The sequence below is a fragment of the Lepisma saccharinum genome, chromosome 17 (genome assembly GCF_977018435.1).
Source record: "Lepisma saccharinum chromosome 17, izLepSacc3.1, whole genome shotgun sequence".
NCBI lineage: Eukaryota > Metazoa > Arthropoda > Insecta > Zygentoma > Lepismatidae > Lepisma > Lepisma saccharinum.
In genome coordinates this window covers 82,607-226,785 of record NC_139245.1, presented here as the reverse complement: position 1 = coordinate 226,785, position 144,179 = coordinate 82,607, and the positions used below count along the sequence as shown (strand labels likewise).

Genomic DNA, 144,179 nt, shown 5'->3' with positions numbered 1-144,179 from the left:
TCCATATTCTTTCTTTTGCGATCAAAGTAAATTTTTAAAAACATATAGTGAAACTCCTGCATGATGTACTACACCATTGTTTTCCAACTTTCTATACAAAGTCTGTTTTCAAGTAGTTTCCAATTGTCCTCAAGAAACCTGAATCAAGACTGGCATTTTTGAGGCTCTCGCAAGGGTCAGAACGTGAATGGCTTGAGAGTACTACCATTGGTTGGTGCTATAACCATGGTACCTGTAACAAATGTACAGAGCTCTGTCTGAACCTTTCTGACAGCAACTAGAAAGCTTTTGAGTATTTGGATGGTAAATTTGAGGAAAATCATTCCATGTGTTTCAATATAGTGATTGATTGATTCATTAGGTTTATTTGCTTTGCTTTTCTGCCATTAATATCACCGGCTGAATACTGTTTTGTTGTATCTCCACTTTTAGTCAAATGTTTTGATGACGTTATCCTTGTCAAGTGGTGTGAATTATCAACATCGATGAAATATTTGGACAAATTGTGCAGTGTAGTCAAAATCCACATAAATTAGGGCTGAGCCAATGTATCGGTATTGGAAATTATCGGTTGAAATTCATCTACCGATACCAGATACTTTTCCTGCATTTTGGTCTTTCAAGGGGTCTAATTATTCTGGAAATTATGCAAAATTCAAACTTTCATTTTATTTTGCACGAAAACTGTATTTTTTTTTTACATAACATATTCTGATGTAATTCTTGAACATTCTAAAGCAAATATCTTCATAAACTGATGCATATAATTAGAGAAAAATATTTACACGCCAATATTGATCAATATTTTGAACAAATTTTGATTATTGCAATTTCAAAGTATCGGTATCGGTGATAGTATCGGCATCAGCTCAGCCCTAATATAAATCCAACCTCAATCAGCTCTCCTGAAGAATTAGTGCAGATGGACATACAAAAAAAAAATATATAGTATTCGGCCAGTGATATATATAGAATAATATCAACTATTGGAGAATTCTGTGACAAAGAATTGGAGCGCTCAAAAGAAAATCTGATTTCATTTTTGTAATCAGCATTTAAAAAAACAATAATAATATACAGGGTGGCCCAAAAGTCAGTCCCCCCCGAGAGAAAATGTATATGTAATTCTAAGAATTAAATTTAAAGCGTTGTTAAGAGTTCCACCAGGCAAACGGTGTTAAGCATTAGATTATATATGTAGATTGTGTTCTCTTACCTTTCTCCAGCAAAAAATACACATTTCCTTACCACAAGTATCATAATTTTGTTCTCACCAAGGGGAAACTGACTTTTGAGCCAGCCTGTATATAAAAAATTAAATTAAAGAAAACCTAATATACTGAAATCACTAATTTAACAAAACCACTGTTCACGATGTTTTGTTCTTTTGAAATAATATGCAATACAAAACTTTTAATTTGCTTAATTATGCTTGATTGCCTCATCTGTTTTGTTAAATAGAATGATACAAGAACTGTTATTCGTAAAAATGAACTAAAATAATAATACTTACAATTAAAGCTTCTCCACCAGTGGTATTGACTAGAGGTGGTGCAGGACTCAACAGAGCTGTAGCCATCAAGTAGAAGGAAATTCCAGTCCCTAGTGCTGTCAGTGATGAAATGGCCACAGCAGACGTACAAGGTATGAAGAAAGCAACGAAGCAAGCAAGAGGATTTGCCATATTTCCTAACGTGACCGACAAATGATATGCAACATTCCCATATGGCAAGCATGAGTACGACTGAATACTAGGAAAAACACCATTTCCTAAGGAGCATATCCACGCTTGGAGTAATAAGTAGTAAATATATAGACACTGCGAGAGAGGTTTGTACGATGGCTTTGTACTATGTCGTACAGCATCATCAGTCCTTAGTTCATTATACGGTTCGGCACTATCTAAAGCCTGGACGCTCGATTGAAGCCCATCGTTGTCGTAAGGTCCTTGGTCGGCATCGGGCGTATCCACGCTGTTGCTGCTGTTGGAGTGAATGCCACTGCTGCTGCTGCTTGAAAAATCATGATCCAGAGTGTACTTCGTCAGAGGATGTATTGGTGCATTCACTTTTTCTTTTTGGGCAACGCGTAAATTGTTCAGTAAGTAGAATGCTCCTAAACACAGAATCATCATTCCGAAAAGAAAATAGAAAAACACGTCTGGGGAAAAGAGAGGTGGTGCTGTGTATGGTTCCATGGTTGTGTTTGCACTCCTCAATAACTCTGTGCTTGCTACGAACTCGCTCGTCTTGTTAACGCATACTGGGTTTCCGCCGACGCCTTGAATCAATGCCACTATACTAGGCAGAAATCCACTCAACCCTTCCCCTATAAGATACGACACAAGATATATTTCTTTGAAGGATGCCATGAAAGGTAAGAATAGAACAGAGCTTGTGCAATCCACGAGAGACAGGAAAAATACCAGAGAAAACAAAGCAGTGCTCCTTTCCTGACCCAAGAGAAAGCTTGTCTCCTTCCATAGCAATGCCAAAAGTATTGATGCGATGCAGCCAATGAACAACACTGCATACACAACCCCACTTTCCTTCACCCTGTTTGGAAAGAGGCCTTGAGCAACACTGTAAAGTATTGGTCCTATGTTTGCAACCTGAACAAGAACAGACAGATATGAAGGAAGGCTCCATTTCTCTGGCTGTGACTGGACAAGCAATGGCAGCTCAACGAATAAGCCGTTGATTGAAATCCAAGAGCCTATTCCAAACAAAATAGCCAACACATCCACAATCAACCGCCTCTGAGAAAAGTTGCAACATCTGCTAGATTTCATTGTTGTCTTCTTAACTCTCGTTTTGGGTAGAAGAGGAGATTTTTCTCTGGTTGAAAACCTAAAAGAACAATTCAAAATGAATCACTGATGTAATTCTCGATATCATCCATTACTTAATTATAGATCTACTTAATTGACATTTTGAGATTAGGCTTTGTATACAATAGCTTTGGCATTACCAGTGAAACATTTGATAATCAGTTTCAAACTTCCCAGGTCACAGTATGAGGTCCAGTATTGGTTCATGGAATCTGTTCATTTATCATGTTGTGTTGCCAGCACAATGTTATAAGATTTTGTTGCTTTCCTAGTAAGCGTAAGCGTGTCAGGTTTATTTCAACTAGCATTACAATAATATCACGGTTCAGATTGTTTTATGATTTATTTTTTTTCAAGTTCTCCTAGCAAGAAGACTAATTATCGTACAATTTTGGCAATCATTGTCTCTCAAAATTTGAACCTTCCTTAAAGCAGTGAGCACTGTTTGGATTTTGAAAAAACGTTATTCATGTTGAAAAAACAACTTAAAAATTACCTTACGCAAGCATGCACGCTTCCCATGGACAATGTATTTTCCATTGACAAGTGTCTGTAAGTATCGTAGACTAGTGGAAATTAATGTAGAAGTAAATCGAACGTTAGTAGAATGCATTTAAGGGCTTCATTTGAATGCTAAGAGAACCAAACCTGGCCTGCCTAACCTAACTACAGTGCGTCCATTTCGATCTTCAGCCGAAAGATCGGGAGAAGCGTGGCGGGCGGCGCTGGCGGAGATGCCGACATTTGCAGCCTGTAATGCCCGCTTATTTTTATGGACATATGCAGACATTTATATAAATATTGCAAAACGAGCACTAACCTGTGTTATAATTTATCATCTGTAATTCATCCAAGTTCTGCCCTTATATAGCTACACAAAAAAATACGCTTTAGAAACGATGTTAAGAACCACAGATAATAAAACATTTTAATCATAGTTTTGACCAGTAACGTCCTGCTTAAGTTTATATCCTTGAAAGAGTTTTGTGCCGATGGGGATCGTTTGGAGGTTTCGAATGTGCAACACTGTATCAAGATTACGCTGCAGACGAAACCGTTAAAAGTCAATGGTGTTCGTGAGCTTCCTTGCAATCCGAAATCTCCGAGCTCGAGTTTTTTGTTCCTTCGCGACAGAGCTGTGAATATAGTGGTGAGCAGATGTAAACCAAGAGCGTGTTAATTTCGTACTGTGCGCAAGAGTGTTATTATTGGTTACTTGCCGTTACTTGTTTGTGTTATTGCAGTGTGTATGTGTGTTGTGTCAGTGAGAGGATTGGAATGCCAGCCGCAAGGTTCACGTTACGAGGGGGGGGGGGGGGGCTGATAAGTTCTCGGCCCGACCCAGAAGGACTTTAGCTACAGGCACGAAAGTTTCAGGCTATTCAATGTATTCTCCCCGAAAATCTACACACTTGGCACTTGGTGGATATCAGTTTGAACAACTCTTATAACACAGGTTAGTGCTCGTTTTGCAATATTTATATAAATGTCTGCATATGTCCATAAAAATAAGCGGGCATTACAGGCCGCAAATGTCGGCATCTCCGCCAGTGCCGCCCGCCACGCTTCTCCCGATCTCTCGGCTGAAGATCGAAATGGACGCACGGTACAAAAGCATATATTGAACAAAATCTTAAGTAATTGCTAAAAATCCGCAGTATGTGTTAACAGAAGTAAATCGAAATTGAACCATGTTAAAATTGCATTCGTAGCATGATAAAACAAAAGGAACTTGGGCCATTTTTTTGATTAGGTTAGGCAGGTCAGATTTAGTTCTCTTAGCATTAAAATGGTTCCTACTACTGATCGCGCTACTGCGGGTCAGGTTTAGTTCCCTTAGCATTTTAATAATAAACCTACATGCTTTCGTTGTTAGGTTAGGCAGGTCACATTTAGTTCTCTTAGCATTAAAATAAAATCCCTAAATGCTTTCTAGTGCTGATCTCAAACACAAAACGCCTGCGAATATTCAGGAAGAGGGAAATAGGGATAGTTATATCTGTAGAATCACGCATCAAGCATGAGAAACCGAGAGGTTTTTGCAAGGTACCTCCATCTTATTTTTGCCGGCAAATTGGACTTTTTTTGAAATGAAAGCTGTGCTGATTAGTTTCATGAAGGTTCCCATTTACTTCTACATTTATTCCCACTTGTTTACAATACTTACTGTTGCTTCTGTCAAAGGAGAATTCCTTGTACATGGGAAGCGTGCATGCTTGCATAAGGTAATGTTTTTTCCAATATAAATAACTTTTTTTCGCTCCCCCCCCATATCCAAACAGAGTTTATTATTTTAAGGAAGGTTCAAATTCCATGTGACAATGATTGCCAAACTTCTACGTTAATTAGTATGAAATCATGAAACAATCGAAACCGTTACCCTGCGGTCACGTCTGGAGATTGTACATTATGCACGGGTAGCCCCATGAACCATGCACGGGTAGCTCCACAAACCATTTACAGATAGCCCCAAAAACCATTCACAGATAGCCCCACGAACCATTTCGGAGCAATTACAGAATACCGGGAGTATCTCCGATTGCTTTCAAACTCACTAATTTTGGCATCCTAATCACGAATGTGCAGTTAAAAATTGGCGGTCACGTCTAGAAAATGAGAAATAAGTAGAAATAAGGGGGTCCGTGAACGAAGTAAACACCGGTGATTTATGAAGGAAGCAACAATTTTTTGCAATGATTAGCATTCAAAAACTATGTTTATGAATACCCTGAATTTTAACTATGCTTGCCTAACCTAACCTTACGTGAATGGTTCGTGGGCCTACGTGAATGGTTTGGGCAGCAAGTGTGTTTTCCAAATTTACTGAAGACGCCATATTGTCACATGTAAAGGAACGCTCCATGGGCTAGACTCTACATTACGTCCTTATTGCCTTTTGGTGGTAACCAATGGGAGTTAACAACACTGCAGGCTCATCTTTGTGCCCACGTTGTGAATGCGTGTGCTTTGCTTGTTTGCGTTCGCGGTGCATTGTGCGTGTTTATGGTGCATGAAAAAGAATAGGTTCCAAAAACTTGTAGAGTGTAAAATACGTTTATCCCCAGTAATAATTTAGTGCATCATTCAAAACCATGTTTGCAGACAGCAGGCATCTCTTCGGGTAAGTACCTTTTTCTTTTTACACTTTCTGTTCACGATAGCCCCACTAACCATTCACGTTAGCCCCAAAAACCATTCACGGGGACGAGGTATGCCTATGAGGTTAGGTTAGGTTCCATTAGCATTCATTTCACCCCTAAATATGTGCTTCATCATCGAAAAATTTCCTCAGTACATTTAATTACGCATATCCGGAAAACATCGGTTTATATCGATTTCCTCCTCCAGGTGAATGGTTTTTGGGGCTAACGTGAATGGTTTTTGGGGCTAACGTCAATGGTTTGTGAGGCTAACATCAATGGTTTGCGACGTATTAGCATAATTTCAAATCCGGGCATGGAAGTAGGTATTTTCTGGTGAACGAGGTTGCAACACTGCATAAATCGACAAAACACTCGCACAACGTGCCCTGAACCAGTACGCTATCGCCCGCCATAATGTGTTACAGAATCGAAATAACAAGTAAGTACTCGTAAATCTAAGAAATAGACATTGAGATGCATTATTTCACTCTAGGAAATGTTCCGCATTCCAAAATTGTACGTTAGCAATGTAAAAAAGTCCGAAATATATGATTCATAGGAGATTCCCCCATACTATAATGGTACCAAATTTTGATCGTAAAATAATGCGATACAGCTTTTAAAAAAAAAAATCAACTTTCATTAGCTTTTTTCACGATTTCCAGACGTGATCGCGGCATTTTAACAAGAGATTCGTGATTAGAAGGCCAAATTTACTTAGTATACCAGATATTAACGAAATTGGAGACATTCTCTACATTTGTTCATTCGCTCCAAAAATATGCCTACATTGAGCAATATACACCTGAAAACTTACATTTACGTAAATTTTACAACTGAATAGAAGTATATGCGCTTATTGATGAAGTATGATAATAAGCCTTATGTTATCTCTGTATGGAAGTGCAATACCAAAAAGGAGGGGGGGAGAGCTGTTGCAGGTAGGCATTATTAATTTTCTTTCGTGACAACAGTGTTTTCAGCTTACCTTGTGGAAGTTATTCCACTAGTTTTATTTAAAAGACCTTAAAGTTAACATATACGACGATTATTTTAAAAAATAAAGCCATCATCAAATAACAGCAGACTATTCCATTTTCTGCAAAGTAGATTGACAGACGGCTATCCACTAACCGTAAACGAGTTGTCCAATCTTGGAATCATACTACAAAACTTCCGTTCTTGGAGAGGTATAAATATTCTAATACCATTAATTAACATAATTTACAAATCCTGCAGAAAAATCAACCACAAATACATTATCCAAGTTAACGAGAATTACTTTGTCATTGTTTTCCTTTCTTCTCTGATGATGTACATATTGTACAAACATTCAGCTTTGCAGTGTAGCTTTGAAGTGTAGCCTGCGTTCTAAAATGATCAAAACAAATAGGCCGAGTCTGCTGCCACGCACGTGTCAGCAGTAAGAATAAGCGTCAAATTTGCTCCTGCCACGTAATTCGTCTGCTAAAAGGATGTTGCAAATCTTAAGAACCGATGAAGACGAGAAAAATGCAAGTTTATGATTAGTGGGAATGAATGTACAGGTAATTTAGAACCTTTTTCTTTAGATAGCATTTAGCGATATTATTTTAATGCTACGGGACCTAACGTAACTACGAGAGCATTTACGTTTATTATTAGAAGAATGCTAAGGGACCTAATCTTAAAACATTTATGTGAAAGTAATCGCTACATCTTCACAGTATGTGTTACAGACGTAATTGCATACATAGCATGATGAAATCACGATAAGACAAAGACCGAGTTTGCTCCCACGCGCATCTCTTTTGAGGTTCCAGCAGAAAAAAGAACGTGGCAGCCAGTGATGTGCGTCTACGCATAAACAACGATAGTCTACATTCTACACGTAGATTACGTAATCTATGTAAACAACATGGCGAAAGGTGATAATTTAACAAAGGGCGCCGTGGAATTAAAAGAAAATTATATTGCGTATCAGTTGCTGATGTGTGAAGAGAACTTTCCATACCCTTTCTTCCAAATTCGAACAATTTCTCACCTAGGAAGAAACCTAATATAGGAAATATTCTAGTGTTTTATGGGGAAAAGACCACTCTTGCCTCACGACTGCCATCTGTTGTTGTTTTTGCATACTATTTATCTTATTCCATAGTTGATGATAGAAGAGAAGAGACATATTGTTGTAAATAGGATTCTTTTCATTTCGTTAGGAACCAATATAGTTGAAAATGTAACTTTCCTTTCATGAAAGCCTTGAAAATTAATTTTAATGCACTTTAGATTGTCTACGTAGTCTATGTAAACTACAACCCAATGTAATCTACGTGTAGACAAAGCATGTAGACGTAAACTTATAGTCTACGGCACATCACTGATGGAAGCAGACACTACCAAACAAATATTTGGAGAATGTGACGAAAAATAGTTAAATAACGGCAGAATGAGCGAAATGGTTATGCAACAGTTGAATCAGCCGGTCTGCCACTACTTCAAAGAGATCGATCGTATGCAAAAAAAAAGGGGGGGGGACACTTTTTTCTCAAGACAAAAATGCTTAGCGTAGATTAACGCAGAATTGAGTACGCTGAGTTTTGATGTAACTCGTTTCTATGTAGACTAATTCCTGGTTAATTTTTAATTTGAGTCCAAACTCGAGTATCTATAAGTTTTAATCCGTGAGTAGATAATTCTTTTGTTGTTGTTGTTTCTCTTTCGTCAACATATATGAACAACAAAACATGGACCTACAGTGCTGTGAATTTGCGTCTTGACCACACCGCTGCGTGATTTTCTTTTGTTTTACTACCAACATACAACCCTATCGCTAACCCAAGAAAAACATTCAAAGCCAGAAAAGTAATTCATCTTCTGTAACAAAATCATCACTTATCAAAATAAATGTACTTTTACGACTCTGTTCATAACTTCACGTAATTTATTAATGTATTTCAAAATGTGTTTTGTTGTTTCTTTTGATAATTTCTCTTGCAGTTCTTTTAAGTTGGTATCACTTCAGGCAATCGCATCTCAGGATCGTTGTCTTGGCGAAGAGAAAGTTTCTTTCCTTGGGAAGAGCGGCTCTTAGCCAAGAGTCTCTCAAGATACGATTATGAAACGACACTGTCTCAAGACAAGATTACCTTCCCAACATCGTCTTGGCTAAGAATCTCTTACACAGTGTCTTGAGATTTAACTATGAATACGGCCCTAAGACACGAGATTACATTGGGCCAAAACAGGGGTGCCCATCCCACCCCCCCCCAAGGCCCATGACGCAACCCCCCCCAAAAGGTAGAACATTCCCCCCCCCCCCTTTATGCCGAATGAATTACTGAAATTATTTTTGTCAGACAAATTTTGCGGAAAATATAATACCAGAGGCGCAACCACGAATTTTTGTCTGGGGTTGGCAAGTAGCAGGATAAACATACCAGCGAAAAAGAAAGCCCTTGCCATTGGTAACAGCCTTGCTGGGATACAAGAGATCTGACCAATAAGGACGTTTGAAACCCACGTGACTGTCACCGAAAGAGCTCTCCCCTCAATTTGTGCTGGAAACAGCAAAAGAAGACGGCCGCGCCATCTACTGGCCACCGATGGAAATGCAATTTTTAAGCGCAGCGAGGTTTAAATGTGGGGTAATCTTCTATACCCTAACTATTCTATGCTAATACTACTAGTAGTAGTATCAAAGACGGTATTTTCCTCATAAATTACGCAAAAAGGGGGTAGAAGTCTGTGCTAAAGCATTTGTTTGGAACAAACGATTTTAAATATTTTTTCAACACCGTCAATTTCACATTAACTAATAATGGAAATTAAGCGCACAGACTGTATTTTTGAATGGCAGAAATGAATGATAAGTCCATTCCGAAGATACATATGTAACTTTCATGTACAACATATGTTCTACACATATGCAACGTGGAGCGACATAAAATAGAAAATACATATGCAACAAGCTAACACTAAATTGTGTAAGTATTCAAAGCTTATTCAATACAAATATACAACACATAATTTTTAAATACATTACAGATAACAAGTAGAATGCGAGCGAAGCGAGCAAGAAAATTTTTAGATCCAATTTTTGCAATTGAAAACAATATTGATTTAATAGGGCGCAAATAATTACACTGGACAACATGGCATTCTCTCTTTTACAACTTCTCTTTTAGATCATTCAGCGCCCATGGCCGACTCCCGCCGCCCCTAGCTACAGCTCTGGACTTTACGAAAACTAGAAAAACAGATAATGCGAGCGAAGCAAGCAAGACAATTTTACAAAATGTATTTTTATTTGCATAAAATTTGAAATCGAAGGGGGTAATTGCTGCTCTGTGCCCCACTGCAGGTGCCCTAGGCCGTCAATGTGTGCCCGCTATTTGCCCCTAATAAGGCGCAAATAATATCACGGGGCGCCAAGGCATTCTCTCTTTCACAACTTTTTTACATTTAGATCATTCGGAGCCAATGGCTGACTCCTGCCGCCACTAGCTATAGCTCTGAACTTGACGAAAACGAGAAAAACAGATAATGCGAGTGAAAGAAACAAAACACATTTTTTTCATTTGCGTAAAATTTGAAATCGAAGGGGTAAGCTCTTCTGTGCCTCCCCTGTAGATGCCCTTGGTCTTCAATGTTTGTCATTCCTTGCTACTTTATTCTTGTGTCGTCCTGTCCTGTCAAAAATGAAAAGTCAAAGATCCAACATTTCTGGAATAATGTTCGTATCTCTCACATGTCATTATGTAATTTCCATTTAAAGGAAGATAAGCATTTTCTTCGGTCTAAGGAGATAAAACTGATACAATTCAAAGAGATGTAGAAGTACATACCAGGTGTTCCAAGGTTGTGGAACACTTATTCCCACTCTAAAAGCCGTGCGTTTCTCACGATCAGTTGACTACATAATATTAATGCTAATCTTACGATTGTGTGTTTTTCTGCCGCCTGAGTGCAGCACTAATTCTTGCTGTAACCTCTTGGATAAGGTGATATGGTCACGAGGAACACTATCTTAACGAAACATAAGTTATCTTTCTGCAACACAAGGCCGTCATAGCTAACGAAATTGAAGTGCAGGATTGTAGACTATTAGATACCTAACACCAACGTCAGCATTTGGAAAGTGTCATTACTCCAAGCTGGGAGGGGTCAACAAAACTAAGAACGTGGAATTGAGAAGCAAACGATATGAAACTTTCGTAAGTCACCAAACTCTCAACTGAATGTAGGCTACTATCTTTTCTGTAATGTTAATTGTCTAAGAATTTAATGTATAAAATACAGATTAGTGGAGTTAATACATTAATAATATTATAATACATTTCGTGCATTGCAATAAATTGACTGCAAATCGTGCAATTGACACTGATGAAATTATCTACTTTCCTCATAAAATATTTTTCTTCCCTCACTGTCCCCTTCTTCATCTTATCCAACACATGTTACGCTTCCTGACCTCCCCGATGGCGTAGTGGCAACGTAGTCAACTTGTAATCTAGGGGTCCCGTGTTCGATACCCGGTGGAGGCACAATGGTTCGGGCCCGACTTTAAACTGTAGATCCAGTCTCGATTAGCCTTTCTGTGCACAAAGTGGACTTAAAACGGTATCACTCATCTCAATAATATGCTAATGATCGTATGAAATTGAAAATAGAAGATTCCCGGATAACAATATTGTCATATTCACCTCAGCCACGGCGCTATAAAAAAGTAGCTGGGAAGGTAAGAGGGAGTGGGTCAACGCAGCCAGCACTTGCAAAATGTATAATCACCACGAGCCAGTGATGGCATCAGAGTGGGTCGTCAGGGTGGCGGGCGCGCCAGTTCACAGCCAAACGAGTGCACGAAAAAGCCAGATCTGGTTCCAAATGAGCTAAGTTGGCAACAGTGATACCAGCTGCCGCAGATGGAAGAACCTTTGCGGAAACCCTGCCTTATATATTGCAACTCGACAACTACATCCGAGAACGGAATCCACATATATATATTTCAGTTTGACTTCAGTGAAACAGTGAAGTACATTTTAAAAATGTACAACGTATCGAGTTGGTTCTGTAATACATGCGAAGACGATGCTCAATGTATGATTCAGTGTGTGATACGTAACAAATAGATGCATGAAGAATGAGCCATGCATATTGACGTCTTTATCTCAAATTTTGTAAAACTGGCAGAATGAAAACAATTCGCCTACTGTATCTTTTGCCGTTGGGTGTACAATAATAAAAAATATATTAACGTTGTAAATTTACAGGGCTATTTAGAAAGTAACATGCACAATATTTGCATATATGATGCAAAATTTCAGTTCAAGGTACGATTAGGTAACATTAGGATAGCATGTGGTCTATTGACGACAACCTTTCCCTAATTATTATATACAAGTAAATTTTGCTTTGTAAGCATACGTTTTGTCTTTTAGAAGGACACCTTCGAAATATATTTCTAGATTGCCTGATTTTTGTGTAGGTTTAATTTCTACATGTCCATAAAATAAGATATTAGATAATATTGACCTGATAGAATAGGAATCGAGTTGGTATTGATTCTAATGAAGGTTGAAAGGTAAGTGCACTATATTGTTATGTATTATATCGAGCATCTAAAATGAGAAAAAGCACTTGGACACGTAACGTAATATTCTTTATCCCGAATTCTTAACTTGCTTAGTTTTTACAATCCTCAAGCAAAGAACTATTTTATTACTTTGGTTATCTAAAGAGTACTTTGTACGGCGCGTTAAAAGTTATCTTTTGTTGCCTTGCAACACGATACCTAAGAGTGACACATCTTTCACCAACACGTGTAATAACAGATGATTTTTATTTTAGATTTTCAAACTTTTGATTTATACGATACTGTTATTGGGTACAAAAGGTAAAAAATATGGTAACCGCGAATTATTGTTATCTCTTTACAATCCTGTATTCGTGTATCCAAAGCTTTATGTGGATATGTTAGGTGAGAGATGCATGTGCAAATCAGTGGCAGTTCGGAGGGTCGAATTTCGAGCTAAGTTACCTCACCTCACCTCACCGAAAATCAATTTGAATTTACACTTGGACTGTTTTACGTAAACAATATAGTACCATAAACAGGAAACAAACTGACTTCCATGTTCTAGAGATCAGCGTATTGTTTTGCAAAAATAAGGGCCCAGGGTTATTATTTTATGTCTTTATCATAATTCCTCCTATTGCCATGGCAACTGAACGATAATATATGAGATGAGAAGTAAATTGAATAAACAAAGAAAGAAAAATCTACTCTCACAAGGGGTCTCGGGATCGATATCCTTTTGAAGCATGGTGGTTCGCATCCAAATTGGAACTGTAGGTCCAGTTCCGATTAGTCTATTTGAGCATAAGTTGGCATAAAACGAACTTTCAAAAAAATTCTGGAGCCTATTAAACGTTGTGATAAAATACAGCACGTTTGAGTCTTCAAAATGATTAGGCATAATAATATATCCAAAAACCTAGCAGTTAGGAGAGGCGATCGCCCTCCCCGTGGATCCATGCCTGGTGTAAACCCAGAATTCTTTCCAAGATGGCTTACACAAGCCTTTTTTACTTTCCACTTCTGAAGCACAATGAACAGAGATTGGATCTAGCTAAAGGAATGCCCTTTGTTCAATATGATAATAACTAACAATGAGACAGCTGGGAGGATATATTGCTACTACTATCTATTGCAACAATAAAAAAAGAACTAAACTGTGGTAGCCGATATCGCCACAGAAAGTTCTGTGTTCGACGCCGGACCTTGGCATGGACATTTTTCCTTGAGAGTTTCTGTTTGTTACTTTGCACCTCTTTTCTACATCTTTTATTTATTTATTTACTTATTTATCTGAGAACAACAGGCGAATGCCCAATTATAGTGTTACATATTTTCTGATGAACATAAACATAATGTATGTCGACGCTAAAGTACATGTATACAAAAGAGAGAATAGTTATTAAAAACAAAAACATTAAAATAATAATGCAGGTACGATTGAAAGAGTAACATAAAATGTCAGAGGTAACTATCCAATACAAAAATTGCCTACATGATGTATGTTACGCCCTCCCTTGCCCGGGAAAACAAATGCTACCACTACCTAGATAGAGGCGGCAAAATCTCCCTCGGACAAGCGAAATAGCGTTACGGTCCAGGTTAAGTTCGTGTGTAGGAACCGGTGACCAACAGTGCATAGTAATAAGCCATATCGAATAAAAACAAAGACATATGTACTTTCAAATTACCACCTCTTTACCTGTAGCCGGGAAGCGGCTAGCTGTATACCTGAAAATCACGGGTAGCGACATGCATACGAAAATGATATAGCCCAAAATTAACATGAAAATAAAAAGTATATCCTATTCATAACCAACAAAAATGGAATTATTACAGGTCCCCACACTTGCACTCTCACATTCTCTCTCAGATTCAATCCTCATGGGGTCATCGACACAAGAAATTATACATGACATGTACAGGTTTTATGACGACAAGCCCTAATTATTGCATTCTCAATTAATTTTATCTTACTTTTTGTCTAATCAGGTCATTTGTGATTTTGGTCCAGTGCTACTTAAATCCTAGCCAGCCCTTACTTAAGTTCACCTTTTGTTTTTAAAAAAGAAACTAGTCGGCGCGGTGACCATACATTACTTGACCAGTATAAACAAAGGCGTCTCAACGGCAATTACATTCACGTGGGCGGACGTTTTCCTTTTACAAGACCTCACGTGGTTCCAAACATAACAAATAACCTCCGTTGAGTGGCGCAAACATATACTCTCTAGCAGGCGGGACTTAAACACTTCGCCGCGACGAGCAATTCACATTACCAGGCAAATACTTTAACAAATAATCACATATGCGACCGGACATAGCTAGCAGCGACACAGCGCTGACACATAAAAATGAACAAACCTCAAGTAGAATATGCAATTAAGCGGGCGGCGCTTTACTCTAATAGTACGCACTTTAAACAAATACAAAGGAGCACAAACAACAATGAATTTAAGATCATAAAAAATATATCACAAGGAATAAGAAAAATTGACCTGAGACGAATAGATTACAAATGACAAGCGCGACGGGAGTTTGGTATGAAGTTCGAGTTGAGTGGGCGTTTTCTAAATCAATCGGGCCGTCACGTGTTAAGGTTCACACAGATGAATAGTTTACCATCTCTCAGCTTCCGGGGTGCATCCTGGCGTCTTTATGGGCGATTGAAAACACATAGTATCCACGCGAAAGGTTTCCTTGGTCGTGACGATGAAGATGCAAAAAGGGTTCAAACACCTAGTTCCTCGGCTCCTCTTCCTCTCGGGATCGGTGGATCTCCGTGGTATGGCGCGGTTCGGACGTCGCACTGAGCGGGCGACGTCGGCGTCGTCGGGGCGTCAACATCTCTCTCTACGTCTCTCTGTCGCGGTTGGTAGGCGTCGTCGGGGCGTCAACATCTCTCTCCACGTCTCTCTGTCGCGGCTGGTAGGCGTCGTCGGGGCGTCAACGTGGCGGATGGTAGGCATCGTCGGCGTATCAATAGGGCGGCGTTCGACGTTCTCTCTCTCTCCATGGCGGCGGATAGGCATCATCGGCGTAGCTTCTTCTGACATCGGGCGAATCGACGTAACGCCCTCATCTCTCTTCTCCCTCTAGCCCGCCATAGTTTCCGGTGTTCCTCGTTTCTCAAAAATTATAAATGGCGTAAGGTAATCACGGAAACACGGTTTCGCTTCAACTTCCCCCAGCGGTTGAGGTAGGCGCACTCGTGTAGACTTACTGCCTATCACACACACTGGTGTTCGCACAACACAACAAAGTCCACTGTACACGAAAGGTAGCACGAAGGTGCTCTCGTTCCAAGAATCGCGGCAAAACTGTATATGGAGAGGTAGCACGGGGCTGCTCTCGCTACAAGGATCGCGGTAAGACTGTGTAACGAAAAACCATGTCCTTCGTTTTATTTGGATTTTGAAAAAGGACGCTAGGCGCACGTTGGAGTGACGCTTCCGAAGAGGTTATTCCACCACGCTCTATTGTCTCCAAACTAGGACGGACCGTGTCCGAAGTTTACTTGTGTGGATTAAGCTTCCGCCTGGCTGTCGCCCATAGCTCAATTGCGATCGCTGTCCACAAACTGATCAATTAGAACCGATTTGATCTGGCGTCCGTAATTGTCGCTTGATCGTGACGAAACTCCACACATCCGTCCTTGCACACATGCCGCTGCGCTGGTATAAGTTTCACATGAATCTGACCGTTGGAAACCGAGATATTTAAATGTTTGTCATTACGGTCGAATTTCCTAAGCTTTAGACGCATAGCGTGGCCCTTCAGGTGCTCACCCTTAACACACGCGAACGTCTCGTTCCTCCCGTCGGCTTGGCAAAAATCAAATATGTAATCTTACAAATTAAAACACTCAACACTTTGAATCAACACGTCTTTTTACCGCTACATACATGAATAATAATGATAATAATAATAATAATGACGGTAAATCTGACTGTCACAACCTCGCCCCTCTCCTTCTTCCAAGGATTTCGTAAGCGTGAAAAATTCGCTCTACACAGGGACAGAAATTTTTCGGTTACAAATCCTTGAACACTCTGTATATAATATTGACCAACAAATACATGAACACCCTGTATATAAAAATTGATAAGCAAATACATGAACACCCTGTATATAAATATTGACAAGCAAATACATGAACACCTTGTATATAAAAATTGACAAGCAAATACAAGAACACCCTGTATATAAAAATTTACTCTCCGCACTGCACTGACACTGTGAACTTTCGGTTACTTAACACATATAATAACATCCTGAATATAAACATAATATGGAGAGTATATATATATAAAACAAGAACAAGATGTGAGCATTTACGTGTCAGCTTGCATTCCTACGTCGCTCTTACTCTCGTACAGTGCTGTCCACTCTCTGCGCTTCTCATCGGAACAGTTCCACCTCTTGCAGTTCTCTATATGCTGGGGCGCTATGATCTTCCCAGACGTGCAGTCCACTAACTCCAGAATATTGGCGGCGAGCTTGCTCTTGCAGAAGTACGGACCATCGTACATGAAAAAGAGCTTCTTGATTTTCCCTTCAATTTGAGAGCTAAGTCCGTGATTTTTTACGAATGCGAGGTCTCCAGTTCGAATCTCGGCGCCGTCTCTTGCCTGTCTTTCATTGGCCTTCCTCCTGGTTTCTCTCGTCCGTTCGACGGCCATCAGGATCTTTTGTTTGACAGTTGGGTCGCGGTTGTCCTCCCTCAATCCAAAGTGACGAATTACGTCTCTCCGAGGTGTGCTGCCGAATTGTAGCTCTGCTGGTGTGAACCCAAGGGTGTCGGATTCTGTGTTGTTCAGGAGGAGTACAATCGAGGTGACGTGCTTGCTCCATTCCTGATGCTGTTTATGGCAAAATAATCTCAAGAGGCGATTCATTTCACAGTGCATGCGTTCGACCTTGTTTGCCTGCGGCCTGTAGCTCGGGGTCCATATGGGCTTCACTGCGTATGCTTCCAAAGTGTCTCTCCAGAGGCTACTTGTGAACTGAGCTCCGCGGTCCGTGAGTATGTAGCGCGGAGTTCCGAGGTGTACAAAGTAATTTTCAGTAAGCTTACGGAGCAGCACTCTCGTCGCGGTTGACCTGACTGGATACGCAACCAGAAAACGACTGCATCCATCCATGACTGTGAATAGGTACTTCATGCCGTCCTTGCTTTTCGGGAGTGGTCCCACGCAGTCTGCGAACAACACTTCCCGCGGTTTCTCTGCCACAAACGATGTTGGGTTTTTTGCTGCTCTGACGCGGTTAGGCTTAGTTTGCATACAGATGACGCAATCGCGCACCCATTTCTTAGCGTCTTTCCGCATCCCTTTCCAATAATAGGTACTCTCGAGGTATCTCCACATTTTCCTCCCCCCGAAGTGACCTGATTTGTCATGCGCTTCCTCCAAGATTTTCTTTCTCGCTTCAGCTGGCACATATACCCTCAGGCGCTCCGGGTTGTGGACATCCGTCTTGCACAGAATCCCGTTCGCGACGACAAAATGCTCTTTCACGCGTCGCTGGCGACGTGGATCTGCGGGTTGCTGGTCTTCCAGGATACTGAAGTACTGTGCGAGCTCGGCATCTTCGTGTTGCATTTCTATAAACCGCCCGCGGCTGAAGGTGGTCAGGTACAGGGAATCGAACTGCATCAAATTTACGTGCACTTTTGTTAATCCTTTCCCCCAACGTATCTTGACAGGGTATCAGGCACAACATTCTCTCGCCCTTTCACATACTCCACCTCGAACGAGTAGCGCTGAAGGCGATTGCTCCACCTCGTTAGTCTCCCACTCCAGTTTTTCGCGCGGTGCAGCCATTGGAGATTCCGGTGGTCTGTTCTCACAATAAAGTGCCCTCCGGCCAGATAAACATGAAAGGTTTCGATGGCCCACACCACGGCCAGGCACTCGAGTTCTCCGACGGTGTAATTTCTCTCTGCCCCCCGCAGGGAACGACTGGCGTACTGAATCACACGTTTCTCCCCCTCCTTTTCTTGATACAGTACTGCGCCCACGGCCGTGATTGAAGCGTCGCACTGGACATAAAAAACGTCAGAAAAATCAGCGTGGTAGAGGCGAAGCTGTTCACAGACGGCGTCCTTTAGTTTATCTAGGGCTTCTTGGTGTTGATCCGTCCACTTCCATGCCTTTCCTTGTTTCAGCAGTTCAAATAGGGGTGACGCAAGTTCGCTGAAGTTCTGTATGAAGCGCCGGTGCCACGTAAATATCCCTAGAAGGCGCTGGACTCCTTTCCTTGATGTCGGGGGCTCGAGCTTCCTTATCGTGTCAAACTTCACTGGGTCCTGCCTCACGCCTTGCGCGTCTATGATGTGGCCCAAAAATTGCACTTCCGGTTGAAAGAAAGCCGATTTCTCGAGTTTAATTGTCATTCCCGCATCTCGTAATTTAGTGAGGATCAGGTTTAGATGTTCAAAATGTTCTTCCACGTTTCTTGAAAAGCACAAGATGTCATCAACATACCACAGACAGAAATCTTTCACTTCGTCTCCGAGCACTTCCGCCATGGCGTTCGTGAAAGCTTGCACGCCGTTAGAGATTCCGAACGGAACGACGGTAAACTCGTATAAGTTATCCTCGAATCCGAAGGCCGTATAAGGCATGCTCTGTTCGCACAAGGGGACCTGCCAGAATCCAGATAACATATCGATTTTTGAGAACACGTGCTTGCCATGGAACAGTTGTAGGGTGTCCTGTAGTTTTAATGTTCTGACGCGTTCCAGCTTACACCTCGTATTTAGCGCGCGAAAATCTCCGCAAATTCTGAGGCTATTGTCAAATTTCTTCACCACGAGAAGAGGATTCAAATGTACGGAGCGTGATTTCCTAATTACGCCCCACTCCAGCATCTGCTGCAGCTGCCGACGCACTTCCGGTCGATGTGTAAACGCTATCGGGTAAGGCTTACTGACAACTGGACTTTCTCCCTCGACACGGATTTCATGCGTATACTTCTGGCACTTTCCCGGCCTTTCATCAAGAACGACGGCATTCTCCCTCAAGAGTTTGGCGAAAACTTGCTTTTGGCTCGCTGAGAGATTCTCACATGAAGCAACTGCGGCGTGCAATCTTTCCTGTACCCCTTTGTCGCGGTCGACCTCCGAACATAAAGCGACGACGGGCTGGAACTCGCCCTCTTCTCCTGCGCATGACCTCCAGAATTCGACGTTAAACTCTTCGTCGCGATTATTCAAGGTTACAAAGTGTCGACCGATGTTGAGCACAGACGCATACCGGCTCAGGAAATCCATTCCTAGCAGCAGGTCCACGGACAATGACTGGACCACCAGAACCTCAACCTCAACATGATGTTCATCCAGCGTTGCCTGCAGAATGGTGTGACCGAGAGGCCTCTCTCTCGCTTTGCCCGAGAAATCGATGAGTCTAAAGTCTCGTACGTGCCGAAGTTGTGGCCTGCGCACTCCCTTTGTCACGCGTCGCCAAGTTGCCTCCGAGCACAAGCTAGCCTCACTTCCCGTGTCTAGGAGCCCCATCAGAATTTCATCGCCCACTCGCAGTTGTACATGTGGCGATTTCGAAGGCCAGCGGTCCTCGTGACTTTCCTCGGCTTCCTCGTCGGCGTGGATCTCCTCGTCCAGCCAAGCGGCACGAATCCTGATCGGCGTGGTCTTTGTTACATCCGGGTGGTTCGGCTCAAGCGAAGGTGGATCAGGTGTAGTCTGCCCCGCATCCGAGCCCTGACGCGAGACTTTTATTAGTTTCCCGGATGCTGGTATCCCGACGGTCCTGGCCTGGGCGAACCGCGTCTGGAATTCGGCCTGGTCTCTTCTCTCGCTGGGCTCCGTCGCGTCCTCGCTCCACGGCGTCCTGCATCTCCCCGATCTGACTCCGGGCTGACCGACCTGCTATCCGCGTGGCGCTGATAAAAGCCATCTCGGACTTGGCCGTTCTGAAAGAAGCTGTCGTTCCTCCTTGGCGACGCACGAGTCGGACCTCCACGCCGTCTCCTGCCTCTGAACGTGCGTCTTCGTTGCGGTGAAGGTGGATCTTGCAGCTGGCGGTTCCTTTCAGCCCCTGGAGCGTGGTGCTGTCCTCTCCATCCCTGCTGGACTAGATGAACGCGCGGGTGTTTATTCCGGTGCGACGAATCATCTTCCGGTCGGCGCCGCTTGCTAAACTTCTCACCCCTGGTTTTCTGCCTCTCCTCCTCGCACTGAAACAGGTTTTCCAGTGTGAGGGACATCGCGTCGGCGTCAAACACGCATGCTCCATTGAGGTGACGACGAATTTCGTGTGGAAAATGGTACACCAGAGCGGCTATTATCTCCGCCGTAGTCATTTGGGGTTGCAGAGACTTGAACTCATTGTACCGTTTCCAAAAGTACTGGGCATACGTGAGTCCTCCGCCCCTGTCGTATCGTTCGTTTCGCACCTGCATCAGCATCCTCTCGACCTGCAGGGGACGTTGAAAATAAGTGAGAAACGCTTCTTTGAACTCCTCATATGAATTGAAGTTCCCCTCGTTCCTGTCCATCCAGTTCTTGGCCCGGTCCTGCATTAAACCTTTCAGAATCAGAAGCCTATCCTCGTCTGTCAGACCTAACTCACGGGCGGTAGAATTAAATTCCTCGAGGTACGTGGAAGGAAGAATTCTGTCAGCACCCGAGAATTTTTTGAAGTGCTTCCGGTATTCGGGCGGAAACAGAGCCCTCCTGGCGGACGGTTGTAAATCCTCGTCCCTCTGCTCGCGGCGCGGACTCAACCGTGGTGACGCAGTGTCTTCTCTTCGAAGGGGGCGGGGCGTTCCTGGAGCTCGCTGGTCGCTTTCCCCGTTCGAACAAGTGGCGACGTCGGCTGCCGGTGGTGACGTCAATCTGGGCTCCCGCGACGATTGTGAAGTGCCGCTGCTAGTCATGCTCAGTTGACGCACTTTCATCTCGAGGTCCTCAATCCGTTCGGAATTCCCTTCGGCTCGAACTGAAATTTCTCTCACTTGTCGCCCCAGGGTGTCTATGCCACGGTCACATGTCGCTTCCAGCTGCACGCATTGTCGGGCCATCTGCTGCATACCTTCCTCCTGGTCGCGCACGCTCTGAGACAGTGTTGCCATCTGGTTCTCTTGCCGCTCGATCCGCACGTTGATTTCGGCGATCTTGGCTTCGACCCTGGATTCGCATTCCTGTACCCGTGCGACGAGTTCCTGTGTAATCGACTCACCGGAAGTACGGATGGTCTCCTGGAGGCGGTCTTCCGTCACTCGCATCTGGGTGCTGATGGCCTCTATCTTTGATTCTAGCGAGGCTTGGATTCCGCTTCGCGTAGCCTCCATCTTGGCTTCGAGCGAGGCTTCAATTCCGCTTTGCGTAGCTTCCATCTTTGATTCTAGCGAGGCTTCGATTCCGCTTCGCGTAGCCTCCATCTTGGCTTCGAGCGAGGCTCCCATCCGCAGTAGCATCTCGATGATCTGTTGGGAGTTGGTACCACTGAGGCTAGCTGCTTCGTTGACCCTTTCTGCTTCCCCCAGAGATACCTGTTGCACGCTGGTCTCATTGGCTTGCCCCCCGCTGTTCGGTAGACTGGTTTCTTCACGTGGACTTAACGGGAGATCGCACCGGGAACAAACCTGTCTAGCTGTGCCGACGTTTTCACTTTCTGGGAACTCCTCGCTGCAGACATCGCAAATCACCCTTACGTCACTCATGTTTAAGTTCTCGATGCGGCGGTTGCGCAATTTCATGAAATCAAATATTCAACCCTCGGTCGATTCTTAATGCTCGCTGACAAGCGTAAACGTGAGCGCTCACAATATATACCAATATATATTTAAACAATTCACAAACGAAAAAAGATAAGGGCGGTCGATTCCCCTTTTGCCAGAACTCAACTTAACGCCTAATGCCATATGCCAAACAAAAATTTTAAAATGCCTAACGTCTTAAGTAGCTGCCCTACTACCTTGACAAAAATAAACGCCTAATGTCTCAATTACCACCTCACGTCAAAATAAAACAATAAAATCTCACAATGAAACACAGTTACATGACACCAAAATACGCCTGACGTAGCCCTTACAAAAACGACATATACCTCTGCACTGAGGGTGCTTTCGATTTAAAATATACCGGTCCCTGTGTTCGCGGCGCCAAAAATGTATGTTACGCCCTCCCTTGCCCGGGAAAACAAATGCTACCACTACCTAGATAGAGGCGGCAAAATCTCCCTCGAACAAGCGAAATAGCGTTACGGTCCAGGTTAAGTTCGTGTGTAGGAACCGGTGACCAACAGTGCATAGTAATAAGCCATATCGAATAAAAACAAAGACATATGTACTTTCAAATTACCACCTCTTTACCTGTAGCCGGGAAGCGGCTAGCTGTATACCTGAAAATCACGGGTAGCGACATGCATACGAAAATGATATAGCCCAAAATTAACATGAAAATAAAAAGTATATTCTATTCATAACCAACAAAAATGGAATTATTACAGGTCCCCACACTTGCACTCTCACATTCTCTCTCAGATTCAATCCTCATGGGGTCATCGACACAAGAAATTATACATGACATGTACAGGTTTTATGACGACAAGCCCTAATTATTGCATTCTCAATTAATTTTATCTTACTTTTTGTCTAATCAGGTCATTTGTGATTTTGGTCCAGTGCTACTTAAATCCTAGCCAGCCCTTACTTAAGTTCACCTTTTGTTTTTAAAAAAGAAACTAGTCGGCGCGGTGACCATACATTACTTGACCAGTATAAACAAAGGCGTCTCAACGGCAATTACATTCACGTGGGCGGACGTTTTCCTTTTACAAGACCTCACGTGGTTCCAAACATAACAAATAACCTCCGTTGAGTGGCGCAAACATATACTCTCTAGCAGGCGGGACTTAAACACTTCGCCGCGACGAGCAATTCACATTACCAGGCAAATACTTTAACAAATAATCACATATGCGACCGGACATAGCTAGCAGCGACACAGCGCTGACACATAAAAATGAACAAACCTCAAGTAGAATATGCAATTAAGCGGGCGGCGCTTTACTCTAATAGTACGCACTTTAAACAAATACAAAGGAGCACAAACAACAATGAATTTAAGATCATAAAAAAAATATCACAAGGAATAAGAAAAATTGACCTGAGACGAATGGATTACAAATGACAAGCGCGACGGGAGTTTGGTATGAAGTTCGAGTTGAGTGGGCGTTTTCTAAATCAATCGGGCCGTCACGTGTTAAGGTTCACACAGATGAATAGTTTACCATCTCTCAGCTTCCGGGGTGCATCCTGGCGTCTTTATGGGCGATTGAAAACACATAGTATCCACGCGAAAGGTTTCCTTGGTCGTGACGATGAAGATGCAAAAAGGGTTCAAACACCTAGTTCCCCGGCTCCTCTTCCTCTCGGGATCGGTGGATCTCCGTGGTATGGCGCGGTTCGGACGTCGCATCTGAGCGGGCGTCGTCGGCGTCGTCGGGGCGTCAACATCTCTCTCTACGTCTCTCTGTCGCGGTTGGTAGGCGTCGTCGGGGCGTCAACATCTCTCTCCACGTCTCTCTGTCGCGGCTGGTAGGCGTCGTCGGGGCGTCAACGTGGCGGATGGTAGGCATCGTCGGCGTATCAATAGGGCGGCGTTCGACGTTCTCTCTCTCTCCATGGCGGCGGATAGGCATCATCGGCGTAGCTTCTTCTGACATCGGGCGAATCGACGTAACGCCCTCATCTCTCTTCTCCCTCTAGCCCGCCATAGTTTCCGGTGTTCCTCGTTTCTCAAAAATTATAAATGGCGTAAGGTAATCACGGAAACACGGTTTCGCTTCAACTTCCCCCAGCGGTTGAGGTAGGCGCACTCGTGTAGACTTACTGCCTATCACACACACTGGTGTTCGCACAACACAACAAAGTCCACTGTACACGAAAGGTAGCACGAAGGTGCTCTCGTTCCAAGAATCGCGGCAAAACTGTATATGGAGAGGTAGCACGGGGCTGCTCTCGCTACAAGGATCGCGGTAAGACTGTGTAACGAAAAACCATGTCCTTCGTTTTATTTGGATTTTGAAAAAGGACACTAGGCGCACGTTGGAGTGACGCTTCCGAAGAGGTTATTCCACCACGCTCTATTGTCTCCAAACTAGGACGGACCGTGTCCGAAGTTTACTTGTGTGGATTAAGCTTCCGCCTGGCTGTCGCCCATAGCTCAATTGCGATCGCTGTCCACAAACTGATCAATTAGAACCGATTTGATCTGGCGTCCGTAATTGTCGCTTGATCGTGACGAAACTCCACACATCCGTCCTTGCACACATGCCGCTGCGCTGGTATAAGTTTCACATGAATCTGACCGTTGGAAACCGAGATATTTAAATGTTTGTCATTACGGTCGAATTTCCTAAGCTTTAGACGCATAGCGTGGCCCTTCAGGTGCTCACCCTTAACACACGCGAACGTCTCGTTCCTCCCGTCGGCTTGGCAAAAATCAAATATGTAATCTTACAAATTAAAACACTCAACACTTTGAATCAACACGTCTTTTTACCGCTACATACATGAATAATAATGATAATAATAATAATAATGACGGTAAATCTGACGTCACAATGAATAGCCTACGTACAAATAATATTTTTACAGTCAATGTTTCAGATCTGAACCACCATGGACAAAACAAAATATAAAGATACTCGTATACTTACACGATGAGCCATTAGGGCCTCTCCGATGGCGCAGTGGTAGCGTCGTCACCTTGTAATCAAGGGCAGAAGCGTGCGGTAAGGAAAGGCGGGGCCATTCTCTCTGGGCGGGGCAAACACCGCTTGCGTTGTTTTTTAAAACACTTTTGATATCTTAAGTTCGTGTTTTTCAATGCCTTTATAAACATTACAATGGAATTTATTTACTATAAGATACTTACATTGCAGAATTTTCATTTCCTCTATTTTCTGTTCTTTTGGCTTGAAACATAAACCGGCTACACCCTTGACGACGCTGGGCGATGCGGCACGACTGACCGCGTTAGAAGAAGAGGACTGCTCGCCTTTCTCCCCGCTTTTCGAGTGACTTATGCAGTTCTTGCATGGACACTGTCCATCCCTGTTTGCGAAGAAAAAAGGCCGAGGGCAAGCAACACCAAGACCGCATCTGTCTTTGGCAAGGGTGTTGGAAAGAATTCGTCCAGAATTTTCTGTGCATCCGTAGCACCACCTAGCGCGGTACGATTTTCATGTTTGTTACTCTATGCTAATCAACAAATTACATTATGAAGTTAGCCAGTGATCACCAGTCGTATGCAATTTATAAGAAATGAAATCACAGCCGAAACTTGAACATATTTGTCATGTGGTCAGTTACTCGGAAATATGGAGAGTATGTAACACTGCAGGTAGGTTGAAAAGGAAGGTTAATTTAGAAGCGTGGGTGCTGCGGATGCGTGTTGTTTTTTACTGTGATATTGTGCTGTTTCTTTTCTGTTCTTTGTGTCGTGTTTTTGTACCTGGTGTAAAAGTATGATTCTACATTGAAAATTTCCGCCATGGTTGACATACCAGGAGAGCCATCGATTTGCAGTGCTGCAGGTAAGGCCTTGATTAGGGACCTTCTTTCAAAACCATTCAGTTCGAGAACATATGGTGTAAAGTTGGAGCTTGTGATTGTGAATCATGAGCGACCGTGTCTTGAACTGTGCATAACCAAACCAACTAAGAAAGATGGGAAAGTTTTCATTAGGCAGTTTAAAACATCTCAGTACAACAATATTATGTAGTTATGTGGCAGCAATGATCTTAATAAATTATTTTGTTGGCCATGTGTTTTGTTCAATACAAATTTAGGAACATGGAACTATACAAGCTACAGTGACTTGAGCAATTTTTAATGCAGTGCAAAGACATGAACGTTCCCAGAATCACATCTGCGCTTGCATCCAACTGAAGACAAGTCATGATTCATAATTCTCGACAAGTAAAAACCCATCCGTTTATTTAAGATCCAAACTTTATGCTAATAGGATGTTCATTATTTTCAGGGTTAAAAAAGAACGTAATTTAATTTACAGTTGCCCTCAAATATCAAGTAAATCATTATTTTCTTTATGGTTGAAATGTACAAGTTTATATCGAGAGGCTATTTTTCTTCTTTATAAACCGTGCAGCGAAGATTTGATTTTACGGTATGTATGCACTTCACACACTCAAGCCCGATACTTCACCATTAGTGTTGCCCGCGGGACAAGATGGGACAGGCTTTTAAAAATTCGAGACGAGACGAGATTGATAATGTGTCCCGAGACAAACGAATATTTTCGAGACGAGACAGCATTTCACAGCATTTCCACGAGACGAGACAGGCCAAAGTCTCGTCTCGTGGGCAACACTATTCACCATTATGCACAGTATTGTAAGTAGGGATGTGTGTAGGCATGGACGTCCGCAGGATTTTTTCCAGGGAGGGGCAAGAAAGGTATTTTTTTCCAGGGGGGCAAACAAGGCACATTTTCTCAAAGAATAGTGTTGTTCCCTAAGAAACATTGCTTAAATTTGAATTTATGATGTTCATGCAATAATTAACACATATTATTGTGGCTAAAATGAAATTATATGTGTGAAATACATAATTTTTGGTTGACTTTCATTTTCCAGGGGGGCCATGGCCCCCCTTGCCCCCCCTTCCGGACGCCCATGTGTGTAGGCCTATATTATATTTGAAATTGTTATAATTAACCGAAAGGAAAAATTAGCCCATCGCTTGCCTATGACGAAAGGTCACGGTACGCCCCTGATCAAGGGGTCCCGGGTTCGATAATTGGTGGAGGCACATAGTGGTTTGGATCCCACTCTAAACTGTATGTCCAGTCCTGATTTACCTTTCTGCGCATAAAGTGGACTTAAAACAACAAATCAATCAAAACCCTTCCCTTCCTGTTCTAATCATAAATTGATCATACTGCAGAGTACATGTCTGGATATTTTCGGCACGAGAAATGTTCGAAATTTCCCAATACTGTGGAAATCTCGAATTCTACACGCCATTCTCAGCTAATGCTTGTTTTTGTATTTCCAGAATAATAACTAACAATTCCGGAGAAATTTCAGACACTTGCAATACATAAAACGTCGAGAATTAACCTCTTTAAAAATAGTCTTTTGGAATTTCCCGAGTGTTGGGGTTTGGAGAAATCGTTTCCCGAGTCGGGAGCTTGTCGCCCCCCCCCCCCATATAAGTGGAAGATCCATCACAAGAAGAAGAGGACCTGTCTGTGTTTGATGGTGACGTAACTTCTGCAGCATCGGTCAACCAATCCGTGAGTAGAATTATATCAAGGTACATAGAGATTAGGTAAAGCCATCCGAAGATTGCCGATCTTGCACGAACGCGTGACGTCACCGGAGAGGCAGTGAGCTCGGCTGAAGCAGACGGCCCCTAGCATTTATATAGGAGATTTAGAGAGCGAAAGTATATTATTACTTTTAGGAGGGGGAAATATTTATTGTCATCCTCCAAGATGGTATTGAGGCATCCTTTTAATGATTAGTAACATAATTTAAAACGCGCTACTTTTAAAAGGGGGTTTGTACATGTGAAAAAATGTATTTTGAAAATCCATATTCCTGAAACTTTCTGACCGATGCGCTACAAAGAAAGTTGCGTGTTCTCCTTTAGAATTTCGTCATTTTACAAGTCGTAATATAATTTTAACAAAAACGTGGCATGCTAAAGAAGAATTAAAGAGTTTAAAAAATAATTGATTAATAGACTTAGTTTATTTTACTTCGCTTATCTGTCACATATGGCTAATCGCAAAGACGAGGATGCGTGATGATATGATGAAACTGATGAAAGGAAAGCAGACCCATGCCTGGGCGGGGATTCGAACCTGGGGGCCCTTGGCATCGTAAAGCGTTGTGCTAACCACTTCGCCACGGAGATCAGCATTACAAGGAAATAAACAGAAAATGACAATCATATGGCATCTATGTTTTAATATGCGAGGAGGTTATTGAAGTAACAAATAATTATTTCAAGACGTTGTGATGAAAATTATTAATATATCTGAAATATCGAGAGTTGACTTTGCAGTCTCTAAATGTACTTTTAGGGTTACGCAAAACCTTTACTCAAAATTGGTAGTGTAAATTTATAAGCTATTAAAATTCAAAACTTATTCCTGTTCGAAAAAAGAAACTGCCAAGTCAAATTAATATTTCGTATAAATACATATAGTTTTCTTTCATGAGGCCAAGAGAGTAGTATTTGGAAGGGACGGTGGTTTGGAAAGGCTATAGCCCCGGATCTCGATCTGCAAAGGGCTTCCAGTGGGAAAACATTGCTATGAAATAGTCCAGAAGGGGCGATTTTTTTTAAATGGCTCAATAATACAAATATATAAGTGGACATTTGACAAGCTCTAAAACTTACAACTGAAATCGTACGTGTGTGTGGGGGGGGGGGGGGGGGGCTACGTGAGGTAACACAGTGGAATATGATTCACAATACTAAAATTAAAATGAATATGTGGGAACAATAGAAATCAAAATATGTTGTAGCTAGTGACGACGGAATAGAAAAGATGGAGGGGCAAATCATATTTTCCCGGGGCAATCATGTTTCTTATTCCGTTATATACGACACAAAACATCATATTTTGGCTAAAAGAGCATTCATTCATTTATTTATTTTTGTCGTTTTACTGGGGGCAGATAAGAGAGAGAGAGAGAGAGAGAGAGAGAGAGAGAGAGAGAGAGAGAGAGAGAGAGAGAGAGAGAGAGAGAGAGAGAGAGAAATTGTCGAACGAGAATAGGGGGCGTTCCTGCCCCCCCCCCGTAGTGTGGTCACTGCCTATCAGGGTTGGCAAAATTTGTGTTTTTTTTAAAAAGAACAAACAAACTGTTTTTTTGTTTAAAACATGTTTTTTTTTGTTTTAAACATAGTTTTAAACATGAGTTAAAAAAACATGTTTTAAACATGTTTTAAACAAAACAAATTCAACCTTTTCCCAGTAAATTATAGTTAAAGTCGTTAAAGAGAAAAAATACTCATTTTTATGAGTACATTGGCCACAAGGACAGTTTATTTACCTTTGGAGATAAGGTTTACCATACTGCAGGGTAGGGGTGTGCGGGTCAGAATTTTTTGGGTCGGGACGGGGAAAATTCGCAATTTCCCGAAAAAGTCGGAAAATTTTCGGGACGGGATGTGTTCGAAATTTCCCAAAGCTCTTGAAATCTGGAATTCTACCCGTAATTTCCATCTGAAGTGCTTGTTTTTGCACTTCTGGTACAAAACCACAATGCAGAGAACGTCTAGAATTGACGACGTTTTAAAATGACCATTCGGAATTTCCAGACTGCTTGGGATCCCAAAAAGTCGGGAAGTCATTTCCGGAAGTCGGGATCGGGACGGAAATTTTCTTTCCCGATCCCGGTCCCAACTTTTCGGGATCCCGCACACCTCTACTGCAGGCATAGTCGCCGACTCCATGGGGCTTGAGGGGCTCGAGCCCCCCAATATTAACAATATGGTTAATTTTGCCTAAGAGGATCTAATGTATTATTTTGCTTCTCTTGTAAAGCTTACTCTGAATTGTGCCACATGAACTTAACTTTTAATACACATTTAAAATTTTCTAGACCATCAACTTTGGGGGACTGAAACCGCTAAACCATCAACTTTGGGGAGGCTATGACCAGAGACAGCAAAACGCATGATTTATTACTAGTATATACTACATATGTAATTATGAGTATTGTTAAAAGTTTTACTTAAAAAAAAGTTTCAAAAGACGATGTGCATGAACTAGGGTAGTGGATGGGACGTTCGGGCTACAAATGGCTCTCGCATGGCATGACATTCAGAACGAGATCATTGATATATTAGGGAGATCTGTTTCGCGCTCCATGGTAGCAGATAATAAAAGTCGGGAATATTTTGCTATTATGGTTGACGAAACTTGTGACATGTCCATCCGTGGACAATTAATATTCTGCATTCGAACTGTGAATAAAAAAATGATATTTTTGAGGAATTCATGGGCTTTTATTAGGGGTGTGCGGGACGGGAAAAATTTTCAATTTCCCTATTGAGTCAGGAAATATTCAAAATTTCCCGAAGCTCTGAAAATCTCGAATCATACGTCATTTTCACTTTAAGTGATTTCTGGATTAAAAACTAACAATTTACGGTAAGTTCCAGAAATTGACAATGCAGAAAACGTCGAGAAATAACGACATTTTCATATGACAATTCGGTATTTCCCGACTGCACGGAATCCCGAAAATTCGAGAAATCATTTCCCGAAGTCCGGTTCGGAACGGGAAATTTTTTTCCCGATCCCGTTCCTAACTTTTCGGGATCCCGCACACCCCTAGCTTTTATGAGATTCCGAACACTGAGGCCAAAACTTAAAAAATGGAGAGAGTGAGTCATTCATTAATTTATTTCAGTGATCAGAGCCCCGCAATAATTTTGACAAGTCGGCGCCCGTGACTGCAGGGACAAAAGTTGTGGGTAATAGCCTCCCTTTTTCCGCCACTACTTAAGTAGCTTAGGATTTATATTCATCTAAATGTCAAGAAACTAAATATTATAGAATTACTATCCTCGTCCTGAAAAAATCACGGTGAAATATCTCCTGCTGCCTGAGCAGTTTATATAGCAGAAAACAACCTGCAGTGTCATAATAGATTCTCCAGATGAATTTATCTTTCAAAGTATAAAATTATGTTACCAAAAGTAAGCATCTGCGCTTCATTCAGTAATACAGACAAATGAATAGTATCGCAAAAGAAAAAAAAATCACGTCATGATCAAAATCGCGAATTTTGTATTTAGATATTAGATTCCATTTCCAGCTTCCACCAGTCTCAAACTTACAGGACAATACGAAACAAGGAACTGAGAGGTTTCAATTTCTACGGTAAAGCACAGGTCTTTCTTGTCACACAACAATTTTGCTACCTTGTGCATACATAGCTAGCCTGCCTAACCTAACAACATAGGCATTTAGCCTAAAATTAAAAAGCTTTCTCCCGTGACGTCAGAACATAAGGTTGCTCAAGTGTTGTGCGATAAGTGTGACTGTAAAGCAAAGATTAATTGACACAGATTCAATGAAAAATAGGGTTGCCAAACAAAAAAATTATCACAGACTATAAAATATCTACCACCAAAATGTGTTTTAAACACTTGTAAAAAAAACATGTTTAAAACACATTGTTTTAAACGTTTAAAACATTTGTAAAAAAAACAAAGCCGTGTGTTTTAAACGTTTAAAACAAAGTGTTTTAAACACTTTTGTTTTAAACATGTCAACCCTGCTGCCTATAGCTATGCTTGAGAAGAATGCACCAATTAATACGTTATTAAATAAAACAGATACTTTTAAAACTTTTAATCAAATTATCTGTGAACTATAATTTAAATTTAGAGAAAGCACATACCTGTTTAATTTAATTTGGATGAGTTAACTTCTGAAGTCTGCCATTTCCGAGCCTTCTTCCGGTGTACCTGCACTGCCCTTTGAGCCCTAGCTGCTGCGTTCAGGTGGCGGAACGAGCAGAATACTAATTAAAACAAATGTGTGACAAATATATATTAAAAAAAAAAACAACGTGTTGAAGCTATTGACGGCGTCAAAGAAAAGACAGAAGAGAAACGTGGAGAGTGCAGTGATATTTTACGGGAAGCAGTCACGTTTATTACACCCTTACATTTACATACAATATTAAAAAGTTCTGCTTTTAGATCTCCCACAATGCCTTTTTCACAAAAATGGGCAATCCCGCATTTTTTATACCAATCAAGCTGTGATATTTTAGATTTCTTCCGTGGAGCGATTTTACAATACAGGGAATTTCTCCATTTTGTTTGAAATTCGGCATACTCACTAATTTTGGCCCCCTAATCACGAATCTGCAGTCAAAATTTGGCGCTCACACGTGGAAATAGCAAAATAATCTAAATTAAGTTCTTATTTCCACACCCTCGATTTCCAAATTTCCCGCCGATTCCGGGCTCCGCCCATGGGGTAATTGACCTACCGCCCCCAACCGCTATCGCGGCCCCGCCTATATCTATAGAGTCCCTGTTAAAGGCATGTTAGAATTGGCCGGATTCACCTGCCCCCAAATAAGCGCCAAATGTATACGTGAGCGCCAAATTTTAAGTGCAGATTCGTGATTACGAGGCCCAAATTAGTAAGTATCCCAAATTTTAAACAAATTGGATAAATTCCCTGTATTATTAAATTATACCCAAAAGAATCTTATTTCAAAACATAGAACAAAAATAAATCCAACGCGCTTAAGTTAAAACTCCCTTACATTGGAAGCCTGGAGAGAACAAAACAGGGGTTCCTTCGTAACACGATTTCTTGAAAACCATTTTACACATTTGGATCAACTTTGTGATAAATTGATTAGAAAGGATGAATCTTAACAGTAAAAGTTGTAACTTTACCCCTGCTACTATATTTTAGAAGATATTAGTTGTCAAATATCTCAATATTTGCATAAGGAACTAGCCTTTTCCGTGCCGAGCTTTTCGACGATGACGTAATGCATCCACGGACAACTGCGCATACGATCTGCGCCGCCGAATGAACACCCCCTGGAATTATATCTCCTTCGCATCGCACACACCTGGCGCCGTGCATCACGTGATCATACAGCTGTTTGGTTCGAATTTTGACTGTCACTGTCATGTATTATGTAGTCCTAGATTCAGCTAGAAAGAACGAAAAGAACTGAAGTTTAATGGATTCCTTTGTCAAAGCGGTCAGAAGAACACACCATGAAGCACTGAACGTGAAAACTATATTAAGGTAATTATCCAGCTTGTATGATTATTGCATGTATGTAGAGCCATATTTCTGTTGCTCTAAATTCAAGCACCTATTTCTTCTAGCATAAAGTTGTGTTCTCGATAGTTTTTGTGGTACCAGATTATGATCGAGCAAAATTAAAAAAGAAAAAAAAGAAAGGTAAAAGTTCGGTATATCGGAGACACATTAAAATCAGATATTTTGTGTTTCGCATGGTTCGTACTTACCAATTGTGTATTACGGAACATAGTTCAAGGTGCCATTATGCTTTTTACACGAAAACAAACGCAATTTTTCACATTGTGAGTGCTTTTTCTTATTCTTTTCTTCCCCTCCGGAACACACAATATGGCGGGTACGTCTTGACTCAAGTTGTGGGTATGCAGTGTTTCAACCTTCTTCACCGAAAAATACCTACTATCGTGTTCGTCACCGGTGGAAATGGTATATGTCTGTTATATCGGAGACACATTTCTTCATTTTTACAGAAGAAACTATTTACGGAAATGAGTTTCTGTAGCATTTTGAAAGTTCGTGGAGGTACTTTCTCACCGTAGAATGCTGCACAACAAGAAATAAGCACTTTTGATATAATAAACTTGCATTTTGTGCAAAGCGACAACATTATGCCGTTGTTTTTTTTAATGATGCTTACCTAACCTAACCTTGCCGGAAATGGTTCGTGGGGCTATCCGTCAATGGTTTGTGATGACATAATGAACACGAAAGTAGGTATTTTTCGGTTAAGAAGGTTGAAACACTCCAAATTGACAAAACACAAGCACGACGTGCCATGATCCACAGCTATGCGCGCCATATTGTATGTTCCGCAATGGAAGAAAGTACCCAAAATAATTTATCGCAATGTGAAAAATCGAAGTTATTTTCGTGTAAAAAGCATAATGGCACCTTCAAATATGTTAAGCAATACACAATTGGTAAGTACGAACCATTTGAAACTGAAAATATTCGATAGAAATGTGTCTCCGATATAACAGACATTCACCATAGTGGAAATTATACATTATTCACGGGTAGCTGACGGATAGCCTCACAAACCATTCACAGATAGCCCCACGAACCATTATGCACGGTAGCTGACCAATAGCCCCACGAATTATTTCTGATAAGATTAGGTTAGGTTTGGTTACGTTAGGTAAGCACAGTAAAAAATAATAATAAAAAAGGGGGTTTGAAACATTGACAGGGGCTTACATCATCAAACGTACGCAGCATCTGGTTGTCGTAGGGCAATTGTGGAACGGTGAGAAATTTCTCTTGGAAAATCCATGATTTCCCGGTCAAATATATTCCACGATGAAAGAAAATACCTCGACGAATGTTGGAAAGCTTGCAGAATCTCATTTCCGTAAGTAGCTTCTTGTGTAAAAATGAAGAAATGTGTCTCTGATATACCAAACTTTTACCAAACGAAATTAGCATGTTTGCACCCAGGCTGCAAATTGAATAAACTTGTCTGTTCCAGATAGCAACTGTAATAAGTGCTTAATTGTGCACCTAAGAAATGTGCATTTGGCACAGTTTCATGTAAAGTGAATATATTTCTGCGATTAAATTCCAAATAACTTAGCCCTAATACCATGTTGGCTTTTGATGAGGAAAAATGTACTCTAGAACTGAACCGGAAATTGTATGCGACTGATGTTTGACGACGTAAATCTTTAAATTGCATGAAGTAATTGCACTAGGTATATCATGATTAGTTCGGAATTAAGCAATCAGAACTCTGGCCAACATTTCTGAAACTTGGAACTTTGTAGTATCATAAACTATAGTGTTTTATAATGTAAAAGATTTTTAGAAAATGAGGAGCATAATTGTAGCATAATTGTGTTCTTGATCCACACCACAAACCTTAGTACTCCTAATTTTTGTTCTAAATTTGGACCAAGTTCCTCACGTTTTATTGCGATTTCATCATGTAATTTTTACATGGTTCGATTTCGATTTACCTGTGTTTCCTTGACACTGGTTTATCACTTCCGAATACATGCTTTCATAGTAAGGTTAGGTGTGTCAGGTTTAGTTCCCTTAGCATTTTAATAATAACCCTAAGTGCTTTTGTTAGGTTAGCACTACAAAATCCCTAAATCAGGGCTCGAAAAATCCCGGTTGCAGGTCGCCATGGCGACTAAAAATTTCAGCCTGGCGACTGTGATCTTTTGCTGTAATATGTATGAAATTTTGATGATTCTAAGTTCAAATTGCAGTTAGCAAATAATTTTTTTTTATCAACGTTGTGAACATTCCATAGAGTCAGTAACAATTTCTTACCCTTTATCTTCTATTTCCTGCTTTCTCAAATAATTTAGTGATGTTTTGAATACCGTGATGCTCAGCATCTTATACAGTGTGTTTCAAAAGTCGCATAACCCGAACTTTGGAAATGTATATGATGAAAACCGTAAGAGATATTTACACCGGGGTTTCTGCATTATAAAGCCTCATCCATTGAGATTTTTCAATGCTTAAACTTATCAGTTTACTCCGTACAGAAAATTATATAAATTAATAACTGAAGGAAAGCAGCATTCAATTATTTCCAGAAATGAACTTGTAAGAAAAATATGTAAGAAAGGTACCAGTAGTATAAGCCGGAGACACATTAAACTCGTTTATTTTCAAATAAAAATCATTGCTACTTACCTCATGTGCATACCGGAACATTTTTCAAGCTGGGATCACTTTTTTTTCCATGAAAAAAGCGTTATTTTTAACATTATAATCATTTATTGGTCGTTGCTAATTCGGTGGGCAAATCTTGGCTCACGTTGTCTGTCGTCAGCTGATATGCAGTATCGTCAGCTGATGTGCAGTGTTTACAAACTTATGAACCGATAAATGCCACACAAACTATTCACAAAAGGTTTTTAAGCTAAAATTGAGGCTAGACTCTACTTTACGTCCTTATCTGCATGGTGATTGCTTCTTTGCGTTCGCGGTGCACGATCGTGGTGCGGCACCCGGCATAGCCCCACTATCCATTCACGGGGTCGAGGTATGCCTACGAGGTTAGGTTAGGCCTGTTAGGTTAGGTTCCATTAGCACTCATTTCACCCCTAAATATGTGCTTCATCATCTAAAAAATTCCTCAGTACGTTCAATTACGAATATCTGGACAACATCGGTTTCTCGATTCACTCCTTCAGGAAATTTTTCCTCGCTTTGGGATTTACGTTGTTCAATTCCTTATAAAATAAGCTTTCCAACGATATATGACACGTATTCCTTAGGAAACTAGAGTCTTACCTTAAATTGAAAAAAAAAAAACCCCGCTCACACGTCATCTTGTAAAACTACCGCGTGGTTGCTACACTGACAGGGGGTTACATGATCGAACGCACGGAACATTTGATTCACGTAGTCGACGGTAATGGCGGCACGAGCTATCGTACAACGGAGATGCATGAATGACGAAAAATACCTTACTTACAGGCCAAATAAGTTGCACGATTCAAAAAAACAATTTCCCCGGCTTCAGAAAGTCCTCAAGAATGCAATTCCGTAAGTACTTTCTCATCTTTTCTCCTGTAAATTTTAAGAAATCCGTCTCCGGCATATACTATCATTACCGTAAGAAATTATCGAAGGGTCATAATTAGACATTTGATGACTGATGCCATGTCAGTCTGTCATTTGCGACCAATATTGGTCATGTGCAACATTTGATGAATTTTTGACGGGCAATTTTATGGGTTGAGTGAAAAGTGCCATTTTTTGGACATATCTCCGTATATGGTAACACTAGCAGGTCGAAATATTGCCAACAGTTGCATGCAGCATGTGTCTATACATTTAAGTGAAAAATCGTATATTAAGATTTTGTGCCGAAATTGGACTCTTGAGAGAATCCTAGGCTGGTCCTGGTTACATTGAATTCTCTTCACTCATTTTCACCGCTACTGTGCCTGTGTTATTAATTGATTCAGCGTGGCATATTCATTGGAGCAGTGCGTGTGCATTGCTGAAGAGTATTTTACTACTCATTCTTACACTCATGTGCAAGAGGATTTCCAATAAAAATGTCCTGCTTCTGCTGTACCTCACAAAGCAACTGATTTACAACCAGTCAAACACCAACAAATGATCCCCTCAAATTCTTCAAGAGTTGGTATTTATTGTTGAAAATCAGTTCTCAGATGTTTTCAGCAAATTAACAGTGTTTCTTTTTAAAATAATGTATTTTCAAAGTTTGGATTGCACGACTTTTGAAACACACTGTAGTATGCACAATTGCTAGTAGGTGGTTTCCTGGTGCCTAGCTTTGAGGTAAATTTTTCGAGCACTGTCCTAAATGCTTTCTAGTACTGATCGCATCCAACAGGTTTGAATTCTACCTTCTATCAATGGAGAATGCCTTGTCCATGGGGAGCATGTATGCTTATGTCAGATAATTTTTAATTTTTTTTATCTAACATAAGTAACTATTTTTCAAAATCCAAACCATGCTCATTGCTTTAAGGAAGGTGAAGCTAGTTTTTTTTCACCAGGTTGCAAACTGCACTTACAAAACATTGAAATGTGCTCATGGATCATGAAAGTTTCAAATTTTTTTTGGTTGGTCTTTTTTCAGTTTTTGGCCCAAGTTCCGTTTGTTTTATTGGAATTTTTACATGGTTCAATTTTGATTTACATCTGTTGACACCCACTGCGGAGTTTTAGTGATTACTTACTGTGTGTTTCCATGAGACTAGTTTTTAATTTGCATATACTTCTATATAATTCTGGTACTAGCCAACAGCCATTTGTTGACTATTGTTAGATATTATGTGAGTTGGCACCTGGCAATATTGTTTACTCTGTTTTCCGGGCAATAGCCTGTGCAGTATTTTGCTTGTTCTATGCTGTGTTATATTACCACAGATATTACTGTCATCCCGCGCAGAAAAAGTATGAAGATTGTCATGTTTTTTACTGTGTTCTGTACATGTTCTTGAGAATATAGCCAAAGGATATTAGCAGCGAGTCTTTTATTTCTCAATCCAACATTTATTGGCGACCGTGACAGGACCTGTCTTTCTTTCTGTGTTGGACCGGAGAAGAAGTAAGTGCAAATATCGGAAAAATGTCAACGGACATTGATCGTCTCAAGAAAAGCCGTGCAGTGGCTAGGTCAGCTTTTACACGTGTTTCGGAGAAGATTGCAAATGAGTTAGTGATGCAAACTCCGGACAGGAATGTTATTCATGCAAATATCCAGTTGCTTGAAAATAAGGCAAGTGATCTGCATGCGGCTGACATAACTATTTTTGATTTGATGTTGGAATCTGGTGCTAGTGAAAATGAGTTAGGGAAAGAACAGTCAGTGTCGGATGATTATCAGTGTTTGTTCAACAAGCGACGTATTGAAGTGTCGAACTTTTTGAAGTTGTCGGAAGGAAACTGCTGTCAAGGCGAGTCGTTTTCGGAAGTAAAGAATCGAAGATTCAAGTTACCTAAAATCGAACTGAAGAAGTTTGGAGGGGACTTGAAAGAGTGGTTACATTTTTGGGGACAATTCAAGAAGATCGATGAAGATGATACAATTCCTGCAGAGGACAAGTTTCAGTATTTGATACAAGCGACAATTGAAGGTTGTCGTGCATGCCAGCTTGTGAACAGTTTTCCACCAACAAAAGAAAATTACCCGAAAGTTGTGCAGTCCATGAAATCACGTTTTGGTCGCGATGATATGCTCGTGAAATACGTGCGTGAACTGCTAAAATTGGTGTTACAAAAGGTGTTGAACCGTCAAGAAAAAATTTGTTTGAGCACTTTGTATGACACACTGGAGTCCCAACTTCGAGCATTAGAATCGATGGGTGTTACCAGCGACAAATATGCAGCAATGCTGTTTCCATTGGTGGAGTCCAGTCTCCCAGAGGATTTGATGCGTGTGTGGCAGAGAAGAACATTGTCTGCTGCTGAGGAAAATAATGAGACAACACCGACCGGAAGACTGCAGTCCTTGATGTCATTCCTGCGAGCTGAAGTGGAAGGAGAAGAACGAATCAACCTTGCAGCAGCTGGGTTTGAATTGGATGGTGCAGCAGTGAAAGTTCGGAAGAAAAGGTGTTCTCCACTGCGTCAGCCTATTATCCCCAGTGCGACAGATTTGTTGAGTGTCAGTGGTGGTAGGGAGAAAAGTTGTGTGTTCTGTGGTGGTAAGCACAGTTCATATGATTGCTTTAAAGCCCAGAAAATGTCTCTCTCTGAAAGACAGAAGGTTCTAAAAGATAAAAAGCATTGTTTTGCATGTTTAAAATTTGGTCATTTTTCGAAGAAGTGCAAGGCCAATTTGAAATGTATTGTTTGCAAGAAAAAGCATGTTGTATTGATGTGTCCTAATATTTCAGACAAGGATAATGATTCTGACCATTATTCTGAAGGCAAAGAATCAAATGCTGAGGTAAACAATACACTGATAAACCAACTTGAAAATCCGCATGTATTCATGCAGACATTGGTAGTAGATTTGAAAGGTAACTACAATACGAGCAGGAATGTGAGAGTTCTTATTGACACAGGTTCACAAAAATCGTATATATGCAAATCTCTTGTAACAGATATGGGTTATAACTCCATTCGCAAACAAAGTTTGATACATTCGCTATTTGGTGGTACCATGTTTAGTCCTTGTAATCATAATGTTTATAATGTTAAGGTATGTAGCATTGAGAGAGAATATTCGTGCACATTTGATGTTCTTGATCAAGATACAATATGTGGTGAGATTCCTTATGTAACACCAGGTGTTTGGTTAAATGAGCTGAACAAAAGTCAAATAAGGTTAACAGATACTGGTAAGATGAAAGGTCCAGTTGAAATTCTTATTGGTGCGGATGTTTGTGGTAAATTACTGACTGGCCATGTTGTGAAATTAAAGTGTGGTTTAGTGGCTGTGGAAACTCAGCTGGGATGGACACTTATGGGTAAAGTTCCAGGTGAAAACAGAAAATCAGATACAGCTTTGTTGGTATCGAATTTATATGTTGGTGAAGCCGTAGCTGATCTGTGGGAACTGGATACCATAGGAATCAAGGATCCCATTGCCAAGAAGTCTGCGGAAGAACACACACGGGCTGTCAAAGAACAATTTTTGCAGACACTGACATTCAATGCTGAAGGAAGATATGAAGTACAGTTACCATGGAAGGAAGATTGTTCGCCTCTCCCCACCAATAAAGATCTAGCAGAGAAACGACTTTGGTCAACTACACAGAAGTTGAAACAAGAACATCTGTTGCAGAGTTACGATGGAGTGCTACAAGAATGGTTGTCCGAGGGAGTCATTGAGGTGGTTCCAGAGGGTGAAACAGAGAATTTTGGCCATTACTTACCCCATCGACATGTAGTGAAAGAGAGCAGTAACACGACAAAAATTAGACCAGTGTTTGATGCTTCTGCTAAAGTAAAAGGACAACCGTCTTTGAACCAATGTTTAGAACCTGGACCCAACTTGATTGCTCTTATTGCTGATATTTTACTACATTTTCGGAAAGAAAAAATTGGAGTTATAGCAGATATTAAACGAGCTTTTTTACAAATTGCTGTACACCCTAAAGATAGAGACTACCTGAGATTTCTCTGGTGGCATGATATTAATACTGGAACGGTTCAAGAATTCAGACATACTCGTGTAGTGTTTGGTGTTACGAGCAGTCCATTTCTGTTGGGTGCTGTTATTGAACATCATTTGGATCAAGCATTGCAGAGTTGTCATTTCGGGAAGGAAGACTTAGCTTATACAGAAGATACTATTTTAAAATTACGAGGTTCCTTTTATGTGGACAATTGTGCCACCAGTGTAGACAATCGCAAAAATCTCCATAAATTTATAAGAGAATCGCGTGCAGTTATGGCTGAAGCAGGTTTTGACCTTAGAGGGTGGGAGTATTCAGTCCCTCAAAGGGTTGATGAGGACATTAGCCCAACTTCAGTGTTAGGACTCAGTTGGAATCCTCAAGCTGATACATTTACAGTTAATTTGGACATTGAAGATGTTGAGCCCAAGACAGTTTCGAAACGTGTGATATTATCTGTAGCACACCGTATATTTGATCCTATAGGTTTTACTTGTCCCGTGACTCTTCTACCAAAATTGTTACTTCAGCAGACTTGGGCAGAGGGGCTCGGATGGGATGAGCAAGTTAGTGAAGAAATAAGAACACAGTTTTTAAACTGGGTACAAGAATTGCCGATGTTGAAAGAGGTAAGGATACCCAGAAGTTTCATGGGCTGGGATTATGAATCCAATGAACTTAACTCTATGAGCATTCACGTGTTCTGTGATGCTAGCCAAGTGGCATATGCATCAGCAGTTTTCATAAGGGTTGACACAAGGAGAGGTGTTAGCGTACAATTGATTGAGGCAAAGGCACGAGTGGCTCCAAAGAATAGTTCAATTCCTCGGCTAGAATTGCTTGCCGCGATGGTGGGAGCAAGGCTAGCAACCAGGATTCGCGAACATTTGAATTTAAAAGATAACTCCATTATCTTTTGGACTGATTCTTCTACGGTGCTGACTTGGATTCGACGAGAAGGAGTCTGGGGAGTATTTGTTGGGAACAGAGTTAAAGAAATTAGAAAACTCTCTGATCCCAGTGCATGGAAATATGTACCCAGTGAAATGAATCCAGCAGATTTTCCTTCAAGAGGTTGTGATGCAAGGCAGTTGTTGAGATCCTTATGGTGGGAGGGACCTCATTGGTTGAAAGGGGATCCGTGTGAGTGGCCACCGATGGAGTTTCTTATCAACAAGGAGGAAGTTGACAGAGAAAGAAGGAATGTGCTACCTTCATCAACGATGCTTAGTATGAAAGCTCAAGATGCTGAGTCTAGATGGTATTACAGATATTTCTCTAACTATAACCAAGTGATTAGACTCATTGGATGGATCAAAAGATTTTTGTATAATAGTAGAAATTCGCAGACTCATAGATCTGGAGATCTTGGTGTTCGCGAACTTCAGGAAGCAGAAAATGCAGTATTAAGACTAATACAACAAGAAGCATTCCGAGCAAAGGATGACAAATCCCTTTCCTCTTTGTGCACATATGAGGGCAAGGACAAGATTATTCGTTTGAAAACCAAAATTATTGCCAGAGAAGATACTGAAAATTTCAGGCTTCCCATAGTTCTTCCAGCACAACACCCAGTCGTTAAATTGCTGATAATGTATTGGCACAAGAAAGCATGTCATGCAGGTGTAAACATATTACTAAGTATTTTAAGAGAGAACTTCTGGATCCTTCGTGGTAGAAGAGCTGTACGTTCAGTGCTCTCGAAATGTGTTACTTGCAGGAGACACGCAGCCAAACCAATCCAAGCTCTTCCAGCACCATTGCCAGCTGATCGAGTTAGAGATGCTAATGTATTTGAAGTAACAGGTGTGGACTTTGCAGGACCTGTTTATCTTAAAGATGGCAAAAAGGCATGGATATGCCTTTTTACATGTGCAGTTACTTCTCTATCAACTGGGATTTTTATCCAGGCTTTTAGACGATTCGTGTCAAGGAGAGGCAGACCCTCTGTAATCTACAGTGATAATGGTACCAATTTCAGAGGAACTGAGAATGCATTTATGACACTCGATTGGAAGAAAGTTGAAGAATATTCCACAGCTCAGCGAATCCAGTTGAAGTTCATTCCACCCAGTGCAGCCTGGTGGGGTGGTTTTTGGGAGAGATTGGTTCGTGTCCTGAAGGGTCTGTTGAAAAGAACACTCGGAAAATCAGTTTTGTACTACGAAGAAATGACAACAATCCTCTGTGACTTTGAAGCCATAATTAATTCACGTCCACTTACCTACATGTATGAAAGTGAGACAGAATTAGTTCCTCTAACACCTGCTATGTTTTTACAAGAAATCAGGGAGACTGGTGTACCTGATTGTGACCATGTGGATTCTTCAATGCTCAACAATCGTCTCCGTTACTGTCAGAAGTTGAGACAAGATATCAGGCATCGTTTCAGGAATGAGTATCTTGGACAGTTAACGCAAAAGGCCATAAACAGAGCATGTGGGTCTGTCAGGGTAGGAGATATTGTGTTGATTGGTTTTTGACAATATGAAAAGATATAATTGGCCATTGGGTTGTGTAACTGAGATTCTTCCAGGTAAGGATCAAGTGACAAGATTGGTACGTCTGAAAACTTGCCATGGTGAACTACTTCGTCCTGTACAGAGATTGTATCCATTGGAGGTGACTGCAGTGGAGGGTGAAGCAATGAAGAGTTCATTACCTAAACCACAAACCAAAAAGAAACATCAGAAAGACATTCTCCCTCCCACTGAAACCAAACCTTGTACCACACGTAGTGGGAGAGAGATAAAATTACCTAAGAAACTATTATTGTTTGATATGCCAACTCAGGTGGCAGTTGTCACCTGGCAATATTGTTTACTCTGTTTTCCGGGCAATAGCCTGTGCAGTATTTTGCTTGTTCTATGCTGTGTTATATTACCACAGATATTACTGTCATCCCGCGCAGAAAAAGTATGAAGATTGTCATGTTTTTTACTGTGTTCTGTACATGTTCTTGAGAATATAGCCAAAGGATATTAGCAGCGAGTCTTTTATTTCTCGATCCAACATTTATCGTCTTGGTTATGAACGCATGCTTTCGACATTAAGTTAGATGGGTCAGGTGTGGTTGTCTTAGCATGGGGTTCCCAGACGTCCTGTAAAATACAAGCATCCCGTTGTCCCGACAAGAGTCCGTGGACAGTGATAGGAAACCAAGTAATAGTTTGTTGGGTGTATTCCTGGTACTAATTCAAGTTTTGAATGGTTGATCTCAATTGGGCTCTAGTATTTCAAGGATGTGAAACCGAAAACATATGGAAGAAGTTTATGACCATGCTAACTTACTTCATAAATCTTGCATGCCCCGTAAAAATAAAGCAGGTTCAACCCAATATAAAAACAAAAACTTGGGTCAAATGAAATAATACACAAAAAGAACGACCTCAAAATATTTGACAAAATGCGCATAACTAAGGAAAACAAACTTTGTGAGTCATGCAGCATCCCACTCCACGAACACTCACTCAGAGTGCCTAGACATAAAACACGGAGCAAGGAAACTTTCCACACTACAACTCCCAGGCTCTTACTCATACAACGTTCACTATTGCATAGGCTACCGAATCAGTTCAATATAATCTCAAACCAAATAGATATATTCACCTCATATTCATTTTTTATCAGCAACATAGAAAATATTGTACATAAGTAATGCTTTTGTGAAACTGATCTATTTACCTTGGTACTGTTTTGGCTTGTTTTATTTTTGTTTATTTTATGTTATGCTTTCTTTTGTGTTTTTAACCTTAGTCTATTGTTTTACTGTTGTTTCTTTCTGGTTTAAAATGGCTTCTGCTGTACTGGAAATTTCAATAAATAAATAAATAAATCTACCTGCAGGGTGTCTGTAAATAAAATATCAATGCTTAGAAAGGCAACCCTTTTTTACAGCATGGGCTCAAACATGGCCGTTCATTGAATTTTGACAGTGTTCGGGGTTAAATATCTCAGATGGGTCCTCTTGAAAAATTCTGAAATTTGGCATGAATGAAGCCCTGCATGAACCTAACTCACAGTAAAAATCTCAAGTTTTAGATTCAACTCATTTTGGTCAATATGAGGTAACATATGTGACCTAATTTCTGACGTTGCAAAGTAAGGTTAAGATACATCCCATACTTATAATAATCAAGTCTCTTCTTCTTTTTTAAATTTAGGTTAAATATAGACTCAAAAAATATAATAACGTAAGGTTTTAATACTTGACTTACCAGAAATTGAAATTAGAAGGTATGACAATTGAAAATCTGCAAAATCTCATTGCAAAAGGTTTTTATTTATTAGGTACCCACGACCAGTTGGTATTGTCAGCTCTAAAACTGAGCTTCCCACACATTTTTTAAATGTAGCCGTGCATGCAGCTTAAGATAGGCAGTGGCATGCCCAGGAATTTTGGAAGGGAGGGGAAGGGGTTACATATACCTTTTTAGTATACAGCCCTGTTTTTACCACATTATCCTGCCTTTAACATAATTGTTTGTGGAATACTAGGCCAAAGGTATTGGGTTATGACCCCCACCAACCCCTCCTTGGGCACTCCACTGGAAGTAGGCTATTTATTTTGGAGAGTCAAAGCTGGTAGAATATATTTTTTTTTGTTTCCTTTAGTTTCGACATTTTTTTTCTTTCCTCCAAGAAAAGACATTCCTTTAAGTAGCTGTGAGTCATGCACAGCAGAAGATCAGAGACATGTTTTGATAGGATGTGAGGCAAGCCTGGAATTGATCTGTGCATGGACAATATCTGCAGTCATTCTTCCTTTGCCTAATGTGCCAAGAGTAGTGACTTGTGAATGTTCGTTATCTGTGACTGGAAATGATGTGTTCTGTTGAATTTTTAACTGGAGAGGGCTGTCATAAATACACTTTGGTAAGGTTCCCAAAGACCTAATTAATCTTAAGGAACTCAGTGAAAATGAAAAACCACTTCTTAGGTCAAGACTACAGGTGGATGGCTTAGAGACAATATGCAATTACCATTGAAAATAATTTTTTATATGGTAAAGTATGTTGCGATATTCAGAAGTACCACTTAAAGGAAAAGTTCAGTAAGGGAATTTGTATTATATGGTAAGGCAAAAAAGTGTGAAGTAAGCCTTATACCAGTTATATGCCTGACATGTTGGAGTAAAATTTTAATATCTGGAGAAAGTGACTCACTTAAATGCCAGAGTGGAAATGAGTTTTTTTTGCCAACTAAAGGAAATGCATGAAGTCTGTTCTGTTTTTGATGTATCTCCTGTTTCAAAACAGAGGAGGCTGATTGCAGAAAAGCAATAAAGTGCTTTTGCTCGAAAAACTATTCACATCGTACAAGGAGTGCAAAGGAAACTGGAAAGTCGATTTTCATAAAGTACTAGAACTCAAGAAAAGGAAGGTAAGTGTGACAATCCTTTGCATGGCCAGTACAATTATATAATGGAAATTATAAGAAAAATGTAAATTAGTGAAAACTAATGTTGAACAGGTCAGAATCATCAGTTTGATTGCTACCACTTGGTCAAGATAAAATATGTGTGATAAACTGAAGGTTTCTGATAATTTACTTAGGAACTTAGTGAAAGAACAAAATATTCTGCCTGATTTGACAAGAGAATGAATAGGAAACTGGAGCTGACACCAACTGGTCATGGGTACCTAATAAAAATAAAACCTTTGTAATTTTGCAGATTTTCAATTGTCATACCTTGTAATTTCAATTTCTGGTAAGTCAAATACTAAAATCTTATGTTACTATAGTTTCTGAGGCTTTATTTAACCCAAATTTAAAAAAATAAAAATAAAAGACTTGATTATTATAAGTATGGGATGTAGCTTAACCTTACTTTGCAACATCAGAAATTAGGTCACATACGTTACCTCATATTGACCAAAATGAGTTGAATCTAAAACTTGAGATTCTTACTGTGAGTTAGGTTCATGCAGGGCTTCCTTCATGCGAAATTTCAGAATTTTTCGAGAGGACCCATCCGAGATATTTAACTCCGAAAACTGTCAAAATTCAATGAACGGCCATGTTTGAGCCCATGCTGTAAAAAAGGGTTGCATTTCTAAGCACTGATATTTTATTTACAGCAGGGTGCGAAATTTCCGGTCGCCAGGTCGCCATTGGCGACCAAAAGTTTGAGGCTGGCGACTAAAATTTTGTTGTTTCAAATGTGTGTCAAACATGTCCGAACATCTCAATCCAATGTTCGTACATGGTTTTGGAAAGTGAGCCGATTGAAAACCCCGTGTCCACTCAACGCCGACCCCATCTTACAAATTTATTTAATGTAGCAAACTATGTAGCTAAACATGAGAAGCAATTTAAGGACTTTGTAGATCTGCTTTGTAGTATATACATCAGCCTTCTGATGGATGGATCCACAGATAGATCATCAGTCGAGCATGCAAATGTGTACGTCTAATAAGACAGTAGGTTCAAATAAATACAGAAACAAGTATTACATTGTAGGCTTGGGTACTGATGGTGCAGCAAATATGGTCAGGCACAAATTAGGATTGGCTGTGCAAATGAAAGCTATTTGTAATAAAATGATAAATATTCACTGCCTTGCACACCGTTTGCAGTTAGCTGTGTTGGAATTAAATATCGTAGAGCATTTGATTCCGTGATTAGGAATATTTTTCAGTTTTATTATGCCTCTGCTAAAGACTTCACCTCTTGAGAGAAACGTCAGAAGTTATAGGAGAAGAAATTCTAAAACTGAGTGATATCAACACTATTAGGTGGTTAGCCAACAAAGAACGTGCTGTAAGAGATCTCTTGCAATCATGGAAAGCTGTTGTGACCCATCTTGAACATGTGGCCCATGGAAAAGACAATGATGGCGCTAAAGCTAAGGGTTTGCAATTCAAATTTGTTAAGCTTCTGTACTTTAAGCATGGCACTACAAAATAAGCATTTTTGATTTCATCTCTGAAAATAAGACTTGAACACTGGATGATTTGGAATCTAATGTTGGACCAAGCGAACAAGATTTCTTGGACCATGTATCCATTTCAGGGAAGATCAGGGATGTGCAGCTCACAAACATTCAAAATGGAGAGCAAGAGTTTCAGACTGTTAGAGGAAACTTAATTAACAATGCGAAGGTGTAAATCACAGAAAGATTGCAATCTATATCAACAGATGTGATTCCATGTTTTTGACACCTTGGGTTGGCCTCCCAAAGAAAATATTCTTCAGTAGCGCTACATGTACTTGAACCCGAGCCTCTATAATGAGAAAGTGGATGTTCTGTTAACAGAGTGGACAGAATACGAACTTTTGTTTCCTTCTCTGATTTTGAATCAGATGCTGGAGAAGATTCACAGTGAGGAGTGTTCAGCAAGATTCCACAATTTGCTCCAGATTTTGACATTTTGTGCTGTTCTACCACTGACCACAATTTCGTGCTGTTCTACCACTGAGCACAGCTTCATGTGAGAGAGCTTTCAACTGTCACAACAGACTTAAGACTACTTACAGGAACTCTCTGAAGACTGAGACACTGGATGATTTGCTCTCAGTGTTTGGCGCAGCAGCTGCGATTAATAAGTGGTACTTCAGTGTAGAACTACAGCGCTACACAAACATTAATTCAAAAGGTATGTTCTTTTTAATAATTGCTCATATTTTTATTATTTATCAGTAAAATAGTGGCGACCAAAGATTTTAGTCCGGCGACTGACTTCAAACTTGAAATTTCATGCCCTGATTTACAGACACCCTGCAGGTAGGTCTCCACATGAAAGAAAAATCAAGCCTTATACTAAACCCCTCTATTGAAAAAGTCAGGCTTAAAAATTCAATTTTTAAACTATTGTTACCCCAATTTCCACCATAATTTTCGTACTTACGGTGCAATTTTAAGCAAAACATACTTGAGTATCATAGTAAGTATACTTCATTAGCTACAAAGTAAATTTTGTTTCAGGTCTCTAGCTCTTATGGTTCTTGAGATATTAAGGTTTCTGAAAAGAGCTACATGAGCCAAAAAAGCCATGCGCCATGTTGGAAAAATGGCTGCCCCAGGACAACTAAAGACTTTTTTTTTTGAACATTTGTTCTCATATCTAGAAACATGTACAAACGTGGCGACAGACCTGGAAAACCGGGAAAAGTCAGGGAATTTGAGGTGTCAAAAAAAAGTCAGGGAATTTTGTCTCCATTGACTTTTTAATTTACTTATTTATTTAAAAATATCGTTATGGAACTCTGCACGGGAACAGGAAATCTCTTTCGTTATTTTCGGCCTCAACTTTTAGGTCCCTTTTATGCGCAACACAACCACGGTGCCAAAAACCAGTGATGGCAGGAGGAGAGAGAGAGAGAGAGAGAGAGAGAGAGAGAGAGAAATTTCTCTCGCCTGGGCTTCTCGGAGGGAATTTTAAATTCGAACACTCTTTGGAGGAAAATTGTTAAAACTCGGGCACTATGGGAGCAATCTACTTCGGATAACTTTTAGTTTTCAGCTAAAACATCAGCGCATGCAGCCATGTACAATTCAGAACGCCGAACCGAGGAAGGGGGTTTGGGGGGCGCGACCCCCGAATTTCAATGGAAAAAAACAAACATGAGAGTTTGCCCCCTCTTCTCCCACTATTTTGAAGAGAAGCCTCAAACTTTAGTATTCTGTTCAAACAATGGATATTTCTCAAGAGAATGAAACATGTTTCATGTTCTTGGGTGCCATACAAGTTGAATAATAAGCCAAAATGTGATTTTTTTTTTTACGAAAAATAGGTAATTTGCATTTTTGGAGGAAAATTGTTATAACTCTGGCACTATGGGAGAAATCTACTTCGGATAAGTTTTGTTTTGCAGATAAAACATCGGAGCATGCAAACGTGTACAATTCAGAACGCCGAACCGAGGAAGCGGAATTTGGGGGCACAACCCCCGAATTTCAATGGAAAAACATTAAAATATCTAGTTTGCCCCCTCTTCTCCCGCTATTTTGGAGAGAAGGCGCAAATCTTAGTATTCTTTTCAAAGAATGGATATTTCTCAAGAGAACGTAACATGTTTCATGTTCTTGAGTGCCATACAAGTTGAATAATAAGCCAAAATGTGATTATTTTTTTTTTACGAAAAATAGGTAATTTGCATTTTTGGAGGAAAATTGTTATAACTCGGGCACTATGGGAGAAATTCGGATAAGTTTTGTTTTTCAGCTAAAACATCATAGCATGCAACCGTGTACAATTGAGAATGCCGAACCGAGGAAGGGGGAGGGGGGTTTGGGGGCGCGACCACCAAATTTCAATGAAAAGAAACAAAAATCTGGAGTTTGCCCCCTCTTTTCCTGCTATTTTTGGGAGAAGGTGCAAACCTTAGTATTCTTTTCAAAGAATGGACGTTTCGAAAGAGATTGAAACATGTTTCATGTTCCTGGGTGCCATACAAGTTGAATAATGAGCCAAAATGTGAAACTCTGTTCGGAAATGTGGCATGGATATGTTGCGGAGAAAGGGGGGGAGGTTTGTCATCAATATGAATTTCCCAGGCTTGCTCCAGACCTGTGTCAGAGTTTCCACCCAAACATGAGAGTATGAAGGTCCAAAAAGCACATTCATTTCGTAATCAGCACGATACCATATGGTATCATGGGGCCAGTACGACCTTACTCTGATGATACCATACGGTATCATCGGGTGAGTAAAGGTTAAGCCTCTAAATGTTACGTGGAAAATGCATTGAATTATCATTTTTTCTTGTCTGTATGGGACTAGTAAGGGGACAGAACTGTCAACAGATGGAGGGGATAAGAGCAGGTGGCGCCGTCCGATAGTTGTCGGTCGTCGTAGTGAGGCATTTTGTTGAGCAAACTGAAGGAACATGGAAACAAATAGGTTCCATCGATACATACAATTTTTGTCGAATATCGCCACCCGACAAAGTATCTCACTACAATATGCGACAGAAATTGCGTGGACTGCAACATCCAACAAAAATCGAAATTCATAAACAAGAAGAGCTTTAGACTGCAAATATGCTGCTGGAATTTTTTACTCTTCTGGCTCACTTCACCTTATTTAATGTAGCAGTTCTTACAAAGGTTTTCTTTCATCATCCTGACGTATTACTGGTTTCGAACAAGTTAACATACGTTTACAATGACATTGCACTATTCTTCGATATCAAGAAGAATCCAACCAAATGGGATATATATTGAATAATATCACGAAAAAGTGAAACCTAAATCTGCATTGGTGAATGTTATAAAAATTGGCAACTGCATGCTCCCAACCTCAAATTTACTGCAACACTAGTATTGCAATGAAATTAACGCCACTCTCTATCCTGTCTGTTTAATCTCATGAGAGATGGTCATTAATCTCTCACTGAGTAAGGTTAATGTCCAATATTATGAAATAAAATACTAATAATGAATATGTAAATATTTTAATATCATATTTAATCAAATCATTCAATCATAAAAGCAAATCACTTTCTTCAAGAATTGACTTTTCTCTGCCAGCCCTGCTAAATTTTCACTTTCCATCTACTGATTTATTCGAGGGGTGGCCAGAAAGTAATTTCCAATTAGTGGGGACATTGATTTTTCGCAAACCCGAAAACCGTGAAAAATGTTAATTGCTATTGATTTTTCGCAAACCCGAAAACCGTTGAAAATGGTAATTGCTGCGAAGTTATGTTTAGGAATGTGGTGATGTCTGGATGCATTTTTCGCCCGTTGGAAATATCGAAGTGCGAATTTTGGCATAAAATGCGAATTGTTGGCATTTTTAGCGATTTTTTTTTAAAGAAATGTCCTAAAACAACCAAAAATGCCATGAAATCCAACATTCTTGTCTTTTCTAAGCCATGTGTGTGTACATAGAACATGCAAGTTTTGCAACATTTTACTCAAGAGTAAACTATAGAGTTATACGTACAAGGAATAATTCCGACAGCCACATTAAATCATATACATATTTCCCACGATTTTTTCAACTTCTATCAAAACCATTTGCATCACAGCAAAGTGGCAGGGTTCTAACAGGAGATCAAGTGCGTATCTACCGTCACACGGGAGCCACATCTTCGTATTTGTCGCACGAGATATGTTTTGAATTACCAAGTTAAGTGCGCACCATCGGCATTTGTCGAGCGAGTAATAATGGAGCTCAGTCATTAGGGCGTCTGACTACTATGCGAGAGACCCAGGGTCGATCCCCTGTGGGGGGAGAACCGGGATGTTTTCCACCTATTCAAACTGCTCCGGCACCCACCCAGCATCATATGAAGCTGGTACCTTGAGGAAACTTTGAGGGATAAAGGTAGCCAGGAGCTTGGTGCTGATCACATCACCCCTACCTTCAGCCGTGATCAAGAAAGTGTGGGGCCATAACTCTACACCCCTACTATACATATACACTAGGGCATTGCATGTAGGCATGGAAAAAAATATTTTTAAAATTATATGGTGCACCCCTCCTATGTTGTTTCTACTGGCAAAATATGAATGCATACCAAATTTTAGGTCATTTGGTGATGTTTTGACCCCCGCCCAACACGATTAACTGATTTAGTTTATTAATCATCGTTTTCCTACACTAAAATCATGACAAAAATGTTTGCAATGTAAGACAGTTTATTATGCAGAGAAGACAAACTCCATATATAGTAACTAACAACTATGGTAATAGTGAACACACAATCATTTGAAATCACTTTACTGGATTTATGGTTTTGTGGAGGAGAGTGCTGTTAAGTTCTTTAATGTCTCTTTTTGAAAGTTGGGAATTTTTTTGCGGTGATATTCGACCACTTGCAATAAGAACTGTTTTTGTGTTTCATCATTGGTAACACTAGTTGAGAAGTCTTGGATTAGTTTCACAGCCCGTTCCGACAGATCATTCACCACTTTGACATGCCGCACATATGTCTCAGCTTCTTGATAATTGGGATCATTATGCCATTCACTAACAGGTTTTCTTAGCCAGTCGCTAACCAGGATTTAGGCCCAATAAGGGATGATAGTTTTGTACTGTGGCTAAGAATAGGAAAAGTTGGATATCCCCTTTCAAACACTTTTGGTCGAGGAATTCGGAGCAATGTTCGAGCAATCTGCTGCCGTTCCTGAAGAGGAAAGTCTGTTTGAAAATAGAGAGAACACAGCACATTCTTCGGTTAAGTACCAGAAGTGCCTTTCCATGGTTTTTATGGCTGCATTTGCAACTTGAGGATCATGCTTGCAATACTTGTTCAAGTCATGCCATAGCTTGAGATCATTATACACTGCATCGGCACCAATGGATGAAGAGAGCCAGTTTTCAACGTAGAATAGTGCATTAAATTTGCATAGTGTTTCCAGTTTACTGATCATGTCCTTGTCATATCCTGCTTGAGCACTGAAAGCAAACATCTTTGCAGGATACAAAATGGATGGCATCCATCGAGCTTGATGCGCTGCTCCTGGTTTCAGCCAGTGTATTCCTCTTTCAGATGCCTCACCCAGAAGTATCAACATCAATTCAGCACACTCCCAAAAGTCAGCGCGAGGTAGCAAGTTCTTTCTATTTGGAGTAGAAAGTATTCTCTTCAGTGATTGTATAGAATTTTCCATAGTGAGTTTCAAACTCCTGTCTTTGATTTCTAGGATGTTAAAACCAGCTTCTGTGTTAATAGTTGACCAAATAGAGTCTCTGAATTGAATGAAATTGGTGTTTTCAGGACCTGATGTTGCACCAAACAATTCTTTGTGAACTGAACTCAGAATTCTTTCAAATATGTGATGCCGACAAGCCAGCATAAACAACTTCTTGTCAAAGAGGTTTTCCACCCTAACACAAGCTCCAATTTTCCATCCTGAGTTTGAAGCTGTAGTGTCAAAAACAAGGGATCTCACATTATCTGAAATCTCCCACTCGTTTGCTAGGTCAAACGTAGCGCTTGCTTGTTCTTCACCTGTTGTGTTTGTAATTACAGGGATACCAAGAACTTTGCCTTCTTCACAGACTGGCATACCAGATACCAAAATCGCTAGTCTTTCTTTGTTTTCTTTTTTGAAGTCTGGAACCAGCTTACCATCCCAATGTAGTGTTGAGTGCTTCGGTGCTGTGAATGTAGCCTTAATTGCTTGCACTGATGATTTCCTAACTTCCTTACCTGCTGTCCAAGTGCTTTTAATTGAAAGAGTTGCTTTTTTCAGTGGAACTCCACCTTCTGTAAGAATTGCTCCCATGAATGCTGTTCGTTGACCAGCTGATAGATTAAGCCTGTCTCCCATGGTTGATATGATTTTGCTTGTAAATGGATTTCTTGGTAGATTTAAAGCAATTGACGAACTTTTTCTACGAAGTGTTGTACCTGTACCTGTTGCACCACTGATAGTTGAAGGGAATACAAACTCAGGATCTTCAATTGCATCAGGTTCAGCATCAAAGCCATCCGAATCAATTGAATCAAGGCTACCAACTTTATCAAATTCTAGGCTAGTACTTGTGTTTATGTTTGTCTTGGTTGAAGCTTCTTCTTGGCGACGCTTCTCCCTCGCAGCACGCTCAATTTCTTTTTCGTTACGAGATAATTTCCTCATAACTTTTGCAAAGTATGTCTTATCAAAAACACCTAACTCCATTTTTCGACATGACCTTTGATCTTCTAAGAATTGCACATCTTCCAGAATCATTTTCCTAGTCCTACATCTGTCATGTTCTATAATAGAAATAGCATTGTCATGTGCTATGTCAAAGTGTAGAAGAAGAGATTTGAGAAAGCTTTCACTCTCAGCTGGGAAGTTCTTCCTTGTTTTATGTTTCCGAAGATTTTCGTATTGCACAATTAATTTATTGAGTTTTACTTTGGAATGTCCAGCTCTGACAGGCGTCACTGGAATGCCAGAAAGCTCCCAAAACTTTTCTGCCTTCAGGATAACGAATTTTATAACATCATCCCTTTTATCTTCCTGCATGGGTCCACGATTGAGAAAAACAAAGTAGCGAAGCACATCCCCATTGGTGGGCAGTTGAGATCCTTTTTTCGGGGTCAAATCTTGCAGTAAATTACTTAAGAGCCACGCTTCAGACACTTCTCTATCATCCTTTCTAAGTACCGGGCCGTTTGGTGTGGATGAAATTGAAGGAACTGCTTCATGAGGTGGTTCTTTCCCCATATTTACACTCATATCTGCCTTGGTTACAACCTATAAATGAAAAATATAATAGGTTACACATTGTTGCCATGTTGTTAATGTCCGTAAAATGAACAAAGTATATAAAATTACAAACAACAGATCAGACAACTATTTTTGAGGTGGGCGGGGGTCAAAACATGGCCTACAGACCTGAAAATTTGCAGGCGATTATGTTTCAATAATAGTAACAATATGGCAGGGGTGCACAAGAAACTTTCGAAAAAAATTTTTTTTGCAATGGTCTAATATACACCTTCATGAAAAAGTGCAGGGAGGCATTTTACTTCCTCAAAAATCTGTTCCAAAATATCAAACCGTCACAAAAATACGTAGACCATGTGACCTACAATTTAAAATAATAGTTTAGAAGCACAATGGAGTATTAAGTTTCGGTATATTTGGCAGATAAATATTCGAAAACAAAAACGCGAATTGTGGAAAACGTAACACTAACAAGTCAAAAAAGATAATGCCAATTTTTGGTGCCATAATATATCTGTATCTGTCACGTGAGATTGATTGATTTTAATTTTTTGGGTGCGTCGCCACTTATGGTTATTATGCACCCCTCAGAATATAGGGGGAAAATTCTGTTATCTAAAATCCTTACCTTAAAATTAAAAAAGGGGTATGGAAAATAACTTTCCCAAAATAACTTTCAAGATATCAAACTCTCACGAAGAGGCGTAAGGCATGTGACTTACAATTTGAAACAGTAGTTTAAAAACACCATGAAGGTATAATTTGAGATATTTGCCAGAAAATGCGCTAAAATGAAAATGTGAATTTTGGGAAAAATAACACCATATAGTAAATAATAAAAAATTAGAAAATACACCAATTTAAGAAAAAATAACAAAATATCAAGGTCCCTACCGATTAGACATAAATAAAACAAGAATATCAGTTGTAATTTATTGCATTAGTAACAGTGAGTCCTAACCTAATTTTTGGCATAATCACCACCATTGTTCTGGCATTTGTCGTAGCATGGCATTAAATTTTGTATGCCCATGGTATATGTGTCTGACAGCAAAGACTGGAACTATCTCTACCGCAATGTAGCTGTCAAATCCTTGCCTTGCCAGAAACCTATTCAGTTAAACAGAGAGATGAAAGTCGGTACATTCAAGGCCAGGGCTGTACAGGGAGGGGTCCAAGATCTCTCACCTGAAGTGATGCAAAGGGCCCGAGTGTACTCAGCTGTATGGAGTTGTGCACATTCGATTGGCCTTCCGTGAATTGTCTGCACCATCGTCTGACCATACTGTCACTAACGACGTCCGGTCTGCACACCTCACATGATTGCTGCTGGCTCTGTGCCAAATTCTGAGCGTGCAATGTAGACTACATCACAGTCGGTGGGAGACTGTATGAGAACTGCAATCTTTAACCTAGAACTCTCCTGAAACGGCTGCATTGCAACTGTACCAGATTACAGTTACATGCCACTTCTTCCTGCCTGCATGTGTGTGTGTGTCGCTCTCCAACCACTAGTGCTGCGTATTGGCACCATTGGAGCTTTTTTCAGGATTCCCCTCGTATATGAACTTTCAGAAGCTTTTATTATTAGTGTCTTCCTGTTTTAATGTGTGGTTATTAAATCAGGTACCTGTACAATGCAATTCTATAAATTCCTTGCGTTAAATTTCTAATACCTACATATCCTTTTCGTCAGCAATAATGGTATAACTGCATGTTGTCAGTTTTACAGTACTTCACTTGGATATACTGTATTGAAACAGAAATCCCATTGATAATGTAAGGAAATATGACACTTTATTTTGTTTGATTCAATTGTTTCACTTATATTGAAGAGTTGTTGTTTGCTTTACAGAGAAGAGAGAAGTAGCTTTATGCATTGAAAAATGAGTCCGCACTCATGGTTCTTGCAAGCAGAGGGTTCCAAACCTCAGTGGAAATATCAACATATAATACCGAGAATGTATAATGAGACTGATAAATTACAAATTGTATTTCTTAATCAATCACTCTTCACTCTTATCTCATTTAGTCGTAACTTTAAAAATAATCAAGTATTTTATTTTAAACTTACTGCGTATGACAAAATTCCGTAATCCTTCCCTAGTTGTGAATTGTAATATTTTTCCAAATTCACTATTTTGAAGTTTGAATTTGTAAGCCCATAGTGTAATATTGCTCATAAATGACGGATGTAGACTCAACAGACAGGTGACTCTGGAAGGTTCTGCCATTGGCTGGGCTTCTGCGCTGGTCGAGCGAGAAGTTTAGCGTGGCAGATCCTTGCCGACTACGAGAGACTTCTGACGTACTGGACACTGGCTGGACAGGCTGAGTATATTGCATTACAGTCTATCGCCCTTTATAGGCCCTCATGGCCGGGTGTAATTTACCTAAAGTCTATTGATTTATTTTGAGTTCTTAAAAGTGCAAGAAAAGGAAATTGTTTTAGTTTAGATTTTTTGGTGGATTGCTCCGGGTCATGTTGGCTGTGGGGGGTTTTGGGCTGGGTTGCGATTTGCTCTGACTCGTGTAGCCTTTACTTACTGACTGCTGACTATCAAATGGGACAAATTAAACTAGGTTAACTGGGAGATAATCCATAGACATTTCTGTTGAATTAATTGTATTTGGAAAGTATAAGTACTAATATGTTTTGTAATAAATATTGGTAAACGAATATTAAGTTCCAATTGTATACTTTAAGTACCTAATATATGATCATCCACTGCGCCGATAAGACAATCCTCGTCTCACTTCTTTGGTATTAAAGGGGAAACAAGAGACGTAGAGGATTATAAGAGCAGAGCATGGTTCCATGCTGGTTCTGTCTCTGGTACTTGTGTACAATTGGCTATGATGTATTGCAAATGATCTTAAATAAGTATGCAACTTCTATTGGGAGACAGTATTTATGTAATAAATATGTACTGGGTAATCAAAGAGATAATGAAACTCCCTTAGAGTATTTAGACAGTAGAGTTCGAGCTGCTAAGATTTTACAGTATGATATGGATGAATGCACTTTTGTAAGTTATCTTGTGGATAGACTTAAACCTCAGTATTCCCAAAAATTGTATCTAAAGGGGATACCTAATACTTTAAATGAATTGCAGAACGAGTTGAAAGTTTTAGAAAAACTTTCTTATTTGTCCAAGGATTTTTGGGGATTACATAATATCGAACGACAATTCAAGGCTAAAGGTCCTGCATTCAAAGAATATACGCCCAAATATTGTCGTAAATGTTCAGCAAGTGATCATTTTGAGCGATGGTGTCCGATGCAAGTGAGAGGTGCTCAATTTGCTTTGCAAGGATCGCGTAGTGACATAGGACCCAGACAAGGTGGTGAAACGAAAGTGACTGCTGTGTTTGTTGACTGTAAAATCAATAATCTGAATTTATTGGCCTGTTTAGATTCTGCGTCAACATATAGTTTAATTAGTGAAAGTCTCTTAGAACGAATAAAGACTAGGGGAACTGTTCGAGAATGGGATCTTGATATGCAAGTGATAGTTTGTAACAACAACCTTATGAATATCAATAAAGGAGTTATGTTAAATGTTGGTCTTGGAAATTTATCGTGGACCACAACTTTTCATGTTTGCAAAAACATGCCTCTAGACTTAGTGCTTGGTGTGAGATTTCAGAAACAGTGCCACATGGTGATTAACTATTTAGAACAAATTGTTGGTTTTTCCGGAAGTGATGAGAAAATCCCTATTAAATGGACATCTGAAAGCTTATGCAAAAATTTTCGTGTTTTACAGAATATAGGTCAAAGACAAAGACAAGATCGTCCTTCATTTCCTGTACGTTCTACTGCCCAGGGTTCAGCCAGCACAGGCCGAGGTGTCGGAGCTCGATCTTATCAGCGCACGAGAACTGACCAAGGTCAACATGTAGCTTTCCAGCAGGCAGCAGGTGCGAACCAGGAAAACTTCGTCAGAAATGTAAACAGTGGTGAGAACTCCTTTCGGAGCCAGTCCAGGACTTCGTGGAGGCCACGAGAGAGAAGGCGTGGACTCGAATCCAGAGCTTCTGATGTTTCTGGCGCATCTTTTGGACAGTTTGCATTAGAGGATACTGAACAACAGTTATGTAAGTTGAAAAGTGAATTTTCTGATGTTATTACTTCTAAGCTAGGACGTTTAAAGAACTTTTCGTATAAAATTAAATTATATGATAATGTTCCGGTACATCGGAGTCCATATTTTGTTCCACCATCTAAACAACAGGAACTAGATGGAGTGATTACTGAATTATTAGAACAAAACATTATTGAAGCATCTTCGTCACCGTACGCAGCACCTTGCTTTGTAATTCCTTCTTCAGGGGGGACTAAAAGACTTATTTGTGATTATTCTGCAGTGAATAAGAAAATAATCTATGATGCGCACCCAGTGGCTAATATGGAAGAAACTATGGCTCAATTGAGTCAGGGGAAGGTATTTTCTGTTATTGATTTGAAAAGAGCGTTCAACCAAGTAAACTTGGATGAATCTAGTAGAGATGTAACAGCCTTTGTAACTCCCAATAATCAGTATAGATATAAGGTCATTCCTTTTGGCATTAGTATTGGGCCAAGTTGCATGTCACGAGTTATGAACCAAGTTTTTCATGATTATAAGGGAAGGTTTTTACATTTATTTTGTGATGACATAATTGTTCATAGTGCTAATGAGAAAGAACATCTGGAACATTTACGTTTAGTACTGCAGAGATTACGAGAATATGGGTTAACGATTTCCCCCAATAAAAGTTGTTTTTTGAAAAGGAGAATAAAATTCTTGGGATTTATTGTGGGGCAAGGAAATTGTGAAATGGATCCAGACAGAATTGAAGCTATTCAAAATCTCCCTTCTCCGAGAAATTTAAAAGGATTATTAAGATTATTGGGTACCTTAAATTTTTATTCTAAATTTATTCCAGAGTATTCTACTGTGGTAGCTCCCTTAAATGAAATCCGAACACCCAAAATAAAGTTTCATTGGGGTTCTAGGCAACAAGAGGCACTAGAAAAAATTAAAACTCTATTTAGAGAACATGTAATTTTGAAATTGCCTGACTTAAATAAACCGTTTGTTATTCAATGTGATGGGTCCTTGAGAGGATTCGGCTCTTGTCTTTTACAAGCTGATGAAAATAATAATCTGAGACCAGTGGCGTTCTTTTCTAAAAGATTAAAAGAAGTTGATAGAAAACGAACAATTTATGAGATTGAACTTATAAGTTTAATGCAAGCCATATCACGTTTTGAATACTGTTTGAAAATTCAGCCTTTTATTATTCAATTAGATAATATGAGCCTTAGTTATATGGTTAAACAATCTCGGAAATATTCCAAATATGCGAGATGGATGGAGAAACTCTCTTGTTATAAGTTTGAAGTGGTGCACATACCCTCTAAGCAAAATGTGACTTCTGATTTATTATCTCGTATGTATGATTGGAGAGATTATCAAACGGAAGAATTAGATTCTGATTATGTTAGTAATGTTAATTTGGCCATGTTGGTAAACCCATTTCATGCCGATACCTTGAAGAAAGAAATGTTGAAAGATCAGGAATTGGCCAATATTAGGAGACAAATGGAGCAAGGTATAAATTTCCCAAATTATAAATTGCATCGAGGTTTCTTATACAAAAGAACTAAAGCCAAGAATTTTCCTTATAGGATATGTGTACCAGATAATTTGAAACATCCTTTAATATTATATTATCACACTAATATGCGAACAGGATCGCATGGTAATTGGTTGAAAACACTTAAGCGTCTACAGAGACACGTTACTTGGGAACATATGTCTCAGGATGTTAAGGATTTAGTTCAATCTTGTATGTCAACGAGCTAAGTGTAAAAACACAACCCCTGAAAATATATTAACGTCTGAAATTGTAACAATTCCTATGAAAAGGTTGTACATAGATATTTGTGGACCATTACCTGTATCTAATGGTTATAAATATATTTTTGTTCTGGTAGATGGAGCATCAAAATTTTGTATATTTGAGCCAATTAGGAAATTGAGTTCAAAGGTATTGATTGATAAATTAGATCATATTTTTATGACTTATGGCTATTGTTATGAGATTGTATCAGACAATGCGTCATATTTTGTATCAGATGCATTTACCAGTTATTTATTTAACCATGGAATTCAGCATATTAGATTATCTGTTGGCAATCCTCAGGCCAATTTAAGTGAAAGATACATACGTACTTTGAAAACTGCCTTGAGATGTTATTATTCAGCAGATCAAACTAAATGGCATGAAGGTTTGAAAAGGATACAGTATAGTTTAAATTGTTCATACCATCATACATTGAAGTATACTCCGTCGGAATTGTTTTTGGGACGACAATTGTGGGATCCATTGGAAGTCCAATGGCAATTATCTGATATGGATTTTAATGTAGCAGATGGTAATTTGCAAGATAAATGGAAAAACGCTATCAGAAATATGCAAAGGGAATGGGAAAAGAGAAAACAATTGTATAAGAAGCGATATGCACCCATAACGTTTCAAGTCAATGACAAAGTATTAGTTAGGACTAAGATTAAATCTTCCTTAGAGGACAAGATAACTAAAAGTCTTTCTAATATGTACGAGGGTCCATATTTTATAAGTAAATTTCTAACAGAGAATTCAGTTCTGGTTAAGAAAGTTGATGATGACAAGTTATGTTCCAAAGTACATGTACATAAATTGAAAAGATATTTGGAGCCCAGGAGAGGCAATAATAGGTAATTTTATACATGGATCGACAAGATCTCTGACTATGTAAGGTTAATTAAGGATTCTCCCATTATATAAATGTAAATTATTGTAGATTTGGTGTAGGTTGACTGTATTATAGTAAGAATGAATGGTTTATGTTTGTAAACTTGTACTGGTACCAGTTTGTTTTCTTTTTCTTTTTGAATATTTACAGGCGATGGAGTTGGAGGGATGACATGCGCAAACCCCTATAACTATTACGAAACCTCGCTCTAAAGCTTGAAACTTGGTTATGTAAGAAGAGTATGTTTGAAATGTGAAAATGTGAATTCTAAAAGGATATGTGTAACTAGTAGTACACTATGTGCTAGAAAATTGTAATTTTTGGGGGAGAGGTTGTTTTGTAAGCCCATAGTGTAATATTGCTCATAAATGACGGATGTAGACTCAACAGACAGGTGACTCTGGAAGGTTCTGCCATTGGCTGGGCTTCTGCGCTGGTCGAGCGAGAAGTTTAGCGTGGCAGATCCTTGCCGACTACGAGAGACTTCTGACGTACTGGACACTGGCTGGACAGGCTGAGTATATTGCATTACAGTCTATCGCCCTTTATAGGCCCTCATGGCCGGGTGTAATTTACCTAAAGTCTATTGATTTATTTTGAGTTCTTAAAAGTGCAAGAAAAGGAAATTGTTTTAGTTTAGATTTTTTGGTGGATTGCTCCGGGTCATGTTGGCTGTGGGGGGTTTTGGGCTGGGTTGCGATTTGCTCTGACTCGTGTAGCCTTTACTTACTGACTGCTGACTATCAAATGGGACAAATTAAACTAGGTTAACTGGGAGATAATCCATAGACATTTCTGTTGAATTAATTGTATTTGGAAAGTATAAGTACTAATATGTTTTGTAATAAATATTGGTAAACGAATATTAAGTTCCAATTGTATACTTTAAGTACCTAATATATGATCATCCACTGCGCCGATAAGACAATCCTCGTCTCACTTCTTTGGTATTAAAGGGGAAACAAGAGACGTAGAGGATTATAAATTCAAATCATAGAGAATAGAGAAATTAAGTCAATTTAATAGAAGATAATATTGGTACTTAACAAATCCATACCTGGATATGTATGAGTTTATTATTTCCATTTGCAAAAACATCGATTTAGTTTAGTTTGTAATTGTCAGGGAAAAATGTAAATTTTGTCCTGGAAAACCTGGAAAAGTCAGGGAATTTTATTTCTGCTTGTTTGTAGCCACCCTGATGTACTATTTTTTTTTTTTAAATGGTCATGCAACCAATTATTTTAAAATTGGTTGATTTGACAGGGAATGACCCATATCATATATGAGCAGTCAAAAAAATCAATAAGCGTAATGAAAATGCCACATTATTTGAAAATGAAGTAGAAATAACTAACCCTAAACACATTGCGGATCCATTCAATAGGTATTTCACAAACTCCTATGTAAACTGTCCCATTGACCCCAATCGTGCCCAAACAACTAAAATTGAATCAAACACTGTACTGAACTCCATTTATTTAGATGGTCCAGCAAGTCCAGATGGTTGGTCAAATCATCTAATTAAAAAATAGCATTTTATAGGTTTGTCGCGTGTTACTCACAAATCCAGAATATAGAAAAGGAAAGTTAAAAATTGTACTTACGTATGTGAGTATAGTGCTCTTATTGTAGAACGACGTTTCAGAGATTGACTATCTCTTTCCTCAGGTTCGTATAAAAACTAAGTACTTGGCATAGTACTGCGTCAAAAATGTAATATGAGGATTGTGGTTAAGGGTTGGTTAGGGTACATTTAAAATATTAAGTTTTTGCTATTAGAAGTACGTAAAAACCAAGCCGTTCCCTAATAAAACTTGTACAGTAGACCTATTCACAGGTAAAAAAGTTAAAATTCTAAAAAACCTGCATAAATCACAATGCAACCTGCAGGTTTGGCCTTTCCTACCCAACTGTGCTTATCTATCCACATGAAGGTCAATTCTCAACGAATATTTCCCCTCCCCTTAATTTTCTCGTTTCCCCTTATTACGTCACAAATCCAACGTGAATTCACGTTCCTCTCTTGCAGCTTGCATAACTTCCGGAGTGACGTGGAAACCGATATTGGGTTCAATCTTCCAGGCTTTATCCCATTTTTTGAGGAAATTGATCCACCCTTCTTCCAAATTTCCTTCGTCCCTATTAAGATTACTCTCCCCCCCCCTACACATACTCGCTGTTTCATACACGTTTCTTCCTAATTTCCTCCCCTCTTTTCTGATTACCTCTTTTTTTGCGATTCTATGCCCACTTTCCAAAAAATGTTCTGAGAGACCCGTTTTGGGAACTTTTTCCCTTATGTCCTTTTCATGCTCGCTCCATCTTTTACCCATATTTCGGCCCGTCTGTCCTATGTACTCCTTCCCGCATTGGCATTCTATTCGATAAACCCTCTTCTGTTTTTCCGGTATTTCCCTAGTTGTCTTTCCTTTCTTATAATCGGTGAAGTATTTTTCTACATTCTTTGGTGCTTTCATCCCGCAAACGATTCCAAAATCTCTCGTTATTTTTCCGATACGGATTGATGGTAAGGGATGCCAACGTACTTTACCCTCCTATTTTCGATTTTTTTCCCCTTCTTTTTGATCCCCTTCTTTCCTAATAATTTTCCGTGCTCTCTCCGCTATCTTATCCATTTCTCTATTTGTGTATCCATTTTTTAATCCTGTTTTTCTTATCCACCGAATTTCGTTGTCTTTTTCTTTTTCATTATTGCATAGTCTACCGGCCCTAATAAAAAAGTTAAGGAATACGTTTTTCTTTGTTATTTCGGGGTGCGCCGATTCCTTGTTAATATATAAGTTCCCCGATAGGGGTTTATGATGTACTCCTGTTCTAATCCTATTCCCTTCTTTCAAGATACTAAGATCCATAAAATTGATTTTTCCATCGCTTAAGTTTTCCCTAGTGAAGTTTATTCTTTCGTCTTGTTTTTCTAATTCTTCAAAAACCTTGTTCAGTGCTACCCCCTTTCCTATTATTAAGATATCATCAACGTATCTCCCATAATATTTAATACCCATTCCTGTTTTTTCCAAAGCTGCCTTCTCAATGAAGTGCATAAAAATGCTCGCTACTATACCCGAAATGGGATTTCCCATCGCCAAGCCTTCTTTTTGTCTATAAATACTGTCATTGACATAGAAAAAGTTATATTCCGTTACAAGGTTATACCATCGTACATATTCCCAAGCAGTTAGGATGTCTATTCCTTTTTCTAACAGCCACCTTAGTAAACAATCTCCCGCCCGCCCCCTCGGTACACTTGGGTATAAGTTAACAACATCAAAACTACTTATTGTATCCTCGTCATCAATTTCCAGATTTTCTATACATTCTTTAACTTCTACGGCATTCCTAACGCTATATTGGGTGTTCTCATTTACCTTCCTTATTCTTTTTACCAGCAATTTTGCTAGCCCATATCCAGGATGTTCGTATGTTGGTATAATAGGTCTAAGTGGTATGCCTTGTTTGTGTGTCTTAGGTATTCCAAAAGCAATTGGTATGTTGCCAACTTTAATTTCCTTAATAAGGATTTTCTTTTCGCTTGTGCCCAATGTAATGCTTGTCTCTACCCCTTTTTTGATCTCTCTTCTAATCTTATTAATAGGGTCTTTCTCTATTTTCTCAAAATCGTTACCTTTAAAGCTATCTTCTAATTTTTGGTGATATTCCTCTCTGTCCATGATAACCATCTTGTTTTCTTTATCAGACCTAATTAGAAATACGTTATTCGCCTTCACCCATTTTCTTACATTTTTTAAATCGCGTCTTAGGTTTTCGTTTACTTTCTCTTTCCGTGTTCTATCTCCCCCTTTCATGTTCGTTTCCTTTTTAATTTCTTTTTGCAAGTGTTGTTCTACAATATTACGTATCCTTTGTCTAACCTCAGTTTTATCCTCCCTTTCGTCAATAGTTGTTACGATCGTTTCTGCTGCTATTATGAATTCCTCTTTTTCAAGTTTCTCTACCCCTATTGCAAATTTCTGCCCCTTGTTCATAATCCTAATCAACTCTTTAGGTGGTTCGTGGGTGGTTAAATTTAAAATGTTCTCATTATTTCCCCACTCCTCTGTTTTTTGTTTCTTATTCTCTAGATTATCCTTCCTATTCAATTTTAATTTCATCAATTTCCTCTCTATAGTATTACTATCCCAAAATTTGGCTTTATCCACAGCTCTAAAGTGTCTCTCTTCAATGCGGTTCCACGTCACTTCGTCTAGTTCCCCACTAACTTCCAAATGTAATCTATAGCATTCCTTATTAAGACGTTCGACTTGTCCATGTGCCTCCCTAATACATTTCCCTAGTATTTTAAACTGTATTTCTTGTTTTTGTTCAATCATGCCTACACTCAACGGTTTATACCCCCATTTTAAAAAGTTTGGTAAAACCCCCATTTTCCTGCATTGTTTTAAAAATCTAATCCTGATTAAACCCTTATTCAACTTAAGGGGATCAAAAAGGAGGGGAAAAAATCGAAAATAGGAGGGTAAAGTACGTTGGCATCCCTTACCATCAATCCGTATCGGAAAAAATCGGAAAAATAACGAGAGATTTTGGAATCGTTTGCGGGATGAAAGCACCAAAGAATGTAGAAAAATACTTCACCGATTATAAGAAAGGAAAGACAACTAGGGAAATACCGGAAAAACAGAAGAGGGTTTATCGAATAGAATGCCAATGCGGGAAGGAGTACATAGGACAGACGGGCCGAAATATGGGTAAAAGATGGAGCGAGCATGAAAAGGACATAAGGGAAAAAGTTCCCAAAACGGGTCTCTCGGAACATATTTTGGAAAGTGGGCATAGAATCGCAAAAAAAGAGGTAATCAGAAAAGAGGGGAGGAAATTAGGAAGAAACGTGTATGAAACAGCGAGTATTTGTAGGGGGGGGAAGAGTAATCTTAATAGGGACGAAGGAAATTTGGAAGAAGGGTGGATCAATTTCCTCAAAAAATGGGATAAAGCCTGGAAGATTGAACCCAATATCGGTTTCCACGTCACTCCGGAAGTTATGCAAGCTGCAAGAGAGGAACGTGAATTCACGTTGGATTTGTGACGTAATAAGGGGAAACGAGAAAATTAAGGGGAGGGGAAATATTCGTTGAGAATTGACCTTCATGTGGATAGATAAGCACAGTTGGGTAGGAAAGGCCAAACCTGCAGGTTGCATTGTGATTTATGCAGGTTTTTTAGAATTTTAACTTTTTTACCTGTGAATAGGTCTACTGTACAAGTTTTATTAGGGAACGGCTTGGTTTTTACGTACTTCTAATAGCAAAAACTTAATATTTTAAATGTACCCTAACCAACCCTTAACCACAATCCTCATATTACATTTTTGACGCAGTACTATGCCAAGTACTTAGTTTTTATACGAACCTGAGGAAAGAGATAGTCAATCTCTGAAACGTCGTTCTACAATAAGAGCACTATACTCACATACGTAAGTACAATTTTTAACTTTCCTTTTCTATAATTAAAAAATGTTCTCAATACTTCATATTACCACTACAGTATGCTATAAATGCCTCTATAAATAGTGGAATTTCCCCAAAATTACTGAAGAAAAGTATAATCAAACCAATACTCAAAAAAGGACTAAAGACTATAATCTAATAGAAACGGGTTGGTTCGAATCTTGATTTCGTTAGGCATGGATCGTTTCAGCGATTAAAAGTAGAACCTGAAAAATAAACACAACACTTGACATGTGTTAAATATCAAATAAGTGGGTTTTATGTTGTGTTAACAGCCAGTAATTTGGCCAGTGGAGAAGGCCATTCAAGTTCTTATTCGCTGGTCTTTATTCACGAGCCAAGTTCAGTAATCAGAGTTATTGTTATTTGCAAGAAATTAGGACACTGAGACATATGAAAAGAAATTATTTAATGAGCTGTCCAAATATTTACATTGATCATCACACTACATACGTTACCATAACAGCTGACTGTTGCTGTGAGTCGACATGCCCATCATGCACTGGGTGAAGACAAGAGACGGCCGTGAGTCACGCTTGCGACGTTCCGTACACACAAACAAATACACTTCTTATTAAACAATAAAGTTTGACTGTAGATCAGAGAGCACACGACTGTTCGAACTGAAGTGAAGAGGAAAGTCTCTTCTGGAGTCTTGTGTTGAAGCTTCTTATGGGTTCAAGCGATGTACCGAAAACTGTTTGAGCAAAGTTTTTCTCTCCTGCAGAGTTGGAGCGATGTATTGCAACTGTTGTTGATGTATCTTGGTTTCACCCTTGATTCTCCAGCTACGCTGCCAACGGTGTGGAATGCCTTCGTTATTGGTCAGTCTACTATAGCTCCACCCCACATGACTTAAAGTCTGCACTGAAGAGTGATAATCGCATATTACGGAAACACAATAACATCTTGTTTGCGAGGCTGCTTTGGAGGGCGAAAAGTATCTCGCTGTAATTAATTTTAGCAGGCATAACTCGGTGCGACTAACTTCGGACAGTTCGTTAAAGTTGTGTGTTCTGTGGCTGTCTAAACTTCACTGAGGCGAAGAGATATTTTCGGGCAGGGTTGTAGTTCAAATTTTGATATCAGTCATATTGACAAGGAAATGTCCAAACTTTAGACTGGCTGGCACGCTCGCAGAAGTTATGTTGTCTGTTTCAGTCTGTTATGTGCAGAACTGTTGTTTTGATTCTGAGCCTGGGCAGCTGCTTATTCCCTCGAGATCAGAGGGTTGTTGTTCAGGACGAGGGTCTCATTGGGGGGTTTTAAATTTTAAAATGCCTGAAGTTTCGTGATTAGCTGCATCTCACCGTTGGCCCCCTGCTTCTCTAAATTTCAACCATCAAGCCGAACGTGAATTGATGGTGACATGGGCCGAATGTGGACTGGATGGATATTAGAGTTTATTGCGGGAACACACTGGCTTCTTTCTCTCGAAGCAGGTGCGGTGATCTAATATATATGCAGGGCTTCATGGGAAAGAATGCTGGTTTCGTTTGAGACGGCTGTCATTCTCTCAGAGAACAGAAAAATGAGATGTTGGGGGAGTCGGAGAAAGACAGATGTTAATGGTAAATGGAAATTTGTACATCTGTCATAAGACTGTAATTAAAAACTATAGACCAATAACGATCACATCATCTTTCTCTAAACTGTTAGAGAAAATCGTTTGTAAAAAAATATAAGATATCTGTGCCAAATATAACATAATTAGTCCACTCCGACATGGTTTCCAAAAGGGTAAATCGACAAGTACAGCTACTTCTCAATTTATTAAGAAAATTGTGAATGCATTAGAAGATAATGAGATACCCTGTGCTATTTTCCTGGATCTGTCCAAAGCCTTTGACTGCTTAGACCACTCTATGCTCATGCAAAAATTATACAATCTTGGCATTAGAGGAAATACATACAAACTGATAAAATCTTTTCTCACAGATAGACTACAGTATACGCAGATACTACATACTGAAAACTCCATGGTTTACAAAATTACAACTGACACCGAATATGCAAAAACAGGAGTCCCTCTAGGCTCCATACTAGGCCTGCTACTGTTCATACTATATACCAACGACTTACCTGCCCCAGGCAATACAAATATTTTAACATACGCAGATGACACAACTATAACTTGCAGTGCAAAAACACAAGAACAATTAGAAATACAAACCTACATATCAGTAAATATAATAACTCTGCACTTAAATTCATATAACTTGAATATAAACTATCAAAAAACAATGTGTATGGTTTTTAATGCTGGAAATAAACTCAATTTTGACAATATAAACTTACAAATAGATGATAATCAAATCAATTATGAAAATCCAGTAAAAAGTTTTAGGATTAGTTATTGATGACAAATTAAGATGGGCATATCATATTGACCAGGTATGCAAAAAAGTAGGGAAAAACTTATATCTCCTAAAACTCCTAACACAATATCATGTGTTGTAGCGATTTCCGGTAAATAACTATGTTCATTATATGTAAAATTACCGAAAATCCTACAAGTCTCATCTCTCTGTGTTCTTGGCGTAAAACGCTTACGTAACACATTAAAACTTGCGTAGTTCCAAAAATTCACACTGTGTGGCAGCACCTTTTCAGCTATTCTCTTGCTCTGGCTTCAACCAGTCTGCCCAAGTTCTAACCACAGGTCAGCTTGATGCGGAAGCAACAGCTGCTTCGGCAAAAATTTGAATTGTGGTTCGCGTATACTTGTCCCATTTTGGCAAGTGCGATGCCTGTGGAATACGTTCACATAGTTGTAAGTATCGTCAACGAACTATCATACAGTAACTACTGACGATATTACATGGAATGAACGAGTACGCTGGGGGGGGGGGGGCAAAGTTGGAAATTCACCCCCACATTTCTTGGACTCGATAAGTATTCGTCAGCAACCGTTGAAGGAAGGAGAAACGTCTACGCAATTACGAGAACATCATTTGAGGTGCAGTACAAGGTATGAAACTTATTTTTGTCAAAAAAACAGTGTGGACATGTAACTTAATTACTTAGTGTTACAAGTGGTTTATTATGATTTTAACAGTGCTATAACCAGTGATTTTGGTGAAAGTGTAAAAGTGCTCCAATTCTACCTTCCTTATGTAATTGGCACGGCCATTACACAAAACACAGTTAAAACAACATCGCAATTTACTCCCTTTTTTTTAATGCGAACCTGGTGGTTTAGAATATTTCACGATAGCATTGCTTGTAGATGAAAATTACGTAATTTGCAATTCTTGCACTGAGCAAAGTAAAAAGTTTGACCAAAAGAACACTACAATTTGGGAAGTTGAATTGCATTTTTCTTAAAACTTGTGAATAAGTCGTGCTTGACACAAATTGATTAAAACAAGTGAATCGTCGCAAAAATGCAACTGGTCTAATAGAGACGTGTGGCAATAGGTGCATAATGCATTGCTAACGCACGTAGGATACCGAAGAAAGTAATTCACCCCCCTTTTTACATCCACTTTTCCTAAAAGAGCATCTAATTTAATGCATAGTAATTCTTGTACTATTAATATACAAAAAAATGGAATAACTTTTAAGACTGTGATCCCGGCCTCAAACTATTTTGGTAATTTTGGTAGCAATATTATTATTATTATTCTTGCAAGCTAACAGTTACAGCGTGTGAAATAAACACAAATCTATACTACGGACTTGTATATCCATACCTAGAATATTGCATAATAGCATGGTGAGGAGCTGCACAGGAATACACTCAAGACTGCTTACTCTCCAGAAAAGAGCAATACGGTATATGTTCAAAATACCAATTAGAAACTCATGTAGAGAATTATTTAGAGAAAATAAAATTATGACCATATATTCCCTAAATATTTATAAAGTAATTGAATATGTGCTAAAACACGGTAAATTAGATAAAAATTCGACCATCCATCACCACAACTTCCACATGCAAGCACACAGACTTGCTCTTTTAGACAAATCACCTCATGTTGCAGGAATAAAATTCCATAACACACTTCCCCCACACATCAAACAAATTACAGAAACTTACAAGAAACTGAAAGCAATTAAACAGTATTTAACAGATATACCTCTATATAATCTCAAAGAATTTAAATAGTTAAACTGGATTAGTAAATTGCAGCATCTAAATTACTTTGATATTGTATGTCTCTTATATTTGGATTTTCTCCTTTACAAGTTTAGTATGTAACACTTATAACTGTTTAACCCATATGATTTATATTGTATTTTTGTGTTTGCATTTGTTATTTTCATTGTAATCCTACTCCACTTGTAATATTTAGTATTGTATGACTTTTCCACACCCTTGGATATGGGTCTACAGAAATAAAGATTTTATTATTATAAATTAACTCGTTGCTGATAATACAAGAAAATTGCATTAAAATATTGAAAATTAACATTATTTAGTGTGAAAAGCTCCATAATGTAAGTTTCCTTACCTTAATTTTTTCATAGAAGCTATAATCAAGCATTCAAGCTTTAAAACAAGGTATAACATGTTCCATTAGAAGGACATGTTGTGCATCATAGCCTTGAAAAAAAAGTGTTTTTTTTTCTTTGTTGAACTAGCTGGGAACCCTATCTTAGCATTAAAATGTATCCCTACATGCTTTATTAAAAAAGGTTCTAAATGGAGGATGCTTTGTTCCCAACATAAACAACTTTTTTCAGAATCCAAATAATGCTCATTAGTTTTAAGGAAGGTTCAAATTTTGTGAGCCAATAATCGCCAAAATTCTATGATAGTCATTCAGCAAGGAGAATTTGGGAAAATCATAAAACATTGTGAACCGTTACCCACCATTTGCTAAACCTGACCACAGAGCAAGTCATGAGGCATTTTGGTCACTAGGTGCAGTGTTTCTCAATCTTGATACTGCAGCATGGTAAATTCATTTTCTTTTATTCCTAGAACGCAAAACCTTCATAAATTTTACGAAATAACATAGATGATATAGTTGTTCAGAGTGAACTGTGCCAGCTCACACTTCCCCCACCTCACTACCATCCCAACTTCCTGAAACAAGGTCTGTAACAGTCGGACAATCATCTGTATTGGAGGGTGTGTCGTAAGTTTGTTTCTTGAACTTAACATTTTTTTTGTATATTTTTATTCTAAATAATATTTTTGTTTGCTGAATGGAAGATTTAAGAGTTATTTGCTAAGTTGTTACACTGTTGTGTAATTTTTAGGTATTCAATTCCCGTTTTGAATTTAGTTTTGCTTATATACATTGGTTAACCATTTTATCCAACTTAATTTAGGTTCTGCCTCTAATTACCTTCATTTGTTTCATTCTTGTTGATTATGTATTTATTCGAATGGTTTCCAAATAAATTCTTAATAATATGCTGTCTACCTTTGTATTAAAGAATTAATAATTTCAAAATGTTAGGTTATGGATTTTTTTTATCCAACTTCAGTTTTTTACAAAACTTGATTATGTACACATTAAATTGTTTATTCTGAATCTTGTCAACAAGTGCAATTATTTTTCTAGGACATACATATGGTCAATGACGATGCAAATAATTTATCCTTGGAGCTCCTTGGGTGTTGCGAAGATGGAACAGCACGGTGTTATGGCAAGGTATTGCATACCAAATAGGATAATCTGACAGGGTTTGTGACATTAATTTTGATAAAATTTTTAAATGCTTTATGTTCAGAGCTTCTGTTTTAATTGCAGTTAAGGCTTCAGCAGTTTGTATGTCAGAAATTAGTACATGATGGAATATGTAAATCTGTGATGTTTTAATTGCTGCATCTTTAGTAGAGCTTTAGTATTGGACCTTTTTCTCTTAGTTTTATACAATGATAACCTTTTTATTATTATTATTATATTTCTCAGCTTATACAGTATAAAATATTAACTGCTGATGTCCATGGTAGAATGGTAAGTTTGAAATCTAGTCAATGTTTATTCCATCATCCATTTCGTCATTATTGTGATCAACACAGCAGCTAGAGAAGCTACGTAAAATTAATAGAAATAACTATGCTGCAATTTTACTTTTCGAGAAATGGAATTTGACTGGATAATATTTATATATATATATATATATATATATATATATATATATATATATATATATATATATATATATTATTGTAAGAATTAAGCAATTCTTATTTTCATTTCAGGTGAAATGGTGAACTTCCTATTCCATTCAAAGATCTTGATAACCATGTGCAGATGTCCTCAGTGGATGGAAGTTTCAAATGACATCTGCAGCTTTTTGAGAGTTTTGAGGAAGGCTTTTGGTGGCTTGGGACTAGAAATGCCACATTTTAGGTATGGTGGTCACGGCATTTATTGATTAGAGCATAATGTGTTATAGTTGTAAGTTTTGGGTAAGGTTGCTTGCTTGATCATTTAGGATGCTGGGAGAGATGAAAGTTAGTTGAAAGGTTGAGGTTCAGTTCCTGGTCACCTAACAGATGACATTTGCCATAATTCTCATTTACACTTATTGTGATGATTAGGAGACGGATTTTTGCATATTTGCATGTGTTTTTCCTTGAGGAGAATTCATATGCTCTCAATGGATTTATCCATTTTGCTTGATGTGGGTTCCTCTGGTAAAGTTTTATAGTGGATATAAATGCATATTTGGGATGTTAGGGCATATTTTCGCTTAATGTGCATATAATTTGCATATGTTGGCAATTAGGGAGCAATTTTCATGTAATTGTTCATTTTCCCCATTCTTTGTGTCAGCATTAAAAAATGGCCTACTTCGTCTGGTCATAGGCACTAGTTGGGTCAAGGACATTCCAAAACTCATATCATTGCAGGTTTTCTATTTGCTAAGATAGAGAACCCACCCTTTCACCAACCAACGACCTTTCAGAGATGAGTGTCACATTTCCAAGTTCCAACAGCAACACTGGGGTTGCGTTATTTGAGGATTATCTTTTAATGTGACATCTTGACCTGTCCATATGGTACAAAGTGATTTTAAGACTTGTCCTTTGGCCAGCCGTTCTTTAAGCTATCTGTCCATAAGCTACCCAGTCTTTTTACAAACTGTCCATATGGTACAAAGTTGTTGTTGTTGTGGCCGCGGTGGCTCAGTCGGTAACGCGTCTGACTACCATGCTCAAGGTCCCGGGTTCGATCCCCGGCCGGTTCAAATCCGGGAACTTTTCTAACGGTGGAAGCGGCCCTGGCGCCCACCCAGCGTAGAATAACATGGGTACCTGGGGGAAACCCTGGGGGGTAAAGGCGGTCAGGGGCGTGATGCTGATCACATCACCCCCACTCACGACCGGATCAAGAAAGTGTGGGGCGTTACCCCCACACCCCTATACGCCTTCATGGCGTGGTGCTATGCACAGGGGAACACTTTACCTTTTTTTTTTTTATGGTACAAAGTGTTTTTGAGACTTGTTCTTTGAAACCTGGTCTTTTAGCAAGGTGTCTTTATGCTACAGACTATTTTTACGATTGTCCATATGGTAGAAAGTGTTTTTGAGACTTGTCCATTGGCAACCCGTTCTTTCAGTGACATGTCCTTATGCTACAGACTAGTTTTACGACCTGTCCATATGGTACGAAGTCTTTTTGAGACTTGTCCTTTTTCGACCCGTTCTTTAAGCGACCTGTCTGGTCTGTCCTACGGCGACCCATTCTTTTAACGGTCTGTCCTATGGCGACCCATTCTTTTAACGGTCTGTCCTATGGCGACCCGTTCTTTTAACGGTCTGTCCTATGGCGACTCGTTCTTTTAACGGTCTGTCCTATGGCGACCCGTTCTTTTAACGGTCTGTCCTATGGCGACCCGTTCTTTTAACAGTCTGTCCTATGGCGACCCGTTCTTTTAACAGTCTGTCCTATGGCGACCAATCTTTCAACGGTCTGTCCTATGGCGACCAATCTTTCAACGGCCTGTATAATGGCGACCGTTCTTTTCACGGTGTGTCCTATGGTGACCTGTTCTTTTGACGGTGTGTCCTACGGCGACCCGTTCTTTTGACGGTGTGTCCTATGGCGACCCGTTCTCTTAACAGTCTGTTTTTCGGTGAAGAAGTTTTTTTGCGACCTGCCGCTATACTATTTTCTTGAAACTTGTTCTTTGGCGACCTGTTTTCTTAGCGACCTATCCTTATGCTACTCAGTATTTTTGAGACTTGTCTTTTGCTACTCGTTCTTTTAGCATAGTGCGCTACCGAATAGTTTTATGACTTGTCCATGTGGTACAATGTGTGTTCGAGATTTGACCTTTGGCGACAAGTTCCTTTAGCGATCTCTCCATATGCTACCCAGTCTTTTTTCAACCTCTACAAATACTTTTCATTGTTTTTGAGAATTGTCCTTTGGCGACCCGTTCTTTTAGTCATCTCTTCATATGCGACCCAGTCTTTTTTCAATCTGTCCATATGCTGCTACTCATTGTTTTTGAGACTTGTCCTTTGGCGATCAGTTTTTTTTAGCAACATGTCCTTATGCTAAAACCTATTTTTACGACCTGTCCATATGGTATACCCAAGAGCGAAAGAAATAGTAGGCAAATTGTCCATCACCATTTTGATTCAGTCCGTTTTCCTGAATGTGGTGATCATGAAAAACATCAATAGGCAGAGGGCTACATCTGCTATGTATGAACATAAATTCATTTCTTAAAACAACAAAGGGTGTGGAATAAAGCACAATGAAAATTGTAATGGACAATTTGCCTATGATTTTTTGTTGTTGACTCTATAATTTGTTTTTGAGACTTGTCCTTTAACAACCTGTTCTTTTAGCGATGTGTCCATATGCTACACAGTCTTTCTGAGACTTCTGTCCTTTGGCAACCCATTCTTTTGGCAGCCTGTCGTTCGGCAACCCACTGTTTTTGCAGCCTTTCCATATCCTACACAGTCTGTTTGAGACTTGTCTTTTGCTACTCGTTCTTTTAGCATCGTGTGCATATGCTACCAACTAGTTTTACAACTTGTCCATGTGGTACAGAGTGTGTTCGAGACTTGTCCTTTGTCTTTTTCATCCGCTACAAATTCTTTTCATTGTTTTTGAAACTTGTCCTTGGGCGACCTGTTCTGTTAGCGACCTATCCTTATGCTACAGTCTTTTTGAGACTTGTCCTTTAACAACCCGTTCTTTTAGCGATGTCTCCATATGCTACACAGTCTTTCTGAGACTTCTCCTTTGGCGACCCAGTCTTTTTTGCGACCTATCCATATTGTCCGAAGTGTTTTTCAGACTTATCCTTTGGTTCTTTTAGCAATGTGTCCTTATGCTACCAACTATTTTCACGACCTGTCCATATGGTACAAAGTGTTTGTGAGACTTGTCCTTTGGCAACCTGTTCTTTTTTGCAATCTCTCCATCTGCTACCCAGTCTTTTTTCATCTTATACATATGCTACTCATTGTTTTTTAGTCTTGTCCTTTGGCGACTATTTTTTTTTAGCAACTTGTCCTTATGCTACAAATTGTTTTTATGTCCTGTCCATATTGTACAAAGTGTTTTTGAGACTTGTACTTTGGCCACCTGTTCTTCTTGCAATCTGTCCATATGATACAAAGTATTTTTGAGACTTGTCCTTTGGTGACCCGTTCTATTTGTGGCCTTTCCATATTCTAGACAGTCTTTCTGAGACTCGTCCTTTATTAACCTGGTCTTTTAGCAAGGTGTCTTTATGCTACATACTATTTTTATGATTGTCCGTATGGTACAAATTGTTTTTGAGACTTGTCCTTTGGCCAGCCATTCTTTTAGCGATCTGTCCATATGCTACCAAGTATTTTTACAATATGTCCATATGGTACAAATTGTTTTTGAGACTTGTTCTTTGGAAACCCGGTTTTTTAGCAAGGTGTCTTTATGCTACAGACTATTTTTACGATTGTCCATATGGTAGAAAGTGTTTTTAAAGCTTCTCCTTTAGCTACCTGTTCTTATGCTACCCAGTCTTTTTGTGGCCTTTCCACATGCTACAAAGTATTTTTGTCCTTTGGTGGGCCGTTCTTTTAGCAGCCTGTCCTCCGGATAACCCAGTGTTTTTGCGACCTGTCCATATGGTACAAAGTGTTTCTGAGATTTGTCCTTTGGCGACCCGTTGTTTTAGCAACGTGTCCTTATGCTACAGAATATTGTACGACATGTCCATATGGTATAAAGTGTTTGTAAGACTTGTCCTTTGGCGACCCATTCTTTTAGCAACCTGTCCTTCTGCGATGCAGTCTTTTTGCGGCCTTTCCATATGCTACACAGTTTTTTTTGAGACTTGTCCTTTGGTGACCCGTTCTTTTGTCGACATGCTCTTATACTACAGTCTTTCTGATATTTTTCCTTCAGAGACTCCTTCTTTTAGCAACCTGTCCTTCTGCCACCCAGTATTTTTCATATGCTACACAGTCTTTCTTAGACTCATGCTTTGGAGATCTGTCCTTATGCTACACAGATTTTTTGACACTTGTCCATTGGCGACCCATTCTTTTGACAACATGTACTTAAGCTACAGACTATTTTTACGATCTGTCCATATAGTACGAAGTGTTTGTGAGACTTGTACTTTGGCCACCCGTTGTTTTAGCAACTTGTCTTTGTTGTCGATAATTTTTATGATTGTCTGTATGGTACAAAGTATTTTGAGACTTATCCTTTCTCAACGCGTTGTTTAGCAACGTGTCCTTATGCTTCCGACTATTTTTACGATTGTCCATATGGTACAAAGTGTTTGTGAGACTTGTCCTTCTGCGACCCAGTGTTTTTGTGGTTTTTCTATTAACTATACAGTATTTTTGAGATTTGTCCATTGGCGACCCATTCTTTTAGCGATCTCTCCATATGCTATCCAGTCTTTTTTCAACCTGTCCATATGCTACTCATTGTTTTAGAGACTTGTCGTCTGGCGACCAGTTTTTTTACAACCTGATACAAGCTATTTTTGCAACCTGCCCATATGGTAGAAACTGTTTTTGGGACTTGTACTTTGGCCACCTGTTCTTTTAGCTATCTGTCCATATGGTACAAAGTTTTTTTGAGATTTGTCCTTTGGCGACCCGTTGTTTTAGTAACATGTCCTTATGCTACAGAATATTTTTACGACCTGTCCATATGGTACAAAGTGTTTTTGAGAGTGGTCATTTGGTGACCCGTTCTTTTGGCAACTGTCCTTTTGCTACCTCGTCTCTTTCCGACCTTTCCATATGCTACACAGTATTTTTGAGACTTGTACTTTGGCGACCCATTCTTTTACCGATCGGTCCATATGGTACAAAATGTTTTTGAGACTTGTCCTTTAGAAACCCGGTCTTTCAGCAAGGTGTCTTTACGATTGTCTATATGGTAGAAAGTGTTTCTGAGACTTGTCTTTTGTCGACCCGTTCTTTCAGTGACCTGTCCTTATGCTACCCAGTCTTTTTGAGACTTGTCCATTGGCGACTCATTCTTTCAGTGACCTGTCCTTAAGTTACAGACTAGTTTTATGACCCATCCATATGGTACGCAGTCTTTTTGAAACTTGTCCTTTGTGGACCCGTTCTTTAAGCGACCTGTCCTTATGCTAAACACTATTTCTGTCACTTGTCCTTTGGTGATTCGTTCATTTAGTGACCTGTCGTTGTGACTCCAATATTTTTTGAAACTTGCCCTTTGGCAACCCATTCTTTTAGCGATCTCTCCGTATGCTACTCAGTCTTTTTTAACCTGTCCATATGATATTCATTGTTTTTGGGACTTGTCCTTTGGCGACCCGTTCTTTTGACAATATGTCCTTATGCTACAGACTATTTTTACGACCTGTCCATATGGTACAAAGTGTTTTGAAACTTGTACTTTGGCCACCCGTTTTTTTAGCAACGTGTCTTTATGCTTCCGACTATTTTTACGATTGCCCATATGGTACAAGGCGTTTGTGAGACTTGTCCTTCTGCGACCCTGACTTTTTGCAGCCTTTCCATATGCTGCACAGTATTTTTGAGACTTGTTCTTTGGCGACCCGTTCTTTTAGCGATCTCTGCATATGCTACCCAGTCTTTTTTCAACCTGTCCATATGCTATTCATTGTCAGGGTGGCGACAGACCTGGAAAATTTGGAAAACCGGGAAAAGTCAGTGAATTTGAGGTGTCAAAAAAAAAGTCGGGGAAATGTCAATGAATTTCGTCCTCGTTGACTTTTCTTTTATTATTATTATTTAGTTATTTAAAGATATCGTTATGAAACTCTGCACGAGAACTGGAAATCTCGTTCGTAAGTTTCGGCTTCAACTTTTAGGCCCCTTTTATGTGCAACACAACCACGGTGCCAGAAACCAGTGATGGCAGGAGATAGAGAGAGAAATTTCTCTGGCCTGGGCTTCTCGGCGGGAATTTTAAATTGAAACACACTTTGGAGGAAAATTGTTATAACTCTGGCACTATTGGAGCAATCTACTTCGGATAACTTTTGTTTTGCAGCTAAAACATAAGCACATGTACAATTCAGAACACGGGACTGAGGAAGGGGGGCTGGGAGGGCACGTCCCCCGAATTTCAATGAAAAAACATATAAAAATCTAGAGTTTGCCCTCTCTTTTCCCATTATTTTGGGGAGAAGCCGCGAACTTTAGTATTGTTTTCAAAGAATGGATATTTCTCAAGACAATCAAACGTGTTTCATGTTCTTGGGTGCCATACAAGTTGAATAATAAGCCAAAATGTGATTATTATTTTTTTACGAAAAATAGGTAATTTGCATTTTTGGAGGAAAATTGTTATAACTCTGGCATTATGCACTGAGAAAGTCTGTACGAGTGGCCCTTTGCGTATGTTGTTCATTCTATATTTTTCGAGACTTGAGACGAGAGGGAACTTGAATTGCCCATCCTAATCGAGACTCGAAGGAGGCAGATATAAATTTATAAATCAAGACCAGACCATCAATGAGATATTTACAAATTTTGTACTGCAAAATAGCTGCCCCATCTCATTAGCTGAGCACGTTGGTTGGTTGGCTCACAACTTCAACACTAGAGGTGGAATCGAGATGAGACGAACCGATGTCTGTCTCTCATTTCCATGTTGTAAATGCCTGTCTCGTTCTTGTTCTCACGTTAATTGCTCCACTATCTGCTCTTTCACCAACATCTTGGTCTCCCCTTTCGCCTTATTCCCACTCCTTGTGCATCCATCCTCTTCATGTGTCCAAACCATCTCATCCTTGCCTGATCTATCCTGTCCTGAAGCTTCACCACACCCACTGTGTGTCAGATCTCCTCATTCCTTATTCTATCCCTTCTAGTCTTCCCTAATATACTCCACTGCATGCATCTTTCTTTTGTCTCTCTGTCATTGTCCAAGTCTCTGCTCCATACATAACTATTGGCACATAGTAAGTGTTACATATTACCTTCTTGTATACTTTTCCAAAAAAGGCTTGAACATGGTTATCTTCAAATTTATGTCATGCAGAAATGAAAAATGATACAATTTATCCTTTTCTATTTGAAAGCTACAACTCTATGTTAATAATAAGAACTCAATTTTAGGAATGGTTTGAGAAACTGAAAAAGAAAATTGAAAGTAGCAAAATTTGAACATTTTACCAGTACTAAAAATAATAATCTAGAATAACAAACACAACTGCTGCACTGAAAGTACTCTAGAGATTTATTTATAGTATTTTACAGGATTAACCTTTTGCCGCCACAGGCCTTTTTCACATGTAAGCCTCTCTGTCCCGAGCCGATTTTGAGCAAAATGCAGAGTTTCAATTAAATGAGTGTAGATCGGAGGCTAATTGCCCTAGAGAGATGAGTGATATACCGTTGTACGCGGAATGAACCAGAGATTCAGACTATATGAAATTTTTGCAAATTCGGCGTATATGTGGTGGGGGAGGGGGCTAACTCTCAAAATTCCAAAATTTCGGGAAAAAAATTGTGTTCCCCACCCTCCCCTCAAGCAAAAAGTACACGACAGTGTCGAAATGCACATGGAAATGATCGCTAACATGTAAGGAACACAAAAATATTTGCATTATTATCATATGATCAATGTAACTTGAGTTATACCCCCAAAAGGAATTGTCGGCACGCCATTGATTCAAGCTTCAAAATGCAGCGGTACCTTGAAATGACTTTAGCTCAGAGACTATTTGCCCTGGAGATATGAACGATATACCGTTGTACGCAGAATGAATCACAGATTGAGACGATATATAATTTATGCACATTCGGCGTATATATGGAGGGGGAAAGGGGGTAAAACCCCTGAAAATACTTTTTTTTTTAAAAAATGTGGTTTCTCTCCCCCCCACCCGCCCCCTGAAAAAAAGGATATGAAAAGTTCAAAATGCACATAGAAATTATCGCTGACATGTAAGGAACACAAAAATATTTGCATTATTATCATATGACCAATGTAACTTGAGTTGTACCCCCAAAAGGAACTGATTCACTGATTCAAGCTTCAAAATGCAGTTACATTGAAATGACTATAGCTCAGAAACTAAATGCCCTAGAGATATGAAAGATATACCGTTGTACGCAGAATGAATCACAGATTCAGACAATATATAATTTATGCACATTCGGCGTACATATAGAGGGGGAAAGGGGTGAAATCCCCGAAAAAAAAGTCAAATTGCAAAATTTATGCAAATTTGGCGTATATGGAGGGGGAAGGGAGAAAACCCCCAAAAATTATTTAAAAAAATTGTCACTTCACCCAAAAAATGTCCTCGCACTTGGGCACAAAACGACACCTACGCACAACATTCACGGATGAAAAGCTACAACGTAGTGAAAAATGAGCGCCAATTCTTGCAGCTGCTTGAAAGTCTATTTTTAGACAATGCTGGGTAACCCCTGTTGCCACTTGTGGATACTTGTGCTAAAAAAAAACAAAGGTTTCCTTCAGCGCGCTTCGAAATTCCATTCTCACAACGCAGATTCAACAACCAGTCTTCCCCCTCCCCCACTGATAAACAAGCTTTTTTCGAATGAACTTAGCAGGAGGGAGTGAAAAGCATTGCTTTAGAACAACAAAGCCGGTCTTCCTTTGTCGGCAAAAATTTGACGTTGAAAAGAGCCGCAAAAGAGAAGTACCTTTTCCCCTCCTTTTTTATGAAGACAAATAAAATGCAAATAACCATTTCTGTTAAATACATGTGTTAGGAACAATATAAAAAAATAAAATCGAAATTCTAGCCAAAAATAGAAAAGTTATAACATAAAAACTATGACCTTGACACAGCATCTCGATCGAGACGCTTGGGACAGTGAGGGTTACATTTGGGTATCTCGTTCGAGACGCTTGGGCGGGAAAAGGTTAATGAAATTAATGCTTTCAACAATAACTTGTCCGGAATATTAGTGGGCAGATATTGAAAAAAAAATAAAAGATTTTCACACTTTTTGAATCGCACTATCTCAGTAGTTTAAGTTTGAGGAGTAATCTTCCATAATTGAGTTGAAGTAGATCTTTGAAATTTATATTACTATACTACAAAGAAGTGCTTATTTATTGGTGAGACTGGTTTTTATGATGTATTAATTTCGGTAGCGGCTGCCACCACCCAAGTCAATAGAACATCATATAAACCAGTTTTATAGTCAAGTGAGTATTAATTTGCTTGTATTTTCCTTTCCTTGAAATATGAATAAAATTGATGCACAATTTTAACATTGCATTCATCATTTGTGCAAATAACTTTACATTCAAAGATAATAATATTCTTGTTACTGTTTCATTTGGCAATAAATGCCAATTTTGTTAATTTTTTACTACAATAGCCACTTTCTTGTTTACAGATGATCCCAAGTGACAACAGTATTTCCCCAGCATCCACAGCAATATGATGACACCTCGTGACAAATTTTGGATCTGCACTTCCAACTTCCACTTGCTACTGGTTTCATTGCATCATATCTGAAGGAAGGATTGAGAAGACGTGCGAGATACATTCGTTAGCTTAAGCAAGTAAGTTTGAAATTAAGTAATAGTGATTATGGGAGAATTGGGAAAATTCACACTGAAGTGACAGGCAACATTTGTCTTGGAGGATTCCACTAATTGTGGCCTGTTATATTGCTATGGTGTGAAACGCTGCTGATTGGCTTGTTCCCAAACATCATGTGTTGCTTCGGTCTGAAATCTTCCTTGGTGAAATTAGTTTTAGAGAACATAGAATTTACACCTCAAAATATTTTTCTAAGTCCAGAATTCACTAATATGGCAGCATACCGTAACGAACCTTAAAGTTCATGGGATCTTTTGAATACCTAAACTGTTAACCAATTAATCAATGGGTGATGTAAATTACTCATCATTCATCCTCTGATGAGACCACTCGCCATTGGCATGACGAGTTATCGCTTGGCAATGCGAAAGGTACAAAATCACACTAAGGAACTAGACTACAGAAAAGACAATGGTCACTCGTTGGGTTTTGTGAACCGTTGAACCTGAATTATGGCTGGGTGTTGGGATAATTACCTGTGTATCTGAAGTCTTTAGCTGAATCAAATAAGTGAAGTCCTCTGTAAGCTTCTCCAATTCGTCGACCAAAGCATCGTTCCACTTCTGACCTACTGCCTTGCTGACCACCTCTTCTCTCTCAACCCAATCCCCAAAAGTCAGACCCCTCTCAGCTTGTCTCACCTCTATATTACCAGGCCATCGAGCTCTTCCTCTATGCCGAATCGTGTTATTAATTGCCACCATGCAAACCGCTGACTCTATAACCAGAAGTATTACCTGTTTCCTGAATGCTCAGGAGGTTTGCATGGCACAACACAATGCATTGTAAACATGCCTCAGAGGTTGAGACAACTGAGAAAAACAAGTGAATGCCCTGGTCAACGTGAAGCGTTCAGAGAGACTTAAATAAAATAAACATATAATCTTAGGGATTGATACGTTCTGCCACCGCGGAGAAAATTTTCTATGTTGAAAATTTAAAAGTCAAATTGCAAAGCTTGACATGACCCAGGTTTGCCAATTCCATGTATTTTCTTAGAAAAACAAACAGACAAAATATAAAAAACAACAAAACATAGACTTCTTTCGATTCCCTAAAAAAAATTCCATTCCCTAAAACATTACAATTGATAATAACAAATACGCACGTCGATATGATATAAAAACAATATTATGTATGATTATATGACTAGTAATTACAAAATTTTATGACATTAAGTGATATTACTCGCGATGTAACGCAATTGTATGTGCGAAAGTTGTTTTGATGTAGAATTGTTCGTTTTCTACAAATCGCAAGCGCATGGTCATTAGTCTGTGCTCCATCGCCAGGCAAGGCAAATGGCTGAAGCGTCTTCGCAACGTAGATCACAATGTTTCTGTATATGGGAGCCCTACGGAGACCTTCAGATAACTAAAAAGGTTTGTAAGTAAATACACAAAACGTACATTGTCCCATATGTGTGTGAAATCGTAAATAAGCAGGTAAACACAAATATTCGCTGTATCATTCTCACTCTATACACATCTTATTGTTTTGCATGTGAAAACCAGGGTACCCTAAGATGTAATATGTTTTGCTAACTGTATAGCCACTTCACTCATAACAACATGAAAAGAAAATATTGGTATGCACTGTTTATAACAAATCTTCCCTTCTTTGTAAGCCAACTAAACTTCTTCAAATATATGAACTTTTCACTGACTATCTTGCGTATTCCGATGTTTGATTATAAAATATTGGATGCACACAATTAATTACACAGAAAACTGTCACAGGCAAAAACCTAAAATAACGTTTTGGTTTCCTTGCTTCTGTTATAATGTACATTATAATGTATATATAGCTTTGTATTAATATAGCCTTGGACATACCGGTGTGTAACTGCACACAAAAAATCTTACAAGTATCAACCAATTGTCTGCTCTGGTGTCAAAATGTCTTGCTTACTATGTTTCATATTGATGAAACTGCTTGGAAAAAACATTTGCACAAAACATTGGCACTAAAGCATACTTCTTGAAATGTTCGAATGTGTTGTAATTATGTGTGTTATTGCTAGCATGTACGGTTGGTTAATTCGTTGCAAAAATTTCTTCTTAAAAAAAATTTAACACACTAATTGCTATTGCTGGATAATTGACACAACTGGCACTTGTCATCTCCTTGTAATGTAAAGTAAACTATAATGCATGTAAAAACTGGCTAGCATGCATAGTACGGAACTGAAGATGTGTAGAAGGGCTATGGAAAATATTGTTTTCCATAATGCACGATAAATATTCACATGAATACACATGATATAAGCTTGCATGCGTATGTGTGGGAAAACACTGGAACACAATTTGAACAACAATTCTGTACTTATTGTTGTGACCGAAACTGCTGCTTGTAGAATATATGTTCTCTCTACTTTTCCTCTTCTTTGTATTGCTTTTCGTCTTGACTTAATTTGGCCAGTGTAAAGGGTGTGGTAAATTACCCGTACAACTTGCGAGATGGGGAAAATTGTCCCAACTGGAAACAGTGTGGAGGGAATTTTTTTCTGGTTCCCTTACTAGGTGTCGTTGTTAGTCTGTAACACTAAACTGGAAAATTCCTGGGTGAATACAGGCTTTCCAGGAAAAACGTAGTCCTCTTGTAGTAGAAAATGTCTGCATGCTTCCTTGTAGTAGGGTGATGAGTCTTTCTGTGTAGTAATTGACTGCATGCGGACGTCCTCCATAAAAAAAAAATGCCCATAATTGGTGTAGGCATTGCTTGTCCACGTCGTTCCATATAGACAGGTTAGGTTAAACAAGGGAAAATTATAATAAAGAAAGGAAATTGCAAAGGATGGGTAGATATAATTCACGTTTATGCACACAAAACCAAACTCATTTCCATTGCCTTTTCTTAAAATTAAATTAAATTGCCTCAACAAAATAAAATAAAATTAAAATAAATTGATTAAATAATTGCCATAACTTTTAGAAAATAAATAAGGAAAATTTAAATAAAATATACAACCGTAATTAAAATATTAATGTCCATGATTGATGTGTTGCCTTAAATTATTAATTATTACTGTGCTGCTCTGAATGAACCTGTCTCGCAAGCTGATGGTGCTTATAAAAATAATACCCTAATACTGATGTTAGTAATAAATTCCAAATAATAAATACTAATATAGACATGGGCAAAGGGTTTAAAATTAATCCCTGAAATGAAATGCCCTTACTAATAGATTGATTAAGTTGCCTTAAGGCAAGTTCAAGCGGAGTCCATTGAGGAATAGTAAAATCAGATAAATTCTTGGGAATATTAAGTAATAATTCAATTTCCTTCATTTTTACCTGTTCAAAAGCTAAAATTCTTGTATGTAAAATTTGTTGATCCACAATAATCTGAGAAAAATCCTGATAGTTAAAAAATATAGATTGCCCCTCGTTAATCTGAATTGATCTGTGGGTGTTCAAATTATTATTCAAATTCAGAATGACAATGAATTGACCAGAGCCTGATATTAAAATACCATTACGTGTTCTGATAAACTGAAATAATTTATTGTCAATAATAGATTTCACTTCAAAATTACAAAATGTAGAATTAATAAACAAAAGTAAGTGTTGCAAGCATGTTCTAAATTCTGTTTAAATGTAAAAAAATTATTATGTTGTGAACTCTTAAAATAAATATATAAAATTTGTGTTGCGCAAAGCAAGCTGTTAGTGTCCTAAGAGGTTGCTTTGGCAAGCCTCTAATGGCCTCCTAATAAATGATAGGCCGAAGCAATTTGCCGTGGTTCAATGTTATGTAATGTAAACCAAAAATTCAGTAGATGCTACTTCTGTCTTTCGTTGAAACTCCAGGTGGTAACAAATATAGAATCAGGGAATTAAAAGAGTGAAATTCAAATTTTAAACACAATAAGGATAATAAAAAACTTTCTCAATTTCAAATGTTCTTTAAACAAAAGAAATTTAGCAACTCGGTGCGTCAATCCCTTAGGTTTGTCCAAACAAAATAGATCGAGAATAGTTATGCAATATATTAAAATATAAATACAAATTACTAATTATTACCTACTGTACTAAAATTAACATGAAGTTAATCAGTAAGAAGTAATGAATTTATTGCTGCTATGTCAAATAATGTGCAAATTGGGTAAGTGAGCTAAATTTCCTAATAATAAATATTAATAATAATAATAAATTCTCAAATTCTAACATTTGTGGTAAACCACACTGTTTAAATTTGGAAAGGCTAACGGTGCCGTGGTGACTTTTGCTGCCATGCCTGTGCCAATCACCGAGGCTTAGCCTGGGCATGTTGCTAACAATTTTGATTACTCTATGTGCATAAAGTGCTAAAATTGCCCTTTTGTAAAATTTCCCTGATTGTATCAAAATTTCGTTTATCTTTATCCTGATTCTAATGAAAAAATGCGCCAATTTCCCAAAAATTTACTTACTATAAATATCTCTATAAAAAAACTGGGAAATTTTGCGAGAAAAACAAAAAAAATTCGTCTTGCTGTTCCTTTGTAAAATTATTGGTCGTGATTAATCTGAAGTGCATAAATGCGACGTTTCATGGCAAAATTTATCTATGTAACAAAAAATATATGCGTAACTAAACTGGTATCCTGAAAATTTTAATGAGCGAACGCCACTGGTTCAAGAAAATATGCAAAGTCTATGCTAAGTCTTTCTGAGCTACTAGCGTGCTCTGGAAGGCGTAAACGCGGAGAACGGAATTTGCTGACATCAGATATTCTAAGTTGTGCAAAGTTGCATTTCGATGTAGCTTGGAGGCTTCAAAGCAAGAAGCAAGGCTGGCTCGCTAGTTGGCGTGTTCGGGCGACATCTTCGGGTGCCGTCGGAATAGTGGAAAAAAAAATCGTTGCTTCGGACAACGAGCAAAGGTGACAATCCAATAGGCGGAGGAGGAAAATGAAGAGCGATGATTCGCTGATGCGCTGAGTGACGCGAGAATGTTTACAAAACTTTAAATTACTACGAACAAGGTGTAGTAAGAGCTGCGAGAATTTGAAATGAAGTCACGGACTTTTGAAATGATGTCATAGGCGAGATTGAGAGAGAGAAAACTTCGTGGCGCTTGCGACAGCGTGATTATTAAACTCGACCACTTCCGTGATGATACAATAACAAGACTTGGGAAGGTGCTAGCAAAATAAATGACTAATAAACCTTGCATAAAGTACAATCAATCCTAAAATATGGATTATAACTTAAAATTTTAAAACGCAATGAATAATAAAATTCTAGGCAAAGGTATAGTCGTAAAAAATATGATCAGTGACAGATACAACAGGTTCGGAAACCTGAGAATTTGGCTTACTTTCTGCTTTTAAAGAAACATTTGGAACTTTCTCGACTTTTGCTGTTGACTGATTCACAAATAAATCTTTAACTTTTACAACTGGCTGGACACAGGGTGAAATAGTCAATTCACTTTCAATTTTGCGACTGTTTTGAACAAAACTTGGACCCTTGCTAACGGCAAACTCCTGAACTCTATCTTTAACAGATACAATATTCTTTGGCAAATCTAAAATGTCGTCTTTGGTGACTAAAATATTTCGGGATACATCCTGAACTCCTTTTTGTGTACTGGATTGAATAATAACGGACGGAGGAAGGGGTGGGGGAATTGGCGGGTGACTCGTTTTCAATGGTACCACTTCAACCATTGAAGCAACATCGTCGTAAATCTGGTCAATGGACGGTGAATCATTCTTAAGTTGACTTAACGGTAATTCGTTGGTACACTCATGGTCATAAATAATAGATTTCTTGCGTTGACATTGACAGTAACAAATTATGAAAATTATAAAAATACTAATAATAAATGTTGTTAATAATAAAATTGTAATTATATTATAAGGATAATCAAAGGACTTTTTCAACAGATAAATAAAATTAGAAGCTTTTACGTATGGAAGAAATCCGTTTAAAATAACTAAAATCGCAATGATTTTCATGTTGCTTAGGCAATCAAAACAAACAGTTCTTCAAAACTAACACGTACTTTAAGCCTGCCTAGTTTAAATTAGTAGGTATTTTAACTCAACTTTAACTATTTCTAACTCTAGGCTCAATTTATCTGCGTAATTTATTTATTTGATATAATTTATTTATTCTCTAAATTCATTAGCACTGTTTAACTTATTTTAAATTTTACTGCAAACTTATCTTATTTAATTTCAGGTGTTATCTTTATTTTAAATACTTAAAATCAATCGAACCATACTGAGGTACAAGGTAATGAAAAATTGAGACTGATTTACTCCTGACTACCTGCGGTGGATCAGTCGGTAACGCGTCTGACTACCATGCTCAAGGTCCCGGGTTCGATCCCCGGCCGGTTCAAATCCGGGAACTTTTCTAACGGTGGAAGCGGCCCCGGCGCCCACCCAGCGTCGAATGACATGGGTACCTGGGGGAAACCCTGGGGGGTAAAGGCGGTCAGGGGCGTGATGCTGATCACATCACCCCCACTCACGACCGGATCAAGAAAGTGTGGGGCGTTACCCCCACACCCCCTATACGCCTTCATGGCATGGTGCTATACACAGGGGAAGACTTTACTTTACCTTTTACCTACCTGAAATAAAATAATAATTATTATTTATGCGATCTTTAAATGCATTAAAATACTGACATCACTAAAACTTGAAGAATCTTTAATTCTCTCAACTCATTCTAAAATATGCTTAGCATATTATTGTGGCAAAGTTAGAAACTAAAACCGTTGTGGTTTAATCATTATCATTCTGCGATGGCAGAATGGATTTCCAGGATTATCGGTAGCTATCCAATATCCGAAGGAAAATACTTGTTATTGGAGCGCAATAAAATCTTGACGTCGACGTCTACATATTCATATATAAATATTCTCATAACTGGCGCTTAAAATAAACTTTGCTAATATAATTATATACCTTCTTCTGAAGAGTAACTATAAAATTCTAGTGATGTATTCGCTGAGCTAGTATTATTACTTACTGCAAAAAAACTTTTGTGCCTAACGCACATTATTAAATAATAAATCTGCTTTTAACCTTTAATATTATTAGTGCCATTTTATTATAAATTATTATTATGTCACGCGAGTGAAATTAAAAATGTTAAACCTGTTACTTATATGAATTTTCATTTTTAGTGACCATTATCCATGCGTGAGTCCACGTTGTCCTCTTGATGATCTTCATCTTCATCTTGACCTGCCAAGTTCTCCTCGCCTTCACCGTCATCTGGCGCATAGTATTTGTTGAGTCTCTGGACGGCAATAGAGTCCACTATTGTCTTTCCGCGCTTGTTCTGGAATTCCACCAGTTATGTGTTAGGATTCTCTTCTCGGATAACTGTGGCTGGGCCTTTATAAATACCTGAAAAGCACCGTGCGGTTCGAATTTTCTGGGTGCTGTCAAAAATTAATACTTTATCACCTGGTTGAAATTTGATCTGCTTCCTCTTCCGATCATAATACTTCTTTACTTCAACATGTCGCTTCGCCAAGTTATCCGTAGCATTGGTTCTTGCTTTTTCCAATACTCGGAATCGTACATCATTCTCCACATTTTCACAGCTTGGTGTGTGTAATGCAAGCTCCCAGGGCAAAGTAGGTTGGAATCCATTTACTAAATAGAATGGGCTATACCGCAAATTCTGATTCCTTGTAGTGTTATAACTGAATACACTTGGTTGTAAATATTGGACCCAATCAGTGTGTTTTGAATTAACATAACACTTCATGATACTCTGTAGTACGCCGTGGTTACGTTCGGAAAGCCCTATCGAATTGTGTAAACCTACTGGCGAAAACTTGATGGTTATTCCCAATTTATTGCCAAGTTCCTGAAAAAGCTTAGATTTAAATGCTGATCCGCGATCGGTGTAAATATCATATGGGGTTCCAAAGCGTAACACTATTTCCTCATACACAAATTCAGCTGCTGTACTGGCCGTACAATCCGCAACTGGTTTGGCTATTAAATACCGTGTCCCAAAATCTGTTGCGGCAATTATATATCGGTGACGAAGATTGGATGAAGGAGGATGTGGACCTGAAAAGTCTAGGCAGATCCGCTGGAATGGCTTCTGTGCGGGAAAAGTACACAGTTCTCCTGATGGTAGACCTGGACGGCGTTTAATCTGCTGGCATGTAATACATTCCCTAATTTTCCTTTGTATAAATAATTTCATATTTGGAAAATAAATTCGTGATAATGCAACATTGTAACATTTAATAAATCCAAGATGAGAACCTCCTATGGGTGAAGCGTGGAGAGTGTCAATCACAGAATCATGTAAGAATGCATAACAATTTCCTGGTAGTGGCTCCTAATTTCTCTTGTCTATATAATACACCATCTTCCAACACATGATGATAAACCTGCCTCTGGATGGATAAAGGTAGTGTTCCATCGTCCCTGTCTGGGTCCTCCAAAACTTTAATAATTGGGCAAAAAAATGAATCCTGTCTCTGATGTTCCGCGACATCTGTGGTTGCATCAAATAATGTAAGTGTCCTGGGTTCGGGAATGTCCTCTTCAGTGTTGCTATCCTCTACATTTTCTCCACATTCTCTGCTGAGGGGATCGGCGATGTTCTCCGTAGTTTTGACATGGATAGGAGTGAATGAAAAATCCTCCAAAAGGTTACTCCATTGAAGAAGCTTTGAGCTTAAATTACGGGATGTCCTAATATACGTAATTGCTTTATTGTCCGTGTGTAAATCGAAATGGTGCCCAACAAGATAAAATCTAAACGATTTGAGAGCATATAAAATTGCTGTTAGTTCTTGTTCAATGACGCTCAATCTTTTTTCAGTGTCTGTCAACGTTCTACTGCAGTACGCACATGGCAAGTACTCTCCTTCTGCATTGGGCTGCATCAATACGCCACTGACCGCATGAGATGAAGCATCGGTAAAAACCTTGGTGTTCTTCGCTGGATCGTAAGGTAACAAAACAGGTGCAGTAATTAGTGCTTCCTTTAATTTCTGAAATGCTGATTGTTGTTCAGGACCCCATGTAAATTTCTTGCCCTTACAAATTAAACCTTGTAATGGTGATGCAATGTCGGAAAAATTTTTGACGTACTTCCTCACGTGGCTGCAAAGACCTAAAAACATTTTAACCTATTTTGTGGTGGTGGGAACCTTATAATTCTTAATGGATGACAGGATTCTATCGCTGATACGGTACCCATATCTGCCCACATTGTGGCCTAAGGCAATTGTCTCGTTGTATCCAAATTAACATTTAGGTACAGCCAATTTCAATCCGGCAGATCGTAAACATTGAAACATTTTCTCTAAATTCACCAACATATCCTTAAATGTATTAGCAAATACAAACATGTCATCGATATAAAAGGCAAAATTATTATCATTCATACCCGCTGTAGCGAGCTGAACACATCGGGTCATCGCCACGGGAGATGTCACATGTCCCATAGGTGTAAAATTCATGGCAAATTGTCCCCTGGCTGGTATAGTAAAGGTAGTGGATTTTTTCGATTCTTCCGCTAATGGTATCTGAAAAAATCCTTGTTTCAGGTCGGCACTACAGTAGTAGCTCTTACCGGCCATATTATGCAATATCTCTGAAATGTTTCCTATCGAAACTGCATCGAAAACAGACCTAGCATTAAGTAATCAAAAATCCTGCACCATGCGATTAGCTCCTGATTTCTTCTTAACAAGAAAAACTGGTGAATTGTAGGGTGATGTTGTAGGACTGATGACCCCTGCCTCTAGTAAGTTGTCAATTTGCTGATAAATTTCCTTACGCAAATGTACAGGGATAGGGTAGGCTGGGACGTGAAATTCAGAATCGTCCTGTAACTTTATACGATGCGTGTAATTAGTGGCGCAACCAATGTCCTGCTCGGACCAAGAAAACACATCTACATACTTCTCTAATAATTGTCTAAGTTGCAACTTCTGATCGGGTTCTAATGCTGGATTAATGTCAAATTTAGTAATGTCGTGCACTGGTTTTGTCATGGTGCCAGTCTCCTTGGTCACCATAACGTTAGGTCCTTCGTCATCTGCAATATGACGCGAAGCTGGTACTGGATTTTGCCATGCCTCTGCGGTACCTAAGCGTGCCCCTTTCCTAATTTTAACTTTGTAAGAATTTGGGTTAGTAATCCAAATTAAAAATGACTCCGGATTTACAATGGCCTGAGGCACCATTAAGCCTGTGTCCATTTGAAACTGTAAATCTTTTTCTAAATAAGTTAAATTCTGATTACTAGAATTTGTCAATTTGACAGGAATACACAAATGAGATCTAGGTTTAATTCTAATTTGTCTGGAAGTTACAAATTCTGGCACATATAGATCCCTGATCAGACTAGCAACTTTTATGGATACGTCAAAGGTTTTTCTGTGTTCCGTCCTTAACTGGTTCCGCGGAGGAGTACCAAATCTCCTCAATGTGAGTCGATTTTGATCAAAATCCAAATTTGCTTTATGAGCTCTTAAAAAATAATTTCCCAAGATTGTCCCATGTTCAAAATTTGGAATCATCCGAAAAGGATGGGTAAAATTGCGGCCGTTTATTGCAAATGTTACCAGGACAATCTCTTTAATTTCAATTTGTTCTTTTGCTACTCTCCTTATGGCCGTATGAATTTTAAAACGTTTGGCGGTTGAAGGAATACCTCGATCACTGGTAACTGATACTTGGCTTCCGGAATCCACAAGAAACCTCTGACATTGTCCCCCTAACACTGCGTTAATGTAAATTAATTCCTCATAGGGGAAAGTAGAGACTGAAATTTGTTTTCCAACAAAGTCTGCGCATACGTCTCTTCTATGGGCAGTCACTGTTCGTTTAAAGCCTTCTTGTTCTGAAAACAAGTGGCTGCCGAGTGATTATGGTAGTTACAAATCGAGCAGCGTGGTCTCCTCCGTTGCTCTTCCCTGTCTTCCTGGCCTTGCCCTGCTGAAGACGAGGAACCCCGCGAGTTCTGTCCGCAGAAGTTTCCACGTCCTCGCCATTGTTGGGTATTGCCATATCGCCTATTGCGATCTGAATTGTTGTTATTATTAGGGCGTCCATTCCTATACCCCCTATTGTACTGTGGTCGTCTATTATTGTTACCCCGGTAGGAACCTCTATAATTGTTTCCTGTCTGATAATGCTCTCTATTACATGGGTCTCTAAATTGTTTCTGACTAGATGAATCGGTGCCAGGGTGCTGTTTCTGATCCTCAATGCTATCCAGTCTAAAAGTAAGACTCGCTAATCTTGCTTCCAGACCAGTTTCCTGAGCCTGGACTTGAGCTTTGTTACTTGGAGGATTATTATCTAATTTCAATTGCTCGACCTCCTTTTGCAAGGCATTGAATCTTGCTTCAATCCCAGAAGTAGGTTGCGATTGTGCAGACTCAGCAGTAGCCAGATTGTTATTCTGTAATAAAATCTGCTGCTGTTGCGAAAGTGTTGGTGCACTGTGCAAAGGAAGGAATAAACTGTCCCTTTGATCTTCGCACCTCAGCTCTTTCAGCTTGCGCTGCCTCATCAAAAACTGAAGCTTTTCGAAGGATTTTAAATCTTTAAGCAACCCATGCACTGATTCATACTCTTTATGATGGATATCCTTCATGTAATCCACCTGCAGTCCTAATATAATCTGTTTAATCTGCTGTTGAACGCTCATTTTGGGGTCTGCCTTAAGTAGAAGTAGCTGCTTGTAACTGGCTCAGTTTTCTTATGCAACCTATATCAAATTTGTTCCTCGATCTGGAGTTGATCTAAGGACCCTGTAAATTCATCCTTAAATTTTTGTTGTATATCCTCGTAAGACCTATCTTGATTTTCTGGAACATCTTTCCAAGTCTGGTACCATCGTAACGCTGGTCCGGCCAGGAGAGCTGGGAATAATTCCTGCTTTCTGGTGCTGTTCCAACCATTTAAGATGGCAAGGCTATCTACTTTGTCTAAAAATTTCGAAACGTCTTCCCCGGCTATCTCCTGAAATGGGATACCCTCTAAAATAGTTGGGGGAACAAACAGACTGAGCCATAGTTCCAAATTGTGTTGGGCCTAAATCTCTAATAAATCTCTAATATCCTGACCTTGGTACTCTAATTGCTTTTCCTTTTCCTGTTGTTCTAATAACTGTCGCTGAAGGCGTCTAGTTAATATTGGGCTACGTTTAAATTTGGGGGTAGAACTTGCAGTTGAACCGCTGACATCTAAATTAAAACGTGTAGTTCCTCGTGCTATATCTAATAATTGATCTAATGTTTCATCGAGTTCATCAGCAAGGTGAAAGCTTGACATCTATCATGACATATATAAATTCTTCTCCCCCCATTAATATTAAAAACCTTTAAGCCCTATGTATTTTCAAAATCAATTGTGGCAAGGACATACCAAAAAAAAAACTAAACAAGTGAGCAAAATTTTGGGGTGGGTTTGAATTTAAAACTAATTGTTGAAACCTCAACTTGATAACATTCTATTTTCTCATTGCATTTCCGAGGAAATGGATGAGAAGTCCAAATCTTCACCACGTAAAGAAATTTGGGTGGGGTTGAATAGGTTAACAATTTCTTTTCATTTCTGAAAAAATGAAACGACCCACTAATCTCCACCACGTAACGAGCTTTGGGGTGGGTTTAAATTTAAACTGGTTAACACACTCTTTTCATTCCTGTAAGAAATGAAAAGACCCACATATCTCCACCACGTAACGAACCTTAAAGTTCGTGGGATCTTATGAATACCTAAACTGTTAACCAATTAATCAATGGGTGATGTAAATTACTCATCATTCATCCTCTGATGAGACCACTCGTCATTGGCATGACGAGTTATCGCTTGGCAATGCGAAAGGTACAAAATCACACTAAGGAACTAGACTACAGAAAAGACAATGGTCACTCGTTGGGTTTTGTGAACCGTTGAACCTGAATCATGGCTGGGTGTTAGGATAATTACCTGTGTATCTGAAGTCTTTAGCTGAATCAAATAAGCGAAGTCCTCTGTAAGCTTCTCCAATTCGTCGACCAAAGCGTCGTTCCACTTCTGACCTACTGCCTTGCTGACCACCTCTTCTCTCTCAACCCAATCCCCAAAAGTCAGACCCCTCTCAGCTTGTCTCACCTCTATATTACCAGGCCATCGAGCTCTTCCTCTATGCCGAATCGTGTTATTAATTGCCACCATGCAAACCGCTGACTCTATAACCAGAAGTATTACCTGTTTCCTGAATGCTCAGGAGGTTTGCATGGCACAACCCAATGCATTGTAAACATGCCTCAGAGGTTGAGACAACTGAGAATAACAAGTGAATGCCCTGGTCAACGTGAAGCGTTCAGAGAGACTTAAATAAAATAAACATATAATCTTAGGGATTGATACGATACCGTTTGAACTCCAACTAGGATTGGTTACTTTTGAGACTGATAGATCTCTTCATCAGACAAAGCAATGCAGTGAAAGTGATCACGTTTTGTGTGTTCAATTTTAAAACTGAACTTTCTGTGAAGTTTTGAAGCACTGGACCATATCGTGTTCCATCTCAATGAAATAGCAATCACGTTTGAAAGTAAAGTGAAAATTGAAGAGGTTTTCTCGGACAATCAGCCAGGTGATTTCCAGATAGGCTTCCAAGCTTTCGAGAGCTAATGTCACTTTCATCTTTAGGGATTGAAGTGCAGAGATATGTCAGGGCGAAGTTATATGTATTTGGTGTGGGAGGGGTCCAGTGTAGGTGATGAGTCAATCAGGTGGTGTTTCTTCGATGTCCATGCTCCCAGTCGACTATCGCTAACCAGGCTGGGTCCAGTTCGAGTCCCATGTCCCTGTAGAGGTTTTCCTTCTCCCTGTAAATGGCTATCGCTTCTTTGATGAGACAGTCTCAGTAATATGATGATTTATTGATGATCTCGATGGTTGTGAAGTCAATTCTATGGCCCTCCTGGATGGAATGTTCTTCCAACCCTGATTTTTCTGGATGAAAATTCTTGATGTAGCTGACGTGTTCTTTGCAACGCTGTCCTATTATGACCGCCTACCTATTCTCGTAGCACTTCTGGCAACTGGAGAATCGCAGGGGACCAACTTCCTTACTTGGATTTTTACCTTTCAGGCTTAAACCACATACGCTAACTCATGAAAAATGTCAAACAGCAAGTCTGGTGTTAGTAAATTCATATTTTTATTAATTTTTACATGCAAACATGCTTGAAATTTGTTAGAAAACAATCCGATTCACATGCATCGCAAAAACTTACAGCCACCGCTTCCATTAAGCTAAGCCACCGAATCTCTCCACCCTCCTATTCCTCTATTTTATACAATGTGATTGCCAATATCACTTTTCTGTATCTTGCTGTCAAAGTTATAATTTGTACAGCGTGATTGGCATAGTAGTTTTTTACACATTGCTGGCAAAGTTGTAATTTGTACAGCGTGATTATTTTTATATACAACATTTTCAACTAGAGAACTTATGATCTGTCATAAATTCCCCGGGGTTGGGAAATTTGACTTTCTTACTGAGAATCAAGAAGAAATGTCAAATACTTCATGCATTACTAAAATTATGACATTGTTTACATGCAAGAAGTTAGTTACAAAACAAACACCACATAAACAAAGATATAACATGTAAGATTATGACAAAATATCAGATTCATATATTAAATAACTTAACATGCATAAACACAAAACAGAATACACATATGTAGTGTGTGTATGCATAATCGCAGAACCAAATTTGTACAATTTTCATGCATAAACACAAAACAACACACGTGCAGTTTACATGCATCAGTAAAAAAAGGAAAACACATCATGTACAATTTGCATGCAGAGATAAAATCATAACATATGCATCTCGCATACATAAATTAGCATGCATACATTTAACATGCAATAGACAACATGTATGCACAAACTCCACATATCACAAATATGGTACCACTATAATTTACAATTTGTTATCATGCTCTTAATAAATATAGTTAGACAGCATCATGCAACTGCTCCAAACCTAACTCATGAAGTTGCAAATCGTTACGCATGCTTAAAAGTTTGTTTATCCAAAGTTTTTGTTTGTCCAATGAACAATGCCAAGCTTTGATATTTTTTACGGAAATATTTGCAATGTCTTTTCTAGTAATGCAGCATATGGCTTTCACTGTGTTATCATCATGAATTTGCATACAAACAAAAGGACCTTGGTATAAATTACAATATTTTTTTATAATGCAAGTGATAGTGTCACTTTGAGGATGAAGTTTTATGAAGATCAGATCGCCTTACTTTACTGGATTTTTTGTTGCTTGTTTTTCATGCTGTTTTATAATATGTTTTTGTCTAATATGTTTTTGTCTCTTATTGAAACTACATGTTTCTGCCATAAGCAGCTTATTTTTCCACATCTCTACATCAGGAATGCGATCCGTTAGTACTTTTTTTACAGATATTTTGAGGTTCAATATTTAGCCTGAGTTCTATAGGAGCATAACCTGTACTGGAACAAATTGAATTATTTAACAGATGTAAAATGGCAGCAACATGGCTAGACCATTGCTTATGTTTACCATTGCAAAATATACGCATCAATCTATTTATTTCCTGGTGATATCTCTCCACTAAGTTAGCACTTGGATGATAACTGGGTATGTAAAAAATTTTTACATTGAGAGCATGCATACCTTTTGTAAAATGATCTGCACGAAATTGTGGACCATTGTCACATATAATGATTGTTGGTATTTCCAAATGGATGAAGTAAGAATGTGTTAGTTTTCTAGTTACGATGGAAGCTGTACTATTGCCAATAGGATATGCCACAAGATAACGGCTAGCAGAATCTAATACTGTTAGTAAATATTTTTCACCTTTGGAGGAACGTATGAATGGACCTTGTAAATCAATAAATAATATTTCACCTGGTTTTGAGGGTTTGTGCATGATTTCCAGATACTTAGGAGGATGTTTATCTGGTTTATTTTTCATGCAAATTTCACAATCAGTGATGTAAGATTTTGTGTCTCTTTTCATATGAGGCCAGTAAAATATTTGGTAAATTTTACCGAGTGTCTTGTCTGTATCAAAATGACCACCTTGATCATGATACTTGTGCAGTACAAGATTTACTAATGATTGAGGCACGCATATTCTTATCCGGTTTGGATTGTGAAAATCTTTGATGGTAAGTAGATCATTGTGAATAAGGTATATATTCTTCCAGTTTCGATGTTTGCTCTGTTGTGAACTTTCACAACCAGCGAGAACAGATTTAACACCACTGCAATACGGATCACTATTTTGTTCATTAACAAAATTGTTTTTATCACATATTAATGACTCATCAAGATACTCAAAGTTATTCATGAAAAGGAGTTCATTATTATGGTCATTAAAAGATCGGCTCAACAGGTCTGCCAAGAGGTTTTCTTTACCTCTACAATATTCGACATGGAATGAGTACTGTTGTATTTGAATAAACCATCTAGTCAGCCTATTGTTCCAAGTGTGTGCAGATTCTAACCACGTGAGGGATTTATGATCTGTGATAACAGTAAATTTTCTACCTAACAACAGTGATTTAAATTTGTCCAGTGTAAAGAGTATTGCTAACACTTCTACTTCAGTGGACGTATATGATTTCTCAAAAGGTTTCAAAATCCTTGACACGAATCCAATCGGATGCATGTTGTTGTCTACCAGTTGAAAACAATATCCTGCAATGCCTATATTTGATCCATCAGTTTGAACAAAGAATGGTTTGTTCAAATCTGGATGGTAAAGCATTGTTTCAACAACTCAAAGGAGCATTGTGCACTTTCATCCCATTCCCACTTTTTGCCTTTTTTCAATAACTGGTACAAGGGATGTGCCATGATGGCATAATCTTTAACATATTTTGATAGCCAATTGAAACTTCCCAAGACTTTCTGCAGTTGCTTGATATTGCAAGGGACAGGTAAGTCTTTTATGGCTTGAACATACTTGGGAGATTTCTCATAACCCTGTGCACTGATAGAATGCCCTAAAAATTCCACCTTGACTTGACAAAACCTACATTTGTCCAGTCTCAGTGTCATGTTGGCATCTTGTAACTTGTCAAAAATAAGTCTTAAGTGAAAAAGATGTTGTTCGAAAGACGTGCTTTTGACAATTACGTCGTCTACATAACATACTGTAAAAGATTCCGTACCTTCCAAGGTTCGTGTCAGAGCATTAATGAATGCAGACGTTCCATTGATTGATCCGAACACTACCCTTGTGAACTGGTAAAGTTTTCCCTGAAAACTGAAAGCAGTATACTTTCTTGCTTTGGGGTGTAAGGGGACCTGCCAGAAAGCATTAACCAAATCTAGGGAGGACAAACATTGACATCCATGGAAACTCATCAAGAGTTCATTTATGTTCATAGGATGTAATTGCTCAAGCTTGACATGTTTGTTGATATTTCTTTGATCTAAGCAGAGACGAATGCCTCCTCCGGGCTTGACTACAACTAGGAGAGGACATAGGTACTCTGATTCAGAATATTCAATAATGCCTAAGTTGAACATTTGTTCTATTTGCCTGCCAACTTCATCCCTATATGCTAATGGTATTGGATAGTTTTTGTTAACTATTGGTGTGGAAGTATCCAGTTCTATTGTGTGTGTATACTTGTTACAGAGACCTGGTAATTCAGAAAACAATGTTTTATATTGTTTTAACAACTGAACTAAAGCTATCCTTTGTGACTCATTTAAATGTTCACACTCTTTAACCCTTCTCCACAAGTCTTCATCAGAAGGATGAGAGGATGACCGTGGGGATATGTTAGATACAGAAGGTCTGAAATCTAACTCTTCTTCCGGACAACTTTCATTTGAGACAGCGATAAATTTGGAGAATTTGCTTCCTTCGCTCGATTCCAAGAGTAAGCCTCGCTGGACAAAGTCTAAAGTACTATCAATATTGTATAGGACATCTAAACCGAGAATAATGTCTACTTTTAAATGTCTGACTACCAGGAATTTAATGTAAAAGGAAAGTCCACAAATTTCCACGTTCAAATGAGTGGAACCTATTAGCTTGTCTTTCCTTTTCCCTGTATAATCAACTAATTTAATCCCCGTAACTGGCAATAGCCGTGGTTTAGAAGCCTGAGTACAAATAGACTTCCACAGGGTTTCCGAGAGAACACTGACCTCAGCACCACTATCGAGTAAAGAAGTATATTCCTTATTGTTTATTCTTACTTTTATGTGAGCAGAAGGTTTACGCTTGCTATTAGTATTTATGGGTTGCTTACAATTTTTGATTTCTGCACTGCAATCTATTTCATCACATTCACTTAAGTTTATAAAATGAATAGCAGGATTTATCGCATCACTCACATCACCTGCTTCTTGACATGAGCTCGTAACTAGTTTAACGAGTTAAACTGGTGTATGTCTGCCTGGACTGTGATTTCATTTTGATTGACATCATTGAACAGACCTTTTTGTTTCAAGAAATCAAAAACTACATTCATCCCAGACTTTGACCAATGAATTAAATCAATTCGGCCATTCCTTGGATTTCCTAAGTGTTTTTCAAATAGATCCAATTTTATACTGGAATCTGCATTCAAAAACAGATGACTAATATTCACTACAATGAGATTCTCATCATTCCCCAACTCCATTAGAAAATTATTCCACTGACTCCACTTACTCCACAAATCAGGATTGTCAGCAGTTAACAACTTTGGGATTGGTGGTAACGTGAGTAATATTAACTGATTCGTTAAAGGTAATAACTTGTGTATTAAACCTTTGAGGTCACTTTTCATTTTGTGTAGCTCTGTATACCTCAAAAAATCATTGGTGCCAATAAGCAATATCACTTTTTTACCAACTTTGGTATCTGGACGGATTTTTTGAGATAGGTTGGAAATAGTTTGGCCGCTAGTACATAACCCTATGTTCCGTTTACCTAGTGAATCATATGAAACAGTGTAGTTTGCCAAGGTTTCTGCTACGCGGATCATCATGGAATCACCTAGCAAATGGACATTATTGTACAAGGGTTGAATGACCTGTGCATCGGTATTTGTTTTGACTGAATTGTAAAATTTTTTGTGTGTGTGATTAAGATTACTAGAGTTGGTTTGTTGCAAAGGAGGATTAGCAGGTACACTGATGACACCTCCCTCTCGACATGAGCGACTTACTAGTTTCCCGAAAAAGTAGACTTATTAGCATTGGTGACTACATTTCTTTTCGAGTTACGCTGTGTGCTGGAATGATCAACAACCTCGCACTTGAATTTGTCACCTCTGTCTTTAGACTGATCAGTACATTTAGTTTGAATAACTGCTACGTTTCTATTATTATCAAAGTTTTTAGTTCTACTGTTAAATACTGCCTGTGGCCTTTCACGTAATGAAGTTTTGCTAAGGGCTTCGGAATTTTCTATTACCGTGATGGCTTCACTCAGCTCGGTAACAGGTTTCATTATGAAAATTTCCTTGATTTTGAAAGGCATCAAAGTAGCAATTTGAGCTAGCCTTTGTGCTTCATCAGTGGTAGGTTGAACAATCTGCAAAATTTTCCATTGGTCCATGAAAAATGTTAGCAGTGACCCATGAACAGACTTTTGATACTGGGAATTCAAGATTTTGGTGAGCATCGTTGTTTTCCAATTAGAATTTTGATAATGATTCAGAAACTGAATTTTGAAAGATTGGTAATCTGAAAATTTTTGCTTTGAGATCTTGTACCATTGCTTAGCATCTTTTGTTAGCAGCGTTGGTACATAAGTCATAAAATCTGTTTCTGCTATTTGAAATAACTCGAAATTCTCTTCGACATCATCTAAGAATTCAGATGGGATTAGTTCACTAGAAACTCCAGAGAATTTCGGAAACCTATTTAATTGATCTGACTTCAAGAAATTTCTTTTAGTAACATGTGAGGAAACTTGATTTTCTTTGCACCTAGAAACACTCTTACTTGTTCCATTAGGGAAAAGTGTTGTTACACTATCATTATTATTCACATTTACTAAGGGAGACTTTTTCCTAGACCTATTCTTTTTTCTACTCTTAAGCCCAGATGAATGACAGCTAATTGTGCTGGGTGAACTATCTGAGTCACTTTCCCGAAACCTGTGTAGCATAGTAGTAGTTGAATTCTGTAGAACTTTAACTTGTTGAGCTACACCTGACAAAACGGGCAACACTGTATTGTTCACAATACCCACTAAATGTTCTACCTCATGGGAAACATTACCATTTTGTAATTCACTAGTTTCGATGGGAATATTTTCACTTGTATGGGATTTACCAGCAATAAAATTAAACCATTCTTCAGCTTCTGATGGCTCTTCAGTAGATTCCTGGTGATCTACAGGTGAAAGTGCAGGCTTCTTTTTGACAGACTCTGGTACTTGTACTTGACGATGACACCATACAGTCTTGGCTTGATTATTTTCTATTCTTTCTTCCAGTTCAAAAAGTTTGTTTTTCACAACCACCAGTTCCTGACGCAATTCATCCTTTTCTTCTATCAATTTTCTCACTTCCATGTCAACTTTATGGGTTTCACTCCTAACCTTCTCATTCCTAGAAATGCATTCTTGCCTGTATACGGACACATCTTTCTGCATGACATTCAGTCGAATGTTCAGATCAGCTCTTATATTTTTTTCTAGATTCTTTAGATCACTCTTAAATTCTGCTTTCACTTGTCCTAACTCCTGTTTAAGTTCCTCTTGTGACTTCGAGATAGCTCGCAATTCAGCCAATATTTGCTCCATATTTCTTATTTTTCACGTAAAACCACTTAAATTCACTGTGCACCAAACAAGAACTAGTTGAACACTATCACAATCGTGGAATCACATATTTCGTTTTTGCAAACTAGTTGCGATGATAATGTAAAATATTTCACATTATTATCTTTAGACGAATAATCTTTGAGACAGCGTACTGAGTCTCATAAAATCTTTAATGACCGCCTACCTATTCTCGTAGCACTTCTGGCAACTGGAGAATCGCAGGGGACCAACTTCCTTACTTGGATTTTTACCTTTCAGGCTTAAACCACATACGCTAACTCATGAAAAATGTCAAAAAGCAAGTCTGGTGTTAGTAAATTCATATTTTTATTAATTTTTACATGCAAACATGCTTGAAATTTGTTAGAAAACAATCCGATTCACATGCATCGCAAAAACTTACAGCCACCGCTTCCATTAAGCTAAGCCACCGAATCTCTCCACCCTCCTATTCCTCTATTTTATACAATGTGATTGCCAATATCACTTTTCTGTATCTTGCTGTCAAAGTTATAATTTGTACAGCGTGATTGGCATAGTAGTTTTTTACACATTGCTGGCAAAGTTGTAATTTGTACAGCGTGATTATTTTTATATACAAAATTTTCAACTAGAGAACTTAGGATCTGTCATACTATTGACCTCCCCGTTTGTTCAATGTGGGCTTTACCGCAGGAACAGATGACACGGTAAACCCCAGGTGTCCTGTGCTAGGAAGTTAACAAAGAGAAAACTAAATATATGCTTACAGGCCGAAACCAAGTGTTAGGTAATAATCAAAATCTAATTATTGATAACAACTCGTTTGAACCAGTTTCCAAATTCAAATACTTAGGAGTAATATTAACAAATGAAAATTATATTAAAGAGGAAATAAAAAGTAGGCTTAATTCAGGAAATGCATGTTACTTCTCTCTTCATAAACTTTTGTCTTCTCGTTTAATATCTAAGAAACTAAAAGTTAAAATATACAAAACAGTAATTTTGCCTGTAGTATTATATGGGTGTGAAACTTGGTCCCTTACATTGAAAGAGGAACATAAATTGAGAGTATTTGAAAATAAAATCCTTAGGAAAATCTTTGGACCTAAAAGGGATGAGGAGACAGGTGAGTGGAGAAGGTTACATAATTTAGAACTACATAATTTGTATTCATGTCCAGATATTATTAGAATAATTAAATCAAGAAGACTTAGGTGGGCAGGCCATGTGGCACGAATGGGAGAGGAAAGAGGAGTTTACAGGATTCTTGTTGGGAAACCAGATGGTAAGAGACCTGTAGGAAGGCCAAGACGAAGATGGAGGGACAACGTTGAGATGGACCTAAAGGAAATCGGTAGGGATGGAAAAGAGTATATAGAACTTGCTCAAGATAGGAACAGATGGAAGGCCTGTGTTGCTGCAGCCATGAACCTTCGGGTTTAAGAAGGCTAGAGAGTTAGTTAGTTAGTTAGTCCTGTGCTAGGTCGTCTTTAGGGTTTCGAAGTCTGGTTCTGACTTTCGATGGTGGTTTGTGGATCGTCTTGATGTTGTGTTTTGAAAGAATGCAGCTGATGACTGCAAAGTGGTTACCAGGGTATGGGACGATGGCTATCTTCTTGTCTTCTTGGTTATCAGTTGGGTCCAGGTCAAAGTGAAAAGTTATTCAGAACATGGTCAGGGTTTCTCAAACTACGGCCCTCTCACCACATCCAGCTCACCATTCCTTTTCATGTAGCCTGCCATAGTACTTGCAGGTTCTGCTTATAAAATATTTGGATGTCACTGATCTACACATTTTGAAAGATAGCATCCACTAATGTTAAGAGAGCGATTGTTAAGACAGTGGGAATAATAATAATAAAATAAACTTGTATAGTTGTATTAATTAATTAATGTGCAAATGTTCTCTTCAGATTTGATTTTTGTCTGATGCAGTTGTTTCATGATAATCTGTGGAAATGAGGTTTATTTAACTCAGTGGCGTGCGGTGACCATTTAGATAGCTGAAGCACTGAATATATAATTTTTAAGTAAACATTATCAAATAAAGCGAAAACTTGCCTTCATAAAAATCACAGCTGGGAATAGTTCATTTCATTTTTATGCTGGTCATCAAGCGCAGTTTCTATTCTGTTTTCCCCAAAAGCAGCTATAGTTACAGACGATCGTAGATGGTTAACAGACAGTCCATGCTCGGCTATTGACTTCACTAAATTTCCCAAATGCATGTACCCAGTTTTGGTCCAAGAAGTATTTCTAGCCTTTCCCAACAACAGACAATACCAGCAAAACACCACATTTAGCTCAGCGCTATCGGCTTACCAGTCACATTTGGTATACATATTACACTGAAAATGTCTAGTGAATTTACTGGTGTTGGCCGTCCATTTTTAATTATCTCATTTTTTTTCTGAGAAAGAACGGGCAGAAAACGGCTTGGACAAAAGCTCTTTTATAGTACACATTGTTCTATATTACTAGATACCAACTGGTACCTTAACATATTTTCATATACATTCAGCAAACCAAACCCGTAAACTGAGGAAAACCGAAAACAATAAGAGTTGAAACACACTGATACACTCTCGAACTCCCTGTCCAATGCTAGCTTCGGTTGCAGAAGAAATACATGCACACGGCACGTGACCTTGAGGCGCATTCAGCGAGGCCTGCCTGAAAGTGCCTCAGCTGGTCCCATAACAACCTATCTAGTTTGTGCAGGAAAACATAATTTCAGGGGCACGTTCACCTGTAACGTAAACTGAGAGGCCGGCATCTTTTCTCTCTCTCACCCTCTCTCCCTAACTTCCGAAGAGTTCTGATCATGTACGAGCGTGTGACAAAGCAGGCAGTGGATGCACAGAGCTTGTTGAAGCAGCGTTTCCATGGAAGATTCAGAGCTGTGCCGGGAGCGTACCACACCCAGCTGCTAACATGTAGCGAAAATGTGTTGCTAACACCTCTAAGCCTGGCCTCCTAACCTATCAAAGTAGGCATTATTAGAATTCTAACTGCAAATAATGCATGCAAGTTGGTTGCCAGTGTTAAGTTTGGTGCTTTCAGCTCTTTTGAGGAACCGCTTTCCGCGAAGTGTTAGCTGCTGGATGTGCCCCACACCAATCTCGATTCAGAGAGGCAAAGTATTTTATTTCTTTGAGGAAAGGGATATTGAGGCGAAATTTCCTTTCATGATTAGTGACATAACTGAAAATGCACTACTTTTAAAATGGGGCAAAGTACAATGCAAACGTATAGAGAAAATCCATGTTACTGATCGGTCGGTGTGTTACACAGAAAGGTGTCCGTGTTCTCATTTAGCATTTCATCATTTTCTAAATCATATTATAATTTTTTTAAAAAAGTCGTGTGTTGAAGAATAATTATATGCATAAAAGAGTTAAAAAGAAATAATTGATTGATAGATTTAGTTTATTTTACTTGGCTTTCTGCCATTTTTGGCTAATTCGGAAGATGAGAATGAGCGATAATATGATTACATTGACGAAGGGACACTCACAAGGAACACCTATGCCCAGGTGGGGATTCGAACCTGAGGCCCTTGTCATAGCACGCTGTTATAACCAATCCGCCTGGAGGTCAGCATTAAAAAGAAATAAACGCTAAGTGACGATCAAGTGATCCATTTCTTTAATACGAGAAACATTTACAATACTGTTAAGTAATTTTTAAGAGGGTTGGCCCTCACAGAACGGCTTTTTCATTGGGTGACGCATGGTCAGAACATCGAGTCCCATTGTCACTGTTCTCTGACCTTCGAGACAGAAGCACCTTTATTCTCAGATATCTAATCGACACTATATTAAAGTAGAATCTGAACCAATGCCTTCAGGGGGAATTGAACCTTCTACTTCTTGATTATAAGGCGAGAGCGTTAATAACTCAATTATCCTTTACAATCACTATCCTGACGTTTTCGAACTGCAGTAGACGAGATTCGGGCAATATGTTATCTTTTCTTTTCTAGGGGCTATATTTTAACATACTACTGTTAAAAAAAATCACATCTTCCCCCCCCCCCAATTCCTGCTCCGTCCTGTGCCTACCCTTCCAGAGACAGCACGCTTCGCCACTGTGCAAGAGGAAGATTGCTTCGGCTCAATGTCAGTGCAGCCCTGCAGGGACTGGTATTTGTTCTATTTGTAGCGAAGAAATGTGACTGTTTTATCTAGATATTATTGAATAATCGTGTGATTATAATGACATAATATATTGTTACATTATTGCATATTGTATTCCGAAGCAATGCTTCGGTAGCTTACCTTGTATGCATGCCACTGATTTAACTCCTTCCTTTGGTTGGTGAATATGAAACAAACTCTTCCTCCTCCAATCAGCTCTGCCATATGAGACAAACTGCATTGATTAGTTGATACATTGTTAGCATTTTTTGTAAACAGAATAGGCCGAATCCATTTCCAGACAGGCAGAGGGGGTGAGAATCATCATCTCTGATTTTCCTGAAATTTTAATATGTGAAACTGTGAGACAATACGTATTTTTTATATTTTTTAAAATTTTAATTTTCACTCTAGATATATCTGTTCAAAGTTGACCATGCGGCAGACATTTTGGATCTGTCAACTTTTTTAAATTGCAATATCTTCTCAACAAATAGAGATAAATGGATGAATCTTTTTTTGTTTTGAAGTATTTGTGTTTCTACATATTATAAACAAATAATATCTCCAAAACCAACATTGGAACAGCAATTAAAAAATAAACATTTTTTTTTACACTGTTTGAGGCAGTTTTTTCTCTTTACAAACTTGCACAATTTTGGTCTTTCTCAAACCTCATTTTTAAAGGGTTTTAGATAAGAGGATTTTTTCCCATGTAATTTGAAAGATGCACCCAAAAATTTTAACTCGTCTGCAAAGTCACCTACAACTACTGAAAGATGAAGGTTATCACCCATAAAAAAATCAAACAGTTCAATCCGATAGGTCCATGTAACAGGCAAAATATGTTGAATGTTGTCATCAGTACAGTAATCCCATCTGTGCTTAAGTTTTGGGTAAATATGTTCGTGAAGGTTAGACCTTTCTCGTATCAAGATAGTCATGAAAAGTACATTGAGCAGCATGGTGCAGATCTGAACTTCAAACTTCACTTATTCACGATATTCTTGTTACCTTTGTTATGCACAGACTAATCAAGACTGGACATATACTTTAAAGTGGGATCCAAACCACTATGTGCCTCCACTGGGTATCAAGTCTGGTATGGTCCTCTCTGTTGCATTGTGATCAAGGGGTCCTGGGTTCGATACCTGGTGGAGGAACATAATGGTTCAAATATTACTTTAAACCAGCCAACATTAACCTATTGGTGCATGAAGTGGGCTTAAAACGTAAGGTTGTTAAGTTTCACCATATCAAATCAATTTCTCCATCCTTAATTATATAATAACTGTCAGTATTTCATTCACAATAAACTGGCAACAGTTTTACACAGTACAAATAATGTACAGGGTGGGAAAAATTATTGAGCACATTTCAAGGATGAATAAAAAACTAAAAGTATCCATATTTAGTTTGTTATCTTCAATAGACTATGTTGAACAGTTTTGTTTACAACACACGTGATGGGAATTTACCCTGGCTTCTTGTAAAAGTGTCTCTTACTCGATTTACAATGTCTGCAGAGACTGATGGTCTGTAAGATCCTTTCCTATGTTCGACACTTCCTGTATCCTTAAATTGCTGATACCAATGTTTTACGTGGGCCTTACTAGGAGGATTACACTTGTACCGAAAATGTCTTTTGAACAGTTATTGCAGATTTGGTTTCGTGAAACCAAAGAACGCACATACCTCTCTCTTGAACAGTAGCCATCTTGGTACTGAGGTTTCCTACCTTGCTACCACGGCACCCAGTGGCGAAGATATAGTAGAAGCAATGCAAGCACTGCTTGCACTATTAAAATATTATTGAATGTACTTAATGTTGAGTGGCTTATTTACTTTCTGTTGCACTCTATTTTGCAAAATTTTACGGCCACAAGCTCCCTTGGCAGCACACTGGCAAGCAGCAGCCTCTCTGCTTGCAGCCACTGTGTGAAAAACTAACTCTCCTGAAGTATCATATGGCGAAGGGTAGATGCTGGTGAAGGTACGGTCCCCAAACCACTTATAAAAGCTCTGCTTTTCGGAACTTTTCGGCTTCTCTCGAAAACAGTCTAGCCAAGCAGAAAGCACACACTAATATGACTTCGAAGATGAATATTTGCTTTATTATAAACACAGAATTATTTAAATAAATGATTATAACTGTTCCATATTTCATGTAGACAAACTTTAAAGCATTACTTTAAATTTTCCCAATTTGTAAAAAGTGTCAATAATGGTGACGTTCAGGGATTAAGACAAACGTGGTGTCCTCGGCACTGCAGAGCGCTGGAAGCTACAGAACAGCTGGCTGTTGTCCGTCTCGCACCTCTCTCATCTCAAATTGCAATGCCACGCCAGTGTTGACAACTACCAAATAATTTACACGATATTTATCCTGAGTTTCCATGCAAACAAATTCAATAAACTGATGTTTTTTCCCGATAAAACGTATGTAAAGAAAACAATGAAACTATTTTTATTAAGATGATATATTATTAAAAAAAGAACACATGTTTTCTTTCTGTTGTAATCACTTATTATTCCAAAGCTTAATTAATTTTAATCTTCAAGTCAGATCTTTTACTCTCCCTTGAACAATGATTTTTACGAGTTGGTATCACTTTTCTGTTAGTTTGAGCTTTTCGGAACATTTTTCATTTGTGTGGGAAGAACGAGTGAAGTGAAGTTAGTGTTCTCTTTTCTTTGGTATGTTGCGAATTTACCAAAACAAACATGGATATTTCAAATTATGTATGGGAAGCTGCAAGTAATAGCAAGTATTTTACTATATCAATAATGTGACCAAGAATTTTGAACTAAGAATCATGGCCATTGAGAGAGGAGTTGGGGGATATATTATTTTAAATAAATTGGGGCAATGGGCTGTATAATTTATTTACTCTACCCCCCCCCCCCCTTTTCCTTTTTCGGAGTACTGCATTGCTTGCCTTATTCTTAAGATCAAGCTTCGCCGCTGACTGCACCATGTATGTTTGGTCGATGTCAACACAAACACTTACTGCTGCTCTTGTCATTTGCAACAAAAGAAAGGCTGCTTCAATATATATGAAGTGCTCGAGGAGTAAAAAATGGTAAGTGACCAAATGTAGGTTTCCAGATATTGAAAGTTGATGTTTCAAAGAAAATTTGAATTACAAGTTTAAATAAATTTCTAAACTACAGCAAATGTGATTCACTTGTATGTTTATTGTCATACAAATATGATATTTCATCCTAATTATGTTTTTCTGTGGTGCTATATGCGATTTGTTTGAGGGTTGTTCAAGAACATTATCAAAATGAGTGATCAGATACCTCTTTATTGAACTGACATATGATGTCAGTTCATTAATATTTTGACATCAGACATTTTATAGCAACCATAATTTGTAATACAAAAATGAATGGCTTTAATAATTTTATTCAATAAACAATAACGTGAGCTACTTGTTATGGCTCATTGCATGCCAAACCAACTGGGGTCTGAATCTTGGCATCGCAGATATTGATAATTTTTGGTGCAGTAGTAAAGTTGACAAAAACTGCCAAATTTCAGATTTTTTTGGGTCTTAGTTTTTGAGTTCTTGACTTTCAAAAAAGCAAAAATCCCAAAATTTGATCACATATTGAAATCTTTAAACAGCTGTAAATCAAGAACTATTTCACATAGAAAGCTCAAATTGATGTTATTCTCTTCTGCTTTTAATGAACTTTAATTCGAAATGCAACATGACTGTGGTTAGAGACCTGCACAAGACCTGGAAAAAAACCCGTTTGCGAGAAGGTGTGCCTACAATAATATGCAACATGCACGTCGAACCCAGGTGTTCGACATCGTGCAAGCGGGCTTCACGTCACAGCTGTGCACAGGTCTGCCAGGCTTTTTCTTTACCCGAGTCCTAAGAAGACCCATGAGACTCGATGTAGTTCTTGCAGGTAGATGCGAGGACTACTGTCAGTGTTGCCAACAGCCATTATATTTCACTGCGCATGGAAATATTTGAATTTCTGCTAGGCGCAAGTGCCTTGTGTCCTAAGATTTTGTAACTTCTCAAATTCATTTCATTGTTATGTCAAACCAAGTACCACATATTTATCAAATTTGTTTCGAAGGTCTTGAAATAGGTTTGTGTGTCTTGTTCATTTTATGTCACTTCTATGGTCTTGAAATCGTAAATCTTCTCTCGCTTTCATTTTTACGTCGTTTGTTTGTTGAAATGTGTAAATAGCATTGCTTGCTATTTGCACCCGTATGAAGATACAAGCTAACAATTATATTTTGCATTGTATTAGTATCAATGTGGTCTGTAGAACTAGATAACTAGCAACAACATGAACGAACGACAATTTGTTGAAAGAGATGACAATATTCAAAAACCTTTTATAATGCAATTTCTGATTTCATGTTCCATTTTATTGACCATCGTGCCTTAGTGTTCAGGGGGGGGGGGATCTTGAGCAACTAATTTGGATATTGAATTGGCAAAATTACACCAGAGAGAAAATCTGTTTAATTGATTGATTCATTATTTGGTCACTTTATGCACAATAAGGCTAATCGGGACTGGACCTACAGTTTAAAGTGGGATCCGAACCACCATATCCCTAGACCGGGTATCGAACACGGGACCCCTTGATTACAAGGCGACGACACCAACACTGCACCATAAGGGAGCGCCCCCCAAAAATGTTTAATGTAGAACAACCACCAGTCACCCAAAGTTCCAAAATATTTACGAAGGCACTTTTTGCGAAACTTGGTTCGTACTCCTTTACAGGTGTCAGCAGTGGTAGCAATTAGGGGCAGGTTCAAGATAGGGTAGTTGCCCCTATATTTTGCCACTTTTGCACCACGCTAACCTTACGTACCCCCCCAACTCTTGAACCTTGGCCTATCTAGTTTTGGAACCCAATCGCCGCCACTGGGTGTGAGTGATACAAATGTTTTCTACCAAGGAAAAAATGTCTGCAATTTCAAATTGATAAAAATGTGATGAACATTTTAAGTGCTCCTTGACCAGTTTACAATCTAAAAGTTGGCAAGGGTGACTGCGTGACTCACGTATCTGGAGACTGTGCAAAACCGGAATGAGCGTTTGCTGAAGATAAGCGAGCATCGACTTGCAAGGCCTTCCAGGTACCATGGGCTTTTGATGCTTGACTGGTCAAAACTCAGGTCTACAGTTTTACTCGCCCGCTCGCCAGCCAGGCGGGCATAGTAAGTGAAATTTCCCGATCTGCAGCTCTCTGACTGTGGTATTTGAATTTTGTAATTTTTAAAAAAACTTGAAAAAATGTTGTTGTTTTTTTGAAAATCTAACACTATTTTTAATATTTTTGAAAAAAATGTATGTTTTGATGGCAATGGAAATGATTTTTTTTGTATTGTAATGTGTGCGAAATTTGCTAAATATGTTGACTTCCATGTTAAGACCCCAACTATATCCTGAGTGGTTGATGTTGAAGTCTTCGTATTAGTCTATTTTATAATTTTTGGAGTACAAATAATACCAGTTAAGCAAATTGAAAATGTATGAGGGGAAGTCATTAAATAATAGGAATCTTATTCTAAACTTCATGGAGATTTATGCACAACGAAAATTTGTGTTTCGGCACTCAAATAAGTTCCTTAGCAACACACCACAAAGGTGCCTTGACGATGAAGCAGTAGCACGTACAATATGGTCGCTGCATCGTTGACTTGCACCGTAGAAGAGCAACGAAGTGTTGTTATTTTTTTGTGGTCAGAGGGAGTGAAATCTTCTTAAACCTAGAGTAGAATGAAGTTTCAGTACGGAGACAACTGTTTAAGTCAGGGGAGAGAGTATGAATGGGTGGAAAGATTTAAAGCCTGAAGACGAAATGTCAGTGATGAACACCGCAGTTGGAGGCCAGTTTGCATGGCAAGTGAGGCAGTGAAACAGCAGATCGATCAGCGAATCCATTAATTTAGTACACTCTCCCCGGACTTAAACAATTGTCTCCGTACTGAAACTTCATTCTAATGTAGATTTCAGCATAGGCTGCTCATATCCTCTGATTAGGGAGGAGAAGCCTTGATGAAAGTTCATTTGGAGAAAGAGAAATCTCATTTCATCTCACTGTAACAGTTGGGCTGAAAAGTTCGTAGGCTAACATAGTAAAAAATATTTTTTGACAAAATTCGATTTTATTATTCAATATAGTTGCCTTCGAGGGCGATACAACGATTATAGCGGTCATACAATTTTTCGATGCCATTTTTATAGTACGATTTCTCTTTAGCCTCAAAATAGGCCTCAGTTTCGGGGATTACCTCTTCATCAGTGCTAAATTTCTTTCCCGCGAGCATTCTTTTAAGGTCTGCAAACAGGAAAAAGTCACCGGGGGCCAGATCTGGAGAATATGGTGGATGGGTAAGCAATTCGTAGTCTAATTCATATAATTTTGCCATCGTTTTCATTGATTTGTGACACGGTGCATTGTCTTGATGAAACAGCACTTTTTTCTTCTTCAAGTGGGGCCGTTTTTTCGTGATTTCATCCTTTAAACGCTCCAACAACGCTATGTAATAATCGCTGTTGATGGTCTGGCCCTTTTTGAAGTAATCGATGAATATAATACCATGCGCATCCCAGAATACTGATGCCATAACCTTGCCAGCCGACTGTTGCATCTTTCCACGCTTTGGATTCGATTCATCACGTGCAGTCCACTCGGCTGACTGTCGATTGGACTCTGGAGTGTAGTTATTGTAACGTTTTTAATATCCACATATTATAAACATTACATAAACTGAAAATTCGACGTAAATATCCGTAGTTCAATTTTCGGCCATCAGAGGCCGTTGTCCTCGATAGCTCTACCGGTGCTGCCTCTAGCGGCAGACTCGGTACAAGCGGGCTGTGCGTAAAACCTCAGAGTGCTCCAGAGTCGCTTCTATCGATTGGAACGGAACCGCAACGACCCTTTGGCTCTACTTGGCCGGCGAGAGGCGTACCTAGCATGCTGCCTTGGTGGACGGAAGCCTTCCTTGTGTTTCACTCGTAAAATGGGCCACTACTAAGAGAATAAGGACAATAATCGGAGTGCTTCATTACATGGCTATAGAGGCTGAACACTGTTTTTTTAGGTACGTAAAAACTCTCTGCTGTGCTATAGGGACTTAATAACATCGTGCCAACGTTCCAGGTCGCCCCCCCCCCCTTTGCCCTTTTTATCACGCATAAGGTGCCATTCAAAAAAAAAAAACTTTTTTTTTGTACTCTTATTCCCCTTCCCCCCCTTGTTTGTGTCGCCTTTTTGGGTGCAGTGAATGTAATAAGTGAACTAAGAAAATCTATTGACCAAATCAGCGAGAACTGAATTGCATAACTTTTGCTTGACCATGGATTCAAAATACTATTTTGGTCGCTAAAGATTTATTGTGAACGTAAATGATCTCTTAACAATTGTGTACTCCCCTTTGAGTGGACGAACGTATTAATTACATTTTGTGGATCTTGTAACGTAATTCTTCGACCCACGTTTGACGTTTTGGTCCGATCGCCCAAGGCTTGTGGTTAAAGTTCATTGCTTACAAAAAGAAAATCTACGAACCTTCCACCCCTCCTTTAGTCAATTCGGGACCATTGTTCCATTTACACCTTTCCATTTTTAAATGGTAGCATTAAAATTCGGGAGAATTGGGATAATATTAATGAATGGGAAAAACGACTATCATAAAGTAAATTAGCGCGACAATATAAATGAAGACTTGCAGTGTATTTAACACGTCTGGAAGATAGTTGAAAGGTATTGTCTAATTGTCTAATGCATGTTGTTTAATTGGGTAGGGTTAAAGACACGTACGCGTACTTGTTACGTATTGTTAATGGTGTTTGATTAACTGATATGAATTTAAATATACACGCAGGACGTGTTAGGAATTTTTGACGTGGACACACGTCGTCTTGGTGAACTTGCAATTTGACTTATACCGACCTTGTTAATGCTGGACTCTTTTACGAGTTGCTTGTTGTTTACGAAATATATATATATGTTAATTGAGTAACGCATTTTTGTTGTTGATAATTGACAAACATAAGTTGTAGTTTTGCCTTACCTAAAATCTATAGTAAGTAAGTCAATATATGTATGAAATACACATTATGAGGCAATTATAATTTGAAGTTGAAAGTACCATTTTGATAATCGTAGACACATACGATTAGGAGGATGAATAAGATACGGATTTACGAGGACAAACTAACGCAATGAAGAAGGCACGGTGTGTTATTCATTGCTGGACCCTTTGACTTTACATGTACATTTACATATATTTGCGTGTGCATTTTCTTACAGGGCTTGTCTCGCGCTTCTCGTCGATTTTGCCTGTTGACTCCTGCATTGTCGTGCGAGAAGTGCGACAAATTGTAATTTGTGATATATAGTGAGGGTATTCAATCTTATCGTGAAGTTGCGATTGCCGCGCAGCCGCTTCCAGATTAAATATCGCGTGCAATCACAACTTGACCCCACTATATCATTACAAAATTGGTAGCAGAGCATTTTGGCATTTTGATCTGTGGTGTGAACATTACCTTTGCTATAACTTGTTATTGTGGGACATTGAATAATTTTTTCCCTCCCATTTGCCTTTGTTCCCCCCCTTTTTTTCTCCCATCCATAATTAATTTTTTTCTCCCATTAGAGTTCCCCTTTTCTTTACTTCAACTCAATAGATAGAATAGATTAGCTATATTTTGTGTTTTCGTGCCTATATATCTCTATATTGTTATTTTGTGCTTGGGTCTTTACCTTTTACTTCTGCAAAATGACTTTTACTATATCTCCTCCATATACGCCGCCACATCTACCTCCACCATCACCGTCAACCTTGGATTTTATACGCGACTTGGAGGTAGCTCCCCAAATAGAAGATTTGGCTAATTCGGAAATAGCTCTGCAACTTCAGTCCACTCCAGCCTCCTGTCAATGAATTTTTTATGCTTAATTCTGCTTATTCTCTTGCATTTCTTTGTCCTCTCTTTTCAATTGTTATTGCACATAAGTGTCTACCTACATATATATATATATATATATGGATAAAAGCAAGGAGGGCCAAAAGGGCTAAGTAAAAATCAAATAAGGTAAAAGGAAACACTCACCGGACAGTAGGAAAATTCAAAATTTTCGCTAATTTATAGCATCATCGGTGTGAGAAGAAACAGAAGACGGAACCGGAAGTTGGGGTCCTGCAGAGTTGCCAGGTCCCCATTGAAGAAGAAGCGGTGCGTAGAACGAAAGAAACACTGTTTCTTCACCAGGCTCGTCGTAAACTGTGAGTGTGTAGGATGAGTTGGGCGGGAGGGTAGGTGAGGGTTGGGCATTACTGGGTGGCCTTGTTCAGGCCAGGTGGAGTGGTTGCACTCATGGCCAATATATAGGCCCTCTCCCATCTTTTGCGAACAGAGGTGTTGGCTGGTTGGGGTAGGAGGTGGATGATCGCTACCCGGAAGCAGTCGTTGAAACTGATGTTGTGGTGGTTGGTGTGGACGGCGACAGTGAAGTCCAGGTTGTGGGTGGAGGAGCGGTGGTTATTGATGCGGAGGTTGAGGGCCGTTGATGTTTCCCCCAGGTAAAAATCACCACAGATGTTGCAGGTGAGGATGTAGATAAGGTTTGAGGCATGGCAGGTCCCTTTGGGATGGAGGGTAAATTTGCCAGTGGCCGTGTGCACCTGGAGGGTGTGAGAAGTGATGAGGATGGGACAGGTCTTGCACCTGGGTCGGTTGCATTTATGGGCAGGGGGGTGTTGGATGTGTGGTGAAGGAGTGTTGTGGACCAGGATGTTTTGGAGGTTAGGGGGGCGTTTGAAAACCACCCTGGGTTTGTCGGGAAATATGTTTTTGGTTTCGGGATCACTGTGGAGGATTGGGAGAAGGGAGTGCAGTGTGTGCCTGATTTTGTTGAGGTGGGGATGATATTGGGTGATGAGTGCAGGTGGGTTGGTGGCAGCAGGTTTCTTGGTGGTAGTGGTATGTGAGGCAGCTCGTGATATTTGCTTGGTGACCAGGATGGAGGGATATCCACGGTTAACCAGGGCCTGGTGTAGGCGGAGGTTATAATTCTGGCGGGAGGTGGGTGAAGTGTTCAGGCGCTGTCCCCTGAGGGCCAGAGAGAATGGAATTGCTTTTTTGGTGTGGAACGGGTGGGAGCTGGAGAAGTGTAGGTATTGCATGTGGTTGGTGGGTTTTATGTGGATGGAGGTAGTCAGGTGTCCTCCCTCGATGTGCACGTTCACTACTACCAGTGAAACCCACCCGAGCCTCCTTCAATTTAGCCCCCCCTCCTCCCAAGATCCACCCCCCCTGCCCACCAACCACCCCTTGGAAAGATACATCACTGCCGTCATTTCCACCACCTCTGACAGCTCATTCTTAAATAACTTTCACAACCAACCTAACCTCAATCCCCCCCAACAGAAAGCTCTCAGAGACCTCCGCAACAACCACAACATCAAAATCCTCCCAGCTGACAAGGGGTCCACCACGGTGGTCTTGAACTCTCAAGACTACCTGGCGGAAGCCAACCGCCAGCTGGCTGACCCCTCCACTTACAAACCCACCACAGTTGACCTATCCGCCGAACACCTCACCAAAATCCGGGACTTCATCCACACCCGCGGCCCACCTGAAGGCCTAACAGCTCGTACCACCGCCATGTTAATACCCGACAATCCCCGCACCCCCACCTTCTATCTATTGCCCAAAATCCACAAACCTGGCAACCCTGGCAGACCCATTGTGTCCAGCTATAACTCACCTACAGAACGAATCTCAGCCTTTGTTGACTCCCATCTCCAGCCTCTTGTGAAAGCTCTGCCCTCCTACCTCCGTGACACCAACCACTTCCTCCAGAAAATCAGCACCCTCCCGCCATTGCCCCCAAATACCATCCTTGCCACCATTGATGTCACTTCCCTCTACACCAACATACCTCACTCCCATGGCCTCCGCTCCATAGAATTCTATCTCAATAGCAGACCCAAACCTCACAACCCCAGCACCAACTTCCTGACCCACCTAGCCCACCTTGTCCTCACTTGTAACAACTTCACCTTCGAAAACCAAAATTTCCTACAGATCCGAGGTACAGCCATGGGTACCAGAATGGCCCCATCCTATGCAAACCTCTTCATGGGCAACTTGAGCAAGAGTTTTTGGCTACCCAACCCCTCCAACCCCTCCAACCCCTCCTCTGGCTCCGCTTCATCGACGACATCTTCATGCTCTGGACACATGGAGAACCATCCTTGTCAGCCTTCCTGGACCAACTTAACCACTTCCGTTCCCTAAAATTCACCTGGACACACTCCCCCAACCAGATCACCTTCCTGGATGTGGACGTGCACATCGAGGGAGGACACCTGACTACCTCCATCCACATAAAACCCACCAACCACATGCAATACCTACACTTCTCCAGCTCCCACCCGTTCCACACCAAAAAAGCAATTCCATTCTCTCTGGCCCTCAGGGGACAGCGCCTGAACACTTCACCCACCTCCCGCCAGAATTATAACCTCCGCCTACACCAGGCCCTGGTTAACCGTGGATATCCCTCCATCCTGGTCACCAAGCAAATATCACGAGCTGCCTCACATACCACTACCACCAAGAAACCTGCTGCCACCAACCCACCTGCACTCATCACCCAATATCATCCCCACCTCAACAAAATCAGGCACACACTGCACTCTCTTCTCCCAATCCTCCACAGTGATCCCGAAACCAAAAACATATTTCCCGACAAACCCAGGGTGGTTTTCAAACGCCCCCCTAACCTCCAAAACATCCTGGTCCACAACACTCCTTCACCACACATCCAACACCCCCCTGCCCATAAATGCAACCGACCCAGGTGCAAGACCTGTCCCATCCTCATCACTTCTCACACCCTCCAGGTGCACACGGCCACTGGCAAATTTACCCTCCATCCCAAAGGGACCTGCCATGCCTCAAACCTTATCTACATCCTCACCTGCAACATCTGTGGTGATTTTTACCTGGGGGAAACATCAACGGCCCTCAACCTCCGCATCAATAACCACCGCTCCTCCACCCACAACCTGGACTTCACTGTCGCCGTCCACACCAACCACCACAACATCAGTTTCAACGACTGCTTCCGGGTAGCGATCATCCACCTCCTACCCCAACCAGCCAACACCTCTGTTCGCAAAAGATGGGAGAGGGCCTATATATCGGCCATGAGTGCAACCACTCCACCTGGCCTGAACAAGGCCACCCAGTAATGCCCAACCCTCACCCACCCTCCCGCCTCATCCTACACACTCACAGTTTACGACGAGCCTGGTGACGAAACAGTGTTTTTTTCGTTCTACGCACCGCTTCTTCTTCAATGGGGACCTGGCAACTCTGCAGGACCCCAACTTCCGGTTCCGTCTTCTGTTTCTTCTCACACCGATGATGCTATAAATTAGCGAAAATTTTGAATTTTCCTACTGTCCGGTGAGTGTTTCCTTTTACCTTATTTGATTTATATATATATATATATTTTTGGTTTGTAACAATTGGTTGTATATATATATATCTATGTGTCTTACACCTTTTGGTATTGTATTTAAGAGTAGTTACAATTATTCGCTTGTATTTAACAGTTGGGCTGAAAAGTTCATAGGCTGACTCATAGATGGCGTTACTAGCATTAAATCCATGTTATTTTTACTTAGTACTAACCTTCAAAAGATACGTGTATAAATTTCACAGCTGCCGGATAATTAGTTCGTGAGATATAGCATTGTGAGTGAAGCAGCTTTTGTTATTGTGAAAAAATGGATAAAAAAGAATTTCGTGTGTTAATAAAGCATTGCTTTTTGGCGAAAAAAAATACTGTTGAAGCCAAGGCTTGGCTTGATAAACATTATTCGGACTCTGCACCAGGAAAATCAACCGTTGAGAAGTGGTTTGCTAAATTTAAACGAGGCGAAATGAGCATCGAAGACGATGAACGCAGTGGACGCCCCAAAGAGGCTGTTACCGACGAAAACATCAAAAAAGTCCACAAAATAATTTTAAATGATCGTAAAGTGAAGTTGATCGAGATAGCTGAGACTTTAAAAATATCAAAGGAACGTGTTGGACATATTGTGCATGAATATTTGAGCATGCAAAAGCTGTGTGCAAAATGGGTGTCGCGCGTGCTCACAATCGATCAAAAGCAACAACGTTTTGATGATTCGGAGCAATGTTTAGCGATATTCAACCGTAATAAACACGAATTTTTCCGTCGATATATTACAATGGATGAAACATGGCTCCATAACTACACTCCAGAGTCCAATCGACAGTCAGCCGAGTGGACTGCACGTGATGAACCGAATCCAAAGCGTGGAAAGACGCAACAGTCGGCTGGCAAGGTTATGGCATCAGTATTCTGGGATGCGCATGGTATTATATTCATCGATTCATCGAAGGGCCAGACCATCAACAGCGATTATTACATAGCGTTGTTGGAGCGTTTAAAGGATGAAATCACGAAAAAACGGCCCCATTTGAAGAAGAAAAAAGTGCTGTTTCATCAAGACAATGCACTGTGTCACAAATCAATGAAAACGATGGCAAAATTATATGAATTAGACTACGAATTGCTTCCCCATCCACCATATTCTCCAGATCTGGCCCCCAGTGACTTTTTCCTGTTTGCAGACCTTAAAAGAATGCTCGCTGGAAAGAAATTTAGCACTGATGAAGAGGTAATCGCCGAAACTGAGGCCTATTTTGAGGCTAAAGAGAAATCGTACTATAAAAATGGCATCGAAAAATTGTATGACCGCTATAATCGTTGTATCGCCCTCAAAGGCAACTATATTGAATAATAAAATCGAATTTTGTCAAAAAAAATATTTTTTACTATGTTAGCCTACGAACTTTTCAGCCCAACTGTTATATGTTATGAGAGAATGGTATGCTCTCTCTTGAGTATTGAAACTTGTGTAATTTGGTATAACCTATGGTAACACCTAATTCCCCGTACTGCTTGTAATAATGCTACCTCCTTGTTCCTTCCTGTAGTAACCTTTCTCCTCAGCTATCCTATTTCTTCTTTCTTCTTTCATTCTTTACCTAGTTTTGATTTCGTTCCTTTTTTTTTTCTTTCTATGTTTTTTGCTCTACGAGGATGTGAAGTTCTACCAGAGAATATTAATGGAACCGCCAACTTCCTACATCGCTATTGTTAAGAGTTTTCTCATTCCATCTTCAAAATATACGGATTTACCATGGTTTCAGCAAATGAGGCAATGTGTGTGATTGTTGCTCAACAAAATTGTCGTGAAGATTAATACGTCTAGGTGTTTGGCCGGGAGGTGAACACGATGTAAGGTGCCTTCTATTATCGACATGCGTCTTGTCATGTTTGTATGTTCTTATGCATTATTATGAACTCCTTCAGTGACCATCTTCAGCTTTCGCATGTTCAAATTTTTCATGCACAATATGTCCAACACGTTCCTTTGATATTTTTAAAGTCTCAGCTATCTCGATCAACTTCACTTTACGATCATTTAAAATTATTTTGTGGACTTTTTTGATGTTTTCGTCGGTAACAGCCTCTTTGGGGTGTCCACTGCGTGCATAGTCTTCGATGCTCATTTCGCCTCGTTTAAATTTAGCAAACCACTTCTCAACGGTTGATTTTCCTGGTGCAGAGTCCGAATAATGTTTATCAAGCCAAGCCAAGCCTTGGCTTCAACAGTATTTTTTTCGCCAAAAAGCAATGCTTTATTAACACACGAAATTCTTTTTTATCCATTTTTTCACAATAACAAAAGCTGCTTCACTCACAATGCTATATCTCACAAACTAATTATCCGGCAGCTGTGAAATTTATACACGTATCTTTTGAAGGTTAGTACTAAGTAAAAATCACATGGATTTAATTCTAGTAACGCCATCTATGAGTCAGCCTACGAACTTTTCAGCCCAACTGTTATTATTGTATTGATGGGTATGGAACAGGGGCGTATATAGTGTGTGTCCGGACGCACTGAAAATCACTGTATTAGAAGAATACAAACTTCCGGGGCACCAATGTTCTTTGCTCCCCTCTTATATTCCCGCTAATTTACATATGAACATGGTTTTATACAGCACACAAAACAACTGCACATAATTTATTCATTTCCAACAGTGATGGCCATTAGGGGGCGGTTTCTCCCTCACTTTTTGCACCTAAACTATAGCCTCTTCGTGCCAAGCCTTGTCTACAAAGAAAAAGTAAACTGTCCTTGCTCCTCCCACTTTGGTCACCCAATCACTGCTACTGATATCTAATGTAGGGGCAACGTATCTTGCAAACGCATAGGTAAAAAAAAAAAAAAAAAAGTCAAGAAGAACACACACATTTGCAATTACTGTATTTGCTGACATATAAGATGCACTTTTTCCTTTAAAAATAGGTCTGAAAAACAGGGTGCATCTTATACGCAGATATTCAGTTTTTGATTGCCTTTATTTCTGGAAATCTGTTCCGAGTTGGACAATTTCTTTCTTACTGTGTGTGAGAGCATTCTATAGTCACGTAGAGTTCAAGCGCGTGGAGGCATACACGCTGTCAGATTAAAAAGTTGGAAGTAGACCTACATATCACTTCATATTTGAAATACTGTGAATTAATTCAGTGATAAAGCATTTTCCTGAAAAGTGGGGCAAATACAGTAAATATCAACAATAAAAGAATTTGCTTTCATAAAAATGTCAACTATCGTAAATACTGAAGTTAATTAAAATTACAAATAGGTAATTATGTGGACCATAAAATACAGGGTGTATCATAAGTGATAGCGCAAACTGAAATGCTGAAAAGTAAATGATAGTGGAAGCAAAAAAGTCTGTGTAAACATGGGGTTGGAAACGAATCGTTTGCGAGATAATTGCGAATGTATGTTTACGATCCGCCACTGAGTTTATTGTTCGTACAAATCGTAAGCTTGTCTCCTTGCACACTCAGAGGTTTCTTTGTTTAAAACTGAACACTGCCGAAAGGGGCGTTGTAAACAAACCATATGTCCTGTACAGCCACGGGCACTTCTGGGTTGTAACATTTCCATTAAATTTCAATAGAATTGTTCCAACCCAGAAGTGTCCGTGACTGTACATGACAGAAGGCATAACATGATTGATTGCTTCATATGCATTATTTTACTTTGCTTTTTGTACCACTTTTGGCTAATTTGCCAAACATCCATGGCCAGATTGGGATTCGAACCTGTGACCACTGGCGTCATAGCACAATGTGATAACCACTCTGCCATGGGGGCCGGTGGAAGGCATAGCAGGCATGTCACTTGTAAATTGACAAGCGTACGATGTGTACAAACAATAATGTCAGTGGCGGATTGTAACCTTACATTCGCAATTATCTCGCAAACGGTTCCTTTGGGACCCTATGTTTACTGAGATACTTTTGCTTCTACTATTGTGTACTTTTCACAGTTTCAGTTTGCGCTATCACTTATGATACACCCTGTATAACTTTTAAAATGAACATTAAAGATTTATGAAAGAAATATTTGATAAAAGACTAAACAGTTCTGAATCATTTATACTATTCAGAGAATCCTATCACATATTCCTCAAGTGCAATAAATTTCGACGTTGCATGTAAAGCAGCCTTAAATTTGCATACCCAATTGAAAATCAAACAAATTTCTATGTGACTACAGGTATCCATATTAGTAGACGGAAAGTATATGCTTCTCGACTAGATCGCAATTCATATCCAGGTACGAGAGTATAATTTATTTCGAAACTGCCATCATTAGCACTGCTGCATGTAAACAATGGTATTTACAGTAGATACCACATTTTACATGAAATGGAATATTTGTTGCCATGCTCAGTTTTACTCGCATCTGCATCGGTAACCTCTTCATTCTTTTTCGGTGATACATATTCCTCGTGACTTAAATACTCGGGAACTTTCCGAGACATGTTGCATCTCGGTAACTGCTGTTTCGCCGCCATCTTTGCTACTTCCCCTACTTTACACAAAACAACTGGTAGATACCATGACTGCCAACATGTCTAGCTGTCATATGTTGACGAAACGAAACACTAAGAGTACAGTTTGACTCCATTTATGATAAACTACACTATGCACTGTGTTACTCAACAATGACCAAAATATCACTTAGGATGTTTTACTCCCAAGCCTTTCATATCAAGATGCACTCAATAATTTGTAACCACCCTATATAATGACACTGTGTGATTATCTGTAAAGGAAATTATTTTACATTTTTTGCAGTATTCCGAGATCACTCTCCAAATGATAAACAATTTCAGTTTCCAGGTTCAAACTTCCTGTGTAAGTGACCCTTCGTCAGTTTGTATTCACAGTTGAGATTAGAATTGAAAAAAAAAGGTCAGCATTTTTGAATAGGTATTTTTTTCTCGATAAAAAGCTGTTCTTTTGGGGGGGGGCTAGAAATTTTGTCCTTTTTATCAACTATGGCTAACTTATTTCACTTGCAGTGTCAATTGTGAGTTTAAGGTTCAAATGATACTTTACAACCAAATAGCATGGTGTAGCTCCATTACTTTGAGTTACTAATTTGTTTTTGCCTTGTGTGTGGGAGCCTATCAATAGCATAGTGATTTGTATTAATTTTAAAACTGAAGGTTCAGTCCTGATTACCTACAAGCATAAAGTGAACTTAACACAAAGTTTCACGAACTTCAATATCAAAGTATTAGGTGTTTCAAGACTATTAAAACATCGCTGTTCATAATATATATGCAGAAGTACACCTATTACAAGGTGCATCCAGAAAGTAAGTTTCCCTATTATTTTTTTTTAAAACAACACAGTTTCAGGAAACCATTTATTGGCAACAGGTACAGCAAAGGTTCAGCTATTTTTCAACATAGCAACCACCAGAATTGATACACTTGTCGTATCGTGGTATCAACTTTTGGATCCCACTGTCGTAGAACTCTGCCGCCTGTGAATGGAACCAGCGTGTGACAGACGTCTTCAGCTCTTCGTCGTTGCCAAAACACTCACCGGAGGACAGAAATTTCTTGAGGTGCAAGAAAACGTGAAAAATCGCTGGGAGCCAGATCAGGACTGTAAGGTGGATGATCAAACAACTCCCAGCCAATTTCAGTCAAAACAGCTGCTGTGTGCCGAGCCGTATGTGGATGAGCATTCTCATGGAGGAGCACAACACCTGCAGTAAGCATGCCACGCCTCTTGTTTTGAATGGCACGTCACAATTTCCTTAGTATTTCACAGTAATGGTCAGCGTTCACCGTTTCACCTCTGGGGAGGAAGTCAATGAGCAAAATGCCCTTCCTGTCCCAAAACACAGTGCACATCACATCACTTTCTGTACCGACAGCGTCTGTTTGAATTTCTTCTTGACCGGAGATCCACTATGCTGCCAATACATTGACTGCTGCTTGGTTTCCGGGGTGAAGTGCGAAATCCACGTCTCATCGCCCGTGACGATCCTGTTGAGGAAATCATCGCCGTCATCATGGTACCGTTGCAGGAATGTCAGTGCTGCTCCTGAACGTTTCATTTTGTGTTCGGGTGTCAGGTTTTTCGGCACCCACCTGGCACACAATTTTTTGAACAGCAGGCGCTGCATGACAATCTCATGCAACACGGATCGCGATATCTGCGGAAAAAGGCTACTCAACTCCGTAATCGTGAAGCGATGGTTCTCTACGATGCGCTGCCGCACCAGCTCAACCAGATCATCAGTGATGAGGGACGGACGCCCACTGCGCTCTTCATCATGGACACTTTGACGACCTTCCGAAAACTGCCGACACCAGCGACGCACCATCTGCTTACTCATAATGTTCGGCCCATAGACCTCACAGAGCTGACGATGAATGTCAATTGGCGCAATGCTTTGTGCATTCAGGAACTTTATCACCGACCGAACCTCGCATGAGGCGGGAGAAGGAATACGAGCTTCCATTTCGGACCACTGCTGCCTCGCTACTGGCATGCGGTGGGAGAAGGAATACGAGCTTCCACTTCGGACCACTGCTGCCTCGCTACTGGCACCGGGTGGGATCTGTCCGCCTGGCATATGATTGATACGTCTTAGCTCTGCTGTGCATGCGCAATTTACATGGCTCATTATGTTTACTTTCACGGGAAAAAAATAGGGAACTTACTTTCTGGAGCACCTCGTACATGAATGTGTACCCCATTTAATACTTAAGATCAGTATGCTGATACGAGATTAACATTTAATTTAGCCTGTAGTGTCCAAAGCTACTTATTTGATTATAGGAATTGTAGCTTTCCTGGCGACCTGATTCGAACAAGTGTTCTTTGCTTACCAGCCAGGTTAAGTCGATGTTGCCTTCTAACGTTTCAAGTTACTGTTGTTGCGAAAATAAAGACTTGTTCATTGAATATTTAATTTGCACACCCAGTCGCATGTTGTGAATGAAACAGCAGAAGATGCTCTAAGACATTGTAATATTCCATGGACACCAGAGGTCCCGGGGTCAAATCCCAGCCTTGGCATGGGTGTTCTTTGTGTCCCTTCATCAATATCATCACTCTTCATCTTTGCGATTAGCCAAAAGTGGCAGAAATGAGAAGTAAAATAAACTAAATAAGTCAGTCAATATCCCATGGATAAATTGTGTACTCAAAGCACTAATCATTCAAAATTACTGCCTTTCGCCTAGTCCCATGTGTGTGTAATGCCTTCGTGGATAGATTAGGTTTGTTAGGATTAGTCCTCTTAGCATAAACACACTGCAGTTTTTGGAGGCTTGACCAAGAAGGTATTATTTCAGGGTGGCTACTCACTGAAAATTCCAGGAATTCTGCTTGAATTTTTCTTCGTAGACATGAAAAATTGCAACTCTTATTAATCAAAATCCCATTGAATTTATACATATTTGTAAATGCCCTGGGGCAAGTTTTTCACAGTTTAGCTTTTATTTTTAGAGGAAGGAAAAGAATAGAGAGCTGCGTGGAAAATAAATCAAAATTCTCTCAATCTGCTTGCAGAACAATTTATCTGACAGAGTATTGCAAGATATCTTGAAGTTCATTAGGTAAATTTGAGTTTGAAATTCTTCTACAGTAAACAATGTTTCGTAGATTAACATATCCCGTAACATTTATGACTTGTGTTTGCATTTTGGTCTGAGTATGTGCAATGGCAAATGTGAACTCTGATGTGTGTGTAATATTTAATTATTTACAATGCACACACCTTTTAATTGAATTGAATTATATAATTTCTTGATACATTGGAATCACACTGATCCTTTATATTGTTAAAATATGTGTGGGTGATGAGAGATTGTAATACGTAAGATTGAAATACAGGGGACATTTGTTTGTATCCTTGAATTTTTAGAAAGTTTTCCTTGGAAACCGGGAATCATAATTGAATTTTATCGAGGTTCTAGATATATGCTGTATTTATGCCGAGAGACCTAAAGCTACCAAGGATAGCATTTTGCCTGATGTCGGAAGGCGAATGGTGGGGCTTGACCAGAAAGTTGTTTTGAGTCTTGTGCAATAAGTGAGAGCCCCTCACCCTCTATCAAGAGTGCTTCAGATTGGCAACACTTTGTTGTGTGTCTTCATGCAAGCCATGTATTGAAGCAGAGACCACAATTTGTTGTCCAGATCTGGACCACAAACTACTAACTTCCACCCACCCTCCCCTCTCCCTTCCTGATGACCCTTCACTCTAGTTTCTCGTGGACTTGTGGCATCCATTATTGTCATTTTGAGAGTTGAAAACCTCCTCAACAGTGAACATTTTTTCATTGGTAAACAGAATTCTAACAGCAGCACTTCCATCACTGAAGCTAGACACAAATGCCTGGGGAAGTTGGTTCCTCACTTGGTGTTCAGTCAACATCTTTTGAAGTTGAGTAGTTATGGTAAGACTGGGTCTCCCCAATGGAGGTACAGTGTTTCAGATCCCATTTTAAATTGCAGGTCCAGTCCCAATTAGCCTATCTGACCATAAGTAGACTTAAAACAAAATTGTAATGGACTTTTTCTTTTGCCATTTGTGGCCAAAAACTCTATTTCAGTTTTTTTGAGGCAGTGTTTCTCAAACCATCCCCCCCTTTTTTTGTAAATTCTAGTCATAATCGAAGTATTACTCTGTGATTGTGCCATAATTCACTTACAAGGGAGGTTATCTAAAGTTCAAATCACCAACCCTGAGACCTTCTGTAAACAAAACCACCTGCATGCAGACAGCATTGCAAACTCATAGAAGTAAAATAATCCACACGAAAATCCAGCGTTGTTACAGGATTCATTACGTAAGGTAAAACAATGGCCAATTTGTAGTATGGGATACGCTGCCACAAATGACGTCTCACTTTAAACCCAATGCTCTTTCTTTTTTACTTATTGCTTCACCTTTATGGTTAACTCTTTGCACCAGTAATAATTTCCCATAAATTTGGCTTCTTTCTTGCATGTGAATTGAATATATTTTACTTGCATTTTTTTAGACAAAATTATATAACATGGTAATGTATATTTCTAAGGATGACATAGATAGGAGCGTATTTGAAATTTGTTTGTAGATTTTATGTAAATTGTATCTTATGTAAATAAAATTTATAATGGGCATAAACAGCCATATGCATTGCTGTAAGTCCAATAAATATATTGATGATGATCAAAACAAGACAAAAAGTTCGTAAATTTATTGCGGTTGGAAACTGACAAGCATCCTAATAATGATTTTTGTTCTGCTAAATATAGTGCACTCCGTAAAATAACTTGGTGGCAAGGCAAGATAAGTGTGAACATTTTGTAGTAATATGCATTGTAACTTTCAATGAGCTTAGCGATTTGTGTACATAATGATATTTTATAACATTGGTTATTTTCTAAAAATAATCGTGTGAACAGCAAGTTTCATTGAAATCTGAGGGGGACACAGGGGTCAGATCCCCACTTCAATTTGTCCTCATCTTGACATTAGAGGGGAGGTTTTGCCCCCTAAAACAGTTTTTTAGCCGACACAAAAAAAACATGTATTTCTTCCTTTGGGCCCCTCTCTACACCTGCCATGTTTCATGGAAATCTGAGGGGGACACTTAGCCCTAAATATTACTAACAAGGGAGGTTATCTATGCCGATACTGTTACTAAAATTTGTTCAAAATATTGATCAATAATGGTGTGTACATATTCTTATGTGATTATGTGCGTCAAGAAATTTGTTTTAGAATATTCAAGAAAACCTTGGGAGGTAAAGGAGGTCAGGGGCGTGATGCTGATCACATCACCCCCACTCACGACCCGATCAAGAAAGTGTGGGGCGTTACCCCCACACCCCCTATATGCCTTCATGGCGTGGTGCTAAGCACAGGGGAACACTCTTTATATTCAAGAATTACAACAGAATATTATAATAGATATTATGTAATCACAAAATACACTTTTTTGTGCAAAATAAAAATAAAGTTTGAATTTTTAATAATTTCTAGGATAATGGGGCTTTGCAAAATGCCGGGAAAGTATTGGCTGGTATCGGCTGATACCGATACATGAACATTGGCTCAGCCCTAGTAATATTTAATTTTAAGGGTGCATTTTAATTCATGTGAGAAGCAGAGGGATTACATTGTTACACTCAAGTAACTTCAGTTTCTCAAAATTACAGAAGATAAGACATATTCCTAAGAATACATTATTTCCTAACTCCAAATAGAGCTCTCCAGAGGCAATATGTTAAACAAAACAGAAAACCTCATATTTGGAGTTACATTCCTCTGTTCTAAGTTTTAACTTGAAGGTTTTTTTTTTCTTTATGGTGTGTCTGCTCTCATTGAATCTGAACTATTTTCCAGGCCTGGTAAGGACCACCACCGATGAACTTCGAATAACATGGGGGCAAGGTTCTCGTCCATTATATTGCAATCATCATCTCCAATAGAAGTCCAGGGAATGGCACTTCTCCCACCAACAGCCAGATGCCATCTGCCTGCAAGTGGAGTTCACCAGGCCAGAAGCGAAGAGAGGAGCAGCTCGGTGGAAATCTAAGGATAGGGTCAGTGGAGGAGGCTGCAGAGCAAGAAGAATTCCAAGTGAAACAAGACCTGAAATAACCTCGTGGAATATGAAATATGTAGACTTGTTGGTTACTTTCATTACACCTTGACATTCAGACATTGTAAAAGTGCAAGTTTTCCCTCAGAGGGTGGAATTTTTGTAAACCTTGTCTTTTGCAGTTTCCTGTATGCTTTTTTTTTTTTCCCTTCAGACATAGTGCTACATTTGAAAGTGTTGAAGTCCCATTTTGGCAGTGATTGAGTCTGTTGGTACATTCAAAGGAAATGTTTGGGATTGCATTCTGAACATTTCCTTTTGATGAATCAACCAATTCAATCATTGTCAACATTGGACTTGAACTCTTTCAAATGTAGCACTTTGTCAGGAAAGGGAGCTTTCATCTTGTTAAATACCTAATAAACGTTTACCTCATCTTACCTGAGACTCTTCTTATCAACATTTGACCTAAAGTGTTTAGGTGAGAAAAGGTTCAAAATTTTCTTAAATTGGACTTAGGGTGATTTTTTAAGCATACTTTGGCCAAAAATTGACCAAAATCTGTGAAAAATATGCTAAAATTAGCACATTTCGTATTATAAGTCCAAGAATTTTATAAATTTTTAATGAACACTACATTTTTAAATTTATTTTTCTATTTCAAAACCAAAGATAAGTCAAATTTCTTACTTTCAATATACTTTATTAGTTCTAAAAATGTATACAATAGAGCATATACCAATGATTTTCCTCCCAATCAGAAGCACTGGCTGAGCAACTGTTGCTAGTAAGTTTCAATTAGAAAACATTTCTGAGTTTCTTTCTTCACTTGGAAACTTGTTCTTCAAAAATTCAGTTCTCCTACCAGAAGGGGGTTCCACCTGAAATAAAAAAAAAATGATCAGCAGCTAGAAATTAAATATATTGCAACAAATTAAAAAAAAATATCCAGATTGTTACTTTGGGATGTCAATTGTATGAACAAACAATATCAAATAAATTGAAATTTACATAAGTTTAGTGTACTCTTATTTTATACTTTACAAGGGAACAAACTTAAAACGTACAAAGTAAAATGGAGGAAAATTTAACATTTTGGTATGTTGAGAACAAGATTAAATGTATAATGCAGAAAAATTTACGATTGGGGTTTATACTACTAAAAACCAACCAACTGACCACTCTGAAGTATTTCCAATTCAAGATATCTTTGTTGATGAACAAGAGCTATATTGCCACACTTTAATACAGGTCTCTTTAGTAGACAAGTACATTCTTGCTCATCATATGAAGACCAAAACTATAACATTGTTCCTCATATTGGTTTTACATTTGTAAAGAATATTTGCATTTCTTTTGTTGAGATTGGATTTGTCAAACTTTAGTGAGGTTGAAAACACTGCAATGATCTACCTAGATAATTCCCTATGAAGTATGAGCAGAGGAATAATTACCAATAGTTTAGACCAGTGATTTTCAAACTTTTTCCCTCATTGTGCCCTTTAGATTTAGAATCAGAGAAACTGTTGTGAGGTTGGTAACACTGCACTCATTAGTGGTCCATCTGGAGGAAATTTCTGTCAAGTTTGAACACTAAGGGCCAAATTATGAATTTTTATCCAAATTGGATATAAGAATGCCTTGCAAAGTACTGTGCAATGAGCAAAAGTTCTCATAATTTGCAGCAAAAATGTGTTCGTCATATAGAAAAGTGGTAGACAGCGCAGTCATCAGACGTTTCAAGACATTTGCTACCAGTAACATTGTAGAATATTTGGTAGCTCTTTTTCCCTTTGAATTAAGGGTCGCGGGTTCAAAGGTTCAAATCCAAAACTCGCGAAGTTTTTTTTTTTTTTTTTTTTTAGTAGGGCATTGAGATACATTGAGTATGGAGTTCCATAATTAAGTTGAATAATTTTGTTTCAGAATGTTCACAATAATAAATTTGGTGTAGAATTCGACAAATGTTTCCATCTGCTCAACGTATTTGTTTTTTTTTTTCTTTCTGGCACTAAGATATACAATTCAGAGATGAGATTTATTTGGAAGCACTAAGTTTCCACTCAATCTAGGCATGCTAGGTGTGAATAGTCTGAAATAATTTCGAATCTTCATTGTTTATACCATTTTTTAATTATTTTTATTATATTCTTGAAGAAGGCAACAGGAACTTTCATCAATTTGGATCAAAAAATACCTAAATTGTTGTTATAATCCATCAGAAACTATTTGGTGGTCAAACAAGGAATGTGATGACTAAGGCTCAGATGTTAATGAAAGGGTCATCTTTTCTTCTGAGCCTTCAAAACAATTCTAAACCTGATAACAGTCAGTGTTTTCCGGTTCTAGATGAAGGGAAACTATTTTGCATGTCACTTTCTTTTTCTTTTTTTTGCTTTTAGGTGATTTTCAGTATTTTTTGCCTTTTTTGTTGCATTTTCCTTCATTTCTAAGGCTTATTTTTCTCCTCCCTCATTGTTTCGTGAATTTTAAATGCATTTGACATGGTCCTTATAGCAAGTTCACCCAATGGAAAAGCACAATTATTATTTTTAATGTTTGGCAATGCACTAAATAATTAATTGTTGTAAATTAATTTTTCCTACAGCAAACTAAAAATTATTTGTGTTAAGCCTACTTTGAGGTTTCCATGCTGGCCTCTATTATCACTTTCATCTGTGCTTTTTTATAGTAAAATTAGTTTCAATATTAAAAAAAACATATAATCTTATGTACACGAAAAAACAACTGTATTTTAAAATGCTAGCTGGCTACTGTATCATGGAAGGTCCATTCTGAAAGCAAGTAAATTACTTGTTTAAAAAATAATGTTGCAGTGTATTTTATGTAACCTTGGAAGTAAAAATAAATTAAACTAAATTAGCACTTAACTGCTTATATCTATTTGCTTCAGTAGCTTACTAGTTTAAACCACCAAAGAGCAGGTTTTTTCGAATTATTCAACAAATCTCTTCTAATTTATTGAAAAATCAATCTTTCATTTTCAGAGCGGAAAGTATTTTAGTTATTTTTTAAATAATTTTAAGGTATTCTACAATTCATTTATAGGTCATCAACTTCCAAGCCCCAGTGATGAATACGCTATGCTTCCTGCATCTGCCACTTGGTATCTGATTGTCTGCTGTAGTTAAGATAGCAGTCTGGAAATTAAGATTTACAAATCTCGGCTGAAATCAACGTTATTGCCAGGAATCTGAACAAATATTTCGTCAAACGCATTTTGCCTTCTGAAAAAGTTTCTGCTGTGGTTGGGAATCGATCTTACGACCCCAATCACACAACCTACAAACACACTACTTGCACATCCATGAGAAATTCCCTGCACGTTTCACACAACAGTGAATACAAATGAGATTTTGTTAAACTAAAAGACCTATGAATTTTGAGTAAGGTAAGGTAAAGCTCCCTGTGCATGTAGTACCATGCCATGACCACACATTTATGGGATGGGGGGGGGGGGGTAGGACCCCACACATTCTCCATCTTTGCCATTTTGGAGGTAATGTGATCAGCACCATGCTCCAGCTGCCTTTACTCCGAGGGGCCCATTGATTTGAGGCCGAATGGCCCTAGAGTCACTTTATGCGGGGACAACCACCGGCAAAATTCCGACCTTACTTCAACAACCCCGGGAATCGAACGTGGGTCAGATGCCCTACAACATGCCAGGACCAAGGAAAATTTAAAATTATTTTTGAAGCTCAAGAGTTTGTCACCACTGAAGAGAGGAAGGAACAAGTATTATCAATATAAAAATTATACCTCCCTACATGGTACCAGACTGAAAACAGGTTGAGAATCACTGTTCTACATGGTACGTTATACTGAAAAAATTAGCACTGTACCTGATTCTGTTTCCTAAGGGGAAAGATGTATGCTCTGGTGCAGTTGTTCATTTATTGGAATTTCATTTGTTCTGTTGTCAAACGTATTTAATACAACAGATGAACACAGATGATTGAAACAATTTTCATGCATTGCAATATTCAGAAACCAGACAGGAAGTATAGCTTAGTCATCACATTCCTTGTGCGAGAAAGAAAGAAAATAAATACGTTGCGCAGATGAAAACATTCGTGAAATTCTACACCGAATTAATTATTGCGGACATTCTGAAACAAGATTATTCAACTTAATTACTAAACTCCCCACTCAATATCTCTCAATCCTATACTTACACACACACACACACACACACACACACAAAAACAATTTTGCAGAGTTTTGAATTTGAACCTGTGACCCTTAATTCCAAGGGAAAGAGAGACACTGACGCAAGTGCTTTACCAAATACTCTATAATGTCACTGGTAGCAACGTCTGATGACTGCGCTGTCTACCACTTTTCTATGCAACAAACACATAAAAAGGTAAAGTGTTCCCCTGTGCATAGCACCACGCCATGAGGCGTATAGGGGGTGTGGGGGTAACGCACATTTTCTCTGCAAATTATGAGAATTATTAACTTTTGCTCATTGCACAGTACTTTGCAAGGCATACGTATATCAAATTTGGATAAACAATTCTTAATTATGATCCTTAGTGTTCAAACTAAACAGTGATTTCCTCCAGGTGGACCACTAACGAGTGCAGTAATACCAACCTCACAACAGTTTCTCTGATTCCAAATTTAACATGCCGAATCGCAAGTATTCTGTGAAATTAAATTATTCATCATATTTAAGTTTTCCATTTTGATCTCTATTAATATGTTGGTCGAATATAGTTTCTGACTTTATGTTATAACCAAGCATGTACATCTTTTACCAGGTTTTCTAGTCTAGTAAAGGAACCTGTAGTAAAGTTGTCTACTCTCTGCTGGTGCGCAAGAGCTATGTTGCCACATTAACGTTTTCTGAACTTAGAAGAAATCTTTCAGGGTGGTCAGGTAACATTTGGAGAATTGTACATACAGTGTCACTAGCTTTTGAACATGTAAACACAGATACAAGAATGTGAGGCCTTTATTCATTTTGGTCAGTGAATGCTGGGTAGGTTATCATTTTTGCCAATCTCGCTGCAGGCTTTTCTTTTTGCACCAATCTTTATGAATAACCCTATATTTGCACTTTTCTTGTTTCACATTGATTTTCTGTATCCTTAGATCAGTACCAATAAACATGTAGGCCAAGACTCAAACCTGAAACCTTTGGTGCAATAAGAAGATGTGAAATTCAGGGAAAGTTTAAGAATGAGAGTTTCTTTTCTTACTGTAGAGGACTGAATTGAGAACAGCGACAAAGTTTAACGACCTCTGTACCTAAATTGAATGGCGCCATATTGGCATTTCTCATCAATAACAAATGCAAATTTACAAACAGCAATAAGACTTCAAGATTAACAGCAAAACAATACTGACATCAACTAGAGACCAGAATGAAGGATTGCCAGAAGTAAGGTGTAAACCAATTGGGGTGTCAGAAAAGTAAATCAACAGAAACCGGAAACGACCATGAATCATATCCACTTTCTGAGATAGCAAAATAATAGTGTACAATCTACAGGAAAAAAGTGCCCGGAAAGTTCTATACCTCTACATAATCTGTACAGGTTGTTTTAAAAAATAGTCTATGCACAATTTCCTATACTCCTAAATAATCTGTAAAGATAGTTTTAAAAAACAACATCATCTAAGCACAACTTCTTTTGCGAGAGTAGCATGAATGTGATCTTGATAAGTGTGAAATTATGGCAGGTTGAATATGACCCCTTCCCTCCCCCTTTTGTGAAATTTAATAACCAGGGAATGGATTTATATGTAAATACATATATTCATACAATGCTAAAATCAAAGTTTTTGTGTATTATCTTTGTGAATCTTGGTATGCAAGCTCCAAAAATGCTCTTTTTATTACCCATATTTTTACATATAATGTCCATATAAATCTGTGTTTAGGGCCAATAGGAGATTCACGATTTGGCATTTAAAAGAAATTTTAAGTCTAAATATTTTATTGAGTTACGTGAGCCACTTGCTTAATGACAATTGTAAGTCCATATTTAATTCCATATCTTAGACTTTTTTAGTACATATAAATCCGTTCCCTGTTAATAACATATATACAGAACTATAAAAAGTTGCATTATAATCCTGTTAGTTTAAAAACATTTCTAGCCAAAGTGCACTGATGTTAAATATTTGTGCACCCTGATATATTTTAATTCACATCTTGAATATTGAACTGAATATATCTGTTGAATTGAAAAAAAAAGTAGGAAATGAGAGTTGCATTATGTGATCCCATAACCCATTATTAAAATATAATCATCTTGAAATGAAATTTAGCCAATGTACATGACCTTAAATACGTGTTAGTTTAATCAGTTTTAAACAAATATTCTGCTTTCATGGAGCATTAGGCAGCCCATTATTTTATGCAGTGCATGAAAAAATAGGATAGTTTAGTTTTCACTAATGTATACATGATAAAAATTACTTAGGAGAATACGAAATACATTATAGATCTTTAAGCTACATCAAGTTCAACAGAGCTCACTTAATATTGTAATGACACATTTTCCTTCACATTATTTTTTGATTCTTATTACTTTGCTTGTTGGTAATGTAGTTGCTTTGTAATCAAGGGATTCTGGATTTGATGCCTGGTTGGTGGTTCAGATTACGCATTAAACTAGATTCAGTCCTGATTAGGCTATTTGAGCACAAAGTTGAGTTAAAACTCAAAACCTCTAGACAGAAAAAACTTTGACATAAACACTAACACTGAAGTGAAGGGTGATCAAGCTCATGCACAACTCTAACCTTGAAACATTTATACTGCATGTGTGTATGAGTAAAGGTGTAGCCGAAATGTGTGACCTAAAAAAGTGATTACTCAAAGCAGTGCACAGGAGACATTGCATCATATGTTTTCGTGAGAGGAGTGACAAAGATGTTGGATCCAACAAATCTGAAAACGTAGAAGAGGCATACCTTTTAAAAAACCCTCAGAAGTACAATACTTTAATAACATACTGTCATTACGTAAGGAGCAGTCACATGAACATGGACACACAAAAATGAGAAAACACTCGCAAGGGATGAGAAAGAATTAAGGAAGAGGACTTGGTGAAAAATTCAGTGCATCTTATGGTCGAGTTGTCCACAGGGTGGAGGCCAGTGCGCTGAGTGTGTCTGTCGGCATTTAGACCCAGAGCTTTACACTGACCGTGGCACTGAATGCGTCAGTGCTTCAGTATCCAGACAGCTGGTGTCCAGTTTGCACGTATTTGTGAAGCGTATTTTAAAAAAGTGTTTTAGACTGTTTTGTTTTAGTTTACGTATTACTGGTGCTTCTCTGCAGTCTAATGTCATGCTATACATACAATTTAAAACAATGAATTTTTACATATGACTCTTGCGTCATTACGAATTGTTGTAGGGAAGTTAGAATGTGTTTTCCAGCAGAACTCTCAGATGTTCCTGTTCCACACAGGAGTGTGTTTGGAAACTTGTGAACACATTTAGGGGAACCAGGTCCGTTCTTGATAAGAAGCGAAGAGTGAAATGACATGTGCTAACTGAGGAGATATTAGACGGCGTTGGAGCACGATTGGAACACACTTCTGAAAAATCCCTCCGTGCCTTGCACAAGAAACAGACATTTCCAAGTCGTCCACGAGGTGAGCTACCAAACTTTTAAACCAAAGCCACACAAGGTCACCGTAGTCCAGGAGTTTCTACCACTGGATCATGAGAGTTGAGTGAATTTCTGCAATTGGATGTTGCAGAATGTTACTGATACAGTAGTTGATCCACATTGCATATGTTTTGTAAATGAAGCATGGTTCCATTTACATGGCCTTGTTTCATCACAGAATAACAGATATTGGAGCACAGATAAACCCAGTTTTGTGTACAAAGCTCCATGGTGTGCACTGATGCATCTTAGTTAAATTTCCTAAAAAGATACAAATGTATGGATGCAGGAGGATAACATTTCCAACAAATCTTGCAACAAGGTAAGTGTGCATTTTAATGGTAACTGCCCATGCAATTGTACGAGCTTATTTCATTACATAGCTAATGGTTTGAGTTACGCAGATGTTGCTGCCCGCAGCTATATGGACAACTAGATCAGGAGATGCACTGTGCTTGGCATCACAATGGCTGGTCATGCAATGCCTCAAAGAAAACCTCGCCTAGGAGAAAACATTACAACCAGACCTTTCAAATTGACAACAAAAACACACAACTAATTAGAAATTTCGTTGAACCATGAAACAACACCCCCCATGGCAGAGTGGTTAGTACAGCATGCTGTACGATGGCAGGAGTCTTGGGTTTGAATCCCAGTCTGGGCACATGTCCCTTCATCAATTTCATTATGTAACTCATTCTCATTGTCGCAATTTGCCAAAGTGACAGAAAAGCGACACTAAATATAAAAAATCAAATCTGGAACAATCTTCAGTAAAATTTCTTCAACTTTAGACTGCACAAGTGTGACACTTTGCAATTGTAGACCATTTCTGATGTGAAAAAACAATCTTGTTTAATAACTCATCAAGCACAAAACAAATCACTTGGGAAGGAGTCACACTTTCCTATCCTGGTATGGCCAGTCTTAAGGTGCTCACTAAAATGCATCTACCAAGGACCACTGGTTAACGAAGATTTCTTTAAATCGATTTTTGATAACTCACAGCAAATGACTGGGAGGAAGAAATCTAATTCTAAAAATGCCAAAACACTATCTCAAGAGGCAAAATCTAAACTGAGGTTGAAACTTTCATCAGCTGATACATACTAACATTTCCCATTCACTTTCACTTGCTACATATTTTCAAAAGACATCGCCTCACAAAATCTAGATTTCCCAAATGCTTTTTCAAAATGTGTGTACAAGTTCACTGTATTGAGATAAGTATAAATCTTAGGCGAAATCATACCACCCTCATTAAGTCTTTTACAGTACCATTCCTTGCCAATATCACGTGAACACTATTCATGAAATTGTTCAAATGAAGGTGAACTTCCACCATCGACATCACGTGCAAGTGCCGTAAGTCACACCGACACTTAGGGACGTAATCACAACATTTCAGATGGAGGAAAAAGGGAGTACATTCAGAGTAAGTGCACCATCGTTTGAACAATTCTCAGAGGAGTTTTATGATGAAGAAAACAAAACTATTAATGCACATAGGGCTTTACTCTTACCTTTATGTTCTTCCTCTGGAAGTAGATATCTCACTCTTTGCATTTCATGTGAATTAGCTCCAATGGAGAACCTGCAAAAACATTCACCGTATAAATATTTGATATTTCTCGATGACAAGTTAACATACATTCTGACCAGCACTTAATGTTAGTAATTGTTTAAGAGAATAAATTATTTTCACAGTTCGCTTGTGAAATATAGGCACAGCATTGAACATCCTCATCATAAAAATGTACTTTTTTTTTCTGGTCTCACTAATACCTTGTGCATAACTCAAGGTCATTATAGTCAGGACCTTGTTGACTACTCCCCATCCCTCCAACACACACTTGTACCAAAAACTTTATATGGCATGTTTACCAAGCTTTAAGCATATTTATGACAAGAATATAAACCTTGTTTATTGCATAGTTGTACACTTATTTCGATGATCATCATGAGTCAATGGATGCAGCAACCATTCTTTGATTATGCACTATCTTCAGAACAATTTGTCAAACTCTGACTACTTTGCAGTAAACTGACCAATTTGTTAGCAATGTATTTTCATGAGAGTTGCTATACTACGCAGACTATATACTCTATGCACTTATCTACCATATTATCTAAACAAACTTGGATTTTTAGTGCCAACATGATAATACCAGTGCTTTGTATTGTTTGTATTATCACCACCTACATAATGTTCCTTTGTTCTGCAGTGCTTACAAGCAACAATGTGTCGCTTTCTAAACTTTCTTGCAGTTAGAGGAAAACAAATGTAGTTATTTCTTACATGCTCAGCTCCAACTTAAATCTTAATTATACGGAAAACCAAACTCAAACAAGCACTATATTTTCTTCTGGGGGTTTCATCATTTCTCATGCTGCTTTTGAACTCCACAGAATGAAGACGCTTAGAATAACCATTCGCTTTATTTCTCAGAAAACACACAATACATGAAGGTCATACATGCAATATGAATTTTATTACATTACAAAATGACACACACACACACTTTATAATACAGATTCCTCACAATGGCTGAATCCTCCACAGGTAACAACACTGAATTTAACTATGAGAAACAGTACATCCAATGGAATACAAATATGAGGGAAATACAAAATCGCTATAAAAAAAACTGCAGTACAAATTCACGTAATGGCTACACTGCTAAATAAATAAATACCAGAAAATGAGGTAAGAGCTGACACAAGCAGAATGAGAAATGGTGAAACATTGCTACATGAAATGAAGGGTCAAGTTCTGATTGTATAATTCCAAATGTATAATGGAGCACAGGCATTTCTTACATGGTTTCATTTCTAATTGTGTCAACACATGCCAGTGCTTCAGTATCTTATTGATTGCTTACTGTCTGTTTTCTGAAGAACGATTTTTCCAGCTTCCACAAGCTCCATTCAAATCATAATTTCTCCAGTAACTAATACTTAGTGAAGCTCTTAACTCTGCTAATTAGTTTCGCCAAGCTTCGAACTTACTCCTACAAGTACTTGCGATAAATCATTAAACATTCGGAAGTGTTACCAAATGAGTGCTTGTTTGAGCAAAATTAGTTTTCTTTTTTTAGAACTGAGCTGATACTGATGTCTATGTATCCATTGGAATTCATTCACAGCTGATAGTTTAGCAGAGTTTGTGGTCCGCATGGCACTTCAGCAGAAATATGCAAACTTCAAGTTTTGAATTTACTTTGTACCAGTATTATGTGCGAAAAAAAAATAATTGGTTATTAAATGACAGCTATTTTATATAATCCATTGTAATTATCTGAATATTTTAAAGTAGGGATGGAACAGATTAATCGGTTCTCTATCGGTATTGGCAGATATAGCGGTTAAATTTCTGTGCCATGTTGTTATATTTTTTATGGACATGAAAACACAATATCCATTGTGTACTTTTTATAAAAGTATATGTCTTAATCTGCAGCTTGTTTATACTCTCATAAACTTACTTTTCATTTCTTCCGTGCAAATTTTCTTCACGATTGATATCGTACATGACTGATGAAGCCACTAGACGGGTGGTGAAATCGATCGCTAAGAAAATTTGCACGGAAAAAATGAAAAGTAAGCTTATCAGAGTAAATTACTTATCTCCACGTAACCACCAAACAGATATCTTTAGATGCAAAGTGCACCTTGTTGTTCATTGCTTTGATTTGTAGTTTTTAAGTCCACTTTATGCACAGAAAGGTTAATCGGGACTGGACCTACATTTTAAAGTGGAATCTGAACTACAGTGCCTCCACCTGGTATCGAACCCTTGATTACAAGGTAACGACCTTACCACTACACCATTGGGGAGGTCCTGCTGTGCATTGCAAAAGCGATAACTGTGCACAGGTTCATTTGCTGGTGGTTCTACTACAGAATATTCAGTATCTGCCAAATTTTCATATTGATCCATCCCTACTTTAAAGCAAAACTGTGGTCGATAGAAGACTATAATTTACAGAGGAATACTTACACATTGATCAATATTTAGAATAACGTTTTATTGTTACAGTCTTCAAGCATCACTATCGGTGGGAATTTGTAAGACTACCAGTATCATTACTAGAATTGCTTCAACCTTAGTTTCTTTATGGTTGAAACTGGAAAAATAAAGCAATGCGAAACATTATGAAGAAAGTGCGGATGTTTTTCAATTGATCCTAACTCCCCAATGCCGTATTTAAAATTCAGCTGATGCAAAGGGTTAACTATCGATGGATCTGGAGAATCCACCTATTGCCTTTGTAAAAATATCCCATACCTAGAGACCGGATTTTAAAGGAAAGTCCTTTTTTATTTTTCAACAGGGATCATGGAATAACACCAGTGTTGATAATTATCTTCCACCAACAAGATTACATGGTTCCGACTTCCCTTTTTCAGCCCACATTCCATTGTTTCTCCTTTTAAAGACATTTTTCTTTCTGGTTCCTTCATTGACTAGTTTTACAGTCTACATTCCTTTTCTTCCATCTTTTTAAAAAACAGCTCCCTTGGTCCCTTTGACAAGATATCAAATATTTTGTATGACTATTTTCCCTAAACAAAACATTCAACAATTGCCTATTTGGTGCAGTTTAGAGGAAAGAAAGAACAAGCGCCTTCTACTTTACCTTCCCTCCACAAGTGTTGGGAGTATGTTGCAGCGATTGTTGAAACAATGCGATCTGGGCTTAAGGAGCAACAAAGTGGCACACCTGTTGGGTTGTGCTAGATTTACTTTTATTGCGAAGTCTTTTAGAATAGTTTTAACTTAACTGTGTGACAGTGACGAAAGTACCGAGTGTCAGTGAAATGGCGAAGCCAGGTATAAGTGACAGCAAGCTATGGAATGGGGTAAGCTGTTGCAAGGAATATTTAATTAAAATGGATGGTAAGATTATTTACTGTACATTCAAAAAAAGGAAATGAAAAAGGACTATAGTTTATCTTTGCACTCTACTAAAAATATTATTGTAAATGAAACTAGTCCTTTTCCCCCCTTTTTTTGGAAATAATTTTCCCTTTTTTGTCCTTTTTAGAGGAAATTTCCCCCCCTTAAAATCCAGTCTGTACCTATAACATTTCCTACCCTTCAGCAGTATAGGAGAAAGGGGTAATCTCTACAGTGTACACCTCCCTTTCACGTAGTACACCCTGGAGTGTATTTTTTTGCAGGTTAACAAGGCACTAGCACCTGACCACAAAGGATAATCCTTCCTAGGGCTTGTATTGGTGATTGTCACTTCCTTCATCTCATATGCATCAACACAATTAGCCAGGCAGAAAAGTGAA

At 38.9% G+C, this 144,179-nt stretch overlaps 1 protein-coding gene and 1 long non-coding RNA gene across 10 annotated transcripts in view; one reads left to right on the top strand and one right to left on the bottom strand.

The window, feature by feature from the left end:
- The window catches only part of Rift (Riboflavin transporter), a 16,270-nt gene extending 5,373 nt beyond the window's left edge, over nucleotides 1–10,897 (bottom strand). Inside the window, exons 1-2 of one of the 5 annotated variants that reach the window (XM_083138776.1) lie at nucleotides 10,797–10,897; nucleotides 1,514–2,849 (exon numbers count right to left, since the gene is read on the bottom strand). In XM_083138776.1, coding sequence (XP_082994902.1) covers nucleotides 1,514–2,791 — 1,278 coding nt within the window. In that variant the 5' untranslated portion in view covers nucleotides 2,792–2,849; nucleotides 10,797–10,897. The other 4 variants (XM_083138773.1, XM_083138777.1, XM_083138775.1 and 1 more) reach the window with 4 other exon arrangements.
- A 22,240-nt stretch (nucleotides 10,898–33,137) lies between these two features.
- On the top strand, nucleotides 33,138–131,658 carry LOC146001133 (uncharacterized). Of its 5 annotated transcripts, none has more exons than XR_014443521.1 (4): nucleotides 33,138–33,335; nucleotides 72,830–72,919; nucleotides 73,474–73,624; nucleotides 131,020–131,658. It is a non-coding gene; the product is annotated as an uncharacterized LOC146001133 (long non-coding RNA). The 5 variants fall into 5 exon arrangements; XR_014443523.1 differs by having other exon boundaries at nucleotides 72,830–72,951; XR_014443524.1 differs by lacking the exon at nucleotides 131,020–131,658 and adding an exon at nucleotides 83,071–83,134.
- The last annotated feature ends 12,521 nt before the right edge of the window (nucleotides 131,659–144,179 follow it).